The following is a 144179-nucleotide window of genomic DNA, read 5'->3' on the forward strand; positions in this document are numbered from 1 at the left end:
TTGAGTGTTATACTTAGCCAGGAAACGTATAGGTTACCACGTATCTCAAGGAGCTCTTAATATTTTTTTTAAATAAACTTTTAAATTCAGGACAGGTTTAGATTTACAGAAAAATCACAAAGAAAGAACAGGGAATCCCCATGTACTGCACACCAATGTCCCCATGATTAACATGTTTTGGATTTGTTACAATTAAGGAATTAATACTGATGAATTATTATTAACTGAAGACCACAAATTATTCAGATTTCTTTAGTTTTTACCTAGTGTCTTTTTTTTCTGTTTCAGGATCCCATTGAAGGATATTTCGGTTGCTTCTAGTTTTTAGCAACAGTGAATAAAGTTGCAATAAACATACACATGCAGGTTTTTATGTAGACATAAGTTTTCAAATAAGTTGGATAAATATCTATGGGAGTAGTTGCTGAATTCAATGGTAAGACTATATTTAGTTTTACAAGAAACTGGAAAATGTCTTCCAAAGTTGCTGCACCATTTTATATTCTCACCAGCAATGGATGAGAGTTTCTGCTGTGTTACATCCTTGCCTGTAATTGGTATTTTCAGTATTTTGGATTTTAGCCAACTGTTATTTAATAAGGAAATTTTAGTTCGGAAGAGGCAGATATCATCATGAATAGCCAAATCTCTAGCTTTTTATGCTATTTTTTTTCTGAGAATCATTAATCTAAGTAAGATGCTTCATAGTCCACTTCAGAATACTTTAACATCTGTTATTTTGGGAAACTCAACACACCATTAATGTTATCTTTATGCTTGAATGTAATTTTTTTCTATAAAAAAAGTTAGAACCCAAGTTGCAACTAGCAGCTAGAGGAATATTCTTTAAGACATGGTATCAATAAGTAAAAAAATTAAAAATACAACACTACATAATCCAAAAGTATACCATGTGATTTGATATTTGAACTGTTTATTTCAATAGAATATATACAACTTGTGGCTTTTACAGTGTTCATGTAGAAACCCACTTATTTTGTGACACTTTCACATCTATCAGAATAGAGTTATGACCAATAATAATCACAAGTTTCTATCAGATTACCCACACCATTTCATGTACACTGTGAAAACCCTAAGCAAAAACAGTTGGTAGTGACTGATCCTTTTATCGCAGAACTGGTACATGATTTCTGCTCTACGGAATTAACTCAATGGAAGATACTGGATAAAGTTTTCTCTCAATAGTACCATGTAGAGAGCAAAATTATAGAAGAACAAAGACAGCATCATTTATATGGGGAAGCTAATTTAAAAAATATTATGTAGAACAAATTGGCATTATGCAGCATTAAGAGATATACATAAAATTAAGAAATAGAAACTCATTTTGTGAATTTATTTTATAAAATCTTGACATAACAACGAGGATGTTTTATGAATGTATACAGCTTCATTGTATTCTTCTGTATTTTTTTTTTTTTTTTTTTGTAATTTGAAGTTCTTACAAAAGCTTAACCACAGTGGGCCCGTCTGCCTCTCATCCTGAGTCTGTCTGGAATATTGGAATATTAATGGAAATCACATTGTTTTATATTTATAATTGCCCTGGTTCTAATTCATATTAATTCACAACTAGTATGAAGTGTCAAGTTATAAAGCCAAAAAATAACTTATAAAAACATCTGAATAATTATGTACTTTAAATGAGAAAAGAATGTTAACATGGTGCCCTGTATTCGACTGGAAAAAGACGTATCTTGTGAATAAAACTCATTTAGGCAGAATAGAGCTATTTAGATGCAAACCCCAGCTTGACTGAAGGTATAACTGACAGGGTTTGCAACTGTTCTTTGTTTAAGACCCTATATCTAAGAAAAATAAAAGTCTTTATGAAATTGCTGTTCAACACTGTCTGCTTTAGAACCACATTTCTGCAGTTTGTTAATAACTTCTCCATATTATGCTGATCTGCAATTTTTGAAACCATATTTTAACCCAAGTAGTTGGCATAATTTCTAAAGCAACTGCTTTATTCTGGGAAATCTGGCTGCCATGATTAGTGGTTTGACTACAGTATTTCCATACAAGTAAGTTCCCACTGATGTACTTGTGGTTTCACATATACCAAAAAATATTCTATGATGAGCACTGGATGGAAAAGACTGTGCATCTCACAATAATCTTTCTGGCCACATACCACAATTTGTATCAGTAATCTTGAAATTTTGGCAGTCATAAGTATACATGATTCTTGCCAATATATATTCATTATTTATACCATTTTCTTTTGATGTTTTAGCCTTTAGGAAATGAAAGAAAAAGAAATATGCCTCTAAAACATCTCCAAAATTTTCACTGAATACCCCAAACTACTTTAATAATTGCCTTAAACCAAATTCAGGATCACATTTCTAAAACTTCAGTTCTGTTTGTCTATGTGGATATATATCTCTTGCTGGAAAGGAAGCAGAGAGGGAAGATAAAACCTGGGTGCAGAAATTTCAATTGTTCCTTCAGAATATGTGCAGTTATGGGCCATGAAAGGATCAGTGAAGGACAATAACTTGTTTTTTTTCCTTCCAATCTATATCCACCCAGGAGAATAGACTCGAGCTGGCACAAAAGGACCTCATCAGAGAGGCCTTTTAACATAAAGCATCTGTCGTAAGTATTAAAAATGTGACTTCAGTTTTCCTCTTAAATACCATCACAGCTGACCTTTGAAACAGAAGTTTCTCTCTGCTTGAAATTGCTCATTCTCCTGAAGAACAATAATCAATTAATGCATTTATCTTAATCTTGCTTGGCCTTTCTCGAAAGCAAGCACATTCCAAAATAGTTCTCTGTGTCCTTTAAATCCTAGTTACATTGTCTCATTTTACACCCGAAAAATGAACTAGCCAGAGCAAATTTCCTCATAGTTGTTGAAGAGAAAGATAAGTGGTGTTATAGGCAAGTTAATATTAAATATTATGTGAGTAAAAAACACTTGAACATGTAAAACTCACAATGTTAAAACATGGTCTTCCTTTTACTTTCCCACGTATTTCGTCTTGTCAGTTGTTAGGCAATTTTCATGCATTGCTTTTAGGGACATTTTTGTCTAATTTTGCTTTGACCTTCTAATTTTTAGTTGGGGAACAGTGAGGGAAACAATCTGGTTTTGATGGAATCCCAAAATTTTGTAAGCGTGTGTGTGTTCTAAATAAGCTCATCTAGGTCATATGACTCATGTGCTTTCCATGGTCTCATTGACTGTTTTATGTCTACAAGCTTTCTAATTAATTTTATTTGATCAGATAGACATTCTTGATTGCTTCTTTCTGAAAAAAATTGACTGTTGGCTAAGAAGGAGGTACCACTTTAGAGTTATCAGTAAAATATCTTCCAAAAGTTTGTATGGATTTCATCCATTTGCATAGCAGGAATAAATACTCAAGCCCCTTGTGGTTTTCAAGGACAGCTGTTTTCTCTAGTTTCAGCTCTATGATTAAGGCTTAAGGAAGGATACAGAGTGATGAGAAATACAATTGCTACCTTTGGAAGATTTAACAGGCATGTTGGGGATTTTTATGTTTTGCATATTCTTTTCTTTATAGGTACAGAAAAAAAATACACAAACAACTTCACCAAAAAGCTACATAAAAGAGTATAGTTCATATGTCAAAGGCAAGTTTTATTTGAATATATTTCAAGAAAGTATTCTACACTCACATTCTCACATATAAAGCTTCATTATAAAACCTAAGCACATACAAGCAGGTTCCTATAAAATCCAGAAGGATAACAAATTCTCTGTGAATTTAAACGTTTCTCTTCATGTAAACATATTTAAAAATACTTGGTTTTTTTTGTGGTGAGCGCTGTGAATTGTTTAAGACTGATGAATCACAGATCTGTACCTCTGAAACAAATAATATATTATATGTTTAAAAAAAAAGATAGTAGGAAGGGAAAAATGAAGGGGGGGGAAATCAGAGTGGGAGACGAATCATGACAGACTATGGACTCTGAGAAACAAACTGAGGGTTCTAGAGGGGAGGGGGGTTGGGGGATGGGTTAACCTGGTGATGGGTATTAAGGGAGGGCACGTACTGCATGGAGCACTGGGTGTTATACGCAAACAATGAATCATGAAACACTACATCAAAAACTAATGATGTAATGTAGGGTGATTAACATAACAATAAAATAAAATAAAATAAAAGTAATCCTAATATATATATATATATATATATATATATATATTTCCCTACCCCCCCCCAAAAAAAAACCCTTGTGTTTTGGTATTTCAATATACTAGTAGCATATATTTTTCAACATTTCTTTGCTGGCATTTTCAAAGTTTATTGTTTACTTGGAAAGAGGAGAGTCCCTGAATTCCTTTGAGACATGCATCATTTATCTTGAAGTTATCCTGAAAATTTGGCAAGCCATTGATGCTTTTGAAGAGAACCATAGGCCCCATTTCTCCAGTGTAACTATGCGCTGAGATTTGTCTTTCAATGTGTCCCGAGGAGTAGGAAAGGTTGAGAAGGAATCTTAGAATCATGCTTGCATCCAACTTTATTAAAAGGACAGAATTCTGTATACAAATTTTAAGATTATAAACAGATACAAAGGCTGGGACAGTTTTGTGGTCTTTGCTGTCCCCTTTTATGAGACTGTTGCCAGCCAGATGCACTATTTACCTAGGAGACATTGATTCAATATTTACTTAAACTAGTATGTAAATAAAAGATGAAATATGTGGTTTCTGTGACATTTTTTGGTTAGTTTGGAGGACTTTGTTTCTTTTTTATGCCAAGAATAGCTAATGTTCATGAACTTCATGAACCCCATTACAGGACTCTCCCAAAGTCAAAGCTCAGATCAGGGCTATAACTGTAACTGTAACATCAAAGTATGTTAGTTACATACTGTATGTACATATATTACATTAAAATCCTAGTTCAGTGATTATAGATCAGACTGAGATGTTCTAGGGCAAATAGTTTAAGTAATCTTATTAAAAACTACGTAATCGTTCAAATAAGCTATGGTTTAGAAATTTTCAAACTCAAGTGATTCTAAGTAATATTTATTTTTCTAGGGCGCCTGGGTGGCTCACTCGTTAAGCGTCTGCCTTCGGGTCAGGTCATGATCCCAGGGTCCCGGGATCGAGCCCCTCATCGGGCTTCCTGCTCAGCGGGAAGCCTGCTTCTCCCTCTCCCACTCCCCCTGCTTGTGTTCCCTCTCTCGCTCGCTCTCTCTGTTGAAAAATAAATAAAATCTTAAAAAAAAAAAAGGTTTTCTAATTGCCATAGATGGCAGGAAGTAATGAAACAATTGGCCAGCTTATTTTCAGGTATTTTCCTTTAATTCCTTTTATGTCGAAAAGATGAAAACTGCAGGCATTACCAGAGAACTAAAGGAAATTAAAGAGGAATCACTGTAGAAACAGCTTGTTGCATAATTGCATCATACTTATTACTCTCTAGCCTACAAATGGTCCAAATCGTCTGAAAAATGAACAGGTCAAATATCTGTGCACAGCCACTTGGCCAAGTGTGGGTTAGCTGATATCTCTGAATATTTATGACAGTCCCTTCATTACCTGTCTCCTCCCACTCCCTGTACTGTCTAGCATAACCTAAGCTGCTTTTTTTTTTCAATTAAAGCAGTTACCAAGAATAAAATAAATGAAGAACTGAATTGCTAAATGAAGCATGAGTGTGTGTCTTTGCATTCGTCTGTGAGAGAAATCAGTATATGCTGAATCTTTGCCAAAATTTCTCAGCACACACTTCCTAGATATACTTAGCTACCTAATACCGATTATTTAATGATTTTGATAGTAAACTGATTTTAAGAATTATACAAAAAGGCAAAATGACACAAAGCTTTGAAAAATAATAATTTTAAATTTGCCCCAGAGTTATATTAGGTTTTTTTTCAGCTATTAGTAGACTTAGTCATAAAATTCTTTTATTTTTTCCTTTCAAAATGTAGCCAAGAAACAAACATCTTTCTTTGCTTTCTTTGCAGGAAAGAACCAGTCTCTGGATTATTTCCAGGCCATCCAGACAGCTATTTCAACTGGAACAAGTGACCTTTGGAACAGACTAGAACATAGCAGCCTGGCCAGACAGAGAGGAGGGAGTAGTCAACTGGGAAGGGCCCCAACATGTTCTTGTGAAATGTCATTTGAAGTAAGAGGACAATAAAAATTAAGGACAAATAAGTGAGCTTAAAAATATTTAAAATCAATGAAAACGGTGTGACCACAATATGGCATTCAAGGAAAGATACAGTAGGAGTTAATACACATGCTCCAAAAATACAGTTCTCCAGTCCCTTCAGTGCAAGGAATGTCTCTTAATTATAGAATATTCATCTTTATAAATCTTCACAGCCTCTTTGAAAACTCAGTAATCATTTGTTTTCCCTCCCTCAGCTGGGCCAAATTTCTTTAGTCTATGATTCTATAGTGTTTGTAGATGCTCTTAGAGAATTGTCAAGATCTTTATTTAGCAAATTATTGCTACAGTGAGATAAAAATTAAAATCATAGGAAAAGATTTCATCAGATAGAACAAAGTGATTATCTTCTAACATTCACTTGGAAGGCATATTGTTCTTTTCTCTCCCGTAGGGCATAAGACGTTTTAGCTCACATCATTAGCAAGAAGCATGCTAAAGAAGCATTCAACCTTTACTGAATGCTTATGGACAAAATGTTGTGCTTGGCACCACAGGATATAAAAATGTCAAAGCAAACTTTTCTTCAAGATTTTTGGAGAATAAACAGAAAAGTTAAAAAAAAACCTTATTAAAATATTTTTAAAAGATTTTCCAAAACAGTATTTTATATATTTTTGTAAAATATATTAATGATAATTCAAGAAAGTACAAATTATCAAGAAAATGTTATGGGATATCAGAATGTCCTCTAATAAAGAACTTGATTAGGTCCGTTATGTACTGGAGAATCCTTTTAAGAAGGTAACTCCTACAGCTTCTAGCCAGGTTTTCTTTAATGAAAACAGCAATATTTAAAAGCCTTCATGCATATTCCAAAGTGCCTATAGATTTGTATGTAAACTGGAAAAGTCTGACCCGATGAATTTTAAGTATGTATCTGAATGAATGCCAAAAATGCAGGAAAGAGAAATAAAGTAAATTTTTCCAAATTTTTAGTCACACAGCTATGGTGGTACTATTAAGTGACACAAAACTCTATGTTAATGATATAGAAATTCCACTATTTCAATTTATCATGTAATGTCAGAAAAATTTGAAATGAGACTTTAAGCTCAATTCCTTAAGTATGCCATATTTTGCGTATTATTTAAGTATGATTTAGTTAGTACTCTGTCTTAGAATCCATGAACCGAAGTGGAAGGAAATGAATCCAAAGAAATGTAATGTCTTCTGCTATTTAAATAATATCCATATTTCATAAAAATTTACTTGAAAGCAAGGACATAGAAGACCATAAATTATTTTAGGTGGTCTCCTTAGAAGAGTAAGGAAATCCATTTTGGATGAATCCAGAGAAAATAAGTTTTATATGAGGAATTTCTAGAAGTGGGTTACATTTGGTCCTTAACAACATAAGATCAAGACATGGAGCAAGTATGTAAGAATTAAGGTTTTGTCCCATTTATGAGATGGACATTGAAGGAGGAAGTTCTTGAGAAATTTATCTGAGCTTATCTAGGAAGAAGAGGACACAAGTTAGGCCCTTCCTGCATGAGATAGGGGGACCTGAGGGCAATTCTAGCCACGCCCATCTCAGCAGAGGGTTAACCAGCTAGAAAGAGTGTAATTTAGGTGGAGTCCGAGATTTAGTTGTCAAAATTGAGTCCAAGATTCTCCAACTAATTTAAGAGGTTGAAATCCAAAATCATGAATAAATACTGAATTTGGAACTATATATGGAAACACTGGAACAGAAAAATATTAGCAGCTAGTTTTTTTCATGGTTATGTTAAGTAATATCAAAAAGAGTAAAAAAAACATTCAGAAATGCAACAATGTAAAATCTATCAGAAATTCTATCTGAAAAATAAATTCCCATAATGTAACCAAAATTTTTTGAAAAAAAAATTCAAATCCCAAATGAAAGAAATAAGAAGAGAAAATTATTGCCATTGGACTGTCTTGATAGTCTCACAGTAGATATCTAACACTGTAGACACTAGCCAGTGCTAGGTGCCCACATTTAAACATAGTTAAATATAAACGTCTTATGGGAAGTTTTTGGTTCACACGGTACTTTAGAACATATTGGTTTTCACCTATTAATTCATATATTGCCTTACTTTTCCTTTATGACAATAAACTAACCAAAGGCAGGAACTGGTCCCCTTCAATTTAAACAATGTTAAGTAAGCAAACTTACTAGACGTTCTCTTATCCACATACTATATATTATCACGTAAAGTGAGTAATAAATAAGCTTTATTGAATGGGTTGATGAATTGTTCACTGGTGTGCAAAGAACGTACATGTGAGTCCTGTGAATCTTTAAAATACTTAATATTCTGTTTTCAAAAAGTTCAAAATGTTAAGATATTCCAATAAGCCACAACTCAAATCTTATTATCAAGTCTACCTTTTAAAGACTATCTACCAAGAAACCCTTTATATTATTACTACGCTAAAAAGGCTCTCAATTTTGAAGAGTTATTATTAATACAGTTACTGCACCAGGCGCTTCTTGAAAGGAACCAAATTATGACCTCTCTCACCAGCAGGATCGAGTCCACTGTTTTCACAACTGAATGAAATTTGCTTATAAAGCTAAAATGTGTGTGGGCTGTAAGAAATGAAGTTAAAGTTCATTAATTCTTTTCCTTTCTTTTCTCCTCCCTTCCTCCCCTCCTTTCCTTCTTTCCTTCCTTCCTTCCTTCCTTCCTTCCTTCCTTCCTTCCTTCCTTCCTTCCTTCCACTCTTAGGCCTCATTTTTTGACCTGGAAACCTTGTCATGTGATTAGCTTCAGAATGTTTCTAACTTAACCAGAGATTATTTAATGAGTAAATATACAATTATTTATTTAAAATCATTTATTCTCAGCAAAATCAAACATATCACTGAGTTTACATAGAAATACCATTTTTCAACTGGATCTTCATAAAAATGCACTGGTGAAATAAAGGTTCATAATTAATGACCAATTATGTACTATTTAGTCATGCCAGTAGCAGAACTGATTACCATTAAAAATTGGTAAAGTAACATATCTTAAGTGTGCAAATACCATCTTAGTACTCTACTGTGTTACCATTGGTAATAAATGGCCACTGAATATATACCTATTACATAAAGCTTTTAAAGTACAATAAAAATACAAATTCTATCTGTTAAAAAAAAGCCATTCATATGGCTTCTAAACATCATTATACAAATTCCAAAATACTATATGACAAACAAAATTATAAAGATTCTTCTTTATGAAACATATACTAACCTCTAATTAAGGTACAACTTAGCAGATAACAGAAAACACCTAAGAAGGCTTATATATACCATAGAACATTATGAATATACATACAAAGATAATATTGCATAAGCATATTTGATTTCTTTTCCTAGTGAATATGTACCTTTAGCACTTGACAAAAATTCCCATGAGTAAAAGAAAAATCTATTTGGAGATCTACCCCTAATCTAAACTCACATTTTCATTAATTTAATCTATTTTTCTTATGATGCAATGAACCAAATTATAAATTTTAACCATAAATTCTCTTGCACTGAGTACAAATTAAAGTCTGTTTACATAATGGGCAAGGTAGAAAAATAAACATTTTTAAAGGTCAGAGTTCATAGCACATTATGAATTAAGTACAAGAAAATTTTATAGTTCGTGTTAGCCCAAACTGAGAAGCCACTTGATTTTTGTAAAGAATGAGATTCTGACTTCAACAAAAACAAATACAAATTAAAATTGCTAAATAATACTGATGATTCATAAAGAATAATTGTTACAGATTTTAAAGTATCAAAACTAAGGGGGCATCACAAAATAAAATTTGGTGAGAAAATATTTACCAAAGGAGAAAATATGAGAATAATATCATTCAGTGAGAAAAAATATATTTGGTAAAGTAAATGTGGGTAATAGACATTGCAACTATAGACAGCATATATTCCAAATTTTTTTTAGAAAATACTAGACCAGATGATGTTAGATGTTTAGCAATATAACTTATCTCATTAGAAATTAAATTTTAAGTGTTTTGTAATGAGCAGATTTTTTTCCATTATCCTTATTTATGAAATAAAGAAAAGATTTAGAGTATAAATGATAATAATAGCTAACATTATTACTTTGCTTTTACTAATAAATACTCTAATTATTTGGTTTAATTATTATTGGAAATTATATTTTTGCTATTTTACCTGCTAAAAATGACCTAGTGGCATTATAGTCAAAGTCTACATTTTGCCAATGATATGAACAACATTTAACACATAAAATAACATATGTCTAATGGATGGTAGGTAACATGCTTATTGGTTTGAATATAGAACATATTTAGTTTGGCATTGGCATATCTCCTCAAGACTTTGAAAGGTATCATCAAGGTATGGCTTTTGGGAATCAATAATAAACTAGCAGCCTGGAAAATGAACACAAATTTCAAGATACTAATTATTCAGAACTCAGACACAAGACAGATATTTGGATAATTTGTTTTTTGATTATAAATTCATCTACAAGAGAAACAGAAAGGAACATAAAAGTATGATTTACTATACAGTGAGTTGTTTTTAAAATAAACATTATAGATCAATAGAGAAGGACATTTTACTAAAATAATTTGCAAAAAGTTAAGATCTTCAAAAATATATTGGCACACATATACTACCTGTCATAACGTAATAAGGAGTGATGTATATGCATATACAACAAATTTAACACAAATCTGGATCTCTTGTTCTTGACATCAGCACCTGCTGTCTAATGGGTCGAGACAAAATACTGTGCCTTCAAGAGTTAGTCCCATTTTGAACCCCTCCTGTAAAACAGAGTAAAATCATTAAAATAAGAAATGCTCATGGCAATAATAATAATGATAATAACGATGATAATCACAAAATAAAACGACTCTGAATGGAAGTTGAAATCTTCATGCTTCGATCAGCTAAGGAACAATATGGCAAATGCTGGTCTGTCAAATTTTTATATTGGTGTGTATCTCAGGTAATTGTTTACACCCATTAGCAGTTGAAATGTTGTAAACATATGTGACGAAAGACAAAAGAAGACAGAAATACATGGAATTAAGTGGCTTTAAGACTTAAATGTTTCTTTTTCAGTAAAGTCTATTCTGCCATTCTATGGTAGCTTCCATCTCCTCTGTTGGCTTTCAGGATCAGTATTCATTTAAATGTAAGTAAGATAGCTAGACCTCAAATTTGACGAAAAGTTTGAGATAGCCTGATAGTTCTCATCCCTGTCCAGGGCCTGGGTAAAATACTTAATAGTAAGCGCAATGCCATATCCTACGTGGAACACAGAACTGCAGACCACTTTGTCACGGAGAAAGCTTCCTCTAGTCCTGCTATTGCTTGTAGCTCTAAGTTTTGCTTTGAGTCCCACTCCCCTTAGCAGGGTTTAGATGTTTCTGGAAGTTAAGTTAAGCCGCCCCTGATTTACTGAGAGCAAGTACACAATTTTTTTTTTCCTCCTAAGATTTTTTTTTCCAAGTTTTTGTTTAATTCCAGCAAGCTAACGTACAGTGTAGTATTTGTTTCACATGGAGGATTTAGTGATTCATCACTGGCTTACAACACCCAGTGCTCATCACAAGCGCCCTAAGATTTTGAGTTAAAAGTTAGTGGCAAAAAAGTTTGTCCTCTGCTCCGAGCTCTCTTCTTTTTCGCATAAGGTAATGGGCTATCTCCAGATTTACGACCTCCCTCGCCCCCCACTCTTGCCCGTAATCTATGTACACTGGTGTGCCAAGAAGAGATCGAAAGCATGGACTCACATTAATCAGAGGAACTGGGGGCCACTGAAATTTTGTTCAAGGAGCTAAGGTGTAGTAAGGGGTGACCATGTGACACATTATTGGTGAGGGAAATGTAAACAGACTATTCCTGCAGAAAATAAAATGTCTCTCAGTGAGAAGGCTTTTGTCCTCTGTTCTCCTTTGCATTTTATTTCATTAAACTGTACCTACTGGTGTGTTAGCCAATTGTGTATTTCTTTGCCTTCCCCCAAATTACTTTCGTTTACAACAGGTATCTAAATGTCCTTATTACAAATCCAGTGTGAACATGATCATAGAGAGGGAGAAAATCATGAAACTGCAAGCCACACCTCATTTGCTCTCAACGTTCAGAGTGCTCTTCACTGTATCTACAGCACAAAGACCACGGGGCAATGCCACCGCTGCAAAGGTTTCCCAAAACTTCTTCCCAGCACTTAGAATACAAATTATAGTCAGTTGAGTAAAAGTCAGAGTACTTACCATTATTTTTTTAAAGCCTGTTTTTATCACAAGAAGAAATACTTTGTCATATCTACGCATATTATTTTAAACAGTTGCCAAATACTTAGAGGAGTCAATACTTAAAGCTAAAGAGGGTGTAAATTAACTGTTTCGTATAAATATTTTATTTGGATATGTGAGGATCTGTGTACTATGTCATCTTCTGATACATCAGATAAATAGATGATAGATGGATAGATAGATAGAGAGTATATATAATAACTGGGAAAGGTTTGATACTATACAGTATTTTAGAATTTTTCTCAGTTCATTATGAAATGAAACCACTATCATTTCAACTACCCTGAAAATACTATTTATCAGTGTGTTTGTGTTTGAATGGCAGAAGAGCAATCATAGTAAAATAGGGATCGGTCACGATTTCAACAATAAAAAAATGTATATCATTTACAAGAGTATCTCCATAGTGATTTTATAAGGATTCCTTTGTAGTCTCCTTCAATTACTTTAATCATCCCTATTAACAGACCCATAATATTCTCTCTCTCTCCTTGCTTTTCTTTACTCCTAACATAAAATTTCTCACACAGTTTCTGACCCTTCCTCCTAGGTCTCATTTAGTAAATCATGATTTAATGATCAGTGAATCTTTCTCAGATTTCCATATCCTCTTGAATTTTAAAACTTGGGATGAAAATCAGGCTTTATTAAACTTATCTAGTGATGGAAGTGATCATAAGCTAGTATCATGCAAATGATAACTTTATTATTAACATATTACTAGTAATACACTTTTCGTACAAAATATGTTGCCCCATTGCATTTTCTTATTTTGAAATAGGGAGAAAATTATGTCAAGGAAAAGCCAGTCTTCTGCAAGAATTGTCCACACACTGAGGTATGTCCTTTGAGGCTCCTTTTTTTCTATCTCTAGGTTTTTTAAAACAATTTTAATAATAACATAAAAACCATATGGCATATGTAACTTTCTTATGTATTTCATATATATAATTTTCTATATTCTTTTTAAAACTTAGTGGAACAAACATTCCCTATTGAGTCCCCATGAAACTAATTTAATGATTATATAATATCCTATTAATTTTTTTAAAAATTCAAGTATAGTTGATACACAATTATTATGTTAGTTTTGAGTATATAACATAGTGATTCAATATTTATATACATTATGAAATGTCCCCACAATACGTGTAGTTACCATCTGTCACCATAAAAAGTCATTATTAATATTATTGACTATATTCCCTATACTTTTCATCCCTGTGACTTATTTACTTTATAACTGGAAGTTTGTACCTCTTAATCCTGTCTCTTCTCTTCCTTCTGGCAACCACCAATCTATTATTTTTAATGTGATTTAACTGTTTCCAGTATTTATAATTATGAAAAAAGTTAACTAGAAGCTTTTGCCCACAGAAATTTTCCACATTTTTAGTCATTTTTTTTCCTCAGAACAGATTGCATTAAAGTTTCTGATCTCAAATGAAAATATAAGGTTTACTAACAAATTACTCTCCGAAGGGATGCTATGAACTGACCGTGGCCCAGCAATGAGTTAGAGGGCTTGTCTCATCATACTTTCACCTGTACTGATTATTAGCAAGGAAATAAAATGTTTGATTTGCTTCATTAAAACAGCATTTCTAATTCTTTATTTAATTTGTAGATTTTCTTTGGTCAGATTGCTACATGCATAAAAACCATGGTCTTTTGTGAACTGCTAGGTTTTTATTTATCTGATTAAGTTATCTAATTATTTGTCTACTTACCTTAATTATGTATATGTGATATATTTATATATTTTTAAAGAGAAAAGAAAAAATTTACAAAAAACTATAGAAACTATAAAACTACATATTTTTCTTTTCCTTATAAAAATTTCTTTCCAATTCAAAAGTCTGATAAATATTCAGTTGTATTTTCAAACATTTTTTAAACTGACTAATCTTTCTGAAATTTACTTGGATATTTATTGTAAGTTACAGCTGTGCACTGATCTTCTACCAAATTATTAACCAGCTGACTTAACACCCCTGCATGCAAAATTCTTCCATCTTTCTTGCCAAGCTCCTTTTTAAAGGTATTAAATTATTATAACTTAGAAGGTACACTTCTAGGCTGTCGATACTATTTTACTGATTTGCCTGTCAGTGACATGTCCCAGGAAGTTCAAATTATGTCAAATTAAATAACCACGTTATTGAGTTCAAATAAATATTTAATTCTCTAACAATTTATAGTACAATATGACTTCACATTTCTGCTTACATTCTGACACGCACAAGATACTTTTGTGATTTCCTCTGTAAGTGGAAGAGAAAACCCAAATATCTCCCTAGGCTTATTAACTCAATATTATTTATACAACCCACTGTACTGTACTGTTTTTACATTATATACAAAGATAAAAATAGTAGTCAAAAGTGTGCATTAGTTTAATTAGGCTAACAAAATTAATAACAAAAGTTGTCACAGGCTTTAAATGAAGAAAATATTATTTTACTTTAAAGTGACCTTGCAAGTAAATCTTGAACTAAAAAAACAAAACAAAACAAAACAAAACAATCAGACAAGCAATGAGGTGGATAATGCAATAGAGACTACACCATTGAAAAAAATAACTTTAAAATACAGATTATAAAACCTCTTTAAACACAACAATCAGAAACATCCATATGAAACTGCTGTTTGAATATTTATTAAGTAAAGCATGCAAATATTAAGGTTTTAGCTTTAAGAAGTTGTAAGTTGCTTAAAATTATTATGAAAATAATATACCAACCATCTCTGGCGCTACCCACCATGAAAGCAGAAAAGAATAAAAAAGACATTAAGAAAATATTAGAAATGGCAAAAACAAAAACAGAAGCAAAAATACCACAGCTTAACCTTATTTAAGTAACACATCACTAAATCATTCCAATACAGTGTCTCTCAAAGTTAGTTCCTACAAAAATCTGCAAATGTAGGTTTATTTAAAAAAATAAAAAAATCTATAGAAATTTTTTCAGTCTTGTGAAAATTAAAAAAACATTAATAGAAAAGTACTCTTTGTGATTTGCATAATGCTTGAGAACAAACACCACCACATCAGCGCCCATGTTTGTGTTTGTTCTTATAAAAGCATTAATCCCAAGGAGCACAAACCTAATTGGTAAAACTAATAAAAAAGGAAGGGATTGATTTCATATGAAATAGATATTCTTGCTAAGTAATCACGCACTATTTGAGTGAAAGTATTTCATAGTATTTGAAATACAGAAAAGAGGGAGAGAAATTGTACCACCAAACAGGATACATGCTGAAGTCAATAGAAGTTTGACATCGGTGGTTTTGGTTTCAGCCAAATAACATCACCCAACGTGTTGAAGTTCTTAATTTGAATTTTATTAGGTATTGTAATTTTGCTTTCATTTAACTTATAATTTTTGAATTAACAGTTGTATAGGAGCTGTAAGGCTAAGTTATTTATAACTTTTTTGGTAAATACTTAAGAAGTGTTACAATTTAAGTCAATATAAAGGATTTAAAATATTTTTTTCATGTAAAAGAAAATTATCAATCACCCAACTTGAGAAATGCTGTTTGAACATATTCTTTGAAAATCCCAAGGCGTATGTCAAATAATCCAACTGTTAAGATGCAGGCATTATTCTATCTAGAACAATAAGGAAATTCACAGAATACCTAGAAAAGAAGACAACTGCTTCACAGCTGTAGTCCAAAAGGAGTGGAAGGATATTAATATTATCTTTCTAGGAAGGGGTGTTCCACCAGTATTAGAAGATCAGAATCCACTATTAATTGTTTTGTCCAGGAAATGAAGCACAGAGAATGAATCACATAATAAACAGGAATGACTCCTTCTCTTCGCTGCCTCTTCTCAATCAGTTTCCTATAATTGGTCTTTGCCTACATTCTACCATACAAATAATCTTTTAGATAAAAAATAAGATATATTAACTTCACCAAAATGTAAAGGGCAAATATAAAGAGAAGATTTTTTTTTTCTGGTGCTTTTAAGACCATTTATTAATCATGGCCCACCATAAAAAGAAACCAGTATCTTCAAACTTCCAGTACAATTGAGAATTGAAAAAGGGAGAGAGAAGTGAAAACCCAACTGGACTACATTACTAAAGAAGGTGTCACTGGGTCCCTGCTTTTCCAAAGAGTCCAGAAGTTAGGAACCACAGCTACAATGCCTCTTTTAAAAGAGACTGATTTTACTCTCACAAAGATTTTCCTTCATCTACCCATTCACAATTTGAACTTCATAACTGGTAAAACTGAGACAAAATCTTGTAAACCTAGTGAAATTACCTTGTAATTTTTGGATTTCAAAGTAATGAACCACTAGAATCCATGTAATTTTGTATAAAAAAAGAAACCAACTTATTGCCATTGTAAATCACACTACTAAAAACAAAAGAGAACAAAGTAAGACCCATCCTTAGCACGCATAGGAGTATTTTTAGGACTAAATGTATATGAATATTTTAAAGCAATTGTTTCAAGTAGGTTTTTATAGTGATAATAATTCAAGGAAAGGGTAGTTTTGGTGTGTCCAAATTTCTTTGTGTCCATTTTCTGTGTCCCATATTAAAAAGAAATAAACCATTTATAGGCCAATCTGTTAAAATAGTCACCTGCATTTCATCTAATTTTGATTGAATATCTGGAGGAAAATCCCCTGCGCCACAGTTAAATGGGTCAAAAGGTTCTGCTCCAAACAGGTCCCGTTCTAAAAGGAGGAAAATAATTTAATAAATGAAATGACAAGAAGTGAGTTGGGGTGAGTTAGGTTTCCAAGGCAAGATTATATAAAGAACTACTCATATGGCCAAATGAGCTCCTATCCACACACACTTTATGCTGGGCTTTCCTGAGCTTAGACCAACAAAGAAGCAAAGATCCATTTTATGACAATATTAAAAACTCTCTGGTTTCAAGGAATTATTATCCAGAGAGATTTCTGTGTCTTTAATTAAGACTTCTCAATATCAAATTCACCAAATATTTGAAATTACTGTATTACAATACCTGCATTTTTACTGAAGCAGTTTAAATTTACCACAGTGAATGTATTACTTATTGAGACTTCTCTATTCCCTTTACTGATGCCTTTGTAACACAATAGATCATGAAGCAATATGAGGGACTGAGGTAGATTGGTAAATAGTTTTACTCATAGCTCATTATACCTTAATCTCACATTTATTTAGAGAAAACTTAAGGCACATTGTCTCATGTACTATGAAATTATACCACCTTCCTAAATAAACACAATGGGACAGGTTCTTTAAAAATGTCTCCTAACCCAGAAACAAATTTCTTTTTAAAAATAGCAACAATGGAATATCAAAAAGGTCTCTGTAACATACATTCTAAAGTACATACTTTTTTAACCACTAAATAAGTATCAAAGTTAAAATTGGTAAAACTATGGCCTGTTATTTAAAAATTTAAAAATTATGAAATTTCTTTCTTCTGAATCAATTCCAATGCAGCCTTAATGGACACAATTTTTTAAAATTATATAGGTGCATGGGAATTTATAATATATTAAGAAAAACTATATCCTCAAAATTCCATGCTATGTAAGAAGTAGTATTTATGTTCCTTGAGTTCTACCATATCATGTAAATTAATCTGTAACCCTCATTATAAAAGACTCTTGCTTTTCTAACTGTTTTTTTTTTCAAATTCATGTATTAAATAAGTAAAAAATTTTTATAAGTTCCTGGTGCTGATAAGTATTGTATAACTAAGAGGGACATATACTTTATCATCCAAATAAAAGACACTTTTAAGAGTAAAAGGAACGCTACCAACAGTTAAAGCAGGATAAAAGTTATAAACCAGAACTGTCCTAAATAAATGGGAATTTATTGTCACCTTATATATGAATATCATATATATGATATAATGCATATAGGTATTACATATGGGTATGGGTGTTATTATTACTGTTATTATCCTCAGTCTGATGTAGCTCAGGCAATAAATCAGAACTTGGAGAACAAAGGAACTTTTCTTTGGAGGAGTGCCCTGGTTACCACCATACCACAAGCCTGTCCAACAATGCTTTACACATGATAGATGTTCGTGAAATGAAATGAATTAATGAGGGTGCCTCGGTGGCTCAGTCGTCAAGCGTCTGCCTTTTTTGGCTCAGGTCATGATCCCAGGGTCCTGGGATCGAGACCCGCACTGGGCTCCCTGCTTGGCAGGAAGCCTGCTTCTCCCTCTCCCACTCCCCCTGGTTGTGTTCCTGCTCTCGCTCTCTCTCTTTCTGTCAAATAAATAAATAAAATCTTAAAAAAAAAGAAATCAATTAATGAAAAGGAAGAAGAGCTGATCAAGAAGAATAGAGATTTTCATTACAAGCATATCTCATTTTATTGTGCTTTGCTTTACAGTGCTTCACAGAGACTGTGGTTTTTTACAAATTAAAAAGATTTGTGGAAATTCTGCATCAAGTAAGTCTGTCTGTACCATTCTTCCAATAGCATTTGCTATAAAGATAGACAGATATGGTATGGGGTATCTAGAATTCTATCTATCTATCTATCTATCTATCTATCTATCTATCTATCTACCTACCTATCATCATCTATCTTTCATTGTATTTACTAAACTTTGGCACTCAGGATCATTAGATATTAAAAAATGTAGCAAAGTGTTACTTCAGTTTCTCATTAAAAAATTCCTTAAAACTATCTGAGCATCTTTGCCTAGATTTTCTAAAAGCACATCAAATTTATCAATGTCTACAACGGAATACATTTTTCACCTTTCTACCTCTAGTTTTCCCTGTTAACAACATTCAGTCTAAAATCCTGAGTCATAATTGATTATGAACTCTCAATCACCATCCTGATAGATTATTCCTTCTAAATATTTTCAAATCTATCCAGTCTTCTCAATTTCTATTTTGGCTTTGATTAAAATCCTCTTCGGTAGATATATCACTAATTTATATTTCAAATTCCAGCTTGTAACCCAAGTCTAGCATATATGCTATACAAATGCCCATTGGACTAAATAAATGAATGAGTAAACCAGTGGTTAAGTCCAAGGAATTAAAAAACAGTAAAGGAAGAGATGTGGGATACTCATAAAGACAAAAAAATGCCCCATTATGTATCAGGATACTGGCAACTTTGCTAAAAACACACTATGGCATATACATTATAGATTATTTCCTGAAAAAATACTTTGCATTGGTACAAAATATATTCAGAGGAATTTCAATATATATTTCAATTTATGTAAAAGTACTGATATATTTTTGTAAAGTGATTTTTGAAGTTTATAATGTTATTACTTTGCATTTACAAATTAATTCTCTAAAATTTATTGAATATCTAACATGTGTAATATATTTTGGTAAGTTCCATAGAGGGAAACAAATAAATTAAAGGCCCTGACATACTTTAAGCCCAAGCTAAAACTTAAGAGTTATATTGAAAATGTCTTAATGTGAACCAGAGAGGATGCAATAAAGCAGAGTATGTAAAACTCTCTTTTCTTCAGTTTCCTCTGGACATAATGACTGAGCATGGCCATTGGGAACTACTCTTTAAGTTTCTGTGACAGGGCACAGATCAAAATACAATCACGACATTGAAAATGAGCATCGTTGAATGCTTTCTAATTCATCAGTAAGAGACTCTTATGTTCCTTCCAAATGTATAGAAGGTAAATCAGAAAAGCGATGCATGTATAGTATTTTAGATATCAAGAGAGAACACTTATACAGGATTAATAAATAAACGAATCATGGAATTCATGTATTTATGTATTTCTTTAAGAATATTCCTATACTCTATGATAACAAAAAATTTATACTGAGCTCTACTAAACATGTCAAAAATATTAAAATAATTACCACCAAGTTGTTTTTAACCATTAAAACATTAAAAGTATAACCCCCAATACAATAAAATATAATTAAATGCTTTGTATTGATATAAATAACCCTATACCAAAAATATCAGTTTTCATAAAATAGCTTCAGATGCAATAGTGATGTCTTTAGTAGTATACTCTGAATTATAAAGTTAAATATGATTAGCTGATTTGGCACAAGTAGACATAATTCTTTGGTAATTAACACTCTTAGTGAACTAAAGATATGAAATTTTCCATAAAGTGTCAATTAAACATTTCAAATCTACACAAATGTAGCAAAGAATATTGGTTTAGAAAGCTTACTAATCTCAGTAGATCTACTAGGTATTGGAGGTGGCTGTGTGCCATTGCGAGTAGGCATCGAAGCTGGGTGTGATATCGGAGAAAATGGTATCATATCAAAGATGTCAGTGGAGGGTGACTTAGGTGTCACACTGCCCGCCTGCAATGAAAATAGTGTGAATTAAGGCAGTATTTCAGGTAGACACATTATAATGCTAAATATTTTATATGCATAGAGAACATAGATAAACAACAACAAATTCAGTTGAATCATATGAACTTGCCATTTTCTAGATCAAATGTTGGCAATTCCATATGATTTAACCAGGTACCCAATATTCATTGGAAAGAAAGCGACAGAAAATTTCTGCAACAATGACCTTAAAGATGATGGCAAAAATGGTGACAATACTATTGTAGATAGATATAAAAGATATTAGATATTTTTGTATATCTAGAAACAATTGCCATTTGTATCAGAGAATTGAAAATATTAGAAACTATATAAAAACATGATTTCTGTAATATATTCTCCATAAGTTGGAAACAGAAATAACTGAACATAAGTAATGCACCTTCTTAAATATGACCATTCAAATGCAACTGATAGCCACTTAAAAAAATTTCGAAGAGTATAAGTTAATCCGTATTTATAACTACAATGACAGCCAACTATTATATTCACTGCAGTGCCTTTTATTCCTGGGTAAGAGTTCATTAAGTTTTCTATGATAAGAGCTACCTTGCAAAATAATTAATAATCACTAAATATACTACCCAAATCATTAAGTTATCTGGGTCAGTCTGGGTCAAGATGTAACATAAGAATGAAACAATCGGGGGCGCCTGGGTGGCTCAGTGGTTCATTAAGCGTCTGCCTTCTGCTCAGGTCATGATCCCAGGGTCCTGGGATCGAGCCCCGCATCAGGCTCCCTGCTCGGCGGGAAACCTCTCCCACTCCCCCTGCTTGTGTTCCTGCTCTCGCTGTCTCTCTGTCAAATAAATAAATAAAAATCTTTATTAAAAAAAATGAAACAATCATCACTTTGTCATTCAGGGGGAAAAAAACACACATACATGCACATACAATCTAGAAAAGAAAGAAAATTCCCATTTTGGTGAGGAATAGTAAGAAAAAACTTGCTTTTCCTCAAAGAACATGAACAGAGGTTATTTCCTGTGTTTCACAGTAAAATTAGACTTTTCAGAATACATTTATTTTTGTGATTCACAGATAATGAAAGTAATGGAAGAAAAATAAGGTTGATTGTGTGCAAAGAGTGACAGAGTTACTATTCAGCTAATATGACTGCTGGTACATTTTTCATGCAGGAAAACTGGTGTCATCTCCTTTTCTTTAACAACATGCTCACTTTATCAGTCAAATATTGTCCAAAGACTTTGAGGCAACTTTATCCCCCAGCTATTTCCTCCAATTCAGGAATATTGTTTTCCTGATCAATCCATCCCTCTATCTGCCCTGTCTTCCCTCTCTCCCCTCTTTCTCAGGATATAAAGACACCCATATCCTGACTGTTCTTGAAAACAAAACCAACCAACCAAAAATGTCTGACTCCTCTAAACCTCTCATCTCTACTTTTTCCCTTATGGCTAACTTTCTTGGAAGAGGTACTAACTCATATCAATCGAGACTTTGCTCTTTTTGTACCAAATGTCACTAAAGCTGCTTTTACTAATATCACTGACAATCTAATTTCCCAGTTGCCATATCTGAGGGTCCTTTGAAGTCACCTGTCGTAACTCGCCTTTCTGTGGCTTGTACACCAGCACCACTCTCTACTTGAAACTCTGATATTAGGTAACCAAAGGAAGCAAAAATAGCACACAAAGTCGCCAGGTCCCATCACATTGATTCAAGACATACCTGATGTTTTTCATTATGATATAAATGGCACATTTTAGTAGAGTTTAAAAAAAAATACATGGGATAATGAAAAAGAATTTTCTGCTTAGCAAATTACATGAGGTCTTGGGATGCTGCTCTCACTGATTGGCTTGGGAAGGCCACATTTAGAAGGTGGTGGTATTAACAGTCCCAATGACAGTCTGGAATCAGGCGAGTTGACAGGAGTGACAGTAATGGAAGAAATATTTAGACAGGAAGAGGAATCATCACTACTACGCCAGAAAGATGAGCATCTCTGAAACCCATGTTGCTCATGATCAGACATTTTGTGCAGCAGCTGTAAAGGAATGACAGAGAAATACACTGAGGAGAAGAAAGAAGACATGGAGGAAAAAGGAAAAAAGTATATATGACAATTTATCTGTAAAGTGATATTTTGTGAAAAGAATAAGTAATTTCAAAATAACTTTACTAAAAATTTAAAAAAATCATTTGAGTGTATTTTCCTATTGCAATAGTCCTTAGATTCCAGAATGTTTAATTTGATCATTTTTCACTGAAATATTACATTTTTAGATATTTAAATAAAATGTTGCATCATTAGGACTTGCGAGGAAGACAATAAAGAGTAAAGCTTAATGATTTATTTCAATGAGAGCTTCTGGGTAATGACATGGGAAAAGGAATCATAAGTAGTAAGAAAAAAAACAGTCACTGAAATAGGAGTAAAGTCTAGTAAAAAGTAATGACTTTGTAGAATTTTCAAAAAAGGTTACAACAATCATTTTAGTTTTAATCCTCAAAACATTTTTTGAGATATTTGTATTAGTAATGTTATGTCCTTATTATAATAAAGATATGGGAATCAAGGCCCAGAGATTCTTTGTGATTTATTCCTCTATGAGGTAAGAAGCAGAGCCTAATATTAAAATAATCTGACTCCAATCATCATGACCTTTCTGTAGGTTCTGAGTTCCAAATGGTAAGACTTCTCAGGGATGGGCAAAGGGGGTTGTCAAGCATCTCAAATAAATGAGATAATAAATGATTAGATAATCAGTAAACGATACACTATACTGGGTCTGCATATCAGATTTTGGATGACTTGTATAAGTTATCTACATTACAGTATGGAAAGCTACTGTCAAGAGCTGAGCTGATAGGAACTGAGCTGTCAGAGTAGTCAATTAAAACAAGCCAAAATGAAAGTAGTAATTCAGCCTTTATTCACTTACTGCTATGGTATAAGCAAGAGGCCAGAAAGAAGGTGCTGTCTTCATCAATGTCCCTTTTTTTCCCAGAAAATGGCACTGGGCTAAGGTTAGAAGTATCAGTGCAGAAGCAAGGCATTGTCTCTCTGCTGAGGGAGCCCTGAACTAAAGGTCCTGATGGGTTTTGTGTTGTGTTGTGTTTGTTTTGTTTTGAAGGGAGGGAACAAGCCAGAGAGGGGGAAAGGAGAAAGGGCTAGGAGCAGAAAAGTACTGAATAGTGAATCAGAGTGGAGAAAGGAGTCTTCAAGGCCCTCCTAAGATGGCCTTGACAGAGACATTTTAAAAAAAGGCCACGGTTAAGGGCCTCCAAAAAGAAGGTCTCTGAATACAGGCACCAGGGCTAGGAATGCAGACATGCTATGCAGAAGAGCACAGCTGGCCTAGGGGTTGAGGGGCTGAGTCCTTGACTGCAACTCCTCCATACTGTGCACTGTCCCTGGTGCGGGGAGGGCAGTTTCTCCTGGGGGGTTGCCAGGTGAAGCTTTTGTAATTGCCCATGATAGAGCCTGACAGGATTGGCCCTGGAGCGGGACTTCTCAACTACTGGTCACACTTCAGGGATTTTTTAGCACTAACAGGATTTTGAGGCAGCCAACACAAATATGGCTTTTGATAACCTCACAGTGAAAGGTTATAACCAAAATGATAGTTAGGAGAACCCACAAATTTGAAGGAAGTTTTTAAGCTGAGTCACCTCTTCGCACATTTCTCAAAGCTGAGGGGAAAATAAGGCAGGGTGAAGTGAAAGATTTAAGCTGAGGGAAGGGTTCAGTGTGGAAGCAAAATCTCTGATGGTCTGAGTTATATAATTTACCACTCTATTAATATGTATATACAGTTATATAATTACTGTTTCCCCTATTGCTCTCCATAGTGATCTGTCTGCAGATATGTATACATGTATGCCTGTATAAATATGATTTTAAATTCTATTTTATAGTCTACGCAGTTTACTGTATAATTTTGTGATTGGTGGCCACCTTTTACTTAATTTTAAGTGAGAACTGTAAGCTCCTTGTGCACAAAATTTTTCTAAACTTTAAAAGAAGTATTTTCTAAAAGCTATATAACACATCAAAATACTAGACATATAATAAAATGTCAATGTATATTTATTGCAACTTTTAAACTTAAACTATAAATTGATAAGGATGTTTATAGCGAGTGAAACATGATTTTATGTGGAAGTTGTCCTTGGTATCATCTGGTTTATAACATAAATGAAAGTACTCTATATTAGCCCAAAAATCTTAACCAGATGCCTCAAAACAAACTGAGGGCCAAAATAACCTAATTTACAAGTGCTCTAGTATTTTATGATAGTGCTAATACTATGCCTTCTACTTACTCTGAGAATGTATACTTATACAGATGAAGAATGTATGTAATATGAAAATAATCAAGTTTTTAAATACTCCATTTAAGAGGTATTTTCACTTCCAAAATGGCAAAGCTTGGATATCTATAAATAGTTGCAGTATCTAAAGTTAAAGCCTCTAACACTAACCACCACAGGTTTCCTTTGGGTCATCAGTAATGTAGATTTGGCCAACTGGCATCTGTTGCTCGGGTCACACAGATCTTTGGATATATTGAAAACAGTTGCTTGCAGGTAATGTTAAGAGACTGCACATTAAAATCTGGAGCTTTTCTTGAGAAATTACAAAATCTAGAAAGTGGGCCCACAGACTTGCATGAAAATAACTGGTAGTAACTGTTGTGCCTCTTAAGTTGGGTATATGCTCTCCAATTCATCACTGTGACATAAATATCACAGCCTGTGCTCTGTTGATGTCTGAGTTTGTGATTCCTAACTTAGAAATGATTCAAGTCAAGGAATTAATTATTACATCTGTTAAATATTTTGAGTGGTGTTTCTAAATTTAGGGGGTCAGGAGTTAGTCATTTTTTAAGCTGCCATTTTTAACTGGTTGAGGATATTTATTTTTTAAGAAATTAAATACATAGAAGAGCTTGGTATTTTTGTGTCTTCTGTCAGTATTTTGACAGATGGCTAGAAACCAAAATTTCTGGACTCTCCTACATTCATGGCACCACGGTTTAGTCCTTTATGCTCATAATTCCAAGTGCTCTGGTCTTTATGAAGGTGTACAAGATATGATCCCATTCTAAGGGAACAAGGAGCTCTATGTTCAACCATTACATGTTAATTACGCAGACATTGTTAGGTTCTTAAGGCCTATTAATTATGAGTGCCCAGGGGCACCTGGGTGTCTTATTTGTTAAGTGTCCAACTCTTAATTTCAGCTCAGGTCATGATCTGAGGGTTGTGAGATCGAGCCCTGCGCCAGGCTCCAGCCGGGCCTGGAGCCTGCTTGGGATTCTCTCTCTCCCTCTGCCCCTCCTCTCTATCTCTCTCTTAAAAACAAATAAACAAACAAACTCCAAAAAAAAAAAAAAAAAAAACAAATGCCCATATTTGAGATTCATTGTTATAGTTTTGTAGCTTGCTCTTTCAGGAAGTAGTGGCTTGAGACATTCAGGCCATGGTGAATATTTCAACCTTAGTCTTTTCTAAATATGACAGCAATGATGAAGTGTTATAAAAGGGTTTGAATTCTCAGTAAATGTCCAATACACTTAAACAACAATTAAAAAAACTGCATTAAACAGTTCTTTGGTAATATCTACAGAAATATTAGAATGATACCAATTTTATTTTATGCTGTTAATTGTTTTGGTAATATAAATATCCAAATACCCTTTTAAAATGTAAAACACATAGCCTTAAGATTAAAATATGATTTATCATAATTGTTAAAATTACTTAGAATTAAATTTACAAAGTAAATTACTTAAATTATTTAAATTTATATTTGAAATATGATGTCTAACTTTTTCTAGTTGAAAAACTGGTAGATTATAAATAAAACTAGATGAGGAAATACAATGGTGATGCAAAACATTCTGGCAAATCTTTCTTTGCTGCCATGCTGATTCACATTGTCAAAGTTCACAATTACGTTACATTTTCGACATCACTTTTTAAGTAAGTTTTAAAAGTAGTAACTTCCAGTTTAGAATTTATAGTATCATGAATGCATTTTTTCAGATTTCTAGATTCACAGTTTGGTTATATTGGTCTCTTACTTGTAAGACCTATTATCTTATTTGTTCTTCCAAGAATGCCATAAGTTAAATGGATAGGACTGTCTGCATATCCAAAGAGGAAAACTGCAACACTAAATTAAATGATTTGATCAGGTACTCATGGTCAGAATTGGAACAGAATATATTTTTTTCCCATTAGATAGAGTTTACTCCTTCAGGATCGTCTTTTTTGCAAGTAACAATTATGAAAATGAAGCCGTGAACCGATAATCATTTTTTGTGGGCAGCAAATGTTCTTGAATCAATGTCATGTTTAAAATTTATGCCTTTGTTTAAAGATTCACATTTGGCTTGTTGTGTAACTGAGAGTTTTCACAATCCGCTCTTGCCCATCTTGATTTCAGTAACAGTCGATAAAACACTAGAGGAAGATAAATAGGCACTTTTGTTTACCCACAATGAAATACACATTTTAGGTTATAATTGTCCTATCAAGTCTAATCAGTGACCACACAGTTGATTATGTAAAGGTAGAATTTTATCCAGTAACAAACACTTGGTTTAATTGAAAGGGAGACATTTATTTTACTCAGCAATAGAAAGTCCAGTACTTCTAAGGACTACAATTTTATTCATTTAACTTCCTGGCAATAGTCTGATTTGGTTAAAAGTATCTATAGCCAGAAAAGTAAAATGTAAGCGTCCAGACACAAGAATCAAGAGGAACAATCTAATTTAACTTGCTATGCCCCCATCTTATAATGGAACAATCTTCTGGAGGCATTCATGAGGCTAGGAGGGCAGAATAAACCCTTTTCTTTTTCTGATATAAATACAGGCAGCATTGCCATGTGAATGTAATAAATGGAAATCAGATTGTTCCTAGATAATTAGTACCAAATGGTGGAAACCCAACCTCTAATCTATTGCCAAACCACTAGAACACAGCAAAAAGCAAACAGCACAGTCAAGTAACGGAAATTTCTCAGTGTATCTAAATGACTGTATAAAATAAGGACCCAATTTCTTTTTTTTTAAGATTTTATTTATTTATTTGAGAAAGAGAGAGGATGAGAGATAGAAAGCACTAGAGGGAAGAGGGTCAGAGGGAGAAGCAGACTCCCTGCTGAGCAGGGAGCCCGATGTGGGACTCGATCCCAGGACTCCAGGATCACGACCTGAGCCGAAGGTAGTTGCTTAACCAACTGAGCCACCCAGGTGCCCCAAGGACCCGATTTCTAAAACCAGTGAAAAGATTTCCACAATTTCAGTGTGATACAGAGGTATATTAATATGGGTGCTATCAAAGGCTATTTCATTTGCCTTAGAAAAGGAATCTATGATTGAACAACAGAGTGGTATTTAGGAGACATGTAAGCATTCCGTTTGTTAAGAATAAGTTAAAAAAGAGTATGTCAATTATCCATAGGAAGATTAAAAATAGGTGTGGTCCTTCACTCATCACACATATGAGGAATTGGTTTTAAGTAAAAACAGGTTTGGATATATACTGAACATATACATTGGTTTGTAGTTAGAAATGTCTTTTGATTTTAATACTGAGCAAAAAAAAGTCTCTATTTTGTTTTCCTTAGCTAGAACTAAACTACTCTAGAACCTCACAGTGGGCAAATTTATACTGGGTGTATTAACTAAAACAATAAACAACAGTCCAAATGGTGACAGAAAAAGAGCAACCTTTTCTCATTCAAGTACTATAATCATGAGCCCAGACTTCCTCCTTCAATTCCAGATTTGCATATTCAACCACCCAATAAGCATCTCTAGGTGGCTGTCCAGGAGGCAGAACTAACATGAGCAAAAGTGAAATATTAAATCTTTGTCATGCACCTTCACCAAGTCATGTCTATTTTGAAAATGGCATCACCAACCCAATGCTCAGGAAAAAACCCTAAGGGACAATTCTGACCCCTCTTTTATTCTACAGCCCCAACCAATCCATCAGTAAATCCTGCAAGCTCTACTTCCAAAATGTATCTTTAGGGACGCCTGGGCGGCTCAGTCAGTTAAGCATCTGACTTTGGCTTGGGCCATGAAATCAGTGTCTTGGGATGGAGCCCCACAACTAGATCTGTGCTCAGCTGGGAGTCTGCTTCTTCCTCTCCCTCTGCCCCTCGCCCATTTGTGCTCACTCTCTCTCTCTCCCAATGTTTAAAAAAAAAATGTATCAAGTTATATGCACTGTCTGAAATGACAGAACTCCAGACCAGTTTACCCTTCTATCTTTCCTAAGCTACTGAAATAGTCTCCTAGACAGTTTTTGGGACCTCATTTTGGCCTCTTTATAGACCGTGGGGCATACATCAGTCAGATGATCCCCAAATCCCCTGTTTAAAACCTACGAGTAACTTCTCAGTGCAATTAAAAAAGAAAAAAAAAAAAAAAAAAAACAACCAAAGAAACCTCTACAGGGCCCTATAAAATCTAGCCCCTCTCTCTCCAGTGTCATCTCCAACTTTTTTTGGCTCTTGGTCACTATGCTCTAGGCACAAAGGTCTTGTCACTCTTTCCAGCCCTTTGCATTGACCAACTGCAGGTCTCAATTCAAATGCTACCTTCGCAGAAAGGGCTTCCCTGATCACTGTCTCTAAGAGTCCCCACCAATTCTCTCCTATTCCGCTGTATGTTATTTTGTTCATAGCATATATCAGATCTGAATTTTTAAATTTATTTATTCATTTACCTATGAGATGATTACCCATCTAGCTCTCCGTTCCCCATAACAGCTGAAATTCATAGACTGCTAAAACCCAACAGCCTAGAATATCATATGACCGTATTTGATATTCAATAAATATTTCACAAGCTGCCATAACAGATCACAACTGTATCTAATGTGTGGAGTTGGAAAATGTGAGAAAATAAAAATCAAAGTGATATGCATTGTAATACATAAGACATGTCACTAAGATACTATTTCAAAAAAGGAATGATGACTTGGTAGGACTGGGAAAAATAAAAACAAAACTACAATTTACACAGTGAAACCTTGAAAGGATGTTTTAGAATTGCTGAAGAATTTCATTAAAAGTTTGAACCAAAATTACTTAGTTTGCATTCTCAAAACAAATCAGAATGACCAATTCACAATGATGTATATAACACATATGTGGATGGCCGGCCACCATCTAAGAAATAGCAATCTTTCCATAGGGTGCCTTTGGGGAGTGCAGAGAAATGTTATCTATGTTCTCACCCACATGGTGACTCCTTAAAGTATCAAAGGTTCTCAGTCTGGAATATTCTACTCAACAGGGCCTCACATTTTTCACTTATGACTTAATATAGAATAAAAGATCACCATCTCAAAAGTTGAAATTTCTTATGAGGAGATCTGATTCCTCTGAACCATTGTTCTGTGTTACAGAAATTCAACTATAACTTTGGACCTCTTGCTAGGAAAAATAGCTTGCAATCTTGTAATTATCTAATCAAAAATGTTTCTTATTTTTCTGATGCTTCCCATATTTGACTTTATTTGCTATTTCATCACACAACTGATAAGAATAGCATCCAAACCAGCAATGTGAATTATTTTCATTTTCTACATTACTTTTAATTTCACAATCCCTCCATAAATCCATTCCTACTTTTGTTCTCTTCTCTCCCTCTTTCCAAAGAGACTACTTTAAAGCTAGGATCGGAGATAAATCTTTTCTTTTACTTTGACTAACACTTGCTTGATGTGGATTATATTGTGTTCCACTGGCAAATCCTGATATTTCAGGAAACTGTTGTTTTATATGCCTATTTTTATGAACCAAATTATAGTGTTAAATCATTTATAGAGAACCATTTCTGAATTAGACTCTTTTATATGGCAGAAGAGTTACTTCTGTGTGTCTTCAGAAAATCTGGCTCCCAAAAGGATCAAGACCCATCTTGGGCTGGTCATTGGAGAAGAGTCATCTGTCTTGGGGCTTCCTCTCACCATAACACACTGAAAGCTTGGGGAGAACCTGATGCCAAATTAATTTTTCATACCAAACCCACCTATATTGCAATTCTGATGTGCATAATGGGATTCATAATTCACTTCAGCACTTCTTCAATTCATGCATTAATTGTTGCCTCTAATCCCTTAAACAAACCGCTGAGAACTTTAGCAATTTTGGAGCATTCTATCCTTCAGTCCTCTGAGAGCAAAGGAAACGAACAAAGAAAGAAAAGCTATAGAGTCTCATTTCCAGAATTACAAGCCCAACAGGCATTTACTGTGCATTAACTTTGCTATACATGATGGCACTCTGTGAGGCGCTTTGTGTTCTCGTTCTCTCCTATTAAACTGGTGGTCAAATTTCATAAGAAAGTTCTAACTTAACAGAAATTTGCTTTACTATAGACCCACTGCAAGCTATTAAACAAGTTACCTATACTTTAAATTTATATTTTAATTATTTACAATTTTCATTGTTTTCCAAATTCAATTTTAATAGTTTGAATCATTAAAAAATCTTCAACAGAGTGGATATTTATAAGCATGGCAATATTTCATACTAAAGGGCGCCTGGGTGGCTCAGTTGGTTAAGCGACTGCCTTCAGCTCAGGTCATGATCCCGGAGTCCTGGGATTGAGTCCCACATCGGGCTCCCAACTCAGCGGGGAGCCTGCTTCTCCCTCTGACCCTCTCCCCTCTCATGCTGTTTCTCTCTCAAATAAATAAAATCTTTAAAAAAATATTTCATACTAAATAACTGTAGATAATTTGATTCAGTTCATTTTTAATATCAGAAAATTGGGAGATAATTTTAAGAAATGTGAAATAAATATAGCACTTAGTGTTATATTAATTTATTCCACAGCTACATAACTAAAATAAAAAATGAAAGGCAAAAGTATTTGTTCATAATCTCTTCAAAAACTTTAAAACATCAGATATCTTTTAGCAACTTAAAAATGTTGAGTTTCCTTCCTTTAAAAATAAAATAATTTCTATTTTTTATCTTAAAGATGTACATCCTCCAGTATATGGGCAATTTCAAAAATCATATAAGCTTTTAGAAACTGAAAAATTATAAGACAAGTAATTTTTGAAGTTAAAATAAATAATACTAAGATATTACTATGACAAAATATAATTGCAAAGTTACAATCTGAGTTATTCACATAATGATCAATGAAGCAATAAATTTTCTACACATATGTATTAGGTTCAAAAAAGTGGTTTAAAGAAAATGATTTCTCTTTTTTTAATTAAGCCTTTAGTTATAGTCTCTGAAGCATTCTATTGAGACACATTCAGTACTGAGATGAATACAATGCTTATAATAATTATTAAATGACAACTTCTGGAGAGCTAATCCTTTTTAATAACTGCCTATTTGAATAATTTTATTGTTTTTTATATAACAGACTCTACCAGTGAGATCTGCTGAATAATGAACATACAGACTGCTTGTGCTTCATTTACATGCCAACTGTCATGCTCATGGGAACTAAGGCAAGTGTCATCTCTTCATTCCTCCTGATCCTTGCCATTTCTGAAGCTGACTTGGTGACCATTCCAGATCACCAATGCACATGCATAACTCCCAACCTGACCCACCTTCTTCTTAGTTGCCCTAGTGCCAGTCCAGGGCAATGCCCGCTTTCAGGAGATAAAAGAGGGGAGGGCTGTTTCATCATTCATCAACATGCCCCAGAACTTCTTGCTCCTCCCAAATCTACCTTGCCCCTCAAATCTTAGTTCTTCATCTAGAGACAGAGCTTTGGGTTTACATCCAAAATGGTAATGGGTCTTTACTAAAGTAAAGCTGTTATTTACATACAAGGAATTACAGAAACAACACTTTATTAAGACTGCTTGAGGGGTGCGTGGGTGGCTCAGTTGGTTAAGCGACTGCCTTCAGCTCAGGTCATGATCCTGGAGTCCCAAGATCGAGTCCTGCTTCAGGCTCCCTGCTCAGCAGGGAGTCTGCTTCTCCCTCTGACCCTCTCCCCTCTCATGCTCTCTCTCTCTATCTCATTCTCTCTCTCAAATAAATAAATAAAATCTAAAAAAAAAAGACTGCTTGAAAATGTAACTTCCCTTCATTTATGTTTATACTCCTAGTTTGTTTCACAGGATGGCTTATAGTAAGACTTTCAAAAAGACCCAGAAGGGTGTTACTTCATTTTGGGACCAAAGTTTAAAGACAAGTTTGAGGGATGCCTGGGTGGCTCAGTTGGTTAAGGGTCTGCCTTCGGCTCAGGTCATGATCCCAGGGTCCTGGGATCGAGTCCCGCATTGGGCTCCTTGTTCGGCGGGAGCCTGCTTCTCCTTCTGCCTGTCGCTCCCCCTGCTTGTGCTCTCTCTCTCTGACAAATAAATAAATAAAATCTTAAAAAAAAAAAAAAGAAGGAGTTTGAGCCGATGCCTTGTACTTTGGGACCAGGGAGGAAAGAAAATAAATACCATAATCTTGATGAGAAGCAAACAGTGATGGTAGTGAAGAGAAAATAACAAAAAACAAAACAGGAAGGATATTTTAATAAAGCCAGCATCACTATCCATAACAGAGGTACATGGGAACATACGAACCTCACTCACAACCTCTCTTATCTTGGCCATATCAGCCCCACTATCATACACTATTTGCCAAGCAATGGAAATGCCAACCTGCTTCAGTGAGAAAGATGGAAAACTGTGAGTTTAAAAGAAAGTTTTTTGACCCATTTCCAGGGCACACCAAATTTGAAACCCTAAATGCAATTTCTTATAGGAGCATTATTTATGGTTATAAGGTGCTGAAATATTCTAGAACTAGATAGCCATATATATATGTATATATATATATATATATGACCTAAGCCAATCCACCCTTGGAGTACTGACCTTCATTATAGATACTGGACTGTTAACAAGACTGACTTTGGTTTCTTACATTGCATAGCCAGCAATCTATCTATCTATCTATCTATCTATCTATCTATCTATCTATCTATCTATCTATCCATCTCACTCTCTCTCTCTCTCTCTCTCTCTCTCTATATATATATATATATATATATAATTTTCATTGAGTTAGCCTAGAGATTGAACCAATATGGACTTGCAAATAAAAATTAGAAACAAAAATTCTTTTTAAAAGTTTGCAAATGCCATAATCATGTTTCAGTTTTATTAAATATTTTTAAAATGCAAAATAAAATATATACTTTACTGGAGAATATCAGTAGCACAGATGATTTAAGAAGAAAAAAAGTTTTCTAAATATATTTTGCCAGAAAAAATATTGTCTTAAATTCCATCTTCCTCCTCCAAAAGATTCCCTTAGCCAAAATCATGAAAGAATGGCATCATATATCGTATTGGGAAAAGGATTTTAAATCTATGATAAACCAAAAGTAAATAATTTAACTATAAATATCTGAGAGTTGTCTGCAGAAACTACCCCTCATTTTGGTGTCTGAAATTCAATTGTGTCACTCCCAGTGGAAACCCTTGCTATGTAATGTAAGAAACCAAAGTCAGTCTTGTTAACAGTCCATTTTCTATAATGAAGGTCAGTAGTCCAGGGGTGGATTGGCTTAGGTCATTAAATCTAACCTCAGTAAATAGTAATCAATAAGAGTGAAAGAAAGAATATGTCACAAAGAGAAAAAGAACATACTGAGGGATGGTTTATTCTACAAAACATGAGGGAAAAGAGCAACATGGAAAAACAACTCGTCTATGCTACCAACATAATTTTAATTTTTTAATTAGCATCTTTCTTCTCTACCCGTGTTTTAAATCCTGATCCCAGAGTATTATAAACATCACAGAGCTGATGATCCAGAAATGCTCTATCACCAGGAAGTCTTGTTTTTAAGGAAAACATGCACATAGTCTATATACTTACTGGAGATGTTGATACTTGGGTTATTCTTAACTGGCTTTCCAAATCTTGTACTTTGTTTTTAAGTTCCATATTTTCGGTTTCTAAGTCTTGAATCTAAAAAGCAATGATTATTGAATAACCTTCAGAAATTTATTCTTGGAAAATATTGGCCATCATATTGGCTACATTAATGAATAGGATTTTATATTATTTAAAATTTTAATGTACTCTTGTGCACAGGGGAGAAAATCATTTGATAAAGGTTGGGGACTATCAGGAAATTCTAGATCATTGGAAAGACCTTTTATTGGATTTAAAATATGTTTTTACACGTGTGCAAATTCCATGTTTCTAATACCTCATCTCTGTGTTTTCTGGTTGCACTGTACAGTCTGTTACCCATAATCTTGGAGTATAACCGCAAGACAGTGAAACTTGCTTATGATGACTTTGAAGACAGTGGAGAAAGGGTGTAATTTAATTACAAAGGAATCTGATCTGCATGGGAAACCACTTACCCAGCATCTGCTGCTTCTGCTGCTCTGATCCCCATGAGAAGCATCAGGAAGTGAAGCAAAGTCACATGAGAACACTAAGTTCTTGTGGGAATTCAATATAAAATGGTTAAAAACTGTGCAGGGGATCAGGAATGAAAAATTATAGGAACACAGTGAAAGCAGTTCCAATCAGTGTGGGGGAAATTTAATGGCAGGCCTTCTAAATTTGTTTGAGGATATGCAAGTTTCCCTGTACTTACATCACATAAACATGAAACAGAAAGTTTAGTTTACTCACTCTTTTCTGTAATCCTGCAATCTGTTTCCTTGTTTCAACATCTTTTCCTCCAGATTCTAGAAATTTCCTGTATGCCAGGTCAAATGCTTGGCCAATTGTTAAAGTTATTTCTTCAGCCTTTGTAAAAACCAAAGATTTGATATGTCAGACTGTTCTTTGAATCAAGAAAAACATTCACATGAGGTACTTCAAAGGGGCGATGGCTGCAAGTAGAGATGTGGTCAATGAATCAAGTCGTCTATGCTAACATAATTCAATGCCTATCCATGCACAAAATTAAAAAAAAAAAAGCTTTGGTAATTAAATGAGTAGCTGTTGAAGTTGGAAGCAGGAGTTCTATCCACCTTCTCATCTATTTCATCATAGCATTTTGTCCTAGTTTGTTTTCCTTCTTTCCTCAAATATTTGGTGCCTACTAAATGAAAGCATGTTGCCAACTGCAGTTCTCTTGTTGCTTTACTACTTATTTCCTCTTCCTAATGAGGAGGGCTGGTTAAACCTGGCAGGTAACTCGAATGAGGCTGACCGGGTGGTGTCGTGGAAAACTTGAGGTATGCCCTCTCAAAGTGTAATAATCAGTTCCAGTTAATTGTTGGCTTGTGGAAATGAACAATTCCAACCCAGAGTTGTCAGGTTTTAAAAATGGGAGATGAGGTCAGAAATCTGAATTTTTATATGAAAACTCCCAATTGTAAATGATAGTAAACCATATTACTGTAAAACACAGTGCCTATTGAACAAAATATATCTGTTATCTGAATTTGGCCTCAAAAATAATTTAGAGTTTCTCGTTAGTCAACCAGAAACTGCCACAAATGTCCAAAGTCTACCAGTTCATTCCTTCCTCATTCATATCTTGACTGGGATCAGTGTCTTGCACAATGTAAACACTAAATAAAAATGTATTTATTTTATTAACATTTTATTAAAAAGATTAGTGAAGGCATTAATTGATTTAATACATCAGAAATGTCATATTTATTATAAGATTTCCAGATGACATAAAAACTGGTGGTAATATTAAATCTTGAAAATGCCATGCTTTAATTTACTGCAAATCCTAAAGCTTTGTGATATGCTATGAACAATCTAAATTGCAAATATGCTTTATTAATAACAGATTTTTTTAATGTTTCAAGCTTTTATTTAAATTCTAGTTAATTAACATAGAGTGTAATATTGGTTTCAGGAATGGAAGTTAGTGATTCACCACTTACATACAACACCCAGTGCTCATCACAACAAGTGCCCTCCTTAATCCCCATCACCCATCTAGCTCAACCCCTGCCCACCTCCCCTCCAGCAACCAATCTAGTTAAGAGTCTCTTTTATGAATAACATGGATTTAATTAAGACATTGTCATTTTTGTAGTTCACTATTTGTTTAAAGAATGCCTTTAGTATAAAAAAATAGTTTAATCCAGTTAACTAAAAAATACAAAATATATTCCTAAAGTTATATATAAGTACTATCTGTCTCACAAAAAAGGGGAAAAAAGAAGCTACATTAAGGAATACTACAGAAATGAAAACGCCAGATACCAAACTATGTGTGCTCAATGATTCCAACTGATGAAAAAGTACACATATAAAAAAATTAGTTGCATTGGTTGTTGTGATCACATATAATATTAAAACATAGTAAATGTGGTTATAATAGATTGTGGGACTATCATTTTTTAAATCTCTAACTTCAAAACTTAAGGTAATGTGGTAGTATTTGTTTTACAATAATAAAGACATATTTGTAAATTCTGGTTGTTTTTTCTACCTTCTTTATTATGGGTTCAGTGTGTCCTCCTCCTAAGACAGTATGTTACCCTCAAATACTCAAGGTGTACATTACAGAGAATTGTTTCAAGGGCAGCAAGTTTGATTTATCATTAATAACATTTGACTTGATTATAATTGTTTACAGTAACTTTTAAAAATCATATTCTCTTTTTATGATAAGACATATCTTTTGTGATTAAGACATCTTTTTATTAAAACAGCATTTAACTCCTCAGAAAATATTTTGCATACATTACCTCACTTGATTCTCATAATTAATCTATGAGGTAGGGATTATTATTATCCCCACAATACAAATGCAGCTTCAACTCTGTGAGATCTCAATTTGTGAGTGGAGAAACTGGATTTAAATCCAAAATTTTGACTCTACAAGCCCTCACACATTTTTATAAACAATAAAACATACAGATTATATTTGCACAATCAGATGTGCTTTGATAAATGTATATACCTATATAAGCACCATATCATTAAAGATATAGGATATTTCTATCTTCCTAGAAAGTTCTCCCATGCCTACTTGCAGTCAAATCACTTATCTTATGGGTAACCATTGCTAGAATTCCATCATCATAAATCAGTTTTGTCTGTCCTTGTATCCATAAAAATGAACCATATAGTATATATATATTCTTTTCTGTCTGGCTTCTTTTGGAGTTTCTTAGATGTTGTATGTATCATTTGTTTTATTGCTGATTAGTGTCCCATCTAATGAATATACCAGATTGATTTATCTATTTGCCTATTAAGGAACACTTGCATTGTTTTCAATTTTTGCTTATAAATAAAACTGTTACATTCTTCTAAAATCCTTTTGTGGACATCTGTTTTCAAAAATCTGGATATCTTCAATGGAAATGCTAAATCATAGAATAGCTCTATTTTAACATTACAAGAAACTACCAAACTGATTTGCAAAGTAATTGTCCCCTTTTACATTCCCACCAGCAGTAAGAGAGTTCTCGTTGCTCCTCATTCTCACCAATATCATATATTGACAGTCTTTTTAACTGGTCACCCTAACTGAATGAGTGATGCTATCTCAATGTGTTTTTAATTTGAATTTCCCTGTTGAATAATTACATTAGCCCAGTTCCATGAATGACTAAGATGAATTCCCCCATCCAATCATTTAATGAAATATAAAGAGCAAGAATATTTGTTAAATCCAAAAAAATTTATTTCAAAAAATTATTACAAGGCAAACATGAAATACAACAAGAATATATAATAAATAGCTTACAAATAAAGCTTGTGAAAAGACTGGGTGTAATGATTCCTTCTAGTAATAATAATTTATGATTCTTTTGACACATGAACTCTTTTTTACAATTAGTTAACAAGTAAGAGAGAGGTTTTAAACTTTGCCTTATCTACATCTCACTTCACATAAATAAAGGAAAATATGCTGGTGGGGTGAAGCTTTCATCATTTATTGGGGCTACTATTTAAATTTTATCAAGTGTAGAGGCTCCTGGGTGGTGAAGTCAGTTAAGCAGCAGACCCTTGATTTTGGCTTGGGTCATGATCTCAGGATCGTGAGATCAACCCCTGCATCAGGCTCCATGCTCTGCACAGAGTCCGCTTGAGAATCTCTCTCCCTCTGCCCTTCCCCACTTGTACTCACACTCTCTCTCTCTCTCAAATAAACAAATCTTAAAAATATATATATCAAGTGTAACATCCAGTGAATAAAGTATATTATATTAACATTTGGAAAAAAAATTGAAAAAAATGATGGCTAAGGAGTTGATACTGATTGTATATTAACCTTATATTAAATAAACAAGATCAGTCACATCATAATGATTATCTATATTGTAATTTTATTTTTTAAACTTAATGAGATCACTACAGTAGTTGTATAAATATTAAATCTTAATAACACATGATACTAATAAAGTGAGTTCTAATTTTGTAGCATACTAGGGTAGGGTTTCATCTGAATTTCAACCAAGCTCTTAGAAATTCACAGAAGTACTGAATATAAAAAATACAAGGAATAAAGAGAATGAAGTAAGAGCAGAGGGACTCTGGAAAGGTCACAGTCATGGGAGTAATATAACATGGAAGATGGAAGAATGTGGAATGGGAATCTAGGGTCTCACACTGGACTTCTGATTCTATTGTTACCTAGCTTTCTGACTCTGAGAAAGGCACTAAATCTCTCTGGCCCAGATTTACTTAAAATAAGATGAAAATGAAAACAAAATATAGCCATAGGTTTTTTTCCAGGTATTTTTTAGCTGATATGCAGTTATAAGAAATAATACAGAGAGATCATGGGTACCCTTCATCCACTTTCCCCCAATGGTAATATATTACAAAAACTATTGTACAAACCCCACCAACTAATACTGATATTAATATAGTCAAGATACAGAATAATTCCATTACCACAAAACTGCCTCATCTTGCTGTTTTATAGCCACATCCTCTTTGTTTCCCCTTACCATGTCCTTAACTCCTGAAAAACACTAATCTGTTCTCCATTTCTTTAATTTTGTCATTTCAAGATTATAAAAACGGAGTCATACAGTATGTAAGCTTTTGGGATTGACTTTTTTCATTCCATAATTATCTGGAGAGTTACCAAGGTTGTTTCATGTATTAATAGCTCATTCTTTTTTCTTTCTGAGTAGTATTCCATGGTTTGGATATACCAGAATCTGTTTAACCATTCACCCATTATCTGAGATATTTGTAGTTTGGGGTTATTATGAATAAGCTGCTATAAACATTCATATGTAGGTTTTTGTATGAACACAAGTTTTTATTTCTCTGGGATAAATGCCCAAATGAGTCATATGCTAATTGCAGGTTTAGTGTTTTTATGAAACTGCCAAACTGTTTACCCCAGTGTTTGTACTGTTTTATATCCCAATAACTATGTACAAGCGAACCACTTTTCCATATCCTTGCCAGCATCTGGTATTGCCACTTTTTAAAATTTTTTATTTATTTATTTTAAAGATTTTATTTATTTAATTGGGACAGAGAGAGCACAAAGGCAGGGGAAGGGCAGAGGGAGAAGCAGACTCCCTGCTGAGCAGGGAGCCCAATGCAGGGCTTGATCTCAGGACTCTGGGATCATGACCTGAGCTGAAGGCAGACGCTTACCTGACTGAGCCACCCAGGCGCTTCTATTGCCACCTTTTTTTATTGTAGTTTTTCTGATAATTGTACAGTGATACCTCATTTTAATTTGCATTTCCCTAATGGATACCAGTGTTAAAATCTTTTCATGTGCTATTTGCCATCTGACTATGCTCTTCCATGAAACGATCCGTCATATCTTTTGTCTACTTTCCAATTTGATATTTTATGCTGTTGAGTTTTGAAAGTTCTTTGATATGTTTACAAATATTTTCTCTCAGTTCTGGGTAGTCTTCTTATCTCCTTCATAAGGACTTTCACAGAAAAAAATGTTTATTTTTTATAAAGCTCAACTTGCCACGTTTTCCATTTATGGATCCTGTTTTGTGTGTCAAGTCTAAGAACTCTGCCTATCCCTACACCCTGAATATTCTGTCTCTTTCTCTAAATGTTTTATAGTTGTGCATTTTACATTTAAGTCCATGATGCGTTTTCAATTAATTTTTGTATAATGTGTGAGATTTAAGTCAGTGTGCATTTTATTTGTCCACAGAGATCTAATTTCACAAGCACCATTTATTGAAAAGGGCATCTTTTGCATTTTGCATGTGTTGCATTGCATTTGTACCTTTGTCAAAAATCAGTGGGGTATGTTTGTGAGTTGATTTCTGTATTCTCCATTCTGTTCCATTAATCTATTTATCCCTTCACCAAAACTGTAGTCTCAATTACCATAAGTATGTAATAAGTCTTGCAATAGGGTAAACCTTTTTCTTCTACTTATTGTTTTTTTTCCCAAAATTGTTTTAACAATTCTTGTTCCTTTGTCTTTTTATATAAATTTTAGAATCCTCTTGTCCCTATCTACAAAAAAAATCTTGCTATGATTTTGACAGGAATTGTATTAAACCTGTACATTAATTTGGAGAGAATTGACATATATACTAGATTGAGTCTTCCAATCCATGAACATGGCATATCTCTCCATCTACCTGCATCTATTTTTATTTCTTTCATCAGCAATTTGTAATTTTCAGCATACAAGTCCTATACAAGTTTTACATCTTAGGTTACATTTACACCTATGTATTTTGTTTTGAGTAATTGTAAATTTTTGTATCCATGTGTTCATTGCTAGCATACAGCAATACAATTGATTTCTGTAGGTTTATCACGTATTCTGTCACCTTGCTGAACTCATTTATTAGATCCAAGTATTTTTTTGTAGAATCCTTTGAATTTTCTGCATAGACAATCATGATATCTGCAAATAAGTAATATTTCTTCCTTTACAATCTGCGTGCTTTTGATTTTCTTATATTACCTTATTGCCTTTAGAACTTCCAGGACTGTGTTTAATAAGAGTGGTTAGAGTAGAAATCCTTGCCTAGTTCTCAGTCTTAGAAGGAAAGCATTCAGCTTTTTCCCCATTAAGTAAAATTTTACCTGTAGTTTAAATGTTCTTTATAAAATTGAAAAAGTTTCTTTATATTCCCATTTTTCTGAGAGTTTCTAGCCCTGAATGGGTGTTGATTTTTTTCAAATATTTTTTAAGCACTGACTGATATGATCATATGTTTTTTCTTCTGTAGCCACTTAATATGGTTGATTGCATGGTTGGATTTTTGAATGTTGAACAAGGTATGTATCCCTGGGGCAAATTCCACTTGGTCTTGGTGTATAATTCCTTTATATATTGCAGAATTGTATTTGCTAATAATTTGTTAGAAATTTTTACATCTATATTCCTGGGGGATATAGCTTGGTCTGTATTTTTGTTTGTTTTTCACTGTCTGTCTGGTTTGATATTAGGGAAACACTAGATTCATAAAATGAATTGAGGGGTGCTCTTACCTCTTCTGTTTTTTGGAATAGGTTGTGTAGAATAATGTTAATTTTTACTTAAGCATTTTATAGATTCTTCCAGTGAAACCATCTAGACATCAAGAGTACTCTTTTAATAAGTTTTAAATTATAAATTCAATTTCCTTTTTAGTTACAGGGCTATTCAAATTATATATTTAATATTGGGTGGTTCATGGTAGTATTTCTCTCTTTTAAGAAATAGATTCAATTCACCTATATTGTCAATTTTTTTTAAAGGTATACAGTTATCTATAGTAGCCTCTTATTCTTTTGCTATCTGGAGGGTCTGCAGTGAAATCTCCTGTTTCATTCCTGACATTGGCAACTAGTGTCTTTTTTTTACTTTGTCAATTTCACTAAAATTTTGATACTCTTATGATCTTTCAAAAAACCAGCTCTTTGTTTCATTAGTTTTCTCTATTGTTTTTGTTTTCAATGTTGTTAATTTCTCCTTTATCATTCTTATTTTCTTTGAGTTTATTTTGATGTTTTGTTTTCTAGGTACTTGAGGTAGGAGCTTAGATCATTGATTTGAGACTTTCCTTTTCTTTAATGTGTTAATTTACTTGTCTTAAATTTTTCTCTCACCACTGTTTTAGCTGCATCACTCAAATGTTGATAACGTTCTATTTTACTTACATACAGTTCACTATATTTTAATAGTTGTCTTTGAGAAATCCTCTGACACATGGAATACTTGTTAAGTTTCAGTTCCAATTTTTGAAGAATTTGTTATTAATTTTTAAATTGATTTTTTTCTTGTTTCAATTCTAAAAATGTTTGAGATTTATTTTATAGCCCAGGATATGGTTTATTTTGTACATGTTCCTTTGGCACTGGAAGACCATATATATGCATTCTGCTGTTGTTGAGTGGATATCCCCATAGCTATTAATCAGATCCCATTGGCTGACGATGTAATTGAGTAACAGAGTAATTCCATATTCTTGATCATTTCCTGTCTAGTTGCTCAATCAATTTTGGTGAGAGTGGTGGTGGTGAAGTGTTCAACTGTAATTGTGTATTGTCTATCTTGTGTTTCCTTTCAGTTCTATCAGTTTTTACTTCACTTACTTTATAGCTTTACTGTTTGGATATACATGCTTAGATGGCTTTCTTGGTGGTATGACTCTTTTTTTTCTTTATATAATGCCCTTCTCTGTCCCTCATAATTTTCTTTATTTTGAAGTCCACTTTATCTGATATTACTATACTTTTCCTTTATTTAAGTAATGTTTGCATGAAATATATTTTTCTATTCTTTTCTTTTCAATCTTCCTGTATCATCCATAACACTATATTTGCAGAAAGTTTCTTATAGAAAATATATGTCTGGATTAGGTTTTTTAATCCACTCTGACCACCTCTTTTATTTAGACCATTTACATTTAATGTGATTTTTGATAGTTTGCCGTTTAAATTTTTCTTTTCTGTCACCTGTTTTCTTTCTCTATTTTCTTTTCACTATTATTGATGTGAATTTTTGAAATATTTTTATAAGAAAATTTTTATTTACCTGTAGCACTTTAAATGTGTCTCACTGTATAGCTTTTTAAATGATTGCTCTAGGATGCATATTATATTTATATAACTTATCACAGTCTAATAGTGTTGTCATTTTTCTAGTTCAAGTGAGAGAAAAGTTTTACATCCCTTCAACTGTCCTTTTAATAATTGCCTCACATATTTCCTATATATACATTTAGAATCACATCAGAAACTATTCTTTGCCTTTTTTTTTTTTTTAACCCATAGCCCCCTGCCCTCTGGTAACTATCAATTAGTTCTCGAGTTAAGAGTCTATTTTTGGTTTGCTTCTCTCTCTCTCTTTTTCCCCTTTGTTCATTTATTTTGTTTCTTAAATTCCACATATGAGTGAATTCATATGGTATTTGTGTCTCTTTTTCTCTGACTTATTTCACTTACATAATATTCTGTAGCTCCATCCATGTCATTGCAAATGGCAAGATTTCATTCTTTTTTATGGCTGAGTAATACACACACACACACACACACACACACACACACACACACACACACTTCTTCTTTATCCATTCATCAGTCAATGGACACTTGGGCTGTTTCCATAATTTAGCTATTGTAAATAATGCTGCTACGAACATCAGGGTGCATGTACCCCTTTGAATTAGTATTTTTGTATTCTTTGGGTAAATAATTGTGCAATTGTCAGATCATAGGATAGTTCTATTTTTAATTTTTTGAGGAACCTCCATACTGTTTTCCACAGTGGCTGCATCAGGTTGCATTCCCACCAAGTGGGAAGTGAAGGAAGGTTCCCCTTTCTCCACAACCTTGTCAACACCTGTCGTTTATTTTAGCCATTCTGACAAGTGTGAGGTGATATCTCATTATAGTTTTGATTTGTATCTCCCTCATTCATCCAGTGAAAAGATGCTGAACATTTCTTCATGTGTCTATTGGCCATCTGGATGTCTTCTTTGGAAAAATGTCTATTCATGTTTTCTGCCCATTTTAATTGGATTATTCATTTTTTGGATGTTGAGTTTTATAAGTTCTTTATATATTTTGGATCAGATATGTCATTTGCAAACATCTTCTCCCCTTCCGTAGGTTGCCTTTTAGTTTTGTTGTTTCCTTTGCTGTGAAGAGCTTTTTTTGTTTTGATGAAGTTCCAATAGTTTATTTTTGCTTTTGTTTCCCTTGTCTCAGGAGACATATCTAGAAAGAAGTTGGTATAGCTAAAGTCAAAGAGGTTACCACCTGTGTTCTCTAGAATTTTGATGGTTTCCTGTCTCACATTTAGGTCTTTCATCCGTTTTGAATTTATACTGTGGTGTAAGAAAATGATTCAATTTCATTCTTTTGCATGCTGCTGTCCAGTTCTCCTATTCCATTTGAAGAGTTTGTCTTTTTCCCATTGGATATTCTTTCCTGCTTTGTCAAAGATTAATTGACCATATAATTGTCAGTTTGTTTCTAGGTTTTCTATTCTGTTCCACTAACCTATGTGTCTATTTTTGTGCCAGTTCCATACTGTTATGATCACTACAGCTTTGTAATATAACTTGAAGTCCAGAATTGTGATGCCTCCAGTTTTGCTATTCTTTTTCAAGGTTGCTTTGGCTATTCGGGGTCTTTTGTGGTTCTATACACATTTTAAGACTGTTGGAAAATTCTAGTTCTGTGAAAAACGCTGTTGGTATTTTCTATTTTAAATAATAATTTAGAAAAGTAAAGATTTACCCATATGTTTGCTTATCCTGTTCTTTTTTCCTTCCTCATGTTCCAAGGTTCCTTCTTTTATTGTTTCTTTTCTGTTTAGAGAACTTCCTTTAGCCATTCGTTTAGGGTAGGTCTGGTAGAATCAATTATCTCAGTTTTCCCACATCTGATAATTTTTCAATTTCTCCTTAATTACTGAAGCATATGTTTTTTTCTGGGTATAGGATTCTGGACAGTTCTCCCCCCTCCCGGCGACAAACACTCAAAATATATTGTGCTACTTGCTCTCGCCTTCATGGTTTCTAATGAGAAATACACTGTCTTTCAAATTGATTTTCTGCTCTAGAACTTGTTTATGTCCTGTGTCTTCAAGATTTTTCTCTGTCTTTCGTTTTCAGAACTTTAACTATGATGTATCTTGGTGTGGAACTGTTTGGGTTTATCCTGTTTGGAGTTCACTCGATTTCTTGAATCTATAGGTTTATGCCTTTTGTCAAAATTGGGCAACTATTATTTCTTCAAGTGTTTCTTCAAGGCTGTCTTCTTTTTCTTCTTTTTTCTATCTTTCTAGGACTCTGATGATACATAAATGTTACCTATTTTGTTACAGACTCAGAGACCCCTGAAGTCGTGTTCTCTTTTTATATTATTGTGTGTGTGTGTCTGCAGTGTGTGTGTGTTGTGTGTGTATACATGTGTGTGCATGCATATGCCTATTATCTCTGTGTTGTTTAAATTGGGAATTTTGTAATCTCTCCTATTTCCAGGTCACTAATTCTTTCCTCTGTCCCCTCCATTCTGCCACTGAGCCCAGATACTGAGTTTTCAGTTGGTTATTGTAATTTTTCAGTTCTAATATTCCTACTGGATTTTTCTTATATCTTCTATTTCTTTGTTTAGATTTTCTATTTCTTTGATAAAATTTTGTACTTTTTAATTTGTCTCAAGAGTGCTTGTAATTGTTTACCATTCTTTTTATGATGGCTGTTTAAAAATCTTTGGTAATTCTAGTATCTCTCTCATCTCAAGTGTTGGAATCTACTGGTCATCTTTTTTCATTTAGTTTAACCTCTTCCTGTTTCTTTATATGATGAGTGATTTTCAACCAAATCTTGGATATTTTATATATTAAAGACTCTAGAAATTATTTACACTGTGTGTTTTAGTGGCTTACTATGATACCATTCCAGTAGGGGAATGGGAATGGAGAGCACTACCTCATTACTGCCTGGTGGGGTAGAGGTTCAGCTTCCACATTTGGCCTCTCTTCATTACTGCTTGGCAGGGCTGGGTACTCTAGCTCCTCACTGTCACCATGGAGGGAGGGAGACTCATTAATACAACATGAAACTGTTTATAAAGTAGTGAATTTCCAGTCTTGAGACATACTATGATTGGTTTTATCTATCTTTCAAACTCTCAACAATTTCACAGAAGCACTAAAAAAGGTACAGTGAGTAGATAAGACAAAGGCCCCCAATAAGAGTGGATGGGCTCTGGAATAGGTCACAGTTACAAAAGTAATATAGCATGATGGAACCAAGGCTCCAATGGTAATCTAAGGTCTTAAATTTTAATCCTGATTCTGTTACTACCTAGCTTTGTAAATTGGTAAACTCACTCAACTTTTCTGGCCTTGGTTTTATAAAGAGGAAAGAGTTTTGCCAATTGGGCCATTATTTTCCTGTTTTAATCCTCCATGATAAGCTATTTAAAATGAGAATTAAAGATTAGGATGGCATGTCAAAAGTTCTACATACATATCAAATCAATTTTATAAATATAGTCCTTATTATAATTAGAACAAATAAAACTTTGAGGTGAAATGATATAAGGAAATTTTGAGGAAACATAGCCTCTTTGAGCTTATGAAAGTCATGCATGCTTATAGCTGAAGAAGTAACTTAGACCTCTTTTCAAAGGCCAGACTTCCATATACCTGCAGCAGAATCATTTCGGGTGAACTTGTAAGGATTTCCTGAGATCAAGCCCCAATCAGTATGAGCTTATTTTTTCAAGTAAAAACCAAAGAGCCCTCTTTATGAATATTATATACACTAATAGTTGTGAGCCACTGCTTTAGGTTTCAAGAAATTATTTTCAACACTCAAGAAAAAAAGGCTAATATGCTATATCCAAAGAGAATAATGGGTCAAGGAATTTAAATTCTTGAAATCAATTATAAACAATTATGATTAGGGTAAAATAGAGTTTATACTTTTGAAATAATATAACTATGCAGGGACTCTGACAAACTTATGTTTTAAATAATCCAATAAATTTGGATGGAGATCAAATAAAAACATGTGACACAAATCTATAACAAGGCTAATATTTATAATGAATTCTATTTATGAGTATTTCAAAGGACCCCAAGGCCATTTATTTCTATGTGTAAAGCAAGAAAGAAGGACAACTGAGTTTACTGCCTGGTATAAGTGGTAAAAGGTTATTATATCTTACACATAAAAGATATTCAACAAATATCAAATTTCATATTCTCAATCACATAGAGAAAAACATCTGCAAATGATCATGGTTAAGAAACACTTGAAATATTAAATATAATGCATTCACTAATAGGATAAATTTCAAAAACAACTAGAACTTTATATAAAATGTCTTATGGGGCACCTGGGTGGCTCAGTCAGTTAAGCATCTGCCTTCGACTCAGGTCATGATCCCAGGGTCTCAGGATTGAGCCCTGCATCCGGGCTTCCTGCTCAGTGGGGAATCTACTTCTCCCTCTCCTTCTGCCCCTCCCCTGCTCCTGCTCTCTCGCTTGCTCACTCTCTCTCAAATAAATAAAATCTTTAAAAAATAATAAATGCCTTATTGTACATACAATATTGTCATATATGTGAGCGTATTTTTCTGATGAGATGTTCCATAATGTTCATTAAATCCTCAAAAAAGTACTATGATGTCAAGAGCTTAGCACATTAGTTTGTATTTTTAGAGCATTATAGCTTAAAAGATACATATAATAACTTGCTTTTTGTAAATTTTTCTATATGGTCCCTTTTTCCATAAGGAAAAATTCATTGAGCATCTATTGTTCACCTAATGTAGGAGTTACATAGACAAATCAAAAGGTAATTTGCTTTCAAGAGCTCAAATACTGGGGCGCCTGGGTGGCTCAGTCAGTTAAGTGTCCAACTCTTGGTTTTGGCTCAGGTCATGATCTCAGGGTTGTGAGATCAACCCCATGTCAGACTTTGACTCAGGGCGGAGTCTGCTTCTCTCTCTGCCCCTCCCCCTGCTCATGCACTCTCTCTCTCAAAAATAAATAAATAAATCTTTATTTCAAAAAAAAAAAAAGAAGCTCACATACTGGAATCAGAGGAACAAATTATGTAAGAGTGATAATAATATTAATCCTTTGCTATTTTTAACAGCAGGAAAAATAAGCAAATAAATGAATTAAGTTCTTTTTCCCGCCTAAGCCAATAGTGTTGTTGAGGTTAGATGCTCTTCCTTCATTAAAGCCATTAATGGCTGCAACGTGTGCTTGGAATTCATATCTTATGTTTTATAATAGGACGTCAGACTAGGTTATGATTAACATTAGCTTATGCTTATAATCAAGATGTAGGGTTTTCTGAAGATTCCAGATGATTAAAAGAACTATTACAGGACTTAACTTTAGAATTCCCTAACTGATCTTACTTGCTGAGAACTTTATATTTGCAAGCTAACACACATGCATGCAGGCAACACTCATGCACATACCATTCTATTACCTTTCATTATATTAAGTTTTCTGAATAATGAAAATCAAGAACCAGCTTTTCAAAGTATTGGAGATATTTTAAAGGAGCCATACAGATTTTATTTCCTGGAGTTTAAAATATTTATTTTTATCATATCCATCGCATTCTAGAAAAAAAGAAACACTCTGCTCACCATTACTCTTTGTATTATGTGATTACTAAGTCATATTTGAGATTAAAATTACAAATATATGATTATAAAAGAAAGAAATGCATAACATAAGCAGGCATGACGTTCTAAGGAAAGAAATTTGCATGCAAGTTTGTGCCCATGAACATGAGAATTCAGTTAGGAATGAAATCCTGAAGCACATTCTCATGACAGGATGAATCTATTAGTGTAGTTAAGGATTTGCAGACCTTATTCCTTTCCAAATACTTTACTAATGCCGGAAACAAGACAATTCCTGGCTTGTAAAACAGAACAAACCACCCTAAAACATCTGGCATACTTACACACTTTTCGCTGTCAAATACATAGCACAAATGTTTATTTGACTCAGAATCTTTGCATATGAAAGTGAATATCCTCTTGTCAGTTTTGTCATCTGCACAAAATGATATTCTATGAAGCTGGCAATTGTGTTGGACTTCCTGTGAACACAAATGGAAATAAACAGTTGAAGAGATTTTTGTCCATTTTCTGAAATACCAGCTTGTGTTAATAACATACAACTTATGACTTTAAAAGTGAAACAATCATCTGTCACGCTTCGGTTTATAATTACATACACCCAAACTTAAATACATAATGGAGATAGATCTCCCGACTCAGATTAAACTATGGTAGTCATCTCAATAGGACTTAGAGAAACACAAGCAAAATACGAGAGGATCAGAGGTGCGTGGACTTTCTGAGTTGCAAGGGATCTTAAGAGACAACTACTTTAAATGCTGAAACTTTACTTAGAAGAACATCGAGGCCCTGAGAATTAAGGGTTACAGAATTAGCAGAACACTTTTATTACCAGAACATTTTCATTTTATCTTACTTCTCCTCACTAGTATTACAGTTTGAAACCTAAATTCATCTGCACATGATTTCCTAGGAAACATACTACCATTTCAACCTTAGTTTTCATATTAAATTGTATTTTACATGTCTTCATGAGGAAGGTCTATATGTCAAGCATCTAAATTACTTAATCAACCCTACTAATTAGAAAGATAAATGCTGTAACTATATATATATATATATACATACACACAGTTATAATTTTGTATTTTTCATATATGTACATATATATTGTGTATACATATGATACACACACACTCTATATATATTCTATAACTACAGCATCTGTTACTACACCTTTCTAAGTTCAGGGTTCGATGTGTCACTTTGATGAGATTTGATCTATCACTCAGATTTCACATTACTGCTCATCAGACTGAAAATTAATATATTAAGATATACAGATAAATGTTAAGAGAATTTGTTTATAGCACTGTATTCTTTCCCTGCATACAAACCAAATGTAAGTCACCAGAAGCAAACATGGAAATTAGAATGAGGAGGTATACTATATGACTGTAACATTTTTGTCATTACTAGATAGCTTGATCCATCCATTTCAACAGCAGGAAGGAACAATGCCAAAAAGAGGGGCTCAACTTACTGAGGCATCTGATGAGGACACCTTCCTTTTCTTGTGGTTAGTGCTAAGATGGACAATGGCCACATTTGTCTGAGACTATTCTTCTCCTATACTTTGATTGACCAGTCTTTTTCTTGCTGACATATTTTTTGTGTGTGTAAAAGTTAATACAGTCAATCAAACAATACCATTCAGCCACATTGTAGCTCCCAAATACTGACAGCAGGTATACACCAGTTTATTAACTGCATAATCATGTTAATTATATATAGAGGAAATGTCATTACTACATAATATAGAAAAATGATTCATTTTTTTCCATTTGTAGGAGAAACTACAAGTAACATGAAAATATACCACTTACATAGGCTGGTGGTAAAATGTACACAGGCCCTCGCTCACTCATCAACCAGTATGATTACAGAAAGTCTTTGGTAATGACAGTTGGGAATCATCTTAATTTTTGTTTAGATTAGCAGAGGCATCTTCCTACAAAAGAAGACTAGGAAGCTAAAACTCGTAACTTCATTATTTTTTGTGAATGTTTTGTTGTTGTGATAAATCTTTGTGAATTTTAAATGTAGCCCTAATTTTTGACGAGACAGGATAGACTTGGGAACACAAGCACAGTGAAAAACAATTATACTTTAACACTGGCCATATTTTATTGGAGTTGGAACAAAGAATAAGTAAATCCCCAATTCACCTATACCACCTCTTTCCACCACTGCATAATCTTCATATGAAGGACAAGTGACAAAGGAGGAAGGGGAAAAGACACAGAAAGAAAGATACTGGAGCCAATTGAGATTGCTTTTCACTTCTGTTTTCATCCATCCAAATGGCATAGAAAAACAGTCTATTTTCTATGAGTCCATGTTAGATTAATAATGCATTTTTAAATCCTGCCTCGTACACGTACATTTTACTATAAATAAATTTATTTTAGGAGCATAGTATTTTTTTTCATTACGACTAAATAAAATAAACAAACCAAAATAAAATGAATGACAGATTTTGTTCTGATTCACTTAGATCTCCCCAAATAGTGGTTCCTAAACACGTATCTGTGAACAGGCTGTATCAGAGTCACATGGGGTGGTGTTTTTGGTTTTGTTCTTTATGATATAGATGCTAAGTCTTGTTCAGCAGATTCTGAATCTGAAAGTCCTGAGGGGACTCCAGCAATCAGCATTTCCAGGAATCTCCTCGGGGTCCTGATGCTCAGCAGAGCTGGTAAAACCTTTTTTAGGTTATTTTTGTTAGTGGATCCAAAAAATGGTACATTCTATATATGCATGAAGAGTTCAGATACTCTATGTTCATATGTAATATATGGGTAAAGAGTCAGTTGCTCTCTATTCAAATGTAATATAATTGAATTAATAAGACATTTTAAAGATTTTAAAACTCCAAGACTGCTTTTCGATTTGGTAGGGATGAAAAGAATTTTTTTTTCCTATTGAAAGCTTGGAAAACTTATGTTTTTAGGGAAAAATTCAATTGGGTCTCTTGAAAATTAGCTATTAAGTCTAGGAAATTGAGATCTTCAGACAGGGAGGAAAAGCTTTTGTGTTACTGATTTGGGTAAGACAAAGATGTAATGCTCAAAACTCAACTGGTTAATCATATTGAGTTGAATCCCACCTCACTGAGGTTTTGTACATGGGATTTAGGATCGGGCAGGAAGTTACATCTGGTAGTCAAAATTTAGAGAACAGAGTGATATGGTTGACAGCTGTCAACGGGCAGCCTACGATTATGGAAGACTTATTATGGGGGACTTCAGAATCACCAACTGATAACACTGAGCTGTATTTGCATTCCCATGATGGAGCTCTCTGTCTCTTTTTTACACACACACACACACACACACACACATACACACCACATATTAGTGTTGGTGAATTCTAAACACTACAGAAGTTCTCTCTATATTCTGCGTTTAGTCGTATTTCAGCGTGGGTTGCCAACGGCTGCCTTCTCACTGTGTCCTCACGTGGCCTCTCCTCTGTGCTTGCACATCCCTGATGTCTGTCTGTCTTTCTTTCTTTCCTTTCTTTCTTTCTCTCTCTCTCTCTTTCTCTTTCTTTCTTTCTTCTTTCTTTCTCCCTCCCTTCCTCCCTTCCCTCCTTCCTCCTTTCCTCCCTTCCTCCCTTCCTCCCTTCCTCCCTTCCTCCCTTCCTCCCTTTCTCCCTTTCTCCCTTTCTCCTTTTCTCCCTTTCTCCCTTTCTCCCTTTCTCTCTTTCTCTCTTTCTCTCTTTCTTTCTTTCTTTCTTTCTGGTAGAGGAAGGCCTCATTAAGATCACATGTAACCATAATTACCTCCAAGTACGGTCCCATTGGGGCTTAGGGAATTTGGGGTAAAAACAGTGAAGTCCATAACAAATCCATATTAATGAATGTGAAGCCAGAATGGGTTATATTTAAAATTTTTTCATTGGATTTGTAGGGGAAAGGGCTCTTAAATACAAGAACTTTAAGTTCACAACGCATTATGGGCTGAATTATGCTGCCCCAGAATGCATAATGCTGAAGCCTTACCACCCCTCCCATACCTCAGAATGGGACTGTATTTGAAGAGAAGGTTTGAAAGCGCTGATTACATTAAAGTGAGCCCATTAGGATGGTCCCTTATCCAATCTGACTGGTGTCCTAATAGGGAAAGGAGATTGGACACACACAGAGACACCAGGGGTGTGTGTGCACAGATGACCATGTGAAGAGGCAGCAAAAGGGCTGCCATCGGCAAGTCAAGGAGAGAGGCCTCAGAGGACACCAATACCGCTGTCAGTGTAGTCTCAGATTTCCAGCCTCCAGGACTGTGAGAAAATAAATTTCTGTTCTTTGAGCCACCATGTCTGTGGTGTTTTATCATGGCAGCCTAGGTGAACTAGTATGCACTGATTATGTCTCCAGGCAATAAGAGGCAGTCCCGAACATTTTAATAAACAACACACAGCTTTTTGTCTCCTCTCATACTTAGGGAACCACACTTCACAAATCTCTTTCACAGCACACAAAGAAAAATTCCTGAAAACGAGACCAAACACTATTAAATACACTTCTATCCCAAACACAGACCACTTTGGAAGCACTCCCAAAAGTTGTTTTTCCTCCTAAAAATTCTACAGAATTTTAAATTGTCATTAACTGAGAACTAACCAGTTCCAGTTGGTAACCAAACTTATTTATTGAAATAGGAACATAACCTCAATGAATGAAAGATTAGAGTGTTTCTGACATTCAAAAAGAAGACTTACCTTTGTTTTCGGTTCTAGAATTTTTACTCCATATATTGATATTTGCAGCTCAACTTTAGGAATTTTCTGGCCTTCAGATTTCTTGATATGTCTTGCAAACTACAAATGAAAAGTTATTCAGAAAACTATAATTCTGTTTCCATGGAAAATAAATACACACATATATATATAATTAGATGTGTGTGTGTGTATACATATGTATAATATATATTTGGAGTTTGTATTCAGTGCTGGACTTCCATTAAATAAATTATTATCCATTGCAAAGTATTTTATAAACCCTGAATAGCTTCAAAATATTTAGTAATCATAGCAATCTACCATTACTATCATTAAATTCAGATATTCAATAACCTTTTAAAAAATTTTAATACTTCTTTCATTATATTTAAACAATTATAGTCATACTAACTATTAAGAAAATGAAAACTTTGTGGGTGGATCTTTTGTTTTTAATACCTTTAGGGAACTTACAGTTCCCCAGTGCTAGATATACCATCTTTGTCATTTCTAGATACTTACCTCATTTGGTAATGCCATCCTACCCAATCAAATCAATGAATGAAAAGAGACCGATTACCGTATTTAAACGGAAGTTAAGAACTGGAGTAATTATCCCAGCTAAAAGACTAAGAACTAGACTCAGTCTAGAATTACGAGTATCTTAAAAATCTAAACATTTTGACAGTTTTCACAGTAATGTAACTTCTTATTGAATTGGTAAGTGTATGTAAATGCCTGTTAGGTTTTTTTATACAAGAAAAAAGAAAATCCCAACATTCGTGCAGTTTGTAAATGGGAGTTTCTGTCTCTCTCCCCTCATTGCCAGATTTAGTGGTGGAAAAAATTACAGGAGCCCAGTTAAATTTGAATATTAAATGAAGACTTAAAACTTTTATTTTAGAATACACATCTACACTCTGTATATATGTGTACACACATATAATGCATACATGCTAGTTAGTGTAAGTATGTCCCATGCAATATTTGGGACACATACTTACACTAAAACAGTATTCACTGTTTATCTGAAGTTCAAAGTTGACCAAGTGTCCTGATTTGGCAATGCTACTGTCAATGTTGCTCTGTCCCTACTTTACTTCTTTCTACCATACTCCTACCTTTCTTTTTAAGAAATGGGGGGGGGAGGGGGAAGGACAATGGAAAAAATAAGGTATTTTACTCCTCTTCTAGAGCCTCAAAATATTATATCCCTACTATTATAACATTTTTTCAGCATATGGATCATCCTCACTTGACTCAAAATAGATTATATGTAAGGCAGGGTGGGGTTTCAGTCCTCTTTTGTATGTCATATTTATTTGCATTGTGCATTTCTAATTTAGGACAGATGTGAGTACACATGGTACAGTTCAGTCCTAAAGCAAGGAGTGGTTGAAAGCCCTTTTGTCTTTTCATGGCTTTGCACTGCCCTCAGAATAATATAATTAATGCATACACAAATGCCTAAAAGTGTCTGCCTTGCTATCCTGGGGTGGGGGATACCATTTGTTTATTTCATTTTGGGAGGTATAATTTTTTAGCTTGCTATCTGTCCTGTTCTATGAATGCAGGCAGCTCTCATTTTGCATCCAGAAGTCTTATATTCTGCTCAAGAATTGGACGAATTTGTACGAGATAATTTTTTGTATGTCTTCAAGAAACATGTTTTGTTTCAGATCTTTAAAAATTATTCCAACTCTCTCCCAAAGAAAGTAGATTCAGTTTGTTTATTTTCCCTTCAGAATCTCCTTCCTGTATTGCCATAATTAAAACAATTTGGGGATTTTCACATACGAAGGCTTATAAAATAAATCAGCGGCTTCTATCTGTCTCTGTGAATGCATCTAAGCACATCCACTCCATCACGGGCTGCAGCAGCAGGCAAGCTGGCCTCCTGGATGCTGCTCTCTTCCAGAAACAAGACACTGAGCAGTGGCTCTTGTTTTTCCACATCTGGCCACCACCATTCCTGCGACCTCTTCTAGTTTCCCAAGTCTGTCACAGAACAACCACTAATACTAAACCTCATTGAGTAACTTCTTTCCTGCCACGGAAAAGAAAAGAAGAAATCATGTAAGAAATGACAAAAAGGAAAAAGTGGGGGCTACAGATAGAGAAAAAAAAGAAAGAAAAAAAAAAAAAACAACAAATAGGAGAGGAAGGAGGGAGGAAAATGAAAACAAAAGAATGAGATAAAGAAAAAGGAACAAAATATCCGAATTAGGGGCTTAAGATTTTTTTCTCTGCTTCTTATCAAGATGAAGTAATTGTGCTCAAAAAAGATTTATAGGTCATCCAATCCAATACCCTGGTCATAAAATGGGCTTGTAGCAGTCAGGCTGAGAATCTAGTTTTGCAGCTACCCACTAAATAACTCTTTTCTTTTGCACAACACAGTTTCTACATTAAAAAAAAAATAATAATAAACTTCCCAGTTTTACTTTCATGTATATCAATGGCTATTGGCTTTGATTGTGGCACACTGGTTGTAAACAATGATGCTTAAGGTTATATTTGCTCAATCTGTATTTTAAACAGAATATTCTCACTCCTGTCCACTTTTTTTTCTGAAATCAAATATTGCATTATAGTTTGCATGTCCCGTCTAACTCAGTCTGTTTTGCCAACTCAAAGTCTGACAGACCTCTTAACTGTGTTCCAAAATACTTCTAATTCACATGTTGAAGACTGCTTTTCATTCTTACTTACACTATATTCTTTTGTCTCCCTATTTACTACTTGAATGTTAATGCTTGAAGAGCCTTTTTTTGCGATTTCTTTCCATTTTTGCTTCAGTGGATTCATTTCTTGGGTCATCTAGGTAGTGATCTACCATCATAATTTGTATATGATAATCCAATAAAAATTATTCAAAGGGGATAAAGCCTAAGCATCCTGGAGGATATGTGGATACAGCAAACAAACAGAAACAAGCCTTGATCACCATAAAAAGATGGGGAAAAATGAAGTATTACTAGAAATTCATAGTTAAGTATATGTCACTAGTGAGTAGAACAGCTAAAGAAAATTTCTTACAGAGAGCACTACTGGGTTTCAATAGCACAATCACACAATTTCTATTTATTTCTCAGAGGACTTTAAAAAGATGAAATCTAAGTACACTGCTGGGGGAATATACATTATTAGGAAAGAAAACCAATGAATTTATTACTATGAGTCAAATATTAGAGCTACTCTTCCTTTATGGCTCTTATAAATTGCTAACTTAAATTAAGCATATTCCTAGGAATCAGCTATGTATGTATGTATGTATGCATATAATTAAATTAAGCTCTAAACACTTTATTAATTAAATAACTGGTTATGAACACTAAAACAGTGTTATGCTACACAGAGAGAGTGAGGTCGAATGGAAAAAGACCAAGATTAACACTCAGCGGCAATTCCCAAGGCCTCCTTCGCTGAGGGAGCTTCACGCAATTTTAATTTAGCTGTATTGGGGTGAGGGATCTCTCCTCTAAAATTGGGATCCAGGAATGCTGCCCCCCTGCTTATCTCCCAGGGAAACTAAGAAGTTTTGGATCTATATATCAATATTCATCCACATGTAAACATTACAAGCAAACTATTTATAAAATAGATTGTATTCTCTGACGTTTGTACTAGTTGTATAAATAAAAATAAATAAAACACTATTAAAAATGAAATCATTACAATAACAATACCACTAAATATACAGAAGTTGAAAGGGTTTTTAAATTATCACATTTTGGAAAATCTGGTATTTTCTTAAATCTTGGGCTAAAACATGATTAAGAAATAGAAATGGTTGAACATGATTGAGAAACAGAAAATATGGTGTTATGGCAAATACGAAATCTGAAAGTAAAAATTTTAACACTTATAAAAATTATTTTAAGAAAAATTTATAAACTATAATTCTCTACAAAATGGTAGAAAAGTTGTATGTAACAAAATCAAAACTTTAAAATTTTTCTCACAAAATAATCAGGCATCATTAAACACAGAGCATGAAAAAATACAAAATTGAAAATATTCTAAGTACCCATCATCTTATATTAATCCTAAATTTTAAATTGTCAGAAAACAGTACATAAAATATTGCAAAGCTTTGAAAAATGAGTAAATATAAATAAAATATTAACTTATGTGGCAAGTAAAATCAATACTGAACTATAATGGCTAAAAAGGCAGTCAGAATACATATGCTTACGAAAAATAAGCAGGAAATTAAAATGGGGGATGTGTACACAAAATAGAGTTAATGAGCTTTTTTTTTTTTTTTTTTTTGGTAGAACCATAGCACCACCTTCTGGCCATTTCTACATAACAACAGAATTAAAGAGGAGCCAGGGTCTACATTTCTAAAATAAATGCAAATATTTTGAAGGCTTGAATTTAGCCTCTGACCTCTGACACCAAGAAAAAAAAAATATATATATATATATAATTAGATAAAAAACACTTATTTATTTTAATTTGTTTATAAATCATTACCCTTAAAAACACTTTCCTATCTACAAATTTTTTGCCATTAGCAGCATAAAGATTGCTTATTAGATAAACATTTATTCTGGAAAACACTTGAAAAACAATTATCAAGCGAACATGCATTTGTAAACTATACTGCATACTTACTATAAATCACATTCCTTTATTAACAAAGTACATTTCCAAATATAAAATGACATAGGAACTGCAAACAGAGTCTCTCCAAAATGTACGAAAACTAGCCACCATTTAAAAGCATTTCATTTCAAATACCTCTACATTTTACCTGGTCATAATGTAATTTAATCCTTTTGGTTTGGGATCTGAGTTGACCCAATAAAGAACCTCCTAGACATAAAGACACATTAAGTATAAATACCATTATTCTTCTATAAGAAATCCTGACTGTACAGAGAAAGACATGTCTCATATGACCTCACTGATATGAGGAATTCTTAATCTCAGGAAACAAACTGAGGGTTGCTGGAGTGGTTGGGGGTGGGAGGGATGGGGTGGCTGGGTGATGGACATTGGGGAGGGTATGTGCTATGGTGAGCGCTGTGAATTGCACAAGACAGTTGAATCACAGACCTGTACCTCTGAAACAAATAATGCAATATATGTCAAAAAAAGAAGAAGAAGAAGAAGATAGGAGGGGAAGAATGAAGGGGGGGATTCGGAGGGGGAGACGAACCATGAGAGACTATGGACTCTGAGAAACAAACTGAGGGTTCTAGAGGGGAGGAGGGTGGGGGGATGGGTTAGCCTGGTGATGGGTATTAGAGAGGGCACGTTCTGCGTGGAGCACTGGGTGTTATGCACAAACAATGAATCATGGAACACTACATCAAAAACTAATGTAATGTATGGTGATTAACAGTAAAAAAAATTTAAAGGGAAAAAAATTCTGATTGTAGTGAAGCTGGACTCATGCTGAGTTTACAATATTTTGAACATTTAAAGACAATCTTAAATGTGGTTCATAAACTGTGAGGCCTTTTTAATCTTCTGCTAGTGCTTAAAAATACTGACCAAACAAGGGCAAGTGTGAATTATTACCTAATGAGCAGTGGAAAGAAATGATTGCCTACTCCACTTTTTTCCCAAATGGGAGAGATATCATCTTGAAAACTTTTAGCATGTTTACTTGAAAGCATTGGTAAATTATTTACATGTAACATGGGTAGATAAACATATTATCCCTTTTACTTTCTTTCCCCAGAATACACGCCATCCCACTTCAACTGTTCTTCAATTTAAACACTCAGCAGATTCCACCTGATACGACATTCTCAAAGCAGAAAGGTATTTTTTCATGTCTAGGACTTTGCCAGGCACAATCAAAGGCCTAACCCTCTTCTAAAATAACTGGATGATCTCTAAACTAAATTTAGAGAAGGGTCGTTTCTGATAAAAACTGAGAATAACTACAGAGAATAACAATGAATTGTGTAAAAAAAAAAGTAGTGGTTTGTTAGATTTTCTTAATGAGATAAAGATGAGAATTCTGTTGAAGGAATTTTTCACATCTTAGTATCTCAGTGAGAACAATGTCTTTTGGGATGGGGTGGACTTAGAAAAACATGCTAAGATATGTGGCATCTTACAGAGAATTTTCTCAGGAAATGTGATTATGAGTATGGAGTTGCTGATTTAATGTCTCTTCTGCTCTCTTGGTCTCACCAGTTCCCCATGTCTGCTCAGGGACAAAGCTGCATACTCTGGGATTGGGGCATTAGGACATCTTTAACATACGGTGTCACTGCAAAATTCTGCTTGGAATCAATTCTAATTCTACACTTTCCACCGGTGGATGTGATCTCCTATTAGAGCAGTTGGTATGCCATTACTAGTTTCTGAGTCAGGGCATGAGTTCACATTGTCCAAGCAAAGTAAAGGCAAGCTACTGAATGTCAATACATAGGGAACACTGCCATTTTTTGTTGTTTGAGCATGAGAAATCATGGACAAATAGGAAATTCAGAAAAATAATTGTGGATTCATATTTATTTTTAAATATGTTTCCCTGATCTGGTGGTATTTATTCATCTTTAACAAGACAAAGCTATTACCTGCCACAAACCTATTTATGCATTGAATATGCATCCATCTACTGATGACTTAAGACAGGATCAATACACTACTAGACATTGCTTTGGAGGGCTTTCCCTACCTTGAGTTTCCTGACAGCATCTCTCACAACTTCTGTTCCTTTAGGCTGCTCCACTTCCGTACTGCCAAGAAACTGAAAATGGCAATTTGTCAGAAATAGGCTTTACCACATGGTACATCATCAAATCATTTTGAACTGTAACATGGCATAACATATACACATGGGAGGTGCCTGGGTGGCTCAGTTGGTTAAGCATCCGCCTTCGGCTTAGGTCACGATCCCAGGGTCCTGGGATGCAGTCCTGAATCAGGCTCCCTGCTCGTGCTCAGTGGGGAGCCTCTTCTCCCTCTCCCACTGCCCCTAACCCTCCCCCACCTTATGATCACTCCCTCTCTCTCTCTCAAATAAATAAAATCTTTAAAACAACAACAACAACAGAATACACATGGTATGGTAGTAATGCAAACCCAAATCCTAATTAAGCAGAAGATTTATTAATTTATATTATTTTATATTATGTGAAAATGTAAATATATTACTTAAACACATACAATGCCTATTATTCAAAGATTTTTTTAAAAAACTTTTTTCCTAAATAGTCATTTATTTTTTTTTCATTTTTAAAGATTTTATTTACTTATCTGAGAGAGAGAGAGAGAATGAGCATGTGCATGAGTGGGTGGGAGGGCAGAGGGAGAGGGAGAAGCAGGCTCTCCACTGAGCAGGGAGCCTGAAAGGGGCTCTATCCCAGGATCCCGGGATCATGACCTGAGCCAAAGGCAGACAGTTAACCGACTGAGCCACTCAGGCGCCCCCTAAATATTTTATTTGAAGATTTTTACAGGAAAGAAAACTAAAGCTACTTTCATTATGTTAGAAGGAAAGGAATAAAGTTGACTTAAAAATTTAAGATCTAAAACATATTAATAATACATAAATTATTAATTTATCTGTAAATTCAAAGCATATAAATGTTTTTTATTTGTTACTTGATTTAAATGTCATGGTATATTTTAAGATACTAATATGATTTAATACAGTTCCTAATTTCAAATAAGCATTTTCTTTGTTTTCCAATTATGACACTCTTATAGTACATAAGCTTTTAAAATATAAACTTTTAAAAAACTAATCACTCCAGCTAAGAGCTATAAGCTAAACTACATTTAAAAATAAAACATGGATCTACGATTTTACTAAATTTTAAAATATCCCTGAAGGTTTTTAACTAATACCTGAACTATCTACCCCACCCCCAAAAGAGAAAAAGTTTCATAATAATTACCATGTTGTGACAGACCCTCTATCCTGGAGAGATGTAAGACCTCCTAAACAGAAGTCCAATCTCATGAAACATGTAAGACTAATTAGAATTGAAGTATGGATATTTTATTCTATAAGATATTTCTATATAATAGCAAATAATCATTAAATGCAGTAAGTGTATATAATTTCCCAGACTTTGTCCACATAGTACCAATTATAACACCAGTGTGAGTTAAAAACTCATCACTCCTTATGTAAATAGACGTGTGTGTGTGTGTGTGTGTGTGTGTGTATACACTTTATATGAAGTAAATAAGTAGAATTTTTTTATGTTAACTCACAGAATGGAAAGGAGCAAAACAGTAATGTCAGAGTATCTTCTTATATCACATTTTATTCCTTCCTTCATTCTTGGAAAAATAACAACAATAACGACTAAGGAAATCAGAGTTTTGTTTTTTCAGAATGCGCTCTCTGTATTACCAGCATGAGAATTACCCCGGGAATAGGTTAAAATATAAAACGCAGATGCCCTGGTCTAAAAAATCAGCACCTTTAAGGTAGGGTTAAGGGAATTATATTTCTAAAAGCATCACAGATGATTCCTTGTACGGCAGTCTAAGAAACAGAGTAAGAAAACAGTAACAAGTCAGAGGATAGCGGGGGCAGGTACAAAAAGTGACCTGAAAACACAGCTAACTGCTGGTCCGCTTTCTCGTGAGCTCCCAGAGGAGAGAGAGTGAGGCTCAGAAGCATTAGGGTAAAAAAAGTTTCAGTTCTCAGATTCTATAAGATACAACAGTTCTTTTTTCTTACGTGCTCAAACTATCCCAAACAACCCTACAACGGCCTACAGACGGTATCATCGGGCACTTTGGTTTGCCCAGGCGTGACCTCAAGTTGGTAACCAGACCTTCAAAAAAGAGCAAAATAAATGGGAAATTCTCAGCTTAAAAGGAATTGAAAACGTGCTTCTAAGATGTGGGACACAGTCAAATCTATTCTTGACACCAATGGACCTGTCACATTGCTTCTGTTTCAGATCAGTGTATTCAACCTTGGCTGCATGAAAAAAATCACATAGGGGCTTTCCACAGACCAGTGCCTACCGAGTATGATTTAATTGGTCTGGGGCAGAGCCAGGGCATCTGTACATTTTAAAGCTCCCCAGGAGATTTTAATGGGTCAGTAGGTTTGAAAAGCACTGTTTTAGATCCTCCGGAAGGGATAAAGGGTTCAAGGTGACAGGAAGAGAGTTAACACAATAGTAGCTATTTAGTTCTGAGTTAATCCACCGGGTAAACTCCTGTTCTCCTTCTCCCTGAATTTATCATATCACTGAGAGATTCTGCATTAGTGAGTGGTCTAGAGTTCGCAGAAACAGGGAAACAAAGGTAGACTCTTTATTGGTAAGTGATTCTCGAACTAGAAGGAAGTGTGTGATGTGTCAATAACAGACTATAAGAGTTACTGGAAATATTTATGGAAGAATATTCATTTTTCAGCAGAAATGCCATGAGTCATAAGTATTATATGTAAATAGGCCCACATGGGAAAATTATGGAAGAACTCCAAGTACATTCTAAATGAATTAACCTCTTGCAGTGCTCCAGGAACCTTTTAATATATTCTTTTTAAACAGTGGCTTTAATTAAATCATCTGAAGAATGAAACACAGAGAGAAGCCTTGAATGATGGTAGGAATTAAACTGTGCAGACATCTAATATGGAGCTTGCCACTTAACCCAATTATTCTATGTAGTGTTAGATAACCTAAAGGGAAGTCATTTTAAAAATGAAAAGTAATCATTTGTTATAATATTTCCTGTACTTTTTAAATTATAAAAGTCATCATGCTACTTACTCAGCTTAAAGAAAGCATATTTATATGCATTCCATATGTCTATATAAGATACTTATAAAACCCTTAAAATATGATGCAGCATGCTGGAATAAATTCTAGGCTTGGAATCTTAAGATGTTAGAAAAGTCACTTAATCTCTTATTTGACTTTTGAAAAATCAGGATAGTGATATTGCTCTTCTCTCCTTATAAAATTTTTTTTGAGGGATTCCATTTCTTTATTTAATGACTATATGGGGAAGACACCAGAATTTAATGGATACTGTTGGTACCTGCTCAGCTGTCCTTTGATAGATCCACATTATCAGCACTAGGAACCATCCTCTGGCTTCCGCACACTTTGCTGTTAAGAGCTCACACTCCAGATCTTCAGAAGATTCCCTTTGAGCAATGAAGCCACTTGGCCAACACTGAGCTAGAAATGCCTGGGAGTTTTTTGCTCCCCCCACCCCACATTACCACATTTTTTAGTCAATGACTAGTATGAAGTACAGAGGCCCAGTTCCTCTGCTTGGACATAGGGTAAACTCTGTGATGTAACAATATCATGCTGAGCTTCCCTCAGAATCAGACTGAGGTTGGGGCTTCACTTGATGCTGTACTCATCCTTGATTTCTTCCCCTTGTCTGCCCTCCTTTTCCATACTCTTACTTTGCTCCTGGGAGCTCTCGCTTAATAAATTACTTGCACCCAAATCTTTGTCTTAGGATCTCATTCTGGGAGAAACTGACCTGTTAAGACACTATTAAACACTTAATGGCTTACATTTAGGAACATACAGTCCAGCATACAAACTCAGAAACAGGGGCGCCTGGGTGGCTCAGTTGGTTAAGCGACTGCCTTCGGCTCAGGTTATGATCCCGGGGTCCTGGAATTGAGCCCCGCATCGGGCTCCCTGCTCGGTGGGAGGCCTGCTTCTCCCCCTGCTTGTGTTCCCTCTCTCGCTGTCTCTGTCTCTCTCTGTCAATTAAATAAATAAATAAAATCTTAAACAAAAAAACCCCCAAAATCAGAAATAATAAATGCTCTTGTTATAAGTGCTATGAAAAGGCTTGTATGCAAATTAGAGGGAGGATTTCATCTTTTTCTACTCTGCCTGGTGCCTGAAGCATAAAAGAAAAAATGAAACTCAAAATCAAGCCAAGGCCAAGAGATTATTCCATCCCATACCAACTGAGTTGTTAACTAGCTGGAGGAGCTGAGTTCCAGAATCACGGGGCCCCAAGCAACTGCCATGGTTCAGAGGGAGGTGAAAGAGAGTAATGCTGCCAATAGGAAGAAGTAGTTAAGTGTTCTAGGAAATGCCAAAGGGAATCGGAAAATTTTGATCATTAATATTACTAATTAGGGTTGTCAGATTAGCAAATACAACTATAGATCCTGCTGTTGGTGGGAATAACGGTACAGTAGCTCTGGATAATAGTTTGGTAGTTTCTTTTAGAATTAAATATGCACTTATCATAGGATACAACATCTGCACTTTGGGGTACTTATCCCAAAGAAATGAAAATTTATGTTCATGTAAATATTCTGTGCACTGATGTTCAAAGTAATGTTTGTAATAGCCAAACACTGGAAACAACCCAAATGTCCTTCAGTGAATTAATAGTTAAATTGTGATACATTTATACCACAGAATACTACTTAGCAATAAAAACCAGTGAATTATTGATACACACAACAACTTGCATAGATCTCAAAGGAATTATGCTGAATGAAAAAAAATCAATCTCAAAAAGTTTTTTTCTGTTAGGTATTTACCTAAGTGAAAAATACAGGATTTTTTATTTTTTAGCGTTCTCTCAAAAAAAAAAAAAAATGGGACATTGGTATGTTTAACATTTTAAACTGAGTAAAAATAATTGCTTTTATGTTTTAGCAACTTTATGTTTTAGCTCCTCCATGTGGCAGGAAAAAACAATGATGAGAAGAGAGTATAATGTATCAGACTGTTTTTGCTTTATACATGTCGATTCAGAGTATCATTTTTCAGTGTGGCAAAGAGCAAGAGAAAGGTTATGTGTTCTGTTGCAAGTGGTAATGATTGGTGGCATTTTTTCTCACTTTAAGTATTTAAAATTTCATCAATTATTTTTCTTCATAGTCACAAATAGGTAACATTCAGTTTAGTACATATTTTTTTAAGAAAGATCAGGAATTAGACCTTACATAAGTACAAATACCTGTCCTTCACAATTGTGTGCCTATGCTTTGAAATGCTACAACAAAATGTTTCCATTTTATTATAAATAAACATTGATATTTTAATAGTAATGCACATTCACTTTTGGGAATTTAGGAACTACAGAAAAATGTATCAATGAAAATAAGCATCAGCTTTTATCTCATAACCAAAAGGTAGCTATTATTTGAAAATATTATCTTTTAAATTCATGTTACAATATAAAAAAATTAAAAAAAATTCATGTTACAATAATAATCAGCCAATGACAATATTGGACAAACTTGTGAAAACAAACAAAACCTCTTAAATTTCTAAAAATGACTTATCTATTTATTTACTGGGCATTATTGTGTGTGCATGTGTATTTAAATTTTTACTATCAGCCAAATTGTTAAGAGTTGAGATTAAAACATTAAATATGACTCCTAAGCAATATGGGCAGGTAAGAAAGACATAAAAGACAAAAAGGGCATTTAGAATATATTAGACTGTAGGAAGTCAGATGACCTAAAAATATTTTCTGTATTCTTAGTCTATATATTGAAAGGTATGCCAACATGGCATGTATCTTCCACAAACTATAAAATATCTTTGAAAAATCTTCTATAAATACTTTGACAAATACAGAGAAAATTTTGATAGTATAAAGCTAATTATATACTCATATACTAAGCTAATATATATACATATAGCCTATGCGTCTCTCTGCTCAATGTATTTGAATACTCAGCAGATGCACTCTCAACAGGTATTTTAGAAGCTATAGTCTGTTAAAATTAAAACCAAAAATGTCATCAAATATATAGATTTCTCAAATTAAAATGCTATTAAGATATTTCACTTCCACAACCAATTTTTAATTAATTAAAATGATACAGACTTCTCTTTTAAATTAATCTCAAGTAATGCCTGTATTGTTTCTTCCAGTTCATTCATTGTATTCCATCATACCTACAATAAGCATTTTGCAAAAATGTGTGAAAGTTTGAGGATTCCATCTTCATTTTCGGAGACTGATATTTTTTCACATGAAAAGCTGCATAGTTTTATGATTTGCTTCTTTGCCAGTAGAGAGCAGTGTTGCACATCACATGGATTCATTTATACTACCAGCTTTACTTCCTCAAATGTTTTTAAGATCACTCTATGAATAAAGTAGGGTTTTTTAAAACGCCAGATAAATAACAATTAAAATAATTAACTAAAGAGTTGTAAGTTTAATTGCTATGAAATTTGACACTATTTAACATATGAAAGAGATAGTTTATGACAGAAATATATGAAATACATGCTTTACTTATATCAAATTCAAAATATGCCGATTTTATGTAGATAAGATGTTCTTTATATAATTACCTTAAAATATTAAGGGAAAATAATTTCTACTTTTCACAACATAAAAGATTTATCTAATGTTAAGGTTAATAAATAATTGGCAGATAATGACCAATGGACATTCTAAAGGTAGAATAAAATAAATGGGCATGTCTCTATCTTTTATAACCAAGGTTGCAGAGCCTCAAAATAGGATAGGGCTAATTTTCTTGGCATTAACTTCACTGCATACGTGTCAAAAAAAAAATGTACTTAAACCTTCTAGCTAATCAACTGCACCCAGGAGATAAGCCATATAGGAGTAAGCCAATTTAATTTTATAGTCTTTATTTGCCTGACTTGCCATGTCAGTATGCCAAGCAATGGGGGAAAAAAAACATTTTTAAAAGGCACATCATAACATTCAACTGCTAACAAAGGGTCAGAATCAATGAGATTTAAACCTATTACTTAATCACCAAAACCATAATCCTGAAAAAAAAAAAAAGATCCACCAAAAAGAAAGGTTATACTTTAAACTAAATACTCTGAAGGTTATCCTTTAAAGGAGGGCCAGGAAATTTTGATGGAGAATAAAAAAAAAAATATTGAGCTCAGTATTTAAAAACTCTACATTTTATATTTGATTTGATATTGGGTTTCTCATTTTATGATGGCAACTTTCTATTAAATTATTTCTGTTCCTCTTTTACATGGATACTGAGTGTATCATTTTCATAGGCTCTTGCTTTTAAAATGAGAGTTCTGAGTTTAAGCCAAAACAAACCTACTGGCTACCACAAGAAAGTATGGTGTTCCAGGGTCTCCCAGACTGAGTTCTGCATCCCATGCGTACAATAAGCTGCATCAAGTTTTTGTCCTGTCCCAGAGGCACTTCCTCAGTCAGACTTCCTTCACATGTGAGAAGTGAGACAGGCAAAGTGAAGTCAGGGCATTCACTTGTATTGTTATAAATAGTATTACAAAAATAAACCAATCTACACAGAGAACCAAAACCATGGGCTTTGGAGCCAGATGGACTTCACAATCCACCTTCTTATTAGAGAACCACTCTAAATGAGGCTGTGGACTGTGTGGTTATGGGCTGTGGAGATACTGTCATTCAACTCCCATTATTTTAGGGATGCGAAACTGAGGACCAGGAAGTCGAAGTCTCTTCTCAAGGTTGGGAAGCTTGTTAGTAGCAGAGCTAGGGCTAGGATTCCAGCCTTCCTATTTTTCAGACACATGCTCTTTACTTACCTTAAATAAAACAGAAACACAATGAAAGATAATATGTACACTGGGCATATATACTCATTTATGCTACATCCATTTGGCTGATTAAAATTTATGTTGTATGTTCTTTCTTTCTACTGTGAAATATGCTTAAAATCTAAAGGTGTTAAAAGAATATTTAGTTGGCTTTACAGAGAGGTAACCTGAATTTCCAAATACCATTTATTTACTGAGACTCTCAGAGACTCAATTTCATCATTCATAAAATGGGGATAAATTCACAGTGTTTGTGTAAGAATTGAATGAGAAAATGCAACCAGTGACTGAAACAGAGTGAATATTCACTGAATTTAGGCTTAGAAATTAAAATAAGATAACAAAATGGCCACAACAAGCAAATAGTCAACCCACCCGGAGTGGCTGTGAAGTAAGGAAGAAAAAAACCTATTTTAAGCCACCAGTATTTGGATTTTGGCTCTTGAAGCTGCTACAATTCTTACCAGCACATGAACAGGTATATCGGTTTGTCTCTAAATTTTATTGGTTATTTTCAAACATTTATTCTTCCTAATTCTCACTGTAATTTAATTGTAATTCTCATTGCAATCTAATCAATTATATAAAACTTGAGACAAGTGAGATTTTTAGAACATCTGTACATGATATGCCTGTTTGTGGACGCTTTATCTGTTTTCAGGAAGGCTGAGTATTTTTCTTCCTATTTGCTTTATACTTTGGGGTTTAGTTTTTTAAAATTCTATTTACCACAAGTTATTGCCACTATAGGAAATACCCTGTATCCAGTCAGCTTACCAAATTATCCTCTCAAGCACAGTAGTTTTATTTTTTAAAATTTGAGTCTACTGGAATATAATTATCAATAAAGAGAAAAACATTTCCTTTTCTTTCCCGATATTGTTACCAATTATGTCTTTTTCTTTGCTTATAAAACAATAAGGAATAACAGTGGTAGTTAAGTCTTCACATTTTTTTAAGATTTTTTAATTTATTTTTTGACAGAGAGACAGCGAGAGACGGAACACAAGCAGGGGGAGTGGGAGAGGGAGAAGCAGGCCTCCCGCGGAGCAGCGAGCCCCCCAGGACCCTGGGATCATGACCTGAACTGAAGGCAGACGCTTAACAATGGAGCCACCCAAGTGCCCCTAAGTATTCACTTCTTATTCTTCATTTTCATGGAACTTACTAAAGCTTTTGGCAATATATTATACTGCCCATTATTTTACTTCAGGTTTAAACTTTGACAAAGTAATTGCCTCAAATCTGCTTGTGTTCCTGAACTCTTTCCACAAAGAATATATTTCTCTGGAGAAGCCCCTACTATGTCAAGAATCCTCACCTCTTTCCTGAGCTAAATTTATCTCTTTCTCTCCCTTTTGGAACAATCATTCTTTATTTATTTTTTTTTTGGAACAATCATTCTTTAAAACCTCTAGTACCCCTCCTACTTCAGGGAATAGTTTTCCCAGGACTTCCTCTCTGAGAAACTGTATTATTATTATTATTATTATTATTATTATTATTATTTCTATATCCTAATCCATTTCAAAAATATTTGTTGTACATCATCTAATTTCAGGTACTGTCCTAGACCAGGAGTATAGCAGCAAACAAAACAGACCAAATTCCCTGACCTACTAATGCCGCTGTAGGCTCTCCCCTTATCCGCAATGACCAGAGCGGGTGCCGGTGTTTTCCCAAAGGTTCTTTCGTTCCACTCTTCCTAGCTAGATCCTCATTATTTGAGTACAATCAAAATAGACTACCACAAGAAATCTGTAAATACGCTAAATGTCACAGTAATTCTGGGTCTAAGTGACCAGTTTGTTTTAAAGTCTTAAGCCATTTTGGAGAAGACCTCATCCCAAGCAGAGCAGAACATCTCCTTCACACTTGAGTATCACAGAAAATGACTGATCACATTAAGAGACTGTACAACTCAAACTGCTGTCCTCATTTCTTTAAAAGGGGAAGAACATCTACTTTTCAGATCTTGATAGGTTGTGCATAGCTCTTCGGCATGAAAAATGAGTGTGGGCTAACACTCCTGAAATGCAGATGTATTTATTTCTTTCAACAGACTTTCTGTCAATGATTAATATGGCCTGATTAATTTTGTGAGGCATTGCTGCATGCAGAACTTTCATTAGTGTGCTATAAGGGTGCAAGCAAAGAAGACTGGATCCTTGCTCCCCGGGGTTTTCTCTCCTAGAGTTAAAGAGTCAAACGCATGCAAGGAAAGACAAAACAAAAAAACCAAAACCAACAACAAACAGAAGTGAGAGATCTGGAACAGACTGAAACAAGCTTAATGCCAGTGACTATGAATGGACTGTTCTCATTTCCCTTGGGTCCCCCCAGAAGCACTAATTAGAGGGCATCTTCTTTTATTCAACAGCTGTTTACTGAAGACCTACTATGTGCCGGGCACTGTTCCAGGTTCTTGGATACAGTAAGAAGCAGAAAAGGCAAAGATCTCTGCGGAAGTGGCTTTGTGGAACCACACTAAAAGGGTTTGAGAGTCGGGAACACAAGGTGTGAATTCTGACTCTACCACCTGACAGGTCTATGAATTAACATCTCTGAGCAGCAGCTTCTTTTTCTAAAATGTAGACAAACATCCCCAGACTTCTAAGTGGGTTGTGAGCAAAAATTACATGGGTCAAGTGCCGGAAACACAGAGGACATTCATTTAGAAATACTTGCTTCCATTCAACAAATGCTCCTAAGTGATGCACGGGTGTTGAATTATTAGGTTCCAGACCCTAGAATAATGTGAGGAAAACAGGATTTGTGACTTGGATTCTTTTTAACGGGGTCAGGATTCTTTTTTCTAATTTTATAGATTCAACATCATTCTATTAACAGGACTTAAAGAGATCTGCTGGGAAACTGAGCACTCTGGCTAATCAAGTGAAGGATGGGGAAATGCAGAGGCATTCCAACAAGGGCAGGGTCCTGGCAAGTCCTACAGTGGAGTAGGGGAGGAAGTGCATCATTCCCGTTTGCGTGACCAGCGGAGTCCAACTACAGTAAGGAGTCTGCCTTACAATCAGATGCGGATAGGAGGACATATGCTGTTTCGTGGCATTTGTCTATAGTCTCATTCTCTCCTTACTGATTGTAAAAATAAACAGCCATTCTGCTTCCACTACCACAACTCATCCTGGCGCTCTTGTTACCATTAGGCCAATCCTGTGTACTTCTAACTTCAATATGATAATTTTGTTTATTTTTTTAAGTCCATGTTTTATTCTCTTTAAAAACAACTTTATTTAGATTTTTCTTGATATTTGAAATCAATTATCACTAATTAGCACCACTTAGTCTTTAGTGTAATGCTTAAATGGCTTTGTTTGAACTCTGCTATATGTTGATTTTATTTGATTTTCCTTGGCCTTTAAAAAAAAAATCAATCGTATATTTCTGGGCAGCTTTTGAGAGCATTTTTCAGCTGCCCTTTGAAAGTTCTAATCCTGGTATTAACACAGACCTTTATGTCTTTATTGGACTACTTCTAAAAATTTAATAACCTGATTAGTGACTACAATTCCAAATTTTATATATATATATATATATATATATATATAAAGAAACCTTCCCATTACTTACGCAGAATTATATTGCAGTATTACTTTAATCAAAAAGAATTATACATTTCTATTCCCATGATATATTTGATTAATACATCAAATACTTAAATTTACTATTTTGGGACTACAGAACTGGTATTTCAGATGAACCTCTACTCCACATGCATTTAATTATTAATATGACTAAAGTTTAAAGTAACCTACTTATTTTTAACAGACTTTTAAGCATTTTGTGACATGCCACTTCAATTCCTTGCCCATCACGCTTAATATAAAATACATATACTGACTCAGTCTTATGATTGATGTGTTTCTATTTAAAAGCGATATATGCTACTAAAAGGCACAAATAAATGAAGTATGGGCAAGGACATGATATCATTAGAATCATGACACTTATTTGCCTCTCATTTCAGGGCTAATCAAGTATAAATTTCAATATTACATATGTCCAAAGAAATTATGGATGCTGCTACAAGTAGGAATTAGGACACAAAAGGCATACTCTCTTTGTTCCAAAATTTACATTCTGTTACCCAATATTCAAGTTGAAACAGCTGTACAAACCCAGGGAGCCTCACTCTATAAAGCCCCAGTAAACTCCATAATGGAATTTTACTAAAGATTCTGAGAATTACTGCCATTTTAATACGGTTAATTCTTTAGTTGAAGGTAGATAGCCTTTCATGCAGCAGAGAGCTTGGGGAAGGGCCTTTTCTAAGTCCCTGATGACATGTCAGGGAGCGAGAGGGGCTTCAGTCACTAGAATTCCATCTGTCAAGCTTTGCCTTTAGAAATCCTGCCAGGAGTCTGCAGGAAGGAATGCAAAGTGGGTGGATGGTACAAACAAAGGTCAGGAGAAGGGCAAGTAACCCTTAGTCTCTCAACAGTTTTTGTTTTTTAGATTTTATTTATTTATTTGACAGAGAGAGAGAGAGAGAGACAGCGAGAGAGAGAACACAAGCAGGGGGAGTGGGAGAGGGAGAAGCAGGCTTCCCACGGAGCAGGAAGCCTTTTGGGGGGCTCGATCCCAGGACGCTGGGATCATGACCTGAGCCGAAGGCAGATGCTTAACGACTGAGCCACCCAGGCACCCCAATCTCTCAACAGTCTTATTAGCCTCTCTGCATAGGTATGTTTGGCTTGCTGCTCTAAGTACACTTCCTGGAAGAAAGAAATTCAGGTTGTGGATGGTTCTTCTCCACTTGGACTGAATGTTCAGCTTGTTACCAGGAGAGCAAACTTAGCAACTTACCACAGACATGATTTATAAAATACAGATCCTCATGTAAACACTGAAGTCAAAAGGCTTTATTTTCATTAAGTCATACTGTCCTCAAAGATTGGCTATTTACTGAATGACAAAGTCAAACTTTATTCTGTATAGTGATAAAGTGCTTAAGAAGAATCTATGCACTCACGGAAACACTACATCAAAAACTAATGATGTAATGTATGGTGATGAACATAACATAATAAAAAAAAGATTGTATCTGGGCTCTACTGTTACTAAGTTGTTTTGGTCAATGTACTTTACATCCCCAAATTGGTTACTCTTTATAAAAAAAAAAGTGGCAGTGATATTTCTATATAAAGTCATTCCGAGGATTGCTTATGATAATGAGTTAATATTCAATAGATTGGTCTCAATCAACTAGAAGAACTAAAACTATTTTATAATAAAAGCCAAAGAATCTCCTTGAAATTAAATTGTTCCATATGATGCAAGCATTTTATAGAAAATAAGAATAATCAATTAGTTTCTGGCTTTTTCTTCTACTTTGAAATTAGATAAATACAAGTGAAAAGGAAGTGGTATTTGTCATGCTAGTTCCACCAATGATTTTAATGTTCCATTATAATTCTAGGAATTTAATAAGTGGGAACCTGAAATTAAAAAGGGACTATGAAATGTATATGCATATTAGCAATTATACCCATAACACTATACTTAAAATAAAGACAAAAGGAAGGGTGTGGATAAATAGGGTACTATTTATCAAATGTTAGAGATTAAAATTTGTAAGAAACATTGCATTAAAACTTCATTAGGTGCTAAGTATATTGCATACAATCTTTTCCCAGAACCTTCTTTTCTAAATTTAATAAAGTAAAAAATTGTATAAGTTACTATAATTATATTTGCTGTTAAATTAAGTACACTATATATACTATGTAGGTGTGTGGTGATCTCATTAATGAGGCCATGCAGCTGGTCAACCATATAGTACAACAAAAGTTAGTCTGAGGTCACCTCAGAAGCATACTGGTTCAGTGACTATAAGTTGGTTAAAGTCTGAAACCTACCCTGTTAAATGATCCAATTTATGAAGGTCAAGACACAGCATTCAGGACATATTTCATGTAAATGATCTCAATGTCTATAATTTATATATTGTAAGTTCGATATATACATAGATGTATGGGGCCAAATGGCCCCCAAATATTTAACCTACTGGTTATGATTTTCTGTGTGAATAGAATTGTACGCTGCTAATTCCACTGCTGGTCTAGAATAGCACATCTGCATGCAATGGGTGAATCAGGTATAGGCCATATCCAAAGATTTGGCATGCTATGTCTATTTGAGAATATTTATTGACAGGGAGATCACTACCTCACAAGAGCATCTGCTCCTATGTGACCACTCTGTAAATTATAATATTCTTCCTCTTATGGAGTTATTTTGGGAACAATGACAGTAAAGCAGGAGCTAGAATACTGAAGGAACGGAGGAGTGACCTGAGGATTGTAGATGACTTCAATTAGGAGAAGATAATTGGCACAGTTTGATAACATGAGACTCAACGTTAAGAGACTATAGGGAGAAAAAAAAGAAGGCCAATCAATTCACCTGCCAGGCCAGGTGTTCTGGGGAGAGTTGTGTAGTTGTGTGGAGAAAACATCCACCATGTGCAGAAAGTGTTCAAGGATGGGAAGGGCAACTGGATTCAGTGTCTTCAGAAGAGAGCTGGTTTTCCTTGGAGAAAGAAACAGCAAGGTTCAGAAGAGAGGTGGAAGACCAAGAGGATTTTGGTGATGATTGATCTTGGGTTCCTAGGGACCCTCGCACAGTTCCTTCTTCAAAAAAAAAAAAAAAACCAAAAACCAAACCAAAACAAAACAAAAAAACCACACCATTTTTTAATTTCACTGATTTAAGAAATCATTCCAGTATGTCCTCAAATGTATTTAAAGTGGCTTATGAAGAGTCATAAAATAGAGGAAGATAAAATAAATAGAAAAATGAAGCCAAAGAAAATAAAACAAGAATACGGAGTAGAAATAGGTTTTCAGTCAAAAGCCATTTAATCCTATAAATTTGCTAGAGGCAGATCATAAACTAGGCTACAAGTTCTTCAGCAGCAGCACAAAGAAACACAACTTGTTAACTATCTGATTCACAGCTGACAAGATAAAAGTGTTTCATATGTACGATGGGACTTTGATATGCATCTGGATTAATATGATTTCACTGGCTGAAATGCTGGACAGTTCATTAAATTTGAAATAACCCACTAGATATTTGTTTTATGTTTACAGAAACGATAAATATGAAAACCCACTTCACAGTTATTGACTGTATTTCAACCCACCATATACTTTGCTATTTTTAACTACTTTGGAGAAATACCTATCACTCTCAATCAAAATGGGATAAAATACTATGTTTGCCTTTACATTCTGTCTCAATAACTTTCTTCATAATTGTTATGTCAACATTTAATTTACTGAACCATGAAATAGTTCTTGGGTGTGAAATGCACTTTAAGGCACCGTAGGGTATATATAACATTCAGGCAACTCAAACTCGGCTCTAAAAATGATTCTCCTTAGTATAGTTCCCACCTCCAGTAGATCCACCAAGCTTTTAAAAGTCCCAATTAGTTTCTTCAGTCAAGTTTTTCAAATTGAGAATATACGAATCATGACATCTTATCAGTTTTATTCTTCAGACAGTGCATTCCCTTGAGAGCTGTCCTTATCTCCATATTGTTAATGCTGGAAGTGAAAAGTTGTAACATTCTCTTCACTACCCCATAGTGACAGCTGAATTATTTCTGCTACTTAGTTCTCTTAAGAATCATTGTTAGCATTAGTTTTGAGATATTCCATAGTACAAAATCAAGGCTGGTAATTACCAGGACAAAAAATGTGTTGAGGAAATTATGATAAACATTTTTAAAAGACTTGTTAAGACTTTATTTTAGTAAGTATATCTTAACATAAAATTAAATCCAGAGAATTAGGAATACAGGTAAATATGGATTTCTGAGAATTAATGTAAAATGTATATATGTATTACTTAGACTTTATACAATATTGTTAAAATAAACATGATAAGAGCATTACTAATTCAGGAATTCATTACTAATTCAGGGATTCATAAGGCATTAAGCTGGGTAACTGGGCTCTCAGTCGCTCGTAGAAAGGATTCAGTGAATAGTATTATATTCAAAGCCCATGGCAGTTATGTTCATGTCTAGTTATATTTACATGAAAAGGAGACTTTCTAGGAAAATTCCAATAGAGCACCCCTTAAAAGCTTCTTCAAGTTATGCCCTACTAGCATTCTGAAATACTCAGAGATTAAATGAAATTCTTGCCGATGGCTAGAAAGCACAGAGAAAGGAACAATTTCTAATATGTTTTCGCCTTCTACTACGTGTCACGCACTGTGGAAATTATTTTCAAATATATCTCATTTAAGAGTTATGGAAATAGCAGGAAATGTTTTATCAGTTTGTAGATTAAAGGCAGATTATTTTTAACTTTAGTAAGATAATTAATCTCCATTTCTATATAAATTAAAATTATAGACATTACCTTACAGACATAATTAATGATTTCCTCTAGCATATTCATTTAGCACCAGTAACAAATACGCAATAGTATCTTTATGAAAACTGAGTCTACGTTCAAGAATGCATTCCGACAAATGTTCTAAAATGTACAGATAATCTTTCCTTAAGAATTGCCTTGCCAGCCATGGAGCAGTCACAACAAATCAAATATCTAATCAAACACCTCCTTTCATGGCCATCAGATGTAGCTCTCTCCTCTCTCTCTCCCTCTTTTCACTAGAACTGGCCCAGTATAGCAATCCATTCCACCCCCCTCCCCCCAGGATCCTTTCCAACCAAAGCCTCCCACAATTGTTTCTTACCACCAGGGCCTTCTTAGGTACTAGAATTCTAATAAAGCATGAGTAGGCTGTCTATGAAATCAGGGCAAATGAGTAACAAATGTACTTTCTGAACAAAGTGAAGTTTGTAAGTTGAGGGATAGAAAAGAGAAAATATGGCTCTGGGAAACCTGGTCCACAAGAGGTGGGGGATACAGAGGAGTGTTCAAGGTTGCAAATGGCAGCCAGGAGTAGAAAGAGCCTACTGGCAGATATGTTCTGGAAGAAAGCAGTGACAATGGGACACTTGTCTTTTTCTGTTCTGGCAATCCCAGAGATAAATTGCTAGAAGCTACTTAACAGAAGAGCAGGAGACTACTAAGTGAAAAGACACAGGACCATCTTTTTCTAACAGAACAAAATAAGACACAGAAAGGTCTTTAACAGGAGAAATTCTCTACTTACATAAAGACAAAGAGCTTAAAGTTCTAATACCTGGGGGCATGCTGTAGTGATTAGAAGCTCATGCTCAAAAATCCACGCTGTCTGAACTTGGGAACTCTACTGATTATTAACTGTGTAACCCTGGGCAAGGTATTAAATTTCTCTAAACCTTAATCTCCTTATTTGTAAAATGGGGGCCATCATAATAACGAAAGTAGGTAAGTATACCAAAGGTTGTTCTAACTACATTACTTAGCTCAGAGGACTACCATGAGAATAAAGGCAGAATATGTGCCCAACAAGCAGTGAACAATGCTAGTACGGTTATTATTACTGGTAGGTACGAGTTGAGCAGTCAGGATATACCAATGACCAGTCACTAACACTTACCCAATCTGATAGAAAATAGCAGTTAAAGGATGTGAATTTAAGAAAAAAACAGATTTCCCCCTTGAGGGAGGGTGGAAAAGAAAATGGACAAAAACAAGGAATTTCCAAAGCAAACTACTGTATAATTTTGACTCCATCAAATCTTGCTAATCACAGATAGACATTCAGAAAATCTTGATGCTAATAGGTTACTAGGCAAACATCTAAGAACAGTTTAAGAGAAGTACTTCCACTGCACTTGAAAAGTTACTCCTTATGGTAGCACAGTCAATTTTATTTTAAGATCTTTCTTCCCCAAAGATTTATTTATCCAGGTATCACCAGTATAATAGATTACTCAGATACTGCAGTTTTCATTTTAGTCTCCTAAATCATCAACTTTGAATGATTTTGATGCTTATTAACACTGTAACAGCTGGTGTGCAAGAGCAGAGAACTGAAACTAAAGCCACTCAATTTTGCTACTTATTATTAGCTTCCTGTAAAGAGGGGTAGGGAACATGGTGGACGCTATTAAAATAGACTTTATCTGTGTATTTCATTTGTTTTGCTCTTTGTCCCTTCCAATACAAAGAAAATACTCTTTCCCATGCTTCTCAAGTACAAATGCAGATTTCTGGACTCATTCTAGATTAACTAAAAAAAAAAAAAATCAACTTATCAGGGTAGGTGGACAGGGAATCTGCATTTTTAACAAACACAGCAGTTCAAGAAAGACTGACCCATTCTAATTAAGCCCAAATAAGATTAATCCTGCATATTCAGTGATGATGTTTCTTTGTGCCACAAAGAGTGGTAGCTCTTAATCTGACCAAGGATATGCATGCTCAACTTACTAGAATGTCTACTTGAATTAGGACAGTGCAGAAAGTAAGTGTACAGGTTAAAAAAAAAAAAAAAGAATGGGGCAATAAGGTACCGAGGAGCAGTATTTCCATAGATTAAGAGCCCATCACTCTCAAAAGCAGCTTTGGTCTTTTTTATATACTTCTATGCAGAAGGCTGCTTTAATGTAAAGTTCAAAATAAAAGTTGTTTATGTAACAAAAAAAATACATGAGTAATTGGGCAATATATTCCCCTACTCTTACTTTTCTGAAAAGAGAGATAAGGCAGCTTAGAAAAGAAATGTAATTCAAATAGTAATTCAAATAGGTCAGAACCTAAAAGAACATTATCTGCACAGAAGCCCAGGTTTCACTTCTAATTGACATGGTGTGACCTTAAACAAGTAATTTAAGCACTCTGAGGTTGTGCTTATTCCTGTTTGTAAAATATAATATTAGCTCTGACTACCTCACTGGAATGTAAAGGCGCAAACCTAAGGTAGTAATATTTGGCAGAGCCACGGCTCTGCAAAGGCACAGAAACCACTATTCTAAATGACGTGTAACTTTGCAGCTCATGGGAAATAGCTTTTTGTTTGGGTTACTTTTAAGACATTTTATCATGAAGCAGGATGAGATACACATACAATATAATACTGATGATCTGGGGTACCTGGGTGGCACACTCAGTTAAGCCTCTGACTCCTGGTTTCAGCTCAGGTCATGACCTCGGGATCATGAGCTCGAGCCCCACGTTGGGTTCTATGCTCAGTGCGGAGTCTGCTTGAGATTCCCTCTCCCTCTGCCTCTGCCCCTCCTTCCTGCTCTCTCTCTCTCTCAGATATAAATAAATAAACCTTTAAAAAATATTAATGATCCTTGCTATTTAGTACTTGAAAGGAACTGGCTGTCACTCAAAAGAAAAATAAATGTAGTTTTATGTTTTTTTCAGGTTTCAAGAAATTGCTTATTTTAAAGGCACTATGCTAACATGAAAATAGCCAGATTGAGAAGCTGGTACCATTTGTCGTTTGATCTGTTAGATGTAATAAATTCAGAGTTCTTACATGTGCATGCATTTATGTGTGCTTTATACATGAGTGTAAATTATATATATTTGTGTCCACATATGTACACATATAAACTTAACTTCAATTAATCGTTATTTTAGAAGTCAATTAAAATCCTTGGATAAAAGAGAAAATGGAAAAGAAAGAAGGGAATATCTCCTTGAACCCATATGGTAGAAAGAAGCCATAATGAAACTGGTAAGGCAAACTTCTCCACAGGAAGCCAGCTTTCACCTGGTCTTCCGCAAGTACGTACCTTTGTTAACTGAGAAACACTTCGCTTTGAAGGTGTTGTAACATGAAAACAGTAGTTGGTTCTAACATAAGTTCACAGCATGAGACAGATTTCAAAACAATTTTTTTTTGTTTGTTGTCCTATTTATAATAGGTTTCTGAGAGGAATTATTAGAACTCTTAAAATGCAAGATCACAGCCTCAGTCTTTTAGTTGTTTAGTGCTTACTGAGTGGTCTCAAAATACTGTGCTCTGTATTCTGGGCTTTTAATTATTTCTTGGATATCTCCAAATGAGGTGTTCCTAACTGGGAACCTCATTATCCCGTATCTCAAATTCAAGCCTATCACGACATGCCTGTCACTTAGGAATGCAAATGAGGGATTATCCTGCTACTGCCATGATTCTTTATCCAGTTTACTTATATACACTTTACACTCCAGCCATATTGAACCCTTAGACTTTGTAAAATGTGCCATTTTCTGGGATGTCTCTGGGACGATGTGCATGCGTGACTGTCATAGCCACCTCACCGTAATCACTAAAATCATTTCCACTGATTCTTGATCTCCATCAGGAAATCTTCCTTCACCCTTCCCATGGATGATCCTCAGTGTAATTCAAGGTGCCACAAGATGTTAAGCTAGTGAGCCAGCTCTATGCGTATCTCTGGGATATGTAGAAAAATGATATTTATTTTTGGCCAACATAAGAACAAGGTCTTTCAAAGCCAAAATTCCTTCCACCTATGTTCGTGGTTCATAATCTGGAGATGAGTCCTGTGTGGCTAACCAAGGCTCCTAGAGAGCTATGCTGGAAGCTTCTTGGGCTCCTGATGCTTTCTCTTGCTGTAACATTTTCACCGCCTTTATTAAAGCCTTACATGAGTAAGGACATGCATGAGACCCAAAGGGTCCTGAGTGTCCTTCCAATCATCCAACGCTGTGTAATCCTTGGAGATTCTTCTATAAGACCTGGAGCCTGGCACCTCATACATGCTAAAAAGAAGGAGACTGAACCAGTCCCTAAAAAACTGTAAAGTAAGCATTCATTTCTTTTGTTGATCAGTTTTCTGAAATTACAAATTTGCTTCTTGGAACTAGATTAAAAGACTGTTAATTTATGCCCTAAAATCAAACTCACTATGCACAGAGTTCTACACATCATCTCACCATGAGGTGATTCATGATGAAACTAACAACAAAATCATTTAAATTTGTAATAGTCCATTAACTATTTTTTAACTATGAAGATTTCCATTTTATGCTGGTGGACACTGAATGAGCTACTATACTCACTGGTTAATTAATGCCCTGTTGTTTGGATCATTCACTATAATGTCACGTGCATTTCCATTCTTTGCAAGTTTTACTACATTGGAAAACATATAGAAGGATATTACTTATGAAATTTACTAAATAAATGTAAAAAGTAACATTAATTCATTATAAAAGTCTGAGCTAAAGTTGTGCAGGTATCATTTACACAATGCTCATAGATCTGTGCTCTGTACATCTCTACTATAAAATTTTTCTCTGTCTTATATACTTTTCCAAAAAGAATAGATAATTCATTGATTATAATACCCAATTTCCTACTTTAGCCTGCTACTGCCATGCTCACATGCAAACATAAAATCATCTGTAAAATTCTAGTTTCTTAAATTATTTAGCTGTTGTTTCCTTACTCTTTCTACACACATTTTAAAAATTAAATTTACTGACATGTTTCTCCTGACAATGCTTGAGCATATTCAATCTCACTCATTTTCCCTCAGCAGTTCCTGTAGTGTACTATTGAGTCTGAATTTTGCAAATGAAAATAGCTCTCTGCTTACAAGACTTGCTTTGTTTTTATTCCATCACCTCGGCAAATGTTTGTGTGAGCAAGTCTGGAGCAATACCATTCTAATGAGCAATAAAAACAGACATGTAACCACGTAAGTGGTGTGGTGTGGTAATCCTCAGAAATAAATGCAAAACCTGATGGAGCTAGAGATCTACCTTTAATTATTTAGGATTATAACTGGGGATCAAGTGAAGGCAGATCAAACCCTTCAGTGCTTGCTTGCTGCCCAGGATACCATTTCTTATCTGAACCTGCACAGAGTCTGGGATAGAGTGATTTATGCTCTCTGACTCTAAATCTCCTAGGAAGTAATTAACCATTGCTGCCTTGTCTATCACCATTCCTGAGTTATTTATCACAGGTAAAATCTCCTGAGAGACGGAGTACAGGTAGAGGGGAAGATTGTGCAACTTGGTTCTACGATTTCTTAACACTGAATCTTGGAACAGTGGTGTCATCCAAATATGCAAAGAATCAGGGACTAATCTACTAATGAACGTGCTGCCTTCTAAAGACTCCAATCTCTCAGCTGATTGTTTGAAAGTGTGGAAACTCTTTCTTCCCATAATAACAAGGTTATATCAAATCTTAATAAAGTCTAGGTATAACTGAAAGAGAGACACGGGAACACTACCATTTAGGGAGCACCAACCATGTGGCAGGCAATGTACAGATGTTACCTTGTTTAACTGGCATAAAAGCTTTATAAGGAGAGTATTGTTTGCATTTTACAGATATGAAAGTAGTTAAATACCAGGCTTTCCATTTAGCTGTGGAGTCTGCTCTCCACTAAGTTCTGAGACTCCAAAGTCCAGTGCTCTTTTGATGATAGCACTCAGCCCTCCCAGATTGAAAAACTGTTGGTTCCATTGTATGAATAATAGCCCTTAGTCACCCCATATCTATTTCTTTGAGTAAGTAAGTTTGTTGTTGTATTGTGAAGAACAGAGGCCTCATTTTCTGTTCACTTCTCCTCCTAGGCGACCTTCAACAGAGCTGAGGAATTCATTTTCTGGTTGTGAGGCATTAGAGATGTTCGCTGAGACTTAAGTTCGGCCCATACACTATGTTATTAAAATGTAATGATAAAGAGTGAAGTCTTGGGCATCTATACAAAAAAAGGAAGACAACTTCAAGGGGGAAAGTGAGGTGGATTCAGATATTTACTCAACAAGAAAATGAGGGGAGACTGCACTGGGGACTAGTGTTCTGAGCGAAAGGAAGATTTAAGATGATAGGCAGACATTCTCAAATATGAAATATCTCATGAAATACTGAAGTTACTGAGTCTTTTTTGAAAAACTTTTAGAAGAGGAAAACCAGAATCACATCAAGAGCTCAGAAATAGAAAAGAAATGGTAAAAGGAGTGCTGGTGATCTGAATCCATTTCAATATATAATTAGAACTAAACTACTAGGGGAATTACAGTTTCAGAACAAAATGTAAATGTTGCAAATCCTGGCAAGTAGAATCAAAATGAGCAACAAAATCCGGGGAGTGGAGCATGCTAGGAGGAGGAATGTAAGTAGGCTATCTGCCTCATCATTCATATATACACTGTCAAAAACTGAAATGTGATGTTCAGGAAAAATATAAGGATGCCAGATATTTAACGACTTTCATAAATGTCTTCCTTTAACGTTAGAGCAATCTTTTAGTAATTAATATCCCTTGTGGCAAAGACACACATTCCTGATATTTAGTAACTCCTTTAATTCACTTCATCTCTTCGTTTGTTAAATGCAAGTAAAGTTCAATGCTTTTTACTGTAAAACAGCATGCATATTATAATTTCTTTCTTATAAAGCTGATTCACCCAAACTATCTATTCATTCCCAGCCTCATTCTCCTTAACTATTCAACTATTTGCAGTTTAATGTTACAATTTCGCTGTTTAATGGGAGATATTAATAGCCTTAATCTCATTGGGCATTTGAGAAGATTAAATGAGATGACAGATGGGAAATGCACAGAAAGTTACTGGTACAGAGTTTATATACTGTTGAATGTTATTTTCTTTAAATCTATCTATCTATTCTTGCATTTGTATTTGTTCAGAGAGAGTCCAGGTTACCTGGACTTCTGGTCCAGGTAAGTTAACACTGGGTTATTTCTGCCTGAGAAGATTTTGAGCATTGTGTTGATTTCTATAGTTCTGTTTTCTATACTTCTGTATATATTTCTGTATTTCTGTGCTTTTCTACACTGCTTAACTTTTAATAATTAGCATTTATCATGTTTACAAAATAATAAAGTTGTTATTCTTAGCAAATAATACAGTGCAGACCTAAAATGTGAATAACTGCTTCTTCCATGTTTTATTTGTGCCCTCTATACGTTGAGATACATTTTTGCTCAGACTATGGTTGCATAAATTACGTCCGATCTTGAGCTCCCCATGGCCTTTATTTTTACTGCTTTGCTATCACAACTATGCAAGTTACAGAAAAAGGAGATGCTCCAAAAGTATCTGCTACAAAGACTGAGACTGGACTCTACTTGTACTTTTTTGAACATGATTTTTAAAGGTTCAGAAAAAAGAACTGCTTATTCCAGCAGGAAGAAAAAAGAGAAGATAATAAACACTTTCTTGGAAACTGAAGAAACAGGCACACAACAGGAGACCATTCTTAAATGTAAAAATATGCATAATTGCTATGGAGATGAAGTTTCTCATAGTTCATAAGATTAGAAAAAAGACAAAAATGACTTTAGTTGATTTAAATATATGTATGTACATATTTCCTAAGTGATGAAAGATTACTTCTTCCAAACATCTCCTAAAATGTAAGAACACAGTCAGCTGGAATCTTAGTTTTGTTAGAAGAAGCTCTGTCTCTGAAGTGAGTGCACTGCTCCTCTTATTTCACAATACCCGAATCAAATCACAAAGAATTCTGGAGACAACTTTCTTCCACCTAACGTCTTTCCAATTGATATTTGAAATGCAACCATATATCCACTAATAATGCTGGTTCAATGTTTAAATCTAAATAATTTGAAAACCCTGGTATTTCCTGCTGTATTTTATCTCCCATAGTAATTCCTTCTTCATTCCCATTTCTCATTTCTCATAGGTCCTTTGTTCAAAAAGGTTCACTTCTTTCCGAATTTTCTTCTATTTAGCTCATGCTTATTTTAGTTACTCACCAAAACTGCTTATTGAAATCAATTTGATAAAAAATTTGATAATTTTATTTTTTTTTTACATTTTCAAACATTTTTCCCCCAAAACTATAATATTCCCTGGCTGTGCTTTTGGCCCAGATCTCTAAATTTCATATTCCAGGCTTCAAAATGTTACTACTTGACCCCTTTGAGACCAAATCAGACTTCTCCTTTTTCACATTCTTCGGCTAATCTTGTTATTTCACATAGCGCCAAACAAATCCATGTAGAAATATGAAATAAATGACAAATGTATCTAACATTCAGAGAATTCCCCATTTAAAACTAGGTGCTCTCCAGTTGAAGTATTTAAAGATAAATAACACCATAGGCATTTTTCATCAGGGGATTATATTAATATTAATACCATTAGGCAAAGCAGAATAAGACAAAATACTTTACAAAAGCTTAGACTTTGTGGCCTTTCTGGTAGGGAGGTAAATACATAGACTTTACTTAGTTTCCTTTAGCTCCCATCTCTGCTAAACTCCTGGCTAGTTGTAAATGATATCCAAGGGATCAATTAACAGACAGAGCTACCTAGACAAACCAATTTCACAATTAACATATATAAAGGGAAGACAGGTATACATACTATATTTTGTCTTTGGATTCATTCATCTGCTTGCTAAGGAGGTTTTCTCTTTAAAACTGGGAATAGTAAATTGCAATGGAAAAAAAAGTCATGAATTTTGCTATTCTCTTGTTGTGTAAGCTTGAGCCTCAATTTATTTTATCAAGAAAGAGATGGAATTGGAAGATTCTTGAAGTCCTTTTCAACACCAAGTCTATGAATCCGTAACACAGTTTAAGAAAAAAGACAATGTAGTCCATAGTGAAATGTTATAAGGAATAATTAATATGGAGTTTTTAGTTTCTATTCAATAATTTCTAACAGTTACATGATACTTTTTAAGAGAATTCTCACATGTAAAGTAAGTTTACAATGATGATCACCTTCAAAATTACGTTAATTAGACTTACTGTGGTGACCATTTTACAATATACACAAGTATCTAATCATTTTGTTGTATACCTGAAAATAATATAATGTTGCATATGTCAATATACCTTCATAAAAAAAAAAGTAGTAATGAGTAAATAAAATTTTTTAAAAATAACTATTTCAGTTACCTGAGAAAACTTAGGGAAAAAAAAAACACAAGCATCTTTTAAAACAACCATATGCTTTTCAGAAATTAGTTTTATAAGTTCATCTCCAGAATTGAGAAATTAGGTGATGTTAGGTGCTTACTGCCATTTCTCTTTTTCTATTTATTCTTGTATTTCATAAGCACATACCAACTATAAAGTCATAATTCAACAAATTTCCCATTATTACTATATTCTTTGTTTCCAAATTATTTAGCATGAAAGATTTATAGCTTCACATTCTAAAGAAAGCAATGGATAATTATGCTAAGCGAAGTAAGTCCATCAGAGAAAGACATGTATCATATGATCTCACTGATATGAGGAATTCTTAATCTCAGGAAACAAACTGAGGGTTGCTGGATTGGTGGGGGGTGGGAGGGATGGGGTGGCTGGGTGATAGACATTGGGGAGGGTATGTGCTACGGTGAGCGCTGTATATTGTGTAAGACTGTTGAATCACAGACCTATACCTCTGAAACAAATAATACATTATATGTTCCAAAAAAACAAAAAAAAGGAGATAGTAGGAAGGGAAAAATGAAGGGAAGGAAATCGGAGGGGGAGACGAACCATGAAAGACTATGGACTCAGAACCATGAGAGACTGGACTCTGAGAAACAAACTGAGGGTTCTAGAGGGGAGGGAGGTGGGGGGATGGGTTAGCCCGGTGACGGGTATTAAAGAGGGCACATTCTGCATGGAGCCCTGGGTGTTATATGCAAACAATGAATCATGGAACACTACATCATAAATAAATAAATACATACATACATACATACATACATACATACATACATACCACCCCCACCCCCCCGCCGCAAAAAGAAAGCAATGGAAAAATAACATACTATAGCTATTTTCCTCTTAAAGCATGTGTCATGTTGCGGTGGTACATAAAGGAGCATTTCCAAAGAGTACAGATGCAGAATTATTACCTATATATGATATAGCATATATCACTTTTTTAATTGGAAAAATGATAGTTAATGTTCAATTTTTATGCTTACACTACAACTTTAAAACATTTGGAATGAATATATTCTCCACATATTAGCATTATTAAAAACCAGTTCTAATGTCTAAGAAATCTTTTTTAAAAGACTCTACAAAAATTTTTTTTTTTGAAATGGTCCCTATGCTTTGAGATTAACTAAAATTCGTTTTTGAACAAATGAATCACATGGAATGCAGTTAAGCTCTACGGTTTTTGCTTTCGTTTTTGTTTTGTTTACATTCCCCTGGTATCTACAACCAGCAAAACTGGCAAATACTTATGTTTGCTGCTACTCTAAAGCTGCTCTAAAGAATCTTAGGAATTTGGAATCCTAAACCATTTTGGACGTGTCAGCAATACATCTCATCAATTATAAGGACGTATCTTTTGCCCAAGTTTCAGTGATTTCCACTGGGTTCCATTTGAATGTTTTCTTTGTTAATTTCCTTTTGTTTGGACAATGTAGTAGATATGTATTTCTGGGACCCAAATTTTCTTCTGTTAAGTCACAAACCAATATTAACATTTCACTGAAGGGTAATTTATCATATATTCACCAAAAATAATTTGAGAAATCGTTAGTAAAATGATTTAGTTACATTAAAACCTTCCTTTACCATGACTCATTACGCCACATAATGCTGCCATTTTCTCTCTTCATTAACTTTTTACTTGTAAAACTCAGTAACAGTTTTATGATGTTTTGCATGGACTTTCTCATCTTTCTATATTTGACTCTAAGACCAAGATGATCTTTGGATTAACATCCTGCTCTGGAATGCAGCTATTGAAAACTCAAGGTAACAGGAAAGTACGATTACAATGGTATTTATCTTTAACAATCAAAACCTTCTCTTGTATATAAACCTACAAAGTTGGCACTGTTGGGTCTCCTGTCATGCTTGCAGGAAAACCCATTGCTTCCCCCATTGAAATTCTCAAGCTGGTTCTCATGGTTTCTGATGTAAATGGAAAGGATACAACACCTGACATGTACTCTAAGAACTTTGTTCTGTTTTTCAGAGAATAATGCAAATGCCACATTATTCTCAAGAGATAATAATAACTAGTGAGACTCCAGAGTTGACAGAACACTGGCTATCATATTAATGATAAGCTTTTGATATACAAGACATTGAGTGAAGAGGTTTTTAATATATTAACTCATTTAAGCCTCCTAGCAGTACAATGAAGTAGGTACAATTACTAATCTCATTTTACAAATGAGAAAACTCAAGAATAGAAAAGTCACATAATTCAGGTATTAACTGAGAGAGCTGAACTTTGAACCCAGACAGTTTGACTGGGAAGGGGCTGCTCCAATCCCCGAAATAGGATGCAGCAACTATGAAGCTATTCTGATAAAATTCTGGTAACATCAGTGGAGTTGGGATACAGCCTTGTTATTGTGGGGTACACCTGGGTTCTGATTTCTCCGTATCAATGACTATTGAGCAGGTTTGCCAGAAGTTCCAAATCTAAGTGGCTAAGATGTGGATTTCAAATACATAGGGTAGAATCCTCAAGTGCGGGGCGCCTGGGTGGCTCAGTTGTTAAGCGTCTGCCTTCGGCTCAGGTCATGATCCCAGGGTCCTGGTATCGAGCCCCACATCGGGCTCCCTGCTCGGCGGGAAGCCTGCTTCTCCCTCTCCCGCTCCCCCACTGCTTGTGTTCCCTCTCTCGCTGTGTCTCTCTGTGAAATAAATAAATAAATCTTAAAAAAAAAAAAACAATCCTCAAGTGCTAACCACTTACTGTCATATTTCAGATTATATCTGTTTTTCATGGGGGTTTTGTTGTTGTTCTTTGTTGTTTTTTGTTTTTGGAAGCCAAATAAGAGCTTATAGGCTATAAATGTTGAGGACAATTATGTTGTGAGGTTGAGAAAGCCTGGCAGGAAACCACAGGACTCACTCACTCAGGAAGATACCGAGGGTCACAACTCAGTCAAGCCTTCTCTCTCATCAAACATACCTCCTGGCAAACTGCTTGTTTCACACATGAAACTCTGGTACCTCTAGAAATCCTTGAAATATAACATCACTTGCTTTTTAAACTTCTCCTTGACATTCATATTTTATCTTTTTGCTCATAATCTATTTAATTTTCTCCCCAAATTCTTTGTTTCTGGTGCCTTTTCCTTCTCCCCAGGAGAAGTCGTAAGTTTTTAAGGTCAAGGTCCATGTTCCCATTTGTTTTCGATTCCCCCACTTTTAAAACTTGCAACATGGTAAACTGATAATCAAGGAATGCTGACTCTCTTTACTGCAGAATAGTGCAAAGTTGTACGTATGGTAATCTCTTTAGAATCGCATTCTTCTTCTGTATCTTAGAAAAGCTCGGTATTTCATAAGTACACCAACCTTTTTTGGGATAATGATACATTTTAGAATAAAACATTTATCAATAAGCGCTTTTGTATGAAACATCATAATTTTTCATTTGAAAAATGACCATTAACACCAACAGAATAAGTTCATTAAAGTAAAAGTTTTCTAGTATTTCACCTTTATAGAAAAGACGGTTCAGCAGGCTCATCAAAGGTTGGAAGGAATGGAAAATTCCATGTTCCTCCTTAAGGGTGATCAAAAACAAATTTTTTAAAATTTCTGCTTAATGTTCTAATTATAGCAGAAATGGAAAGCTAATACACAATCCATCCATAGGCCCTATCAGCATTATCTTCAAAATCTGCCGAGAGGCCCGTGGCCTTTCTCCTTCGGCGCCTCCTCAGCCTCAAGCCACCATCACTTTCCCCGGGTTCCTGCACTGCACTCCTGAGGGAAGTCCTCCCTTGTCTCCTTACAGCTAATTTAACCCTGTAAGAAACGTGTCTCACATCTTGTCATTCTTTCTCTCAAAACTCTCTGAATTGAAGGGTTTGCAAATTTTATAGTGGTCTATGACGCCCTATAAGAACTACAAGACACCAGCTGTCCCATCTGCTCTACTGGACCCATGTCTCTGGAACTTCCCTGCATTCCACTGTGTTCCACAGCATTCCAGCCGCCTGGCCCTGACCACTAGTTTTTGACTAGACAAGTACATGCTTGCCACATCTGGACTACTCTCCTCTCATGTAGTCACATGTCTCCCTCCCTCATTCTCTTTAGGCTTCTGCCCTCCTCAGAGATCTTCCCTGACCACTGTGTATAACAGAGCAGCACCCTCCTTCCCATTTCTCCCAATCCCCGATATCCTGCCTTCTCTGCATTGCAATTAGTACAGCCTGGAATACTATATTAATAAATATTGTGTTAACATTATATATACTAATATACATATATACCATATAATACATAACTAATATTAATACGATATAGCGGTTAACATATAAATAATACAAATCAATATAATAACCAATGTATTCACAAGTAAAAATAAAATTTTCTTAGCAGGTGTTTCTGAAAAAGTTATATTATTGTTTATTATATGGAAAGCCCAGGAGGGCAGGATTTTATCTATTTGGTTTACTAATCAATTCCCATTTTTCTAGATCAGGACCTTGCATATATTAGGAACTCCATTCAAATGGATAAGCACATGTGTGAATGAACAAGTGCACAAGTGAACCTATATTTTTACATTATACTTTATTTCTCTATCATTCCTATCATGCTTACGTGCATATTTCAGAAATGATTTTAAGATGCTATATTCAATGAGGGCATGTGGTTAAACTTACATGTGGATCATCTCTTCTATTAAAAACTTAATGGCTCTTTTAAGCAGCTCCCCCTATTATTATTTTATGATTTAAATTGGTTAAATCTGGTGAAGTCTTTCATACACTTTAAAGGCAGGTTACCATTTAAAGGCAGTGGCTTTCATATTCAATGACTATGAACCACAATTTTATGAACAAATTGATGTTTACCATATGCATTCTAAAAATGTCGTTTCTTTTTCTTTTCTGTTCTATTTCATCTTTAAATACATGCCTCCTGTGACCCACTGCATTAATTTCATGACTCCATTTTTTTCATGGAGCATAGCCTGCAATTTGAAAACATCACTACAGAGTACACAGGATAACATGCAGAATTCCCAATGAACTGGTATTAAAGCTGTCACTGCTCATTAAACAAACAAACAAAAACCCCAAAACTAATGAACCTTATACAGAATAATACTTCTGAAAGCAACTAATATTTTATATCCACATATGGTCTGAAATAAGCATATTCTAAATATTAAATGTGAATTTCTGAAATAGAATTTTATATAAAAATGAAAGAATGTGGAACTAAAATATGTTCTTAAAAAAATTAAAGAAATTATAACATGAGGGGTGCCTGGGTGGCTCAGATGGTTAAGCGTCTGCCTTCGGCTCAGGTCATGATCCCAGGGTCCTGGGATCGAGCCCCACATCAGGCTCCTGGTTCAGCGGGGAGCCTGCTTCTCCCTTTCCCTCTGCCTCTCCCCCTCTTCATGCTCTCTCTCTCTCTCTCTCCATATCTCTGTGTCTCAAATGAATAAATAAAATCTTTTTTTTTAAAAAAAAGAAATTGTAACATGAAAGCAGATAACTATTACTTTAAAACTGAAAACATCTAGATGTAAACGTTATTACATGTTTCACCAGGAAGAATTACAGTTCTTAAACAGCTCTGGTTAATTTATCAGGTTATTTTGTAACCAGCAGATCCCAAAAGTGAATGAAGTGGTGGAAATCTTTTAATGGTATGATCATTCCCTCTTTTAGCCAGGATGAAAATAGGTATTTTTCCTTTCCCCCACATACAAATTATTCCTCTGTTGCATCAATTTTCCTTGCAATATTTAGCACATCTTTATTTTCCACTATATGTTTATCTATTACCCTGTATACACATAAGACCACACACCTGGACCATTAAAGTTAACTTCCTAAGAAGCTAAACGTCATCCTATCTCTCTTGATCCAAATCAACTTTCAGATCACTAAAGATTTATCTTCCTAAAATCCTACTTACTTAGTTCACTACTCAGACTCCTTCTCCTGCCACGCAAAGCCTTCCCAACTCAACTTTTTAGCCTTGCCCGGCATTCGTACTTGTGATGGTCAGTGCTATGTGTCAACTTGGTCAGCTTATACTATCCAGTTACTCAGTCAAATAGTAATCTAAGTGTTGCCATGAAGTTATTTTATAGATATGATTAACATCTATAATCAGCTGACTTCATGTAAAGAAAGAACAAGCTGGATAACAGGAGTGGGTTTGATAGAATCAATTTAAAGGCCTTGAGAATAGAACTGCTATGTCCCTAAAGAAGAAATTTTACGTGTGGTCATCTCCTGCCCAAGAACTTTCAGCATGCCCTTCCTGATGGCCTGCCATATGCTTTTCAGACTTGCCTAGCCAGTGCCAAAATTGTGTAACCCATTCCTTGAGATAAGTGTATGTGTGTATACACATCCTAGTAGTTCTGTTTCTCAGGTGCAACCTTGACTGATAAAATACTTTACCATCGTTAAGTACTTTATGCCCCAGCCCAACTCTTGTCATATTCAGTTTGTACCTTAGACCTTAAGGACTCTACTCATCGTCCTTCAGATATCTCTGCGTGAAATGGTCACTCCTCCCTTGTTTTGATCCTTGGAAATCCTACCTCCCTCCCACTTTCATAAAACAAGAGTCACACCATTCTCTGAATCTCTATAGCTTTCTGTTAAATGACATTTGAATGACACAGAACAGGATCTAACTTTTATGTTGCTTATTTTTGTATGATGTTTCCTTATGACGATAAGATCCATGAGAATATAAGACGTGTCATATAGCTCTGAAACTTCACCAATATTCAGTGAAGTTTCAGTAACAGCACCTTATACATATCAGCAATGTAGTGGATGACTGATTAATCAAGTGTTATTATATACATAAAAACAGCAAATCTCTGAAGTCATATCGACTTCAGTTTTTTACTCTGGCTCTGTCTTACAAGCTTTGTGACAATAGGCAGGTTACTTAATCTTTCAGCCTTAGTTATCTCTTACGTAAAGTATAAAGTTTTCTCTTATGTAAAGATTAATAATCACCATACTGAGTCATGGAAAATAATAAATGAGATCATGTATCTGGCATGTATTAGGGCCTACTGAAATGTAACTATTTTGTAATTACTTTGGAAATATTATGCATTAATTCATCAAATGTACAGAGCCTGTATTTTTTAAGTACTTATTTGATTTTAAGTGGAGGATCTTTTTCATACATTTATTAACCTTTTGTATTTATTTTTCCTTCTTTTTTGTTTCTTTTTCTTTTTCTTATTGCTATTTTATTGTGGATTTTTAAAAGTAGATTTTACATCCAACATGGGGCTTGAACTCAAGACCCCGAGGATCAAGAGTCACATGCTCTATGGTCTGAGCAGGTCAGGCACCCCAAGAGTCTATATTTTTTGTTGTTGTTGTACTAAGGTACATCCTATGGACATTGATTTGGTTTTCAAGTGGCACGTACTCTAAAGAGATATAGAAAATTTTCAAAACTAACTACTAATGATGAGTTTGAAATGTTCCACAAAAAAGGGGAATTCAGAAAAAAATAATGTTCTTCAAATAGTTGCAACACTACTTGGTACACCTGACATATATTATAGCTCAGGAGGCCATATTAGAATGGACAAAATCAACCTGCTCTTCCATAATTTACTGACCCCAGTCTGCGAAGATGTTTTTGTGCCCTCTACTTCATGTAGAATGTCTTATAGCTGTTATGCACCTGTAAAATAGCACAGGCAACTTGTCCGTGTAGACAAGCAGATCTCCATTGTTCACATCAATCCACAGAGCTTAAGTTAAGGACAGTTCTAATCAGGGGTGCCTGGGTGGCTCAGTTGTTAGGCGTCTGCCTTCGGCTCAGGTCACAATGGGATTGGGCCCTGCGTCGGGCTCCCTGCTCAGCGGGGAGCCTGCTTCTCCCTCTCCCACTCCCCCTGCTTGTGTTCCCTCTCTCACTGTGTCTCTCTCTGTCAAATAAATAAAATCTTTAACAAAAAAAAAGGATACTTTAATCAGAATCTTTCAATCCTTTATAAACTAGTTTTTCAAAATGAGACATTTCAATCATATATAAAAATAAATATGTGGTGGTTTCACTTAAAAGATATGATTCTAGTATGATCGATAGTATTATCAAAAACTGAGCATGCCCTTTAAAATAATAGTGGTTTTCAAGATTAATTTTTTCTAAATCGTTTTCATATAGTTTCTCAATAGGTAATATGAAGAATATCTGTGGAAGAGAGAGATAATATTAACTCAATTTTTCTCATTCAGCTAACTAACCTTTTCATGCTAAATCATGGCAATCAAACCTCATGTTAACACTAGAGGGAAAGTCCTAAGCATTGCAGTGATCTCAACCATATTAGCTTTACACTGAAAATATTTTAGAGTATTTCTTTGCTACAAAGTCAGCAAGAAAAAATGGAGTTGCCATACTCTACAAATCTCACTGCTGAGCAACAGCTCTGGACGAATCTCTAGATGGTCTTAATAAATGCTTCTTCCTACTGATTCAGACTCAGACCAGCACTTAAGACGTTCTCTATTAAACAGCATTGATTTTCTGTTCAATATGTGTTTTTTTAAATTTTTCCTGAAATCATTCCTTACAACTCATCTCATTATATCCCGGTATAGAGTTTGCTAATTCATAAATCCTTAAGTTCTCTTTATGAAAATAATTTTATCATTTTCTGTTTTCCCCATGCTGTGTCCAAAGGTCAGTTACTTAAATCTGACCCACTTGCATGTTCCCTAACACAACTTTCTCTTCTGTGTCTTCCAAGTTTAGATTCAGATTTCTCTGAAATCTATTTCAGGTTTTGTGTTCCCTAATTATACAGTAACACCTTTCTTTAAGGACCTTTGCTTTGAAGATATGGAGTACAGATTGCTTCTATTTATTAAAATGAAGAAAACTGAAGACGAAATTCAAAAATGTACTTTTTCTATGTTTTCTTAAGTTTAAGTTTTGTCTCTTTTTTTGAATGAAAATTGCATTCATTAAATTGTAGCTCATTTCTCTCATGATCAGGTTAGTTTTTACATTCGTCTATGCAATGCAACATTAAAATGCTTTTAAAGGAAGCCAATTTGTTGGTTGTTTTATTTCCTACAGGCCATGATATTGCAAATAATTTTAAAGATAGCTAAATTATTTGAAGAAAATACATGCATGACAGACAGAAATTATAAAGAATACTCTTTATAATTAGATAAAATTGGAGTGACAGGGGAAAAAAGAATTACTTATTTGGAGAAAAAAAATCACTTCCCATACTATATATTACAAAATTACTTACGCAAACTTTTTTTTTGGAATCATCTACTAGGAAATGCCAATGCATAAGCAGTCCTTCTTAGATCAACCATGAATTTAATAATAATACTGTAACAAAATAAATTAAATAAATATCATATAAACCACTTTACCTTTGCATTATAGGGAATGTAATGTTTTGATAAAGCTTCAGGCGTATGCATCCATGTTTTGTCTGCAATGAAGAATACACAAGGTTAAATTCAATTACACGTTCTGAGGGGGTCATTCATTCATTAGCATAAGGAGTCTGATATGGGTGGGAGCATTTCTAAATGGATTCTTTTGCTAAATTGAGAAACAATAACTAGTCACACAGGAGAATGGTGTAGCTGGAAGGTGCTTATAAGATTCTTTCTTTGATATAAAAGTCCCTAGCTTTTCCTTTAAAAAGTATTCAAATAATAAAGTGATACTAAGTTTCTAAAGAATATAAAAAAATAACTCAGTGGAAGACAATTATATCAATTATGTGATTATGTGACATCTTTCTTCTTTCCATTTATACTCTCATGATTTACAGGGTTTTTTTTTCCAATTCCCTAATCAATAAATCTTAAATCTTTAAAATATTTCTTAGATTAGTGTAAGAGAATATTAAAAATAAATGTGACTAAAAGAAGATACTGAAAATAATTTGAATTGTATATTATTGCTAGAAATAGAAAAAATATTTTTCATTCAAGTTTGAATTTTATTTATATATTCTACACATCTTCCAAAGCATTTTGTGGACTGTGTAAGTGGGGAAAAAACAAAAAACATTAAACAAATCAAATGTGACCATTTTTTGGAAACTAAAATTTTAATCTTCAAAAACTATTGTCTCCTTTAGCAGAGTTTTGTATTTTATTCCTCATGGAATTTAAAAATTTAGAATAAGTACTATGAACACAATAGAATCAAAGACATATTTTACCATGGAAAGTAGTAAATAAGTACATACTCAAAGGAAAAAGATTACTAACAAAGTGTTTTCAACATTCAATTCGGAACATTTGAAAATGGCGTTAACAGAAATTAGTTTGATAGCAATAATATGTTCTCAAACTGGGGGAATGTGAAGAAAAAGAAAAAGGCCTATATTTCTGGAATGTCAGTTATTTTATACCATTTGGAAAATAACGCACTATAGTTATATTAAACATGTTTATGGGGTACAATGCAATATTCATAAGAATTTCTAAGACAAAACATGAGGGACTGGTAAAAATCCCAACAAGCTCATGGTGAATTTTAGAGCTCTTTCTGACTACTAAAGTGGATATGTGATGGTTGTACTTGGGTGATGGATTCTGAGAAGCAATACATTCTAAGCTTCAAAAAGCAATATTGACATACTGCCGATAATATGTGAAATTTTTATTTCCTGTAAGGATTTTTATTTTAATTACAGTTTTCTCTTTGTGACTGCTACTGAATAGTGATATGATTAATTCAAGAATAATTTGTACTTAGATTTAGGATACAGTCTTGCCCTTGTATATTAAAAGAAATAAATCACAATACACCAGAACAATAAAAACATCAAAACAACAAAAACAAAGATCTACCTTTAGGAAACCTTAAAAAAAAAAAAAAATCCAATTTCTTTTTTTAACCCCTTAACTCAATTTTTCTCATGTCTCCTTTTCCAAGATATACAACACTGCTCAGAAGGATATAAAGTCTAACTCTGAATATAATGGTTCATTCCAACCCTGAGGAAGAGGGATAACTGCTTTCTCCTATAAGCCACTATTATGGGAAAACTGATGATACTACCTCTGTTATAGTTTTGTATTGCAGTGACCTAGAAAGAGGAGAGTTATGTCCAGCTGGTACTGAAGACAGATTAAAATAATCACAATAGTAAATGACCAGTAGATAAACTGCAATTGCTACAATGACAAAAAATCTACATTCACATTACCAAGGGATGATGGTTTAGTGGGTGTTCATTACATACCTCCAGTACAGGCAGCATACTTATAAAACCTGAAAGATCCCTAAAATGCATCCTTACCGTCAGCCTAATTTACACTCTGGCAAAAGAAAAAAACTGACCGAATAAAACTATCTATATTAACTCCTATAGATGTGCCTGCCCTTGAAGAGTGAGCATAGACAATGGTCTCTGGTCACTACCTATGCCCACAAAAGCAATCAGATATACGGAAATGGTACAGAAACAGCAGCATAGACATTCAGGAATATGTCCCCTTCCTTGAAATTACACTGTAATCGCTGACTCAAGAGTAAACAGTCATGTAAAGGGAAATGCCAACATTTCAAAATATTTGGCAAGTGTCAAACCACTATGGCTGCTGGGTCAATAAATCTTAGTGTTCAAAATGCATTTAGATTAAGAGCTCATCAAGAACAATGTAGTAGGGGTGCCTGGGTGGCTCAGTTGTTAAGCATCTGCCTTCGGCTCAGGTCATGATCCCAAAGTCCTGGGATCGAGCCCCGCATCGGGCTCCCTGCCCCATGGGAAGCCTGCTTCTCCCTCTCCCACTGCCCCTGCTTGTGTTCTCTCTCTAGCTGTTTCTCTCTCTCTTTCTCTGTCAAATAAATAAATAAAATCTTAAAAAAAAAAGAACGATGCAGTAACTTCATTATTTCTGTATCACCAGAGTTTAGCATATTGAAAGCATCTTCTTTGAATATATCAAATTTAAAACTAAACGTTGCTGGGTGAACAGATGCATATGAATGGATTATAAAAAGGGAAATAATATTTAAATATTGAATTTTAAGTCCTATGCACTGCGATTATATCTACTCATCAGTATGTCAACTGGTAGGTTAAAATAAAGTGCAATTAGTTGGATTATTTAATCACATTTACTTACATTGAAAACTTTATGTTTTACTAAATTACTCAGTTTTGACATAATGAATAGAATATAGGATTTTAAAAATTCAAAGAGAAGGCTAACGTAAGAAAAGGAGCTATACAGTGGGTATTATATAAGACTGATGAATCACTGAGCTCTACCTCTGAAACTAATAATATACTATGTTAATTAATTGAATTTATATTAAAAAATTAAAATGTAAAAGTAAAAAGTAATCCAAAAAAAGAAAAGGAGCTATAGAACAAATACATTCATTAAAATTTATTTGATGATTATGAAGTCAAGACTAATTTTTACAGATCTCTTCAAAATAGTCCAAATAATGCAATTCTAATACATTCAGTCTTTTTTAGAAGCTATAGCATTAGAGCATTTGCAAAGAAAATCAGTGAAGTCAATAGCTAATTCAAGCGAAGAATACCAGACAAAATACTAACTGGAAGAGTTGATAAAAAGAAAAGTATATATATATATATATGTTTGAGTTTAAGATAACAATCTCTTTTCCTTAAGCTTCTGAGGTTCAGGACGATTTAGTAAGATTGCATGTGATAACCAAGTAAATTGGACACTTATGAAAGAAAAGCTTTTACTGATTAAAGACCATCTTGCTTTGTTTAGAGTAGAATATACAATGTATGCTGATACTAGTTATCAGAAACATGACTAAATTATATATTCTCTAGTGGTACAATTACAGCTCCCAATTGTCAAAATATATGACTTCTCGCATAAAATTCCATTTTTCTAGCTCAAATTAAAATTCAACCAAATAGTGGTATTGGTTGAACTAGCAGCAGAGGCTCTAAGTGTTCTTCCTTTAACATACTAAATGAGAGTCAGAATTAATTGGTAGGGAGAACTTCCAGTATCAAGTTCTAACTTGAAATTAGAGTAAAATATTGATCAATAATCTAATATTCTAATATTGAGGATAATTAATCATTAGACTTGAGGAAAAAAAGGAAATCACAGGAATTTTTTTTTTAAGATTTTATTTATTTATTTGACAGAGAGAGACACAGCGAGAGAGGGAACACAAGCAGGGGGAGTGGGAGAGGGAGAAGCAGGCTTTCCCGCTGAGCAGGGAGCCCGATGCGGGGCTCGATCCCAGGACCCTGGGACCATGACCTGAGCCGAAGGCAGACACTTAACCGACTGAGCCACCCAGGCGCCCCACAAGAAATTTTTTAAAGAGAATGAGGCAAAGCAGGAAAAGAACAAATGCTTCTGTTTCCTGATTCTCTAAATCACTCCAATTTTCCCCATGGCTGTATTCCCACTGTCATCAAACGAAACAAATATACAATTGCTGGTTACTTGGGATTTCTCCATGAAAAATTCCAACATCGTCTTCAGCTAAAGAGAAATTAGAAATTGGGAGTTTCAACTTTAAAACCATGGGAAAAGAGAGTTGTAAGCAAATAAAAAAAGAGTCTAGAAGTGTTTTTTAAAAATAAGATAACCGGGCACCTGGGGGGCACAGTCAGTTAAGCAACCGACTCTTGATTTCGGCTAAGGTCATGATCTCAGGGTCACCAGACTGAGCCCCCTGTTGGGCTCAGTGCTTAGCGCGGAGTCTGCTTGTCACTCTTCCTCTGCTCCTCCACTCTCCCTCTCAAATAAATAAATAAATACAATCTTTAAAAAAATAAAAATAAAGTATGATTAAAGTGATGAGTTGTGATGAAAGATTTTTATTACTTCATTAAAATACTTCTATGTCTCATAGAATTATTTCTAGATTCTTTTTCCACTAGTAAAAGAAATTTAAAAGAAACATTATGTTACTTTCAGTATGTGTTTTAAATCAGAACCAAGCTACAGACGACAATAAATGTGATTTTTGCCTTCCCCTTATTCAGAAAAATAAGTAAGATAATAAATTCCTAGTTTCCCGGGGTTGAAAAGTGCCTGAAAGTTCACATTACCTAACTCCCTCCTGAATACATTAATCCTCTGTACCACAGCCAAATGTTTGAGGGCTTCTCACTTTCATAACAATAAACGTTTGTGCTTCCAATAATTCCATTATATGTTTGCACAACTTTGTGGGAATTTCTTCCTGCATTACATCAACGACCTTGTAATTTATACCTATTTGACCTTTATTAAACTTAGTCCCATGACCACATGACAGTCCCTCAAACACTGAAAGGCCACACCAAGGGTTCTCAAGTTCTCTGCCACCATTCCTGTTCCAGGTTGAAAGTCCTGAAGTCTCCCCAGCCTCTCTCATCTGGGCATGTTACAATGTGTCAATCAATCCTTTAAAGCGAGAACACACCATGCTGGACTTCATGGAATAGAACAGAACAATCTATTTTGTGGTTCTGGACTGTTCATTATTCATATATTAGAAAATTAACTAGAACCTTCGATAACTACACTGTTGACTTAATTCTTCAGCTATGTTTTACCCACACAGCACTTAAGGTGTACCTTCCAAATTATAACAGTATATAAATAGGAATGAAAGTGTTAGATTTTCTGGACCCATGTTCATCAATTTACAGTATCTTACTGAGTTTATAGTGTGGAATATGACCTAACTGGTCATTTCTCCCGCAAATATCTGTTAATTCTACCACATCAGTTTATCTCTTCTCATTATCAATCACTTACGAAGTTGAGTAGCATTTGTTTAATTATTCTCTCCCACTTCACTGACAGCATATTAAACAGGACAGAGCCCTGTGTCCATCACTAAACTTCTTACAGAAAGACAAGGATACATTATTTTAACTTCACTGAACTACATAAAACTATCAAAATTTTTCAATCTTTCCTATATCATGAAATATTTGTCAAATGCCATGCTTTACTGCCCCTTAAAAGAAAACATTTAACTAGCTGTTTCTTTCATTCCTATGCTGATAATTATTACATATTACATTTATATTTACTTTACCTCAAAATTAATCACAGTTATTTTGGCCTCATTGCTATGAATTTACCTATCATAAATCCTCACATATTATTCAATAAAAAGTGAAGCATGTGCACACATATACAAACATGAATTTAAATCACGGTAAACTTACATAAGCCCAGGAGTTTAGTACTATATGGCTACACAATCCAGTAGGACTAGTTTCAGACCACTTTATTTTTTGGCAGTTTCACAGCACAGAATAAAATTGCCAGGAAACATACTCTCATAAATGTATTCTGAACTAAATGTATTAAACAATTCCACTCTCATTAGGGTGATAACCAAAAAAGGTTAATTAGCAATGTGTGCATATTTGTGTTGCTCTATTCTAATTTCATTCCTGAACCATGTGGTTTGTTAACAGGAAAAACTGAGTGCTTAACATCTCTGCCTGATTTTCACAGTGACACTGAATTGACCCCCAGGTCCTATAAACTTACCTTTCTTCCTGCTAAAAGCACGGTTCATGATGATCAGCCAAACAGACGTTCAGTTCAATCACACTTTATATCCTAGAAAAATAACAAAATATTAAAGCCTAAATACATATTGACCAATCTTTTATGCAAATGCATTTTAATCACAAAGTCTTTTAAAACTGGTTTTAAATATTTATAAAGAATATTATGAAATGCCCCAAAAGACACTGGGTAAGAATAAACTGGAGTACTCAATATTACAAATGGCACAACAGGTAAGAACAGTATCTCAAATAAATTTCCTGCAAGGTTCATTAATCTTCTTGCCTTTTTCCTATTATACATCTATCATTAATTGTATTGATCTGCAAACTTAAGGAGAAAGAAGATTAATACTTTTCTCTTAGCTTATAGGTAAGAGATGTGGTACAGTTTGGGGTTATGATTAACAGTAATGAATAAACAGAAGTTTTGATTATGACAGTGGCAATCATGTCCCTCTCCAACCAGGCTCTGCCAGGCGGCCCTACGCCCCAGGATGCTCTTGGCAACTGCAGCCTGATCTCTTCAAACTGAGACGATGGCACCCTATCATATTTTTAAACCAAGAAGGCAGACCTGATGATCTCTGCATTTGCCTTTAGGATCATTTATCCTTAATCTTGAAGAATAATGCATGCTCACAGCAAAATAACTATGTTCCAGTCCTATAGGGTCTAAGAAGTCCAAAAGCCTTCCTTCATTTCATTCCATCTCTATCCCCCTCAGTTGAAACTGGCAAAGGGTTGTTTGGCCACACTCTTAGGTATTCTCTGCTGTATGAATAGGCTGAGAATTTTCCACATCTTTAAGTACGATCTCTTTTTTAGTTTTTTACGATTTTATTTATTTATTTATTTTTGTGGCGGGGGGCAGGAGAGGGAGAAGCAGGCCCTCCAGTGAGCAGGGAGCCTGATGCGGGGCTTGATCCCAGGACCCTGGGATCATGACGTGAGTCGAAGGCCCATACTTAACCAACTGAGCCACCCAGATGCTCGTATCTCTTTTTTTTTAAACAATTCCTTTTTCAATTCTTTTTTTTCTCCTCACATTTTACTATAATCAGTTAGAAGGAACCAAGACACTCTTTCAATACTTTGCTTAGAAATTTTCTCAGCTAAACATCCAATTTCATCAACTGCAATTTCTACCCTCCATAAAATACTAGAACACAAATACAATTCAGCCAAGTTCTTTGCCCACTTTCTAACGAGAACCACCTTTCCTCCAATGTTCAATAACATGTTCTATCTATGTTTCTATCTGGGAATTCATCGGAATGGTCTTCACCATCCATATGTCTACCAACATTCTGTTCATGATTATTTATATAGTATTCCCTAAGAAGATGGAGGCTTTCTAGTTCTCCTCTTTCTGAATCCTCACCAGAACTGCCTTGGGCAGGACCTTCACAGCAATCTCAGCTTCTTCTAGCATGTACCTCAAAACCCTTCAGCTTCTACCCATCACCCAGTTCCAAAGCCGCTTCCACATTTTTGGGTATTTGTTACAGCAGCACCGCACTTCTGTCTTAGTCGGCTTGGACTGCCATAACAAAATACCGTAACTGCATGACTTAAACTACAGAAATTTTTAACTTGCAATGTTGGAGGCTGCAGGCTTGAGATCAGGGTGCCAGCAAGGTGAGGTTCTAGTGAGGGCCCTCTTCGTGGTTTGTAGAACACACCTTCTGGCTGTGTCATCACATTGCAGAAAGGGACGATGCTCTTACTTTTCCTCTTTTCATAAAGACCCTAATCCCGGGCGCCTGGGTGGCTCAGTTGGTTAAGCGACTGCCTTCAGCTCAGGTCATGATCCTGGAAGTCCCTGGGATCGAGTCCCGCGTTGGGCTCTCTGCTCATCAGGGAGTCTGCTTCTCCCTCAGACCCTCCCCCCTCTCATGTTCTCTCTCATTCTCTCTCTCAAATGAATTAAAGAAAAAAAAATCTTAAAAAAAAAAAAGACACTAATCCCATCACGGGGGCCTCCCCTGATGACCTCATCTAAACCTAATTACCTTCTAAAGATCCCCAACTCCAAATACCACTTTGGGGGTTCGGTTTCAACATGTGAATTTTGGGGGTATACCAACATTTAGTCCATAGCATTCATCATAAATCTATATAACAATAAAACACAGTAGAGGAATTAGTCTTTATAATAAGGTCATTTTTACAGTGAAATTACTGGTATTGCTGTTCTGGCATTTCTGCTCCCAATGAAGAATTAAAACAGTTAAGAATTAAAACGCATGCTCTCTGTCTCTCTCTCTCTCAAATAAATAAATAAAATCTTTTTAAAAAAAGAATTATAAAATACTATTACTAGGTACTGTTTTATAGATTTAGATAATGACACAATAATATCATTCTATTTTATTTCATACTTTAGTCACCTTCTCATGATATACCATTAATACAAGATAGGTAGAGAATGTATTTTAAAAATTAAAACACCAAAAAGATTATGTCATTTATACTAATGATATAATATTTTTTTTCTATAATATAAAAGATATTATTATAGAAGTAATGATTGAGATTACTGTATTTACTACAAACAATGTATTCATTCATTCGGAAATCATTTTTTAATCACTGTGCCAGCCACCCTGCAAGGAATGCAAGGGAATACATTTTGGACAAAATATATTGTCTCTTCTCAAAAGTTACTTTTCATCTAGAACCTAACAGACATGGTTATTGATTGATCATATCCTGGAGGAATAAGTGAGGATTAAAAAAAACTAGCAGAAAAGAAACATAATGTATCCAAATGTAAGGTCCAATTTCTCTGGAAAAATAAACAAAATTACCATGCAGCCTATTAATCAGCAGATGAACTTCAGTATGTCTCAGGTAGACATTTTCAACAATAGTAGATTGTGAAATATAAAGACAGAGTTTGATACCACATAATTTTAAATTTCACGAAATTGTGTGTATTTTAAGTTAAGAATATAATACAAACTCTTTGGGGGCATATAGACAGAAAAAAAAAAAAAACACCTTAACATAATTTTATAAAGTTCAGGAGGCCAAACAGAGAGAATATGAAATGACACTACAATTCTATGACTCTAAAACACCAGGAGGATTTCACCTGCTCACAAAACATATAGATATAAATGTCAGTGGATATCGGATAAGCTGTTCTTATCATATAAATAAAAACTATAATTTCACTTTCCAAACACTAGTTTTTAGCGTGTTTATTTTATCCTATAACACTCTTCTTTGCAAAACAGATCTTAATTTCTCCTAGAAAATAAGCAGAGAGTGGCTTTGCTCACATGCCCATGTGTAGAATATAGTGTATAAAGCTAAGTTGGCATTCAATATACTGTTTACAGGTTTAATGTATTAATAACATATGTTTTAATGTACTTTATAGCTGAGGTAGTAAGATATATAGTTATCAACTTACTGTATGTTAAGTTTAAGAAATGTCAGTTCTATACAAACTTACTTTATTTCAATTTACAGTATTATATAAATGTTTCTTTTTGGATAAATGTTGGATAAACATTGTTTCAATGGCACTTATACATGGATGCATTATTTCCTTATCAGTAAAAAATTATTCCTCAATTCTAGCTAAAAATAATATATAGAGAGAATAACTGACATAAATATCTTTTACTAACTTTTCCATAAAATAGCATCCCAGACTAAAAATCATACGAGGTCTAAAGTATTACTATTTAGATTTTCTATTTTTTTAAATTAAACATAAAAGAGTTGTTCATTTAAAAAAACAAAACAAAAACAAAGGCTGGTACCAAATGGCCATCAGTTATGTGTGAGAATCCTCATTTAACTTCACTTTCTGGGACTGAATACTGAAGGGTGTGTCCCTGTGTGTGTCTGTGCTATACTTATTATAATCCTTTTTTGATATATACATAAAATTCTTTGGGATTAACAGTGCTATATGGTATGATAGGAGCACTTACACAAATTTCCTGAATGGTATATTCACTGACTAAGCAAAACCTTCCTCAGAAATGTATGCTGCCATATTAAATAAAGCTATATAGACCTATTTAGACGCCTCCACTTCTAATCAAGATGGAGTAACTGGTTATAGTTATCTTACCATCTGAAAGACCTAAAGAAATGAGACAAAATGTACGGGAGGGTGCAGGGAGGTGGAGCCAGACCCCAGCAACCTTCCGCAGTTGAGGAGATAGCCTTGAGAATGTGATGAAATGAAGGTGACTAGTGGTTACAGACCAGAGCACTGGAGAGGGGAGAGCTCCACAGAAAGAACTAAAGATACCTGCAAAAAGCCTTAAAGTTAACTCAGTAATGACTACTTCCTGAGACTGAGTAAAGGGTCACCCACAAAGTTCAGAGAGGGCAGTGCCCATAGCTCACACTAGAACCAAGAGCAAGGGGAGAAAGCTCACAATTCACAGCACATCAGTTAGATTACTAAGAAGTGCCTAACCATGTAAATGGGGAAAAATTAACGCTAGAATAAATGCTGCTTTGGCCCCACTTAAGTAATTTTAAAGACAAGACCCAAAAGAATTAACCCATTTCCAAGTAACTTCACTATATCCTAAAGCTATGTTCAAAAATATTTTAAGGAATACAAAAATACTCAACATCCAACAGTGGTGAAATACAGTGTTTGGCATCCAATTAAAAAAAAAATTAGGCATGCAAAGAAGTAAAAAAATACAAACTATAATGGGGAAAAATCAATCAAAACTAATCCAGAAATGTAGATGTCATTAGATGAACTGTTTTAATCTCAAATTTTATTTCAAAATCAGTAACCACATTGATAAAACACTGTGAGGTCACTTGGTATTAATTTACTCTATATCTTTAACCTTTTGTAGGCCTATTAAAAAAAAAAGAAAGTTGGAGCCAACAATCATTTCTTTAAATAAATCCAGCATATCCAGGTTTGAAAACTGATTTACCAAAGTAAATCCACTGATATTTATAAACTAGCTCAGAAGAAGTTTAGAGTGGCTTTTTAATGAATGGTAGTTTCCTGCTTTGCAACCTGCTGCTCAAGCACTTATTTAATAAATAAATAAATAACGAAATAAATAAATAATATTCTTATGACTAAAGAAAATATATATGGTATAATATTAAAACCTATAAAACAGTTAGTTTTGAATTTCATTTTACCCTGATGAGTATATTTAAAATCAAATTTTCCTGGAATTCTTTCAAGGTTAAAATTTTAAAGAACCTGAAAACTGGTTAGAACACAGTTCACATTAACATAACTCATAAATCACTAAAATCCTGTTGTTCACCATGAGATCAGAAATGATCTAAAATAAAGAAGTCTAATCATTAGGTTTAGTTCTAGGAAGGGAAACTAGGTAAAGTTAAAAAACAAACAAAAACCCATAGTTGCCTCTCCTGTAAATGTATTTTTTACTCTCAAACATTTTGTGCACTTTTTTTGAATACGTAAATCAGGAAGGTAATCATGAGAGAATGTCAAGCAATTTTAGATCTTGCCTTAACTTCTCCATTTTGCTAAGTACTCTATTGTGGCTAACTACTGGAACTTCATTGCTTGCAAGAGCTCGTGTAGCTTGCAAAATCCTACTCAGAGAATTCAGCTCATTTTTTACTCTTCTTGATCTAATTAGTATCTATTGTAAAGGTTCTCTGCTTAAATCTCCAAATTTTAAGACATCTTACAATATTCTTTTTTATTGTATTTTATGACTGTAATTTTCAAAGTCTTTGCCTTTGTAGATCAATAAATATTACCTAAGTATAGCCAAGAAAACTAACCAATAGCCAAAAGGAGAAATTTCACATTACTAGGGAAAGAAGCCACATGATGTGTTAAAGAAGATATATGTTTATAATTTGCTAAGAAACAGCAACACTAGTGTTTTCTGAAATTCCCTGACTTGGGATATAAATACTTATCATTATTTTTTCCTTATTTTACAATATTGACCCATATCTCGTAACACTCATTAAAAATTCTTTGCTCTTTCAATAGATATATTTTGAAACCACACTTTATGTGACAAGCATTATAGAAGTGGAGAAGGGAAAATAAGTATGGCATGGTCCTTGCTTTCAAAGAACTTATCTTTGAGAGATGGGCAAGAATGGCTATGGGGCTCTGCAGATAGGAACAAGCCCTATTAAAGAGATGGATGCCACTGAGAATTAGAGGATGAAGCACAAATGACTGTCTCGACTGTCTCATTCAGGGTGAAAGTTTCAGAGTGGAGGTGAATAGTCATCTCCCAAATGAGCAAAATCAAAGGTGAGACATGGAAGAAGGTTTTGGGCAGAAGGGCACATGTGCAGTACATGTTGATTGTGGGCATAGGGCTCCTTGCCACACTGCTAATAGCCTCAGAGAGCATCCACTGGCCCTCACTGAGGCTCTCATCTAGGCTCTCCTGCAACATCCTTGATTGGGAGCAGGGGAATGCTTAAGGCACCTGGTAATGTGGCCAGCTCTTTAGAATGGCTTATATGCAAGAAAATCTTAATACACAAGATCCAGAACACAGGTCTAGGGAATAAAATAAAATTTGAATTTCCTTTAATGCCGAAAGTGAAGTCAAAATAAAGGCTACAATGAATCAAAAAGAAAAACGGACATACAAAGCCCATCCTTCCTGACAATGAAAGCTACCAAATTTTAACCACTTTATTCTGATAATAATACTTTCTGCTTTAAGAGAATCTGGATGAGGTATATTCAAAAGTCATTTCCACAGCTATAAACCCTTTAAGTATTGTGCAATAAGTATCTGGGCAATAATTATGGCAATGTTGCGATATCACAAAATTCCATACAGGGACTGGGTACTGCAGAGAAACCCTTTTGTATTTGGAGGCGACACCACCACTCAGCACCTCTGGAATTAGGGTATCCCTGGGTGCTCTTAGGACCAAAAGAACGAAAGCTCCAAGGAAGGAGATGTTTTGGAATTCCCAAATTGCCTAAGCACCCTCTTTCGCATGGGCATGAAGAGTATCCCAACATAAGTGCCTGTACAATTCTGAGCTGTACTCTGGCAGGCTTCTAGCAGTCTGGTTCAATAATTAGATACTGAGAATTTTCATTAAAACTTCCTTCAATTATCAATTAACTATTTCTCTCACTGGGTTTTCTTCATTATCTTCTGTCCTTAATGGGAGCTCAGCTACCTCACTCTAAAATGAGATAATCACACAGTAAATAAATTAGACTAGGAGAAATATTTAAGACAAATAAAACTGCATATTGAAACAAACATTATTTACAATCCATATGACTCTACTATATGTAGACAAAATGTGTCCTGGGTTTAGTTCCCCTTTGAATACTAGATTTTAAAGTAAATTGTGGAAGTCCTACTCAATTTTTTCTCCATTTTTTTTTATCATAACAATATACTCTCTTTCCTTTTTATTTTGATTGTACACATAAGAACTCTGTCCTTTTAGACCTGCCGTTCTGGTCATTTCACCAAATACTTTGATATCCATATCCTAACTGTGAGAGGGAACTTGTGGGATCCAATTACTGAGGTAACATTATCTTTGGCAAAACTATCCAAATTCCGTTGAAAGACTAGAATAAAACAGCTTGACTGCTCAATTAATGCTATCAGAGTCTAAGATTGAAGACTTTATGGAGTTTAAGACTTGAATTTGTAAAATAAATACTGTTTTAAGATTCAGTTGATCTCTACAGAGCAACAGTTCAAAATTTTTTATTTCAGTTTCCAGATTTTCTGCCTTTTATTACAATATTTCACTTTGTTGAAAGGAAACAGGCCCCAAAAGGAGTCACTTTTGCTAAGCCCCACCAAGACTTAATACCTAAACTAATTGCAATTTCAGCCTGTCCCAGGAGTGGAATTTTAAACCAATCAGTCTGGAATTTCCTGATCAGCATTAGTGAGGTAATCTGCATGATAAGACCCCTGCCCTTCCCCCCCTCAGGGAAGGTGACTTTGCCAGAAACAATTTTTTCTTTTGCTAATAACCTCCTTGTCCTGCCCCACTGCTGTCTATAAAATCCTTCTATTCTGTACAGCTCCTCAGCGCTCCCTTCTGTTTGCTAGATGAGATGCTGCCTAATTCATGAATTGTTGAATAAAGCCAATTCGATCTTTACATTTACCCCAGTAGAATTTTTTTTTAAAAACCCGAAAGGATTTTTTTAATTTAAGTCTTTTGCTTTAATGTCAGCTGTTTTTAGATCGGTATTTTTACAGTAAGCACAATTTTTATCTTTACATTAAATTCTAACAAACAGTAATTATAAATGTGCATAGACTTAACCATTTGCATCATTTTACAGAGTTCTGTTTTAAGGGAGTTTTAGGAAGTCAGAGAGAGAATATTTCTTTTACCTGTTTTTTAAAGCAGCCCTCAAAAGAAATCTCCTATCTTTGCACTTGGTATCTAGAGCATCTCACGATGTTAGTGGTTTCACTGGGGGAGAACTGAGGGACAGGAAATCTAATCCTTGAAAACAGAGCTTCCAGATATTTACACTGGAAAATCAGCTTTCCTTACTGTTAGCGCCAGTGCTGCATAGTACCACTACCCACACACAGTACTGCTTGGCCACAGCTAAAAATAACATTCTGCCTCCGTCACTCGAATCAAACATACCCTATTTTTAACTTTAGTGGGACTACGATATTCTTAAATTCTCTGTCCTTCCTGTGGGTTTCTACCAGTCTTTTCACATATAGCTGCCAAAACACTTATCCTCAGAAGCCTCTTTATCTTTATCACCATCCTGACAATGTTGAACTTTACCCTAGCCCTGTGATCCTAGAAAATAACAAAGGTAAAGGAAATTGCCCCACCCCTCTGTGTTTTGGAAATGGCTCACTGCAAAGAACCACCCTTCCCCATATGATTTAGATAAGATTCAGGGCACTCCCCATGTTTACTCAAGAAAGGGCCAAAGACCCTCCAAATTCCCATTCTTGGCTTCATAAATGATTAGCTGAACTATTTGTGCCACTGACCAATCTGGACAAAATACCTGCTACTTGACTAGACCAGATCTTTAGCTAAACTTAGCTCTCTTTCCTCCAGGATCCTTAATTTTGACCTACCCTGAGTTTAACAGACTCAACCCTTCTTTCATAATCTTTCCTAAAAATTGGCTGACCCCAGGGAAAACCATTCTCTGGTCTTCTGCCCCTAATCACACCACTCTCACTCATCCTGCCTTCCCACAACCCATTCTCTTTAGCCTTGTTTACTCTTCCTTATAAAAGAAAAGTCCTTTTCTGCCTAGACTTTGAGATGCCTACACATGTATGGTTGGCAAATTCTCCCTATTACAATCTCCCTCCCTCCTCTTATTACAGTAATCTTTCAAATAAGGTGTCCTTACATAAATCCAGATTTGCTTTTTATCTGATGCTCCATTTGATCAGATTAGAAAGATTTCTGGCAACTAACCCCAACCTAGTTCACTGAACTAATTGAACTAATTTGAAAATTTTTCCTTTCAATATATCTACTCAAATGGAGCTAGACCTTTCATTCTCTTGCACTAATGAATGCTTTCATTTCAGCATAAAATGAATTACAAGAATGTCCTAGAAAAGTGAATCTGGGTTTTAAAAATTGTTATCCTTGCATACCTAGCATCTAGTTCCTATCCATAGTAAATAACTGCTGAATTACAAAGCAAATTAACAAATTAAGTTTTCTAAAACAATATGCATCTTATTGTAATAGAAACATATATCTTAGCTCCCAAAATCTGTTCAATAGTATAACAATTAAGATATCTTAATTTGAAGATATCTTCAGAATTAGGAAACTTTCTAAAGTTGTTCAGTAATTGATTAACAAAACTACTCTTGTTACACATATTGCACACAATTATGATAAAGGCCATGATCATTTTCTGACAGAAATATTTCTTTTGTTGGACAGAAAAGATCTATTGAAACAATATATGTGTTGAAACTATAAGTTAATGAACAATTTGATAAAGCCATGCATATTTTCAGACAAAAGTACCACTAAAGTCAAGTAAACACAGTAACTGTTCCAATGCCAAAAATGAAGAAAACATTTACTCCAATAAAAAATAGGCAATATTCTTTAGGTTAAGCTTTTCAAAGTAGCAAAATTTGAAGAACAGAAGGGAATGAAGATAGTATTTAGCTAAGGACAAAGGAATGTATGTAAATGAGAAAAAAATAAGAAATCATTAACAGGTGAACCAAAAGGAAAATATTAGTATTGTCCTCAAGCCTTCTTACTCAACTATAGATCCCAACAGTTAAAACCAGAAATCGACAAGACCACTTAACTCATACTCTAAAACCCACTGTGCTTATTTCTGCTTGCACTTTCTTGAGGCATTGACAAAGGTGTTTTACCAAAAATGGAACATTCTAACCGAGAAACCAGAAAAGGCCCCATAGCAATGGAATGCCTAGACCATGACACCCCACGCATCCCCTTACCTGCCTATGATCATGGGCGGAACACATACCAACCCCACCCATGATCACTTGCTCCTTGCATGCTCTCTTGTATGTACGCCTCTTGTATGAGCCTCTCTGTAAAACACTAGGTGTCCATCTTCCAGGCGGAGAGGTCGGTTGTTAAGTCTTGAGCCAGCCACCTCCCCTGGCTACTGCCTTCTGAAATAAATTTCTCCCTTTCTCTTTTTCAAACCCTCATTTCTTGAGTTATTGGCTTCTCTTATGATGAGTTTATCCAAGTTTGTTCAGCAACAGTGTTGGCAAACCCAGCCAGGAGCTATGTTTTTGATTTGTCCAGACCCCTTGGGATTTCCTGGGATGGAGCAGTTAGCCTCCACAGTGCGCTGGGGCTTACCCATTCATGTTTTGAAGTTAGCGGCTATGATAGATCAATAGGTAATGGCACAACAATATAATGGCTAAAACTGTAAAAAGCCACAATAAATGGGACTAAGTTACAGAATGGTGTAACTCATAGATGAATTACTGAGTTTGAAGATCAAATGGGGAGACTCTCCTAGGTGGCTATAGAAAAAAGATATATCAAAGAAATACCAAGAGGATAAAGGATAGAAATAAAAGTGCCAAAATCTATGGGAATACCATAAAGAGAGAAAAAATTAAAAGACAGAGCAGGGCAGAGTTTAAAAAAATATATGAAGAGAATTTTCACAGAATTAAAATAAATTATGAAAAATGTCAAACTGAAAGTTTCAGATCCAAGCATGTTAAAATTAAAAGCACTAAATGCAAAATGAAAATATACAACACTTCGAGGCAGAAAAAGATGGCCTAAATAGCAACAAGAACCAAAATAACAATAAAATTCACAATAGTAACACAGTATGTAAAAAAACAAGCAAGCAATATTCTCAAGATATTCTCAAAAAAAAGAACTTTGAACCATGAATGTTGTATGAAGTAACTATAGTACAATGTGAGGGAGTAATAAAGACACACAAAGCTTGGGCCACTTGGCTGGTAAAGCATGCGACTCTTTATCTTGGGTCTGTAAGTTCAAGCCTCATGTTGACATACAATGCCTCAGAATTTTTACCACTGAAAAAGTAAAGTACTTTTACTTTTTTATACTGAAAAGGAAAAAAAAAATACTGAAGATAATCTAGGTAGCATTAAAATAAGAGAAACAAATCCAGCTTCTTTTGTAAAAGATAGAAGCCACTAGAGCAGTACCATAAACTTTACTAAGGTATTTTATCATAAAAACAATAATAGCTAATACAGGATTAAAAACGGAAAAAAAAAAAGATGCATAGAAAGATACATGGATATATCAGTATAAAGACACACACACACACACACACACACACACACACACACACACACACAGCCATAACAATCCAGAACTGAAAATCTAAATAAACATTTGCCACATAATGGATCACAGAGAAAAAAAACAGAGACATGAAATGTAGTTTAGTACTGACTTATTGTGAGAAGTTACAGATGTTGAAATTTAAGAAATTAATGTGGGAACGTAAGAATGGAAATGTTTCTTAAGGGCAACTACCATTAACTACAATATATACACTTTATATCAGTCAAAAAAAAACTTATCTGACAGTAGGAAATGAAAAAAATTAAAAACAAAGCACACTAGATAGAAAATATGCAGTAAGATGGAAAAATACAAATCTACCCCATTTTACATTTGGCTTTGGTATCCAAATTAATTAATCCCTTTATGAGTAAGAAACAAAGGCTATAAAATATAAGAAAATATAAGAAATAATATAAGAATATTATTTCAACTTAGACCAAAGGAAGAATTTTTTGAAAAATATACAAAAATAAAAATCAATTTTATTACATTAAAATTAACAATTTCATTTCAGAAAAGGTCACTATGGAAAAGATAATAGACAAATGACAAATCTGAGAAAAAATAGTTTCTCTCTCTGAATCTGATAAAGAAGTAGTATCCAGGGGCGCCTGGGTGGCTCAGTTGGTTAAGCGACTGCCTTCGGCTCAGGTCATGATCCTGGAGTCCCAGGATCGAGTCCGGCATCGGGCTCCCTGCTCAGCGGGGAGTCTGCTTCTCCCTCTGACCCTCTTCTCTCTCGTGCTCTCTCTCTCTCATTCTCTCTCTCAAATAAATAAATAAATAAAATCTTTAAAAAAACAAAAACAAAGTACCACAGGCTGGGTGGCTTAAACAAAAGTTTATTTAAAAAAAAAAAAAAAGAAGTAGTATCCAAAATATACAAAGATTTTCCTAAAAAGCAGTAAGAAATGTAAGCAGTAAGAAAAGTCGGTAACCCTGAAGGAAAAGGGACAAACAATAACTGCCAATTTATAAAACAGACAGTCCAAAAGGCTAATATGGATATAAACAAATGCTCAAACTTATTAGGAATCACCAAAATACAAATTTAAACCATATTACTTTATACTAATTTGACTGAAAAAGTCAGAAAATTGTATAATGCCAAGTATTGGTGATGATGTGAGGTTATAACAATGGTTCTCACATTTACATACTCATTGGAATCACCTGGGAGAAATTAAAAACTATCAAATGTCAAAGATTCCCTCAGTCCTTTAAATCAGAATAAAGGGTCCTGGCTTTAATATTTTTTAAGAACTCTTCAGGTGGGCGCCTGGGTGGCTCAGTTGGTTAAGCGACTGCCTTCGGCTCAGGTCATGATCCTGGAGTCCCGGGATCGAGTCCCGCATCGGGCTCCCTGCTCAGCGGGGAGTCTGCTTCTCCCTCTGACCCTCTTCCCTCTCGTGCTCTCTATCTCTCATTCTCTCTCTCTCAAATAAATAAAATCTTTAAAAAAAAAAAAAGAACTCTTCAGGTAATTCTAATGTGCAAACAGAGTTGAGGAAAACATGGTTACTCTTCATATACTACTGGTAACAATATATAAATAGCGTGACTCATTTGAAAAAAATGCTTATTAACAAATCGAATGTTCATATACCCCATAACTCAGAAACTCCATTCCTGAGTATTCATCCCAAAGGAATTCTCAGAGATCTACAAGGTACTTCTGGGAGAAATCCTGTTATTGTTTGTGGTGGCAAGAAGTTGCAGGTAATCTTGTCTATCACCAGCAGAAGAGATAGGCAAAATGTGGTAGATGTACATCATGGGGCACTATGAGGAATGATCAGTTGAAAATGGTGATTAAATATGTACAAAACAACGTGGGTGGATCTCAGAGACCATGCTGACTGCAACAAATAAGGTGAGCCAGATAACCCCTAAATCAAACAATGCTCATATACAAAACAATACCAATTTTAAAAGAACAAATACTGGGGAGGAGAGCAGGGGGATGGGTGAAATAGGTGAAGGGGATTAAGAGTGCACTCATCATGATGAGCACTGAGTAATCCCTAGAACTGATGAATCACTAGACTGTACACCTGAAACTAATATAACACTGGAGGTTAACTCTACTGGAATTAAAATTTTAACAATACAAACAAAAAATAACTTCATTAAACAATTGACTGTGGTGAAGAGCAGCAAAGGGATAAGGAATGGCATCAGAGGGAATAAAATAGAGGAATGACAGTGGCTTTGAACAGCCCTAAAGAGTACGATGATTTCAATACTTTGTACCCACAATCAATATATAAATCTTGGTAAATCTCTTGCCATTCTTCTCTATTTAGCACATGGAATCTTGTGGTGCATTTATAGGGCGATGTCAGAGTCCTGCCCTTGAGTCCAAGAGAAAGCAGAAGCTCATTTGAGATTGGAAAAACCACACTTTCCACACAAGTGAGACATCTAGATGGGCCCTCCTGGCTACTGTGTTCCTTTTATTTCTTGTTCTTTGATACCTCACAGCAGCTGTTCAAATATTTTCTACTCTTGTCAAGTCATATCCTAAGGAGAAAATCTTGCCTCCTACGTTATTGAAATGACTGATGTCAGCTCTTTCGCATATCTTCATTTTTTTCCTATCTCCACTAGTCAGTTGGGCAAACGGTGATTGCCCACTTTTTCCACTGTGTCATGTCCTTAGACTCTTTGCAGTACTAAATTTATATTTCAAAGGGAGAGCTGTGCAGTCTAATTGATGGATGGATTTTGAGAGTAAAAATGAGAACTCAAGGACGATGGCTACTTTTTTTTTTTAACTGAGTAAATCACAGTGACATTTATTGAGAAGGGGACACTTGGGGAATGCCAAAAGACTTCTTTTTTAGTTATGCTAGTTCTGAGATACCTATTAGACAACTAAGAAGAGATATTGAGTGAATGGTTGGATATAGGAACCTGGGACTGGCAGGTAGGGTACGAACAGAGATATAATTTGTGAAGTAGCCAGTTTATAGATGATGAGGTCAGCTAGGAAGTGGGTATAAACAGAGAAATGATTACTGAGTCCAAAGGCACGTCCAATTTTATAAACTCTACAGAATAAGATCAACTATGAGATAGTTAAGGAACAGCCACTGAAGTCAAATGAAAATGAAGAAAAGTGTGCAGTTTGGGCATCCAAATGAAGAATGTTTTCATTAAGGGAAGATTAAACGATACTGAAATGGCTACAAAGGGAAAGCCCGAGAAATGCCTATTAGTTTCACAACATGGAGATTATCGGTGACTTTTGCAATGTAGTTTCAGGGATAAAGGGGCTAAGACAGCTTGACTGATGTTGGTTCATGAGAAAATAAGTAAGGTGGTAGAGACAGGAAGTAGAGATACTCAGGAATTTTTCTATAAATGGAAGCAAGCAATAGGGCAGGACTGAAAGGTGACACAGACTCAAGGAAGAGCCATTTTGTGGGTACTATTGCGCGTGCATTTATACAAATGGGAAGATTAAAAGGAAAAAAAAACTGGTGATACAGAAAAGAGAGAGGATAAATGCAGGAACAAATTCCCTGAACAAGCATTAAGACGTATGATCAAATCCACAAGGGAAGTGATTATCCTTAGATTAAAAAGAGGCAGTTTGCTCCTTATAACAGAAGGGAAGGCTGAGTCATTGGAACACTTAAAAATACTTAGTAGTTCAGTAGACTGAGTGATGAGGGAATACGGAATTTCTCCTCCATGTATTTTATCTCTTAAATAAAAAGTAGGTCATTAGCTCTGAGTGAGGAAGATGAAGGGATGTAAAGATTAGAGAAGAGAAAAGGAGAAGAGAGGAGGAGGGAAAAGGGGAGCGGAGACAGAAAACTGAAAATAGTCATCTTGAATACAAGAGCAAATGGAAGAGGCAAGGCAGTTGATTTTCTGGATAATTTTAATGACCTGAAGAGGACTGCAATCTAAATGTAAAGTAAGGGTAGTCAACACGGTCATATGAGTTTGTGGGTATATGTGTGTGTGTTTAACGTTTCAGCCATGTTACCTACTTAAGTGTAGAAGAATACATAGTCATCAGCAGGAGTTAGGATTTTTCCAGGCAAGCAAAACAGAAAAATAGAGGCAACAGTGTCTTGGTAAATTACTAAAACAAGACTTGTCTTTGAAATTGGTCCGGTCTTAGAAACTACATCAAACTATTTTTTCCTCTTCTTATCATATCCCTTTCTTGTAATTAACGTGAATATTCCATTATAACTTACTATTTTAGAAATATTTTTAAATTCCCACAGTGTAAAAACTTGTCCACAATTTAGTAACCAAAGGGGAAAATATTCACATACATAAACTCTCACACCTTATGTTTGTTGTACTAACACATTCACACCCAAGAAGTCTTTCTGAGGGATTTCCTTACATGGTAGCACAGGTAAGATGCAGAAAGGAAAAATAAATTTCAGTGTCTCAGTGTTCAACGTGGATCTTGACACAATGGTAGATCAGGGACTAACATTACTGATATCTTTATCACTGGTGCCCTGACTTTTACACTTTGGACTCTCCCACCCTTTTCATAGGTATGTCCTCTTGCCCAATTTCAGTTAGACCTTTTTGACTCTGATCTTCCAGAAAGAGCAAGCAGGTCTGGGCTGGGAAGCTGGAGTCCAGTGGCATGTGCAGCTGCTGAGGGCAAGAGCACTCAGGCATTTGTACCTATAACTAGGAAACCCCGTATTTCTTTTTTTTTATTTTATTTTATTATGTTATGTTAATCACCATACATCATTAGTTTTTGATGTAGTGTTCCATGATGCATTGTTTGCGTATAACACCCAGTGCTCCATGCTGAACGTGCCCTCTTTAATACCCATCACCAGGCTAACCCATCCTCCCACCCCCCTCCCCTCTAGAACCCTCAGTTTGTTTCTCAGAGTCCATAGTCTCTCATGGTTCGTCTCCCCCTACGTTTTCCCCCCCTTCATTCTTCCCCTCCTGCAAGACTGTTTAATCAAACCCCATATTTCTAATCTAGAAGATCCTTTCCTACTGGAAATTTTGCAACACTGACCTATCTCTTTTCACATTTCTGGCTTCCATCCCACTAATGGAATAATTTCCTTTTCCCCCTTGGATTAGACATCAAATGGAGTGAGTGGTATCAGACTAACTAAGGGTGATCTTTTCTTTTGAGCAAATTATCCAGAGAAAAAGACCACAATCCACACCACATAAAGCTCTTATTCTGTCTTCAAATATGCCAATAATTGCTATTAATTAGCCTCTGCTTGTTGTAAAGCAAAAGGGACAATAAGAGCTCCCAGTACACTCGGATTTGTGATGAACATTTGTATCTTTGCTCAGCTCTGGATTCGTTTTCAAAGTCTTAAAAGACAGGTATTTTGAGTCATATTCCACCAACCTACATAGATGTTGATTCCTCTAACAGCACAGATACATTTCCTAGAAGGTCCAAAGGTAGCAAAAAACTAGAATAACATTTTAGGGTGAAATAATTTTTAGAGCAATAATAATTTTAATATGTATAAGAATTTACAGTTGCCATATTCTTGAATTCCCCTATTTTATTAGTGTCATATATATGTATAGTCACACACAGAATTTTAAAAAGTCAATATTTTGTGAATTGTCTAATTTTAACCCACAAACATTTATTTTGATAAATAAATGGAAGACAGAAGTAGTAATTACATCTTGAAAATAAAAGTAAGCACATCTTTGGATAAATGTGACCATTCAATTTTACTATTTTACAGGTAATCCTCCACAAAGGTATATTTGCTATTTCCATTGTGTTACTTACCTTAATTCTGTAATCTTTAATATTCTTAAAGATTTATTTACTATTTTTGAAATAAACTATACTGTTACATTAGTAAAATATTAACATTCTATCTATAGAAACAAAAGTAATAGAAAAAAATAACGATGTGAATTACTTTGAACTAGAGATTCTCAGGTGCGGAGCAACTCTTGTGTACAAAGCAGGGCACATGTCACAATGTCAGCTGTGAGGGTGGGGCAGGGAACCTAGTATTTGTTGTCTTGAAAAACATGTAAACAGTACAGAATGTTCACAACAGAAAATTCAAGAAAGAAGCTCTAGAAAATCTTGGTTGGTGAGAACTGCAGAAGAGAAAGTGAGAAAAATACTTTTAAGTAATGTGGGTTTGAAAAGTTCATAAACAGGTTTGGAGGAAAACACAGTCTCCTTATAATTTTTGGCATTTTTAATATTTAACAAGGAGACTTGCACCTTGTAATGTGTGTCCATCTCATTTTGTATTTTCATATCTTAAAACTGCCATCAGGCACAATTCTCGTAGGCTGGCTTTGCTCTCTAGTCAGTGAGTGACCTGCAGGTGAAAAAGCCTCCTTGTTCTGTAATTTCTCTGCCAAAACACACACTTGCTGTTAGATCTGTTGCTTGCTTTCCTCTCATTATTTTTAACGTATAAAAAGAGGAGTCACAAATGCATGAACCTAACAAGACTGGTTGGTCCCTCTCCTTTTATTTAGAAACTTAATTGTACATATTAGAAGATATTAAGACTGTAGGGTATACACTTACTTTTAATGACCCAAAATTATAAAAGTACTCAAATAATGACAAAACTCATCCTAATTCCACACATCTGTTTTTAAAATTTTACCTCATGTATTAGAGAAATATTGTTATTTTATTTTTTTCTAAATGAGAGAAATATTGTATTTTAAAGATAATATTTACTATCATAAATTGAGGTATATCTATCTTTGCTTTTATATTAAAACTTGATTGTATGACAAATGCATTTCTGTATGTGTAGAAACCAAGTGCTTCAATGTATTTGCATTGCATTGATGCAATTTAAAATTTATTCCTCTCTCTCCTAGCACACCCTACCAGGGATATCAAAGCCAAGACTAAACTGAGAAGAGATAAGATGGAAATTTCGCAGTGACCTTCTTTACGAAGTGCAGAGCAAAGAACACTCTATAAACATTGTTTTCAGATATGGTATTAATATTGAAAATAGTAATGACAAGAAGCCCAAGTTAAAATAAGCATTTTTTCTAAATTATGGTAATATTGGCAAAGTGTAAATACATTTTAAGTGCTGGAAGCTATCCACTTAACTTATTTAACAGAATCACAAGCAAATAATCATTATTTAGTGATAAATATGCAGCATACCCACCATTACAAAGAAATCCTGTCTTGGTAGAGGTGAAATCAAAACTTTCTTTTAAAGAGAAGCAAATTTGGAGTTTCCTCATGTTTCCCAATGCTTTCTCCCCCCCCCCCCCCATTAACATTCTGTTCTCATAATGCAAACCTTATGTGACAATATGCAGCCTGGCTCATTCCTTTAACATTACACAAATGTGCTCGCTCAGCACTCCAAAAAAAATAACCCAATTGTTGTGCATGTCTTTGATCATTTCTATACCAGTGTTGGCCAGGTAAAGTAAAACAACACTGTGTCTTTCCTATGAAATATATCATGTTTTTTTAGATCATAAATTGTAAGAAAAATTCAATAGAGAACTAGCTCTTTAGAAAATTCAAATTGAGACCATTAATCACAATACAGTGTTAACAGTTTAGATACCAGTACTGCTTTAAGCTAAAACTAGTTACTAAAATTTTCAGTTAGATGAGTACATATACTCACTAACTGAATAATTTCCTACCAGGTAAAGGTAAAAGCTCTTACTTGCTTAGGAAGATGCGGGAACTGGGAGGGGGAAAAGCTGCTGAAGCTTAATGATTTTCAGCTGTGAGACAGATGGTGCCTCAGACTGAATTGAAAACCTTTTGAATAGTTAAAGTTAGGGCTCCTGAAACATAAAGGAACGCTACCTTTGCTTCTGCTGGGTTCCCTCCTTTGGGCTACGGAAGGGCAATTCCTTACTGAAAATTGAGTAAGTCCAAATATCCCTATTAACAGAAAACATCTCTGGCTTACAAAAGAAATTTTATGTCCTAATGTCTTCTATTTCTTCTATATTAAGTAAAACATTCTAAATTAAAGAGAATTAAAGAAAATTGCATAATTCACCTTGGTCTACAGGATGTACTAATTCTAGCACTTGAGGAAAATCTGTCATTGCATATACACACACATATAATATGGATATATTTATACAGTGATTATAAAAACACTATTGTTTAATACTAAAGCAGTCACTACTCATGCAGCCAACTAGGTTCCTCCAGCTAGTGATTCCAGGTTATTATTATTCCTCTAACTCAAAATATTGACTAGAAATGGTTCAAAAATACAACTCTGTGTGTGTGTTTATAAATATCATACACAATTTCATGTTTCAATATTATTCATCATGAACCAATAAATTATTAAATATTTTAACTCGTAAGATAAAAAATAGTAATTAGACAAGAAATAAATGTGAATCTGAGAGAAAGTAGGGACTTTTCTCTACTGAAACAGAATTATTTTTGTCCTACTCTATAAATTCTAAATCACCTAGTATAATATAGTGCAGAAATATAGTGCAGGATCACTAAAATGTCATTCGAAATGGTGTTGATGATTATAATGTAATACATATTTTTGGCATTTTCTTGTATCATTACATTCTTGTTTATATATTTATTTATATTTTATAATATTTTGGATGATCATCAATTTATATGTATTAATATATAAGCCATACACATTGCAACACTGGTTACATTTATAGAAATTGAATTAGCTGAAATCTAAAGGTATATTATTAGAAAATAGAAAGAAATGAAAGAATCAGAATGAATAAAATCTGAATGAGTAAAAAAAAAATGGATAAATTCTATAGAGGCCATTTAAACTACTCCTATCCTCTACTTTCTTTAAAGTTCAAGCAAAACCAATTTCTCACTGAATTTGCCAATAATGTGGCAATAATTCATTTTTGGTCATAGTCTCCTACAACCCTTCCAATGCATTATTTCCAGGCATGATTCCAAGACTCTGAATCCTAGAGAAGCAATAGGAATTGCTTTGCACTATTCTGCATTAGCAGAAATGTATTCTCATTTGGAAAATCTACAGCAGAAATATCGATTTCAATTTTCCAGCTTTATCATTGTACTGCATGCCCTATGCTGCATTCATCAACCCACGGAAGCGATGCGAACTCACAAAGCTCATGCCTTCTGTATTCTGATACTATTATATGTTGAGTTCCATAATACTGTTAATTAGAAGTATATTTACCATCCAGTTAGTATTCATTTTATACAGTTCCTTCAGTAAGAAAAATGCATAGACATATTGGGGACACAAGCCAAAGCTAAGAATCATAGAGAGATACTCAATTGGGAGAGGAGAGGAATACAAAGAAGTTACGGATGAAGGAAGAAGGAAAGACAGTGAAACAAATTTCCTACCTCTGAGATTAGCTTTACTACATAACAAGACAAATAGAGCTACTATAGGACTACATATTTTTGCCAAATACTCAGGCTCTCTGCAAGTCCAGGGAAAATGGGGTGGGAGGAGACAAACACTCAATTTAAAGATAATGTGTGATTCCACAAACATCTATTGTGTGCCCATTTTGTGTCAGGCTCTGTATATCTACCTAAGTGCTTTCACACATGTTCTCACTTAATACAGCTATTCTCTGAAGCAGGCAATATAACCTTCAATTTATAAATGAGCATACAGTGGTCAAGGTTATAGTGTAGGTTATAAGTATTCCCAAGATCACACAGAGGGTAAGAGATACAATAAATATTTATCCCTAGGTCTTCAAATGACAAGTTCAAGAGACTTTTACACTATACTACAAATATCATACAGATATATCTCATGATACGTTTCTAAAGGAAGATGAATTTGTCAAGTAAAGCATTTGGGTTTTGTGTATATGTGTTGTGATGTGGGAAATGGTTTTTTGGATAGTATAGTGGAACTAAAATTGAGGTTGCAAAAAATGAAAAGAATAAGGGTCCTGATTGATTGTAATAGTTAAAGAGTTATTTAAATATTGGGGTGCCTATAGGGCAATCTGTTGAGCCTCCAACTCTTGGTTTCAGCTCAGGTTGTGATCGTGAGATCGAGCCCTGTGTTGGGCATCGTGTTCAGCACAGTCTGCTTAAGACTCCTTCTCCCTCTCCCTCTGCCCTAACCCCCTAAAATAAATAATCAAATCTTTTTAAAAAAAAGTTATTTAAATATTTCTTAAAACTAGGTAATGCTATTTTTACCCATGCTGTACTTTATCTATATAAACTTTTTATCACAGATCTTCTGGGATACTTACAATCTTTTCTATGACCACTGTAAGAGGCCAATACCCACTATCTCAGAATCCAAAACATATCATTCTGACTTTACCTGTTATTACTGGACCTGATACAAACTACATGCTCTGATATTTCAAATTATGTGTTCAGTCTAGGTCACTTTTTGTTCTGACCAGCATGAACTCTATATTCCTATAGTGATATTGATTACTAATACTTTGTTTTACTCTGAAAAAGAATTTAAAGTTCTTTATCCCAAAAGACTTCTTATGATTAATAGTAAGAGAGCAAGAAACATTTAGAGGGTAATAGAGTCTATAGGTATGGAATAAATAAAGCGAGCAGGTTAACAGTAACTAGAATTCCTTGCCTCAATCTGATTTTCAGGGAGCTCTGAAGAGTTGATATACCATTTATGTGGCATCTAGTGTGTGCTTAGCAATAAATCAATGCTTTAAACAGAGCATCTCATTTACTTCTTCAAATAACATTCTCAGAGTGGTAGAAATTCAATATGGCCACATCTGGGCTAATGGAGAAAAATGATAGACCCAAATCTATGTATCAATCAAGTGGCAGAATCAGAATTTTACTGTGAGTTGATGTGACTCTAACGGACATTTAAACTTCCTACTATATTGGGCTGGTGCATCTTGGATTCATTATTATAGAGCAAATTCCTTCTAAAATACCACTGGGTACAGTGAAAGTTCCATAACAACTCTTACTCTCCCATCTGTTAAACATCTAGCAAGAAATAACAACACATCATTAAATAAAATCATGTTTCATGCATACAAGTTGAAAAAAAGACTTTCTTTGTATATAAATTGAAATTTAATGTGTTAAAGTCTTGTCTGGCTATCATGCAGTAGGATGAGAGGATCCTAGAGGACATAACACATACAAAACTGAAGCAATTTAGACCAGACAAGCTGATTGTGGCTGAGGACAGACAAGTAACCTACACCTGGTCAGAAGAGCAGAATCCAAACCCAAAAACCCACTAAGCAAGACTGAACTCAAAATCTAGGAAATTAGAAGTGCAATGTCCTGTGCACATGGTTGCTGCCATCTTAGGGTAGCCAAACTTGGACTCAGCTTGTCTTACTAGGATGCTTTGAGGATGCTATAGACTAAAAGTAGCTTGCCTAATAAGGACTTATCATCTCACAGTAAGAAATATGAGGGTAAGTAATTTCTAGGTTGGTGAATACAACGCATAGCTGTTATCAGGGACTGCAGTGCTTTCATTTCTTCTGCTCTCCCATCATTAGCAGCATGTTGGCTTTGTCTTTAAGATGTTCCTCAGTCACAAAATGGCTGTCCACAGTTACCTAAACACATACAGAATGTAGCTAAAAGATTATTTCATTTTGGAAAAAACCCACAAAACTTTCAGAAGCTCTCAAGGAGAAATGGGTCTTATGGATAGACCATGAATGAAACTGAGCCTAGGGGGGGCGCCTGGGTGGCTCAGCCAGTTAAGCATCTGCCTTCAGCTCAGGTCATGATCCAGGGGGTCCTGGGATTGAGCCCCAAGTCGGGCTCCCTGCTCCGCGGGAAGCCTGCTTCTCCCTCTCCCACTAACCCTGCTTGTGTTCCCTCTCTCGCTGTGTCTCTCTCTGTCAAATAAATAAATAAATAAATCTTAAAAAAAAAAAGAGAGAAAGAAAGGAAAGAAAAGAAACTGAGCCTACGAAAGTGAGTATGAGACATTTTAGCTTCGTTAATGGGTTCATTGATAAGGAGAGGTAGGAGAATGGCTGCAGGATATGCAGATTTACTACATGAAAACTTGTCATCATAAACAAGTTTAAAGATCTTAAATGACCATTCCTTGCAATAGAGGCCGAAGTTAAATCTTAAAATTACCTGACAAGTTCAGCTTTGTTTTACTGCCTTTCTCCACCCACCTATAAATTTCATCAAGAAGTTAAAAGACTCATTTCAACTTCTAGGATTAGTAATGATGTAGAATGAGAAATAAAAATAGTGAAAGAATAGAGCATAAATAAAATGAAAATATCCTTGGTAATGACAAACCATACCAACCTGTCTTAAAAACTGAGAGAATTCCATTACAAATGGTAGTGTGCTAATACAGACCTGGAAAGAAGCCTATCGTAGGAAGTTAAAAGAATTATGCAGAGGCCTAAAAGATGCCTTTTTGAATTGCTAATCCTGTCTTTCAAAAACAGAATATTATTTTTTTTATCAAAGTTAATGATTGCTACAGCATTTGGTACACAATCATATTTTTAGTAGCGTGGAGAAACATAGCCCTTGCTTTAGCCACTCATAAATTTAGTCTCTCGAGTCCCCTCACATTTATCATCTCTGATTCACTCTCTCAATTATTCACAATGAAACTCATGCTTTATACCTCTGTCTACCTTGTCTGCTTTTAATGTCTTTTTAAAACAATTCTGAATTCAAGGTTTTTTGTTGTTGTTGTTGTTATTGTTGTTTTTCGTTTTTAATTTTTATCCATTGAGGGACCTGGATAGATGTCACAACAGAGAAGTCTGAGGAAGGAACAGAAAATTGAAGGTAGAATAGAATGAACTTCAAGGTTTGTGCACCAGCCGAAGCAAGAAACAAGATAGGGGCTGGGATCCACAAACCAGGAAATTAAGAGACTCAAAGTTATAACTCTGCATGGAGTGGAAAGCCTACCCTCTTTGACAATTAAAAAGTTATATTTTATTACAAATTTGACAAAACAATGAGATTGTTATCATTTGAAAAAATAGCAGGTGACAATCAGTCGGAGTCTGCTTTGAAATTCTTTTATATTCTTACAATTCTATAATTCAAAATCCACTATTCATTAGACAAGATTCTTAAAAGAAATATTTTGTAAGATAACGTCAGTTTTAGGTAAAAAGGTACAGAATATTTTTGTAAAATCTGTCTACATCCTAGCAGGCAACATGGGGAACATCTGCCAACCTTACAACTGCACAACCTTACAATTTCAATAAAAATGTATTGACTGCTTATGAGGAAACAAGCACTGAGTTTGGCATTTGCCAGCACACTAGCTCAGTTATGTACTGATTGTGCTAACAACAGAAACGAATATGGCATATACACAAATTACTGTGATGCAATGTGATTATGGATAATCGCCACATGCCTACGAGATAGGAGTGATCCAGAAGTTCAAGAAAGGCAGAAATCACTCTTGGTTAGCTTTATGGAGCAGCCAGCTCTCCCAATTAAATTTAGGGTGGAAAAAGTACTTTGGCAGATACTGGTATTGGGTATCGGTCAAGGAAAATGTGTTTTACCAATATTAATCTAGAGGCAGAGAGTAGGATCATTTGAATAAACGGAGTTTACAAGGCAGGGAGATAAACTAAGAGTGTACTGCAATAGTTAAAGGTAGTAAAGCCTAAGTAGAACTAGAAAATGGGGGAAGAGATCCGAAACTGCCTGTGGACACAAAGAGAGAAAAATGAAACACCACAGTTGATTTTTAAAAATCTTTCTATAAGTATCTTTCAGAAAAGAAGAAAACATTCAATTGACTTTTCCTTTCTGAGAAAAAGTAAATATGATTAGAATGATTACTAATATACTTTGAATTTCATTCTCAGCTACAATTAGAATTAGAAATTCTGTTGTTCTTAGTTTACACTATTTTATAAAATCATTTTTTAACAAAAGAGACTTTCAAAGAACGGTATCCAGGTTAGTAATCTAAATTCTTAATAATATAACCGGATAAAATACCATTCTCAGTGAGAAATACTCCATTTTAATTCTGTATTTGCTTTACTCCTTAGGTTCTAGAGTTGTAACCACCACAAACCTTTTTTTCTTATGGTAAAATGGTAGCCATGTGTTTAACATTGATTCAAACACCACTTAACTTCCACAAGGTGGCTGACATGCGTGGTTTTAGATCAGATGTTGAGCGTTCAGAGGCCTTCAAGAACCAGGAGGGAAAATAAGCAGGTAAACCACCGTGTCAGCTACAACAGGGGGCGGTGGGGCTTGGGAGAGCCTGGGAGCACACATCCAGTGTGAAGACGTTTTGCCAACCCCTCTCCTAGCAGGGAAGTCAGACAGGATGGACTTCCTTGCTTTAGCTAATTCTTTATTTCACCTCTCTAGATACTTGCTAATTTTTATCTCCCTAGTGTGTCTTCTTTCCAAGACCATTTACACAAATCCAGTATATGTCACAGCATGAATAGTTTTAACAGTTAAGGTTATGAATAGTTGATTTGTTGTTCTCTTTACAGGGCACCCAGACTTGACTGTTTACTCATCTTGTAGATTTTGTTTCCTCAATAACTCTTCCCCTGATATGAAATTGAAAACAGGCTGCTTTTCAGAGTGACATGGGGAAAAAAAAAAAATCAGAATCTAATCTTTCAAATAAAAAGAACTTAAAAATAATGAATTGTTAGTTCCATTATTTAATTAGCAAAGCACATAAAAGCTACTTTGATTTACCGCATCATATCATAAGACTAGTTACCAGCGACTAGGTTTTACTATGAGCCAACCACTGTTCCCATATACTTTATACATACTATCTTCAGTAACTCTCCGAACAATGCTGTCATGCAGGTACTATTAACCCATGAGGAAACAGTGAGAAACTTGTCCACAGTCATTCAAATAGTTAAGTGGGAAATTCAGACTCAGGCTGTCTGGTCTTATTTTCCCAAAATAAGACCACTTATGTAGATACTAAACCAAAACAAAAAGCATTTCAGATACTTTATATACTTTCACTGAAAATAAAACTTTCTTAAAAGTGTTTTATGTATTATTTTTGCAAATATAGTATCTACATATCTTTTTATTTAGAAAGAAAATTGGTCATACACCACTGCCAACTTTATTAATTCCTTCATTCTTCATTTTATAAAATGTCCAGAATGTAAATAATGTAAATAATAATTAATGTTAATGACTCTCTATATGATCTAAGGATTCAAGTGCCTTACTTCCATGTACCAAATGTGACTAAAACTTATAAGCAAAGACCAAATAACAATGAAAAGTAGCCACATTACTTTATGGACAGAAAATCTCACTTGTGTATGAAGTCTCCATATTTTATTCACAAACATCAAAGAAAATAAATTTTGACATTTACTTATAAGTTTTAAATGCTACCAAGCACTGTTTTAATTCCAAATGTGTCCATTATTTCACTTTGCACACAAAGAATTTAACCTCTGTAATTATTAAAAGAATAATTTTACTGGCATTCTAAAATTAAAAGAACATTTTTACTGGTTGACATTTGACATTTTCACCTAGTTTTCTAAAAGGCTATTTTTCATGTTTTTGGAAACCAGCGATCTTAAACTGTCTAATTCAAAATGTTTGCTTGTTCAGTAAACAGAAGCCATATTAGATCCGTTGCATTATTTTAAACTCACAAAGCTCTACAGGTCAGGGTTCTTTAAAATCCAAATAAAGAAAAATCAATTCTAGCTTAAACAAGAAAGGGAGGAACTTTATTGACTTATTTAAGAAAACCACAGTAGATGGAAACACCGTGGTGGACAGCCTGGGCTGTCCATATAGGTACCATATAGTGTCAGACCTCTCTCTTTTCCATCGTTTGGCTTAATTAATAGAGATAATAGGGCCTTTCAGGTTTCCCCTTTTAGATACCTTTCTAGCAGATTCACTATGGGTGGATCATTGAGGCTGAATGCAAATACCCATTGCAGAGGTTCCCAGATAATGGGGTCCACGTCTGAGAAAGAGCACAGAGGATTCTGAGCCCTATGGACTACTGGCAGGAGCACTCACTGGATTTGGAGGAAAGCAAAGCTTGGTTTCATTCCCAGCAACAAAATTTAGAGTGATTTAAGCTAAATATCAACCCTCCTCGGCCTCAGCTTCCCAAACTTTAAAGGTCATAAAAAACCCACTTACTTTACAATGAGGGTTAAATGAAAGAGCATATAAAAGGCCTGTAGAGGATATGATCCATAGCTACCATTTATTCTATGTGCTAGGAAACTTTAAGAGAAATCTTGTGGTTTCTCCTAAATACACGGATTCTGGGAAGATCAAACATCTGGGCAAGTGTTTGTAAACATTAAAGTGCTATGTAGATGTCAGTTATACTGTATTCATCTCCAAACTTTGATTTGTGGAATGCCCATACAGTGTTCCACTTGTCTCAATAGGGCTTTCAACGCTATTTGAACACATTTGCTCTCTATGTAAGCAAACTATTCTTCTTAGATCTTCTTACATCTCCTTTCCTAATCCCCTCCTCCAGTTCCTAACACCATGCGGAGCACAGAGTAAAGTCCCAACACACATCTGGAACTGATTAATAGGAATTATTCTATCACCTTGCCATTATTAGAAATGAAAATTCCCAATGATGGTATAAATGGAATCTCATATTTTTTTGTACCAAAAATAATCCTTACAGTAAAGTATTGAGTAACAAAGTACAAGATTATTTAGGGTTCCACTTTCAAGTTGATAGCCAATAATTAAGTCTGAATGTTTTGAATACCTTCTAATTCTTGCGAAAATAATGCTAAAAGGTTTGTGAACACTACCATTAAATCAAAATTGTAGGCATAACATACAACGTAAGTAATAAATTGCAGACAAGTTATTACAAAGCTGAAATACTACATCAAAAGAAATTCTTGTTTGTGTGATTCTGCATAACATACATTAATGCCCCACTTATCCTTGAGGACTGAGGTATTGCACATCAGTAATTTTTCAGATAGCTTATGTTTATTTTTGGACAACCTAGCTTTTATCTTAATTTCAGTTTTATCATAACTTCAGTTAAGTTTGGTAACTGAGTGAGACTTAAAAGAAGCTTCAGCGGTTATCCATTCTGCCCTCAGCTCAATACAAAATGATTTCTATAGATATATTTCTATGTAACAGGCACTGTGAATTAAGTTTCTTTATCTGTTCTGGCTTTTAGGAATCATAGAACTGATGCATGTCATATACCAGTTCATCGTGTTTTTACTTATTTTTTTTAACTTGTTAACCCCTTCTGTGTCATTTATTCACTTTTGAATTGTCTTAGATGCCATGGTTGTACCCTTCATTTTTGGGAAAATAAAGGAAATGTATACATGATAGGATATAAATGATTTCCCCTTCTTATCAGCTAAAACTGCTTGATGCAATGCAGTCTTATTTCACTATGGTTTTCCTGCATCACCTTACTCATAAATATTGCTCAATATAGCCTGTTTTTAGTATTTTGTTCTACTTTTTCTTTATTGATATTTCCACAACAAAGGGCATATCTGTTGCAGAGTTTTGAAAAATACAGAGATAGGAAAGAAAAACATAAAGACCCATCTCCCCATTTACCTATTATTCCCTTTGTCTCTTCCTCCAGTTATCCCTTTCCTCCGGAACCATTCCCAAAAGATCACACTGACCACTGATAACAAATTGGTGTAGAATGTTACAGAATACACACATGCACAGAGCATCTGTGTATGCACACGTGGGTATGTGTGTATTTACTTTTTTCACTTGCCACATCTTTAAACGTCAATTATTGTCCTAACATCAATAAGGTGGCAGAATCGTCCCCCTCAGCAACAATAATTTGGCAGTCATCCACAGGCACAAGTGCTTTTGTGGGAACTTCGGGATCTAGTCGCAGGCCAGGAGCAGTCCTCTTCTCCTAGGCAACTGCTAGGATTTACACCTGTCTGAGCTCCTGGAGGTCGGCCCACCAACCTCAGTTCTACTACAGACCCTGTAAAGGCCCTGTAACTTGGGTCTTGCCCTTTTCAGCCATTGTCCAGGAATGGTCCTGCCACCCAGAAACTGGGCAGGAGACACACCCACTGTGCCCTGAGACAAGTCAGCCAACCTCAGTCTTATCGCAGAACCTGAAATGGCCCTGTAATTCAGTCCCTCTCAGTTGTGAGCCAAAGGCAGTCCTTGCCACCCAGGGACCTGCCAGACACATCCATGTATGCCCCCAGAGGTAGGCCCACTACCCTCAGTCTCTCCATGGATCTTGAAGCAGTGCTTTAACCTGGCTCTAGCTCCACTTCAGCCACCTTATTTCAGCCACCTTAATGGTTCTACCTTCTTGGGGAACTAGAGGGAGACAAGCCCAACTATGCTCCCAGGGGAAGGCCCAAGGGTATTGGTCCACGTCAAATCTTGAAGCAGCCCTGTCACCTAACTCCAGCCCTGTTCTGCCCCAATCTGTGGGAACTCTTGGCTACCCAGGAACCTGACAGGAAGACCGTCCATCTGTGCTCCTAAGGCAGCCCCATGACTTGGTTCCAGCCCCTATCAACAAATCACAAAGACAGAAAGGAAAAAAGGAACAAATGAACTATAGATGAGCCAGAAAACTATTCACAAAATGGCAATAGCAAGTTCTTACCTATAAATAATACATTAAATGTAAAGGATTAAATTCTCCAAATGTTACAGAATGACTAAATGGATTAAAAAGCAAAACCCACCAATACGCTGCCTACAAGAGAGTCTCTTAGCTTTAAGGATACATATAAGATGAAAAGTGAAAAGATAGAAAAAAAATATTCCATGGAAATGGAAACCAAAAGAGTGTTGGTGGCTATCTGTATACCAGATAAACAGACTTTCTGTCAAAATCTGTCAAAAGAGACAAAGAGGGTCACCACATAATCATAAAGACGTCACCTCATTAAGAAAACATAAGAATAGTAATATACTTATGTACCCAACATTGGAGTACTTAAATTATAAGATAAATATTAACAGCCCTAAAGGCATAAATAGACAGTAGTACAATCATGGTACGAGACTTCAATAACCCATTTTCACAATGGATAGATCATCCAGACAGAAAATCAATAAGCACCAGAGGTCTGAATAACACTGTAGACCAACTGTATCTAACAGACATATACAGAACATTTCACACAACAGCAGCAGGATACATGCTCTTCTAAAGCACATACAGAACATTCCCCAGGATAGATCATATGTTGAGCCACAAAACAAGTCTTAAGAAATTTAAGACTGAAATCATATCAGGTATCTTTTCTGACCACAATGGTATGAAACTAGAGTCAATAACAGACAAAATAAAAGGCATCAAAGAAGACACAAATAAATGAAAAGATATCCCATGTTCATGGATTGGAAGAATTAATATTGTTAAAAATGCCCATACTGCCCAAAGCAATCTACAGATTCAATACAATGTTTATGAAAATTCCAGTGGCACTTTTAACAGAAATAGAAAAAAAGATCCTAAAAGCTGTATGAAACTAAAAAAGTTCACAAATAGCCAAAGCAACCTTAAGAAAGAACAAAGAACAAAGAACAACAAAGAACAGGAGGCATCACAATTCCTGAGTTCAAACTATATTACAAGGCTATATTAATCAAAACGGTGTGGTACTGACATGAAAACAGACACATAGACAAAGGAGCAGAACAGAACACCCAGAAATAAACCCACCTATATATTATCATATACCTTTGTACAAGGGTGCCAAAAACAAAAATTTGGAAAAAATAGTTTCTTCAACAAATGATGCAGGGAAAACTGGATATCCACATGAAAAAGAATTGAAATTAGACACTTATCTTACACCACTCACAAAAATTAACTCAAAGACCTGAAACCATAAAACCCTAGGACATAGGGAAAAGGTGCTTGACATTGGGTCAAGGATATATGCATATGACAGCAAAAGCAAAGGCAACAAAAATTGAACAACTGGGACTACATCAAACTAAAAAACTTTTTTTTTTTTTAAAGATTTATTTCTTAGAGGTGGGGAGGGGCAAAGGGAGAGGCAGAGAAAATCAAGCAGACTCCACGCTGAGGGCGGAGTCCACACAGGGCTCAATCTCACAACCCTGAGCTGAAACCAAGAATCAGATGCTTAACGTACTGCGCCACCTAGGCACCCCAAAAAGCTTCTTTACAGCAAGAAAATAATGAAAAAAATGTAAAGGCAACTATGGGTTGGCAGAAAATATTTGCAAACAATATATCTGATAAGAGATTAAGATCCAAAATATATAAAGAACTCACACAACTCAACAGCAATCAATCAACCAATAAAAAAAAATGGGCAAAGGACCCATATAGGCATTTTTTTTTCAAAGAAGATATACAAATGGCCAACAGGTATATGAGAAGGTGCTCAACATCACTAATCATCAAGGAAATGCGTATCAAAACCACAATGAAATATCCCTTCACGCCTGTCAGGATGGCTATTATAAAAAAGACAAGAGGTAAGTATTGAGGGAGGGTGTGAAAAAAAAAGAGAATCTAATGCATGTTGATGGGAATGTAAATTAGAACAGCCATTATGAAATAAAGTATGGAGGTTTCTCAAAAAAGTAAAAATAGAACTACCATATTATCCAGCAATCCCACTTCTGAGTTTACATCCAAAAAAAATTAAATCATGATCTTGAGGAGTTATCTGTACTCTCAAGTTCACTGTTGCATTATTCATGATGGCCAAGTTGTAGAAACCACTAAGCATCCAGATGAATGGATAACAAATGAACAGATAAAGAAAATGTGGTGTGTATATACAATGGAATATTAATCAGCCATAAAAAAGGAGGAAATCATGCCATGTGTAACATGTATGAATATGGAGGACATTATGCTAAGTAAAATAAGCCAGACACAGAAAGACAAAATACTACATGATCTCGCTTATATTTGGAATATAAAAAAGTCAAACTCATAGAAATAGAAAGTAGAATACTGGTTGCCAGGGCTGAGGGGTTAAGGGAAATGAGGAGATGCCGGTCACAGGATACCAACTTTCAGTTATAAAATGAATATGTCCTGAGAGTCTAATGCACAGTATGGTAAATAGTTAATAATATTGTATTGTAAGTTTTAAATGTGCTAAGAGAATAAATCTTAATTGCTCTTGCCACAAAAAAAAAAAGGGTTACTATGTGAGGTGATGAATGTGTTAATTAATTTCACAATCATTTCAATGAATATGTGTATTAAATCATCAAGTTGTAGACACTAAATATTTGCATTTTTTATTTGTCAATAATACCTCAGTAAAGATGGTAATCAATTACCATTCCACAGTATAGATTCACTAAAATTATTTAACCAAACTCCAATTAATAGATATTTTCTGGTTTGGGTATATATAAAGAATGCTGTAAAGACATGCTCATATGTATGTCTTTGTCGGCTTAAGCATTTCTCTAGAATAAATTCTTTTTCCCCCTTCTAATTTTAATTTAATGATTCTAATTTGCTTCTAGACAGAAACTTAAGAGAATCAAGCTAATCAGAACGTCATGTGAAATTATAAACGTGCTTTAAGTAAAGGGCTAAGGATTTGTCCACTAGTAAAATCCGTGAGTTTTAGATTCTCATCTGTGAAATCTATCCCTTCCCAACCACAGAGGGTTTAACTTTTTCTGAATTTACTTAACCTCTGGAATGTTGAGATTATCAGCTCCCTCTGACTTCTAAACATTTATCAAACACCAATAGTTGGTGAGAAATCTACTCCCCTGGGGATGTGAAAAGGATTGGCATACGGTTTTTAAAGTACAGTATAATTTTTTAAATGATAATTTAATTATATTCCTAATTTGAGGAGATAATTTAGAGTCCCCCCAAAAAAGGCATCTCACCCGAACTTTTAAATACCGTTTGATTTCTGAACATTTGTGGAATAAATCTACTATATAAATGGAAGCATTCTGTATGAGTCTTTATATATATTTAACAAGACTTACTGTAATGGCATAAAAACAAATAACGTAATTTTAAGCACTCTGCAAACTTAGATATGTCTTCACTAAACAGCATATAGCTGAACTTATATTTATTCTAGCTGAATAACGTCCCTAACCAATTTTATCTATTTGTATTTATTGTGACTATTGATGTATTTGTTCATGCAAATTTATTGTTTATCTAATCCTTACTAGTTTTTTGTTTCCTCTCCCTGTCCTTTCCTACTTCTTATTGGAATGTCATGACAGTTGACATCTTCACTCTCTCTTAATAGTATTATATATATATACACACCTTTGCCATGACCTCATCATGGCTGGCTTTGGGCTTGGGCATGCGACTCACATTAGTCAATGAAATGTTTAAAGATGAAATGTAACCAGGGGCTTGAAATGTACTTGCACAGTTGCTTTTGAAGTCTGGTTTGTCCTGGATAAGATTTTATATTAATTTTAGACTGGATTTTTTGCACACAATGGTAGTACATATTAGAACTCCCCTCACTGCATTTTTAAACCTGGAATTTCAACTACTTGATGATGATTTTTCTCCTATCAAAGACCCTGTACAGACAGAAGTGTCCAAACTGCTTGCCTGGGTACTGACAGGTTTTTGGTGTGTGTGTGTGTGTGTTTTTTAATTTCCCTGTCATATTGGGATCAACACTCAAGTTTTATGTATGCAGCTGGATGTCAGCTACCTTGTTTTAAACAAGCCCAAGGCCGTATCTTCTATCCCAGCTTGACATTTCTGTTTCTTTCTTTAGAATGTGGCCGTGCCCTTAAACACTTTTTGGGTATCTACAAGACATTTCTATCAGTATGAAAAAGTGGGAGGGTCAGTCCACATTAGACTGGCTTGATATTTACCCAGTCACTCAAATAGTTTGTGCCCGATTAGCTTAAAACTTAAAATCATTGGAACTTAAAATCATTGGAAGAAACTGAGCAGAAAGGTAGGAAGAATAATAATATCACAATTCATTCTCACTTTTGGAATGCCCCTCATACCAAAAACCCACTCAAGCATGGCTCAGTTGTGTCATCTGTTCATTAAACAATTACTTATTAAGGTCCTATGATACTCTGAACTCTGGGGAATCCAAGAGGGCAGAACTTGGCTTTCAGGAGAGGGCAGTCTACCAGGAAAGATTTAATATGTGCATACTTATAAATAACAGAGAGTGAAAGTATCAAAAGAGACAGGCAGATAAAGTTATATGAGAGAAGAAAAGATCATTCCAGCTAAGAGGGCATGATATTTTGATACAATAAGAAACATACATTTGGTCTTGGTCCTGGTTCCTGGCACAGAACTCCTAAAAATTTTTGGAATTTCCTGATAGGGAGGAGAGAAGTGTCTTTTGTTATTTAAATGAGCCCCTTGCAACTGTACCAGAGTTTATGCTAATGAGTTGACTCCTGGGGCTGGTTGCCACAGGATTAGGTTAAGGGTAGGAACTTTCTCTGACCTTACCCTGGGACCCCTGGGGAAGAAAGAGGAGCTGGAGATTGAACTCATCACCAATGGTTAATGATTTAATTGATCTTGCCTCATAAAACATAAACAAGGGGGTTTTGAGAGCTTCTGCGTTGGCACACAAGATGCTCGACCTCATTGTATGTATCTCCTTCTCTGGCTATTAATTTGTATCCTTTAAAATATCCATTGTGATAAATTGGTGATGGTAAGTAAACTGTTTCCCTGGGTTCTATGAGCCATTTTAGCAAGTTTTTGAAACTGATGAGGGGGTCGTGGGAACCCCTGATTTATAGTGGGTTGGTCAGAAGTAACAGGTGACAACCTGGGACTTGGGATTGGTGTCTGAAGTAGAGGCAGTCTTGTGAGACAAGCTCTTACTCTGGGAGGTCTGTGCTAACTCTGGGTAGACACCATCCTACTTTAGTGACATTAGAGGGCATCCAGTTGATATCCACCAAGAATTGGAGAGTTGCTTAGTGTGGAAAACCTCACACATCAGTTGCCAGATGGGTTGTCAGTAGAAGGAAATAGCTTCTTTTTTTTCCTTTTAGGAGAACACTGAAAGTCGACCTTGAAGAAATGACCCCTCCCTCTTCTCCCTTTCCCTCCCTGGTTTTCCTTCCTCTTTCTTCCCTTTCACAGGTATTTATTTACTAAGCACTTTCTTGGTTTCATCGCATTGATTTGAGTGCTGGGAAGGCATAACTGAAGAAGACAAATGCCCTACCCTCATGATATTCTGGGGAGGAGGGGGGAGGGGAGGAGGGAAGGAAATATAACAATTTCAGGCAATGAGAAGTACTATAAAAAAATAAGGCAGGGTAAAGAAGCAGAAAGTGATATGATGCGGCACAATTTTAGAATGGGGGTTTGGATAGGGAAGGTAGAATGACTTTTAAGTAGAGACCTGAGTCAGTTGAAACGTAAGTCAAGGAGATCTCTGACAAGAGCAAGAGGGGAAAAAAGACTGGTATTTAAAAAAAAAAAAAAAACAAGGAATCTGGTGTGCAGGGGCTGCAAGTAAGGAGGTAAGTGGAAGAGCAGAGGTCAGAAGGGCCCAGATGCTGTAGGGCTTCATAAATATGGTAACAAGGTACAGATTCTGTTTGAAGTATAACAGGAAGACATGGGAAATACTTAGCTGAAAGGTGATATAATCTTACTTTTTATTAAAAAGGATCACCCTGGCAATAAATGAAAAATAGATCATTGTAGGGAGGGAATGTGACTGTAAGAGGGAAAGCAGGAAGGCTGAATAGGGGGCCTGTGGAAACAGTAAACAAAGGCAGTCTGTTCTAAGGTGTTGGCCCCACAAAAGTGAGGACTGGCCAAATTGTGTCCGTATTTAGAGAAATTCCATAATGCATTTAAATGATAAACCACTGGCAGCCAGAGATAGTCCTGGTATCAGCATCAGTGATGGAGATAAGAAAATCAAAAGCCCACTTAACACACCAAAATAGTCTGCATTTTGTATTTACTGTTGCATTTGTCTCAGTAACCGCCACAGTAACCTAGTAACCGAGAGGGCACTTTCTATTCCACCTCATTAGAGTGAGCAAGAGGTTTATGTGAAGGTCCAAAAGGGTCAGAGCAATTCGGGCCCTAAGAATTTCCAAAAACTACACACTGAAGTCTCCCATTAAAGATAAATTCTGGGAACAGAAACAAATTGAGGTAAATGGGAATATAGTGAACAAAGAAAAAGTTCAGAAAAATTTAGGGGAGCAGACAGGGTCAGGATAAAGTATAAAGCTAGTCTTCGTCTCTTCAGGAAAACCACAGAACAAAGAGTTTTAGAGCTATGAAGCTAGAAAAGATATTTAAGTCACTACTTCTGTTCAAAATTTCAGCAAACCTAACCTCATGACAAAAATTAAAAATGGGAAAGGAATTGTGTTTGAGTCTCATCTGTAAAGTGGTCATAAGAAAATTAAAAAAAAAAAAAAGAGGAAAGAATTAGCACCCTTTAAAGCAAGGAAAGTATGCCAAAAAAGCTTGCCAACAAATTAGATTAAAACTCTAGCCTAATTTTTCAAAATGAGCCAAAAGAAATCAAGAAAATAATTGAAGATATGAAAAGACATCATTAAGAATTAGAAAAACTTAAAGAGATTAGGTGATAGAACTCAGGAAATTTAGAAATAAATAAGTAATTTCAGAAAGGAAAAATCAACCGGAAAAAAAATGCAAACACAATGGGTAATGCTACATAGAAGTGAAAAATAAAAATAGGAAGCATTTTTAAGGTACAACAAATAAAAGGACGCTCTCTTGGAAAGAGAACCCCACAAAAAAGAAATTAAAAAGAAAAGAGAAGGTATACCTGTGATTAAGGGTAGTTGGAAGGCAGGCAGGCAGACCAAGGGGTCCCAACCCTAAGAGGAAACCACCCTTAAAAGGTTTTTACACTGCCCAGGAAGGAGCCCTCCACTCTTTCCCATGTGATAGATAGGAGGCAAAACCTGATTGGATGACAGACCCAGGGAGGGTTAATCAGATTAAAAGAGCCCACTAGCAAGCCCAGAAAAACCTCTAGGCTTAGAAACTCCAGTGGCAGTGCTCTCGGGTCCCCTCCCTCCTCGGGAACCTTGTACTACCACTTTGTGGTATTCAATAAACCCTGCTTTGCTGCCCAGCACTCTGTCTGGTCTCCCTCTTCACTTTCCGAAGTGGCGTGGCCAAGAACCTCGGGCACCAATGGAGAAAAAATCCTCTAACACCTGGGTGGCTCAGTCAGTTAAGTGTTGGACTCTTTGATTTCGGCTCACGTCCGTCATGAGATCAAACTCCACATCAGGCTCCACACTGCTGAGGGGGGAGCCTGTTTATGATTCTCTCTCTCTTTCTCCCTCTGCCCCCCCATAAATAAGTAAATAAATAAAGTGATACAAGGGATTTGAGGGGAAGTCTTGAATATAGAACACAAAAAAATAATCCAACATATTATAGGAGTCCTCCGAGAAGAAAGCCAGAACAATGGGACACAATGAATAAAAAAACTTAACTAAAATGGAAAAAAAGATTTAAAAATATGTATACACGAATAATATATTGTATACTTGGGCAAAGTTTCCAAATTGATCAATAAGAACACATATTCTAGTCAAATTTTAGTAAAATTTAAAGTGAAAAAAAAAACACTTTGGGAATCTAGGTTAAACTCCAAGGCACTTGTGAAAGACAAACAAGTCAGACTGAAATCAAAGTTTAGACAACAACACTTTTTTTGAGAGAGAGAGAAGGAGGGGAGGGGCAGAGGGAGAAAGAGAATTTAAGCACACTCCACATCCAGTGCCAAGCCCCACACTGTGCTTGATCTCACAACCGTAAGATCATGACCAGAGCCAAAATCAACAGTTGGACACTTAAACAACTGAGCCATTCAGGTATCCCTTGAAGCAACACAATTCTATGGCAGAAGATAATCAAAGAAAGTAAAATGGGAACTAGTGATTTTAATTTTAATTTAAAATTTAATTTAATTTTAAATTAAGCAAATAATTGGTGTCTGCATGTGAGAACTACGGAAACTTTCTAGTCAGCTCTTTCTAAGTGTCACTTTCAGGCAGACAAACTAACTGGAGAAACAATGACAGAAGGCTAGTAGGAACATTAACTATATCTTCACTATATACTCAACAAAAAGACAACCTAAATAAAAAATGGTCAATGGGGTGCCTGGGTGGTTCAGTCAGTTAAGCGATCCACTCCTGATTTTGGCTCAGGTCATGATCTCAGGGTTGTGAGATTAAGGCCCTCATAGGGCTCCAAGCTGGGCATGGAGCCTGCTTGAGATTCTCTCTCTCCCACTCCTTCTCTCTTTCTTTCTCTCTCTCTCTCTCTCTCTCCCTCCCTCTCTTAAAAAAAATATGGTCAAATGACTTGAATAGACATTTCTCCAAAGATAAACAAATAGTCAACAAGCAAACAAAAAGATGTTCAGCATCATTAATCATCAGGGAAATGCAAATCAAAACTTCTCACACTCACTAGAATCACTAAAATAATATGTAAAAACAGATAGCAAGGGTTGGTGAGGGCAGAGAAACTGGAACCCTTGTAAATTGCTGATGAGAATATAAAACGGTACAACCACCGGGGAAAATATTTCCTCAAAAGTTAAACACATGATATGACGCTGCAATTGAACCAAAAGAATTGAAAGCAGGTATTCAAATACTTGGACACAAATGCTTTCAGCAGCATTATTTACAATAGCCAAAAGGTAGAAACAACCCAATGTCTATCAATGGATGAATAATTAAACAAAATATGGTATAAATACACAATGGAATATTATTTAGCCATTAAAAGGAATGAAGTATTGATATATGCTAGCTACAACATGGCTGAACTTTGAAAACATTGTCCTAAGTGAAATAAATCAGACACAAAAGGCTAGATATTATATGATTTCATTTATATAAAATATCTCGAAAGAGTAAATCCAAAACAAATCGGTGGTTGCCAGGTACTGGGGGAGGTGGGAATGAGGACTGAATGCTTAATAGGTATGGGGTTTCTTCTTAGGGTGATGAAAATTTTGGAATGAGATAGAAATGATGGTTGAAAAATACTATGAATGCACTAAATATCACTGTATTGCAAACTTTAAAATGGTGAATTTTATATTGTAAATTTCACCTCGATAAAAAATAAACTTAACCAAGTTAAAAAAATGATCACCAGTATTGGGACATACAAACATCATGTAGCTCCTGACTCACTGAGAACACAGCATGAGTTCTGTGGTATTCAAGCAAAAAAAAAAGAAAAAAAGAAAAAAAGAAAAAGAAAAAGCATAACCTGATTCTAATCATGAGGAAACATCAGATAAACCCATACTGAGAGCCGGTCTACACAGTAGCCATATTCTTTAAAAATGTCAAGGTCATGAGAGAAAAGGGAAAACTGGGAAACTTTCCAAACTGAGGGATTAAAGAGACAACCAAATGTAATATGCAATCCTTGACTGTATCCTGTCCTGGGAAGCATACTGTTGAGACAATCAGCAAAACATTACAGAGTCCATGGGCTAGATGATGGGAATTCAAAGTTAATTTTGTGATTTTGGTGGCCATACTGTGGTCATAAAGAAGAATGTCCTTGTTTTTAGGAGAAAGTCACTGACGTAATAAGGAAGGGGTAATGGGGCCGGGCCATCACATCTGCTACTGAATCTCTAATGGTTCAGAAAAAAATTTGTATGTACACATGTATTTATATGTATGTGTGTTATTATGTATTATACAGTGTGTGTATAAATGCATGTACATGTGTGTATATGTACATATGCATATGTGTACAATACACACATAAATACACACACACTGTATGTGTAGAGAGAGAGGAGGGAGGGAGAAGAAATGATTTGCCTAATGTAGCAAAATTTCAACAAATGAAAAGCCATGTGAAAATTATACGGAGTTCTTCATACTACTCTTGAAATACTTCTGAACAACAGAAACTTCTTAACTTCCTATTTTTTTTTTTGAAAAAAGGAAGGTTATACCATAATTCCTGGACTCCACTACTTACCTATAATGAAAAGAGGATACAGGCAGGAGAGTACAAGGATTGAGGCCAGTCTTCTTAGGTATATAATGATTTATAGATTGACTCTTGAAAACAGGGAAATTTTTACTAAATCATAAAGAAAAATTAAACTTAAAAACAGCAATTTCTGAAAATAAAAAAAAAAATCCTAAATATGAAACCAGTTGGTACTATAACCACAAGACACGAGCTATTCCATGTGATTCTAAAAGAGAATAATTTGACCTTCAGAGATAGGTCATAAGGACAAAAGGAAGTACAAATAAATTTTAAACTCATTTCAGTAATCATACAGGTGGGGTAGTATCCCCCCAGCAATCATATAAGTGAGGATAGAATTGCTATTCTGAGTCTCTTTGTGTGTAAAGTGGCATAACAATGAATAACGTGGTATTCTAATTCTGTTATCTTTGGTGCTGAGAACTGGGATTTTTAATGTAGGTGAAAGGAGATACATACGTAAAACAGAAATCATTAGGTAAAAACTCTGCAGTCTGATTTTGAACTGGAACAATGAGTATAAACTGGTGACATAGCTTTATCTTAAAACAAACAAACAAACAAAAAACCCAACATTGTCTACTGAAACAACTAGCTCCAATAACAATGAGCATCGTAGCCCCCAAGTTTTGGTCTGAAAATACTATTTCCCACTAAAGGAAATAAAGTTCATTTTGGGAAAATGGCTGATTGAAGATCTGGGACAGGAATTATATGGAGGCTAAGTAGAAGGTTGAGGGGCCCTAATGATTAAAATAAGAAAAATTCACCACTGATTACAACAGTAACGGCCGTGGATTGAAACGTATCTAATTCTATGAGCTAATAATAATAACAACAACTCATCACTCCACATTGAAAAAGGCTAGAAAGCAAATTCATTGTTTTGAGAACCAGCAAATAAAGGGCAAAAATCAACCATTTATCTTGACTTTCTTATACATGGTTTCACTGTTGACCCAATAGTAGATGAGGGGCAGTTTTTCCTTTAGAAGTATTATGCTAATAATGTAAAAGTAATGATAGAATAGGAACATTCATCATCAATCCATAACAAGTTAACAGAGGCATTGAGCATCAATGGCTACTTACATCAAACAAGAGAAACAAGCAAGAATAATGTTAACTCCTGATGTAAGAACACTACACCACTATAAAACAGACTTGCCGAAATGAAATCATACCTGATTCTGATTAAACCTCTATATTCAATTAATATTTCACAGGAAATTCAGAAAACTGAGGAACATGTCAAGCTACTCCCCAAAGATGCTATCCATTAAAATCCAGACTGTGGAAAACTCTACAGCACAAAGGATCAGCCTTCTACAACACTGATTACACAAGAAAAAAGAGAGAATAATACTGGTTAAAACAGATTGAAAAGACATATGAAAAACTGCAAATTATGGCCCCATTGGGGAATATGGGTTCTATTTAATACAAG

The 144179-nt window shown here is 34.9% G+C and overlaps 1 protein-coding gene across 12 annotated transcripts; it reads right to left on the reverse strand.

Annotated features, from left to right (window-relative positions):
* Positions 1–10901: 10901 nt before the first annotated feature.
* On the reverse strand, positions 10902–101935 carry GULP1 (GULP PTB domain containing engulfment adaptor 1). 12 transcript variants are annotated; one of them, XM_088022086.1, is made up of 13 exons: positions 101908–101935; positions 95806–95867; positions 60705–60776; positions 54056–54154; positions 49651–49788; positions 35462–35578; positions 35185–35208; positions 34688–34780; positions 22616–22837; positions 20655–20793; positions 17084–17178; positions 15217–15227; positions 10952–10973 (listed from the first exon to the last, which is right to left on the reverse strand). In XM_088022086.1, the coding sequence occupies exons 1-13, from the start codon at positions 101933–101935 to the stop codon at positions 10952–10954; spliced, it is 1122 nt and encodes a 373-aa protein (XP_087878212.1). The 12 variants fall into 12 exon arrangements, with proteins under 12 accessions (XP_087878210.1, XP_087878209.1, XP_087878211.1 ...); XM_088022084.1 differs by lacking the exon at positions 15217–15227 and having other exon boundaries at positions 10902–10973; XM_088022083.1 differs by lacking the exon at positions 15217–15227 and having other exon boundaries at positions 10902–10973; positions 35185–35265.
* Positions 101936–144179: the final 42244 nt, after the last annotated feature.

This window comes from Eumetopias jubatus, unplaced genomic scaffold, assembly GCF_037043125.1.
Source record: "Eumetopias jubatus isolate StellerSeaLion01/CBP00866 unplaced genomic scaffold, mEumJub1_p1.0 scaffold_3, whole genome shotgun sequence".
Taxonomy (NCBI): domain Eukaryota; kingdom Metazoa; phylum Chordata; class Mammalia; order Carnivora; family Otariidae; genus Eumetopias; species Eumetopias jubatus.

What these genes read in the sequence shown, in the direction of transcription:
- GULP1 (XM_088022083.1), bottom strand. Translation starts at nt 101,935, where the DNA reads ATGAACCGTGCTTTTAGCAGGAAGAAAG. An exon ending in TATTTGACAGCGAAAAGTGT is followed by an intron (nt 35,579 to 49,650) that starts GTAAGTATGCCA and finishes GTTTTTACAAAG; the next exon opens with GCTGAAGAAATAACTTTAAC. An exon ending in GCAGAAGCAGCAGATGCTGG is followed by an intron (nt 34,781 to 35,184) that starts GTAAGTGGTTTC and finishes ATTGCTTTTTAG; the next exon opens with ATTCAAGACTTAGAAACCGA.